Source organism: Rattus norvegicus, chromosome 10, assembly GCF_036323735.1.
Source record: "Rattus norvegicus strain BN/NHsdMcwi chromosome 10, GRCr8, whole genome shotgun sequence".
Lineage (NCBI taxonomy): Eukaryota > Metazoa > Chordata > Mammalia > Rodentia > Muridae > Rattus > Rattus norvegicus.
In genome coordinates this window covers 54,941,155-55,075,755 of record NC_086028.1, presented here as the reverse complement: position 1 = coordinate 55,075,755, position 134,601 = coordinate 54,941,155, and the positions used below count along the sequence as shown (strand labels likewise).

Here is a 134,601-nt window from a genome sequence, read left to right as displayed (position 1 = left end):
GGAGCCATGGCGTACTTGGGGTCCTGTGGGTTAGTGCACAGGGATCTTGCTACCCGTAACCTCCTGCTAGCCTCACCTCGGAAGATCAAGGTGGCTGATTTTGGACTGGTGCGGCCACTGGGCGGCGCCCGAGGTCGCTACGTTATGGGTGGGCCCCGTCCCATCCCCTATGCCTGGTGAGGGGGGGTACTCTGATGGTCCGGTTTGAGGCTGGGTTGGGAAATCAGGGTTGAGCAGGGCTAGAGAGCAGCAGCCAGCTTGGAACTAGAGGGGGAGAGGAGCTAGTGTGTGCTGGGGAGAGGGGAGTGGTTTTTACTCTTCAACAGAAGATAGGTAGGACAGAGGTGTCATCAGGTCAAGAGGCACAGAAAGGATTTTTGAGGATAATAAAAGGGGGTGGGATCGAGGGAGTGGGTGCACAATAGAAGGAAGGTGAGCTGGGCCTAGACCTAGCCACTTTTTTTTTTTTTTTTTTTTTTTTTTTTAGCTGCTGCACCCACCTGCCTTGAGCTAGCCACTTTTAACTTCCGTTTTTCTCAGGTGCGCTCCTGAGAGCCTACGCCAGGGAGCCTTCTCGGCTGCCTCCGACGTGTGGATGTTTGGCGTGACACTCTGGGAAATGTTTTCTGGAGGCGAGGAACCCTGGGCAGGTGTTCCACCATATCTCATCCTACAGCGGCTGGAGAAGGACCGAGCCAGGCTGCCAAAGCCTGCCCTCTGTTCCAGGGCCCTCTACTCCCTTGCCTTGCGTTGCTGGGCCCCTCATCCTGCAGACCGGCCTACCTTTTCCAATCTGGAAGGACTGCTTCAAGAGGTGAGAATCTCCAACTCCCCAGATACACATAGCCTTTCTTCCCTTTATTCTCTCACCCAGAGTTTCATGCATAAGACAAACACGTCTTGATGCCTGGGCTGGAACCTGGAAGTTGGCTCAGAGCCAGATTCAGTCACTTCCTGCAGGAAATGCAGAGCCCTGAGGGCGGGAGGTAGTGGCTGCAAAGATGTAGCCGGAAGAGGTGGTATTTGCTTCTTGGCCACAAACGAGGTACAAGAAAGAGAGTAGTGGAGTTTCACCAGTGCCTGACAAGAAAAATTAAATAAATAAAAAGAAGAAAAGAAAGGGGCTGGAGAGATGGCTCAGCAGTTAAGAGCACCGCCTAGGGCTGGAGAGATGGCTCAGTGGTTAAGAGCACTGACTGCTCTTCCAGAGGTTCTGAGTTCAAATCCCAGCAACCACATGGTGGCTCACAACCATCTGTAGTGAGATCTGATGCCCTCTTCTGGTGTGTCTGAAGACAGCTACAGTGTACTTTATATATAATAAATAAATAATTTAAAAAAAAAAAGGGCTGGAGAGGTGGCTCAGAGGTTAAGAGCACTCACTGCTCCTCCAGAGGTCCTGAGTTCAAATCCCAGCACCCACATGGTGGCTCACAACCATCTGTAATGGGGATCTGATGTCCTCTTCTGGTGGGTCTGAAGGCAGCTACAGTGTACTCACTCACATTAAATAAACGAATCTTTAAAAAAAAATAAATAGGGGCTGGGGATTTAGCTCAGTGGTAGAGCGCTTACCTAGGAAGCGCAAGGCCCTGGGTTCGGTCCCCAGCTCCGAAAAAAAGAACCAAAAATAAATAAATAAATAAATAAATCTTTAAAAAGAGAAAAGAAGGGGTTGGGGATTTGGCTCAGTGGCAGAGCGCTTGCCTAGGAAGCGCAAGGCCCTGGGTGCGGTCCCCAGCTCCGGAAAAAAAAGAACCAAAAAAAAAGAGAAAAGAAAGAAAAGCTTCTGCCTGGGAGGGGAAGGGGAAGCAATAGGGTTGCAGATTCAAACAGGACTTTGTCAGGGAGAGTTTAGAACACTTGACTGGTGTGATAGCCGTGAAGAACCTGACAGGTATCCTGGGCCACCCATTATTTTGTCCTTGTTTAACAGCACCAGGAGGTAATTACTTTTTTTTTTTTTTTTGGAGCTGGGTACTGAACACAGGGCCTTGCGCTTGCTACGCAAGCTCTCTACCACTGAGCTAAATCCCCAACCCCTAGGTAATTACTGTTAATCTCTATTGTACGGATGGGGCACTTCAGAGCCGAGAGGTCAGTGACTTATCTAGAGTCACCAGTAAGTGAGGTGTTGAAAGCAGCACTATCCAGGTGACTCCAGAGCCTGGAGCTCAATCAGTCTATCTACTGGTAAAGCACTTCAGTCTTCACTCCAAGGGCACCTGGGAGCTGTGGAAGGGCATGGATCAGAGTAGTTATTTCAGTCTAGCTGGGTCTGAGAGCAGTAAGACAGATGATACTGACAGTGGCTGGGAGGCAGGAGCCAGAGAAAGAGTTCCATGTCAAGAGTTGAGGCAGGGGTTAGGGATTTAGCTCAGTGGTAGAGCGCTTGCCTAGCAAGCACAAGGCCCTGGGTTCGGTCCTCAGCTCCAGAAGAAAAAAAAAAAAAAACAACAACAACAACAAAAAAGAGAGTTGAGGCAGTGGGCCTGGGGAGGAGTGGAAATACCCTGAGGGGTGTGGGAGGTAGACCTGGTGGGCTTGGGTGTGGAATAAAGTGAGCAGGGTGCGTCTCGCTTGGTCCCCTTAAACAGAGACAAGATTCTCCTTTTTGGTTTCTTGTATCCCATGTCCAGCATGGCATGGAGTCCAGGTCAGCAACCCCACCCCACTTTGGGTTGCAATGGGGAGGGAGGGTTGGGCACGTGGAAGGCATAGATGGTGTGTATTTATTTGGTAAAGAGGAAGGTCCTTTCTTATTACCCTTATGACTTAGGCCAAAAGCCCAGCCACCCCTTTCTTCTCTCTACAGGCTTGGCTCTCTGAGGGGCGCTGTGTGAGGGAGGTCACAGAGCCAGGTGCTTTGCGGATGGAGCCCGGTGACCCCATCACTATCATTGAGGGCAGGTGACAACCTCATGTCCCCTAAGCATCCCCAGGGGAGGTGTCCTCCCAGTCTTCTTGAGTCCTGGTCCCTTTGTTTTTCTCTAGCTCCTTGAATGTTGGTCTTGTGGGTCTTTTCGTTTTCCCACTGCGCCCTGCACTCCGGCGCAGTCCCACCCTCCCTGCTGGAGCACTGCCTGGCCCACAGTGCCCTTTTTGTGTTGGAGAGAAAAAGGCTTCCCTTCCTCCAGGCAGATGTGGCCACAGACACAGCTTGATGAGCTGAATGTGGCCCGAGACCAGCCACCATTCTCCCTGACCCCGTTCCCTCACCAACTCCTCTTCCCACAGCCCAGACACCACAACCTGGAAGGGACAGAATGGTCGCACCCTCAAAGTGGGCAACTTTCCGGCTTCAGCAGTGACACTAGCAGACTTGGGGGGATCCCCAGTCACCCATCCAGTCCACAGAGGTTCCCCTGCCCGTGGAGAGAAATACAGAGGGGGCACAGATGGGTGAGGTCACGGAACAGTTGGGTTGGAGGGACTGGCCAAATAGCATAACTTCTCTGGAAGGAAATTTGGGAACAGGGTGGAGGAGTGAGAATGGACTGGCCCCCAGCTGGAGCCTCCCCAGTGGGTCATGTGTGGGACCCATGTTTTTTGGAAGGAGGCCATGATGTGGGTGAATAGTAGAGAATGAACTAGATCACTTTCTGACAGGGACAGGGAGAAGGCAGTGTTACAAGACCTACCCCCGGCACGGAACCAGAGAAGGAAGGTGCCCCTGCAGAGGATGAAAGGTGTGTGTGGTGGCACCCAGGGTCTCTGGAACAACTTTCCAATTCCCGTTTCCAACTCTGAATCCATACCTTTGCGTATATGATTTCCTTCTACCACATACCACCTTTGGACAGATTGTTTATTTGTTTTGGTTTTCTGAGACATGGTTTCTCTGTGTAGCCCTGGCTGTCCTAAACTCGTTCTTGTAGTCCAGGATGGACTTGAACTGGGAGATCTGCCTGCCTCTGCCTTCCAGAGAGATGGGATTAAAGGGGTGCATTATCTCCTCCTGGCACACTTTAAGATCTTAAGATTAGAGGTCCTCCTGCTTTTCCCACTGGACAGCATCTCCTGGCTCTGGCCCTCAAATACTGTTCTTTGAGCCCCTAGCTGTCTTGATTCTGTTTGCATACCTTCCTTCTGTCCCACCTAACACAGACACCTGAGGACAAGGCCCTCAGCTTACCTAAATAACCTTGCAAAACCACACAGCTCGGTGCAGACCGACAAGAGAACAGGAAGGTGGGCCTCCTAAGTCATTTCTTTCTCAAATCTGAAGGCATTTCCAAGAGTCTGGAGTCAGTTCTGTCCCTGGGCCCTAGACCCGCAGGAGGTGGTTCAAGCCCTCCAGAACTTCGACGAGGATGTACTAGAGCTTGGCCTCAAGGACTCGCAGACCTCCCTCCACGCCCACCAGACCTGCCTCCACGCCCACCCATCATCTGCTCCTCTCAGCCCATCCAGCCCCACAGAGTCCGGCCCAAAAGAGAACCCTTACATAATCACTGCACTGGAGCGCCTGGGTCCAGCAAAGTCACTATCCCCCCTGGAGGTCCCTTATCAGACTCGGAGTGGCAGAGGAAGATTGTAGAGGTGAGCATTCACTGAAATGACTTGATGTTCAAAGGGCCCATAGGTTGGGACAAGGGCTAAACAAAGATTTGTCCCCTACAGGTAGAGCTGAGTGTGCATGGCGTCACCTACCAGGAGTGCCAAATGGCACTCAGAACCATGGGGGGAGATGTGGCTTCTGCTATCCGGAACCTCAAGGTAAAGCTGGCCCAGACTTCCGCAGGTTCCCCAGTCGCTTGGTTGGCCCACTAGTGGTCAGCTGTCCTCCCTCTTGCTCACACAGGTAGACCAGCTCTTCCACCTCAGTAACCGGTCCAGAGCAGATTGTCGTCGCATTCTGGAGCATCACCACTGGGACCTGTCAGCAGCCAGTCGCTACGTCCTGGCCCGGTCCTGAACTCTGCATCCTTGGGGATGGATCCCAGCATGGAGTACCTGGTCCACTTAGGGCTTGGCCTTGTGGGACTAAACAGAACATGAGGTCCTGACGAGGCATACTAAGGGAGATGTACCTCCTGTGAGGAGGTACAGGAAGTGTGCGGGACACCTGGGGTCAGGCCCTGGTTAGTGCTTCCTCCACACCCTGCTCCTTGGCATCTGAGGGATTGAGCTGGATCAAGTCCACTCTGCTGACTACATTCCCAGTTGAATAGGACTTGAAAGAAAAAGCTTCGGAGGAAGTCTTCTACTCACCACAGACAAGGATCAAGTAGCAATCCCGGATCATGGGATAACCGTCAGAACTGTTATTAGCTACCTCCCTAGACTCTGTGGGGCACTCATCTTAGATACTGACTTGTGGACTGTGGCCCAAACTGCTTTGGTTTGGCCCAGAATCACCATGGGTGTTGAAAACTAACTTTTTGGACTCAAGAACTTTTTTTTTTCTTTAATCCAAATAGTATAGATTGTACGTTGGCCAACTCTAGCCTAGCAGGCGCCACTCCCTTTGTTATCCCATGTCCACCCCCTCCCGTCACAGCTGTCTTCTACTGTTTAAAAAGTTGCAAAGTTGGGGCTGGGGATTTAGCTCAGTGGTAGAGCGCTTACCTAGGAAGCGCAAGGCCCTGGGTGCGGTCCCCGGCTCCGAAAAAAAGAACCAAAAAAAAAAAAAAAAAGTTGCAAAGTTTATATGAGTACAACATACAAAGACACAGCCTCCTTCCTACAGTAGGGGAAGGAAGGGGTTGACAGTTAAATAAGGCACAGGAAGCTGCAGAAAGCACCAGCAGGGCCCAGGGGTTAGGGGTTGGCACTGGGTCCCAACCCTACAGCTATTAGTGGGGAGGCAGGGATCCCCTCAGAGTGCCACCGTCTGAAGCTAAACTAATTGGCTAAAGTGCTAGAAGGTAAGGGTGGTATCTGCCATCTTTGGTGCCGCTTGCCTTTTACCCACAAGCCCTGCTGTAAAACTTGAGTCCTGGATTCCAGAGGCCCCCTCCTGTGCAGAGGCCCTGGAGGAAGGCTGGAAGGAGTGGGCAAGGAAATTTAAAAGCTAATGTGTGCATAGGGACTGCTGGGAGATGGTAAACACAAGGAAGAATGGGTCTCATACATGCTCCTCTGCAGGGCCACAGGTGAAGGAGGGAAGGGATGGGACACAATGGCTCCCAACCACTCAGTCACCCTTGTGGGTCCACTGCAGTGTATGCCAAGGAAGGCTTTGCTTCAGGAGGGAAAGTCCAGGGCAGGTGACCATCTTAAACTCTGGTTCAGCTGATGGTCTCCTCATCCTGAGGTGGCTTCTAACTGGTGATGGCAGAGGGTCCAGCACCTCCTCGCTTCTCGAAGAACATATAATCCTGAGGAAAGGTTACCGTCAATGAGAGATCTGGCTGGGTCTGTGTCAACCAGCTATTACAACTTAGCTCTGGGCCTGCGACTCGCCACACGCGTCCCTAACCTAGTCAGGGTCCAGGAACTGAACAGAGCATCTAATAAGAAGGGAAGGGCAGGGGTAGCCGACTCACAATGAGGAACGTGGCTCCCAGCAGCACCGCCTTCACTCTCACATCTAGATCTACTGGGAACTGGAGGCCAAAGTCATCCGCATCTGTGAGGGCTTCTCGGAGCAGCCCTCCCCACTGCTTGCTGATGCGGCCCACACTTCGAGATTCATCCTTTGTCTTCACCTGGTGGGAGGGAAGAAGGACCCAACTGGGGAAGAGGCCGCCAATCTCACTTGCCTCCTGTCCCACTCTATAGGTGCATGTATGAGTCATGTAGGCTATGCTCAGGGAATCTTCACAATAGCGTTGGGTTTCCATATGACAGCAGGGGAAATAGAGATACCCTAGGTTACATAGGTACACGATAGAGATCAGAATTTAGATTCAGATCTGCTGCCTTCCAAAGACCACACATAACTGCATGTCGGTGAGGAGTTGCTAAGCTTCCTCTGCTCATCAGAATTCCTGACACCAATGGTTGGTGCCCTATGCAAAGCAACCTAGCAGAGAGGGCAAAGGGAGATGCCACGAATCTCCACAAAAGTGTGATTCTTAATTTGCAAAGGACTGGGAGAATCCTTCCCAGCACTGCAGGTGAGCCACACCTCGAGACTATGGAATCCTCACTGACAGGCCGGCAGACAGCCTCTGAGGACTGTGGCTCTCACTGGCCTCTTGGAGCTCAGCAATAACAAGCCATGGAAAACTGAGTGGTATCTCGGTGACTTCCTGGTCCAGTGACTAGAACTGAAGTAATTTCCTTCTACATCCTGTTCATCCTCGTCCTGCCTCATCCTGCAGCTGTAGGGAACTTCCTGCAGCCCAGTTCCAGGCTCCACAAAGTCTAGGGCCGACAACTCCGCAGCTCCCAGAGTGTGGCTCAAATATGGACCATTCAAGATTGAGTTCAAGGGACACTGACTCCCTGAGAGCCCTGTAACACACACACTCCCACCAGAGATCACACAATTATCTCCTCTCCAACCGGTTCTCAGCACAGAAACTGCCTCTGACTACCAAGGTGACTCACTCTTTTAAAGGCAACCTTAGGTGAAGAACCTCTACTGGAGGAAACTTGTTGTTTCTCCCTTATCAGAATGGGAAATCATCCCTTAAAGAGCTCAAGGATCAGAGCAGCACCGCTGCCTTCGAAGAGCCAGAGCTCCTCACCTGAGTTCCCCTGGCTCTGGGTTGGTGAGAGGAAAGCCTTCGTGAAAAGGACATCACCTGGACTTCAGGTTGGATGGGTCCTTTGGACTTCTAGGCTTGCAGGACAAGCCAAGGGTTAAATTATGAAAGGGCCTATGCTTACAGATAGGCACAGGGCTACCTGGGTCCAGCCCATGACAAACTTAAGCAGTGAAAGGCTGGGAGATGAGACTCCTCCACTTTAGGTCCAGGCTGGCCTCAGATGCTCCCCTAGGCCCTTGCTGGGCGGTAGGGAACACTTCAGCCTTGGACTGAAGAAGAAGAAGAAATGTTTTGGTTTCAGACAGGATCTTTCTATATAGTCTTGACTGTCCTGGAACTCACTAAGTAGATGTGAATTCAGAGATCTGCCTGCCTCTGCCTCTTGAGTGCTGAGATCAAAAGTGTGCGCTGTCATGAGGGGTTTTTTTGGTGTGCTTTTATAGGCTCACATTATTGGGTGGAAGAAAACTCAAAACGTAGCAGGGGTCACAAGAGATCGGGAATGGTAGGATTAAGGGTCTTGACCTTAAGCCATCCATTAGCATGGAGGCTATTGCCTCCCCCCCCCCCATTACATTGATTGATGGGTTGGTTGACTGTATGCACCACGGCGTGTGTGTGGAGAGGACAGTCTGCAGGAGTTGATTGTCTTCTTCCACCGTGTGGGACTCATGGCTACAGCCATCTCATCGGCCCCCATCTTGGTTTGTGAAGAGTCTAGAAACCAACCCCCCCCCCCCCCCAATTTATAATACCTCAAAGTTGGTGTCCGTCCCACAGCCACAAGTGCAGCAAGGCCCTACGACTCGTAGAACAGGTTGGCGATCTGCATCCAGGATGGAAAACTTGGGAATGAAGGGGTGCCAGGTCTGTAGCACATGGCCAATGGTGGTGCCAGGTGGGGCCTGGACTTCCATCTGGAAAGGGAAGCAGACAGGTCCACTGCCAAGCCACGGTACCTTGGCCAGCGCCCTATATTGCTGCTTGCTGTCTTCTGACTGATCAGACACTCGACCGCCCCGACTCCTCCTAAAGCCACAACTCTTTCTGGGCCGCTTACCACACTGCCCACCGACCACCACAAAACCTGTCATGCCCACCTCCTGAAGACCACAAGGACAGCAGCTGCAGCCGCAGTGAAGTGGGCGGAGGAGGCGGAGCACCTCGCGGTCCCCGGGGTCCGCTAGGCGGATACGAAGCGGCCGGCGGGCACCACAGCACAGCCGGGCACAGCAGTTGCTCTCCTCAGCTGCCTGACCCAGTTGCTGTCCGGTCCCGGAGCGAAGTTCATACCTATTACAGGTCTCCCAGCCTAGGAACGCTGTGAAGGGGAACACGCTGAGGCTCAGGGGCCTCACCTGCCCAGAAACTCACCACTGTCACAAACATCATGAAGCCCAACTTAATTCCACCTCCTACTCACTTTCCACTCGCTCAGCCTTCTGATGAATCAAGATTTGATCAATCTGTAAAGTGTTAAGAGCAGCGTTGACCTCATTCCTCACCTCGAACATCAGTCCTCCTCCCAGCCATCCTCTCTCCCACTCACCTGCACTAGGAATTCCAGGCCAGAAGGCACCCCTGGCAATGGCACGAAGGGACCAGGAGGCCCTGGGACCACCGGGCCTGGCGAGGGGAAGAGAGAGAAGCCAGGCGCAGGGGCAGGCCCCTGGGTGGGCACTGGAGCCTGTCCGGGTCCAGGATGCAGCGCCGCCGCCTCTGGATACCCAGCTGGCACGGGGTAGGGAGGTGGGGGCGAAGGGGCATAACCTTTGGGGGGCAAGTAGCCTGCAGGGGAGCAGGGGTAGATTAGAAAGTTACCTGTGTCCTTATCCTCTTTCTCAGCCCAAGGACCAGGAGCACCCGCGGAAAACGTAAGAAGAGGCAGAGAATGATGGGGCGGGGGGGGGGGGCAGGGCGGTGGTTTCCCAGGAGGAAGGGAGGGCCCCACGCAGCCAGTCTGAGCACATTCCTGGAGAATGTGTTCGACACCCGGCACCCAAGTTCGTGAGGGGGGATAACGGAGACCCCAACCTAGAGCCAACGTACCTGCCATGGGAAAGGGGAAGGGTGTCTTGGGCTGTCGGCGTAGGGGAGGCTTAGTTCTGGAGTGGGGACAAGCTTGGGAACAGCCAGACAGGCACAGAAACAAAGACGGACAAGCAGAGGCGAAGAGGCAGCTGCGCCCAGCACCGGCCCAGGGTCTCTTGGGAGGCACCTATGAAATCGAAAGTGTCAGCGGGCGGGGCGGGTTACCCAGGACCCTGAATTTCCTTAGGGGCCCCAGGACCGCCCCCTCCCTTTGTTCTCCCATTTCTTTTTGCGGAGATGGCTGTGGGCAGACGGCAGAGCAGTTGAACCTGAGGTCAAACAGATGACCTGACCCTGAGGAAAGTCTCCTTAACCCCTTTATGGTCCGGGCGCTCACCTGAAGCCCCCAGAATAAGAAAGCCGGGGGGGGGGGCCACGCACTCCCGGGCTCACAGGCGCTGGTGGAGGCGGGCCCAGATCTGACCCCACCCCCGGGTCGCCTAAGTCCCACCCCCAATCCGGGCGGGGCGACTGCGCAGAAAGCAGGCGCTTCTCCTCCCCCGGGGCCGCGGACCTTGGACCTTGTGCGCCTCGTTCGCCCTGGTCCCGCCCCTTCCGCTCCGACTGCAGAGGCGTGGAGACCTGGGCTGTCGGAGGGTGATTGCGGCCCTATCCCCAGCAACAAGACCCTCGCCTTTTCAGCGGGTGGCGGTTCTGCCTCCCCACCGCGTGGCTGCTCCGGACCCCGGGATCCTCCTCCCAAGGGCGGGTCGGGCCTCGCTGACGCAGCGGAACACTATTCACACTCCCTCATTGCCTTCCAGAGTTGGCTTGGCAGTCTTCTATCTCAGGGCGACCTCGCTGTGTTCTCTCCCTGTCACAGCGTTGACCCACTCAGTCACCTCTCAGTTCAGGCGCGCCCATTACACGCGTGACAGGCTTTCAAACGGTATCAGTAATGAATGTGCATGAGGTAAGGCTCAGGGAAAAACACTTGAACAGAACAGGCCCCTCCATTCCTCTGCATGGTGGCAAAGCTTGGAATCCCAGCATTTGGGAAAGGAGAGGCAGGAGAATAATTACAAGTATGAGGTCAGTCTGTTCTACATAGTTCCAGACCAATTCAGGGCTACAATTGGGGGGCTTTCTTAAAAGACTCCCTTTCTCAAAAGAAGAAAGCAAAGTATCTGGGCAGATGGGGTGGATCATGGGTTCCCGGTCAGCTTGGGAGTGACCTGGGTCACTAGGGGAGATATTAAAGAAACAAAGCCCAAAACAGCCCACCACTTGTGCCTGGGTCTTACATGCTACCAATTATATTTCCGTGCTTGGGATGCAGACTAGGGACTCTGAGAATTCTAGTTTTATTGTACAGCCAAAACAGCACTGCTGTGTTAGAAAAACCTAGGAGGCTGTAGGCAGGCAAAGGTAAGGAGAAATCTGGTCATAATGTGATGGATTGGACCAGAGACCAGGGCAGTGACGGTGGTCTTGATGTGCATCTGAGGAAACATGACTTCATTGTGCCTCAGAGACAGGATGTACAAAGAAGAAAATGAGCCTCTGAGGCTTCTGCACAGCATAGACCCCTATCCCTTGCCCTGCATTGCCCCATCATTTACAGCCTGCTCATGCAATCCCTGGCTTCAGGTATTTTGCTGTCTCTATTGACCCAGCACCTCTAAGATCCCGTTGTCTTCAGACACATCAGAAGAGGGCATCAGATCCCATTACAGATGGTTGTGAGCCACCATGTGGTTGCTGGGAATTGAACTCAGGACCTCTGGAAGAGCAGCCAGTGCTCTTAACCGCTGAGCCATCTCTGCAGCCCCTTTCGGGGACTTCTAACTAATGCTGGAAAGGCAGCCAATGAGCCAAAGCTTTACCAGCCCCCAAATTCTAAACAAGCCCTCTTCAGTAGGCTTAGGTTGAGGCACACAGCAGTGGACAGTCTTATTAACAAGGGCCATTTCGGGGGCTGGAGAGATGGCTCAGTGGTTAAGAGCACTGACTGTTCTTCCAGAGGTCCTGAGTTCAATTCCCAGCAACCATCTGTAATGAGGTCTGATGCCCTCTTTTGGCCTGTAGGTGCACATGCAGGCAGAAAGCTGCATGATGTATACATAATAAATAAATAGATATTAAAACAAAAAACAAAAAACAAGGGCCATTTCCCACTGCTGAAGTCTGCATCCTTAATTTAATTATCTATATAGGTGGCATGCCTACATGTATAGGTGTATACAGTGCTCAGAAGAAGGTGTCACATACCCTGGAACTGAACTTTCAATAAGTTGGGAGCTGCCATGTGGTTGCTAGAAATTAAATCCAGGTCCTCTGGAAAAGCAACCAATGCTTTGGTCCACTGGACCATCTCACCTGTTCCTGGAATCTGAGTATCTTGGTTTTAGAAGAATTTAGCTCTAGGAGGTGATAGAAGAGAATGGTCTATTCTTTTAAGACAGGGTCTCACCATGTTGCACTGGCTGTCCTGGAATTCCCTGTGTAGCCCAGGTTAGCCTCCAACTCACAGAGATATACTGGCTCTACCTCTGGTGTGCTATGTGGTTCATTCCACTAATAACAAACCTAACTGCATAATGGTTCACGCCTTTAATCCTAGCACTCAGGAGGCAGAGACAAGGCCAGCCTGGTCTACATATTGAGTTCTAGTCAGCCAGTAAGCTGTGTGTGTGGAAAAAAAAGAAGCCAGGTGTGGTGGTGCACACCTTTAATCTCTGCAATTGGGTGGCAGAAGCAGGTAATTCTCTGAGTTCAAAGCCAGCCTGATCTACAGATGGACTTGTAAGGCAGCCAAAGCTACACAGAGAAACCCTGTTTTAAAAGACAAACAAGGGCTAGAGAGATGGCTCTTCCAAAGGTCCTGAGTTCATTTCCCAGCCACCACATGGTGGCTCTCAAACATCTGTGATGGGATCCCATGCCCTCTTCTGGTGGGTCTGAAGACAGCTACAATGTACTCATAAATAAAATTTAACAAACAAAACAAAAGAAAAAGAAACCTATCCCTGACACAATGTTTAAGAACTGCCCCAAGTCTATTCTTCTTTTTTTTTTTTTTTTCATTTTTCTTTTTTTCGGAGCTGGGGACTGAACCCAGGGCCTTGTGCTTGCTAGGCAAGTGCTCTACCACTGAGCTAAATCCCCAACCCCTATTCTTCTTCTTAATACTATCTTCACAGCTCACCCTCCCAGTGTGTATTTGTGTGTGTGTGTGTGTGTGTGTGTGTGTTCTCTCATAAGCACGTGTGTATGCAAGCACATGTGTGCGTGTGGTCTATAACTCAGCTGTGTCCCAGCTCTTGGCTTCTATTTTGTTTTCCTGTCCAAGTTTTTTTTTTTTTAAAGATTTATTCATTTATTATATATAAGTACACTGTAGCTGTCTTCAGATACACCAGAAGAGGGCATCGGATCTCTTTACAGATGGTTGTGAGCCACCATGTGGTTGCTGGGAATTGAACTCAGGACCTCTGGAAGAGCAGTCAGGTGCTCTTAACCGCTGAGCCATCTCTCCAGCCCTCCTGTCCAAGTTTTATCATCCTCTTGACCTACATAGTTCAAGGCACTCTCAACACAACCCCATTTTAAAAGAAGCCCCAAGAATACTGTGAAGCATTTGACAACTTCATTGTGGTTTTAAGCGCAGTGAACCAAATCCTTACCTTTCTCACTTGGGCCTTGTGTTCCCTTCAAATTATGTGGTCCAGTCCTGTCACAGGAAACTAACAGATATAGGAAATGCCCTGGACCCCACTGAAAGCTTCAGCCTACAGTCTTTGGCTCCCACCCAAAGATCCCGTATGTTTGCCCTGGAGCCTGTGCCCTTTCTGTCATAGCTGGAATTCTCTCACTAGTGCAGACTCTTGCTCGGTGTGGCTCTTAAACACTTTAGCAAGCCTGGTCTATTGCTCAGGCCTGTAATCTTAGCACTTGGGGGACAGAGTCAGGAGGATCAAAAGTTCAGGGTCATCCACGGATACACAGCAAATCTGAGGCCAGCATAGGCTGCATGTGCTCACTTCAAACAAACAATGGTGATTTCAGGGAGAGGCTCACATAGACTCAGATGTATGAACCCTTGTTCTTCAGTTGGTGGAACTGTTCAGGAAGAATTAGGAAGCGTGGTCTTGCTGGAGGTGGGGTTTCAGTGCAGGAAAGCTTTGAGGTTTCAAAAGTCTACATCACTTCCAGTTAGCTTTCTGCCTGGTACTTGCTAATGGAGGTGTGAGCTCTAAGCTACTGCCCCAGGACCAGTGACTGCCTGCTGCCATGCTCCCTGCTATGATTGCCTTGGCCATGGTGCCTTTTCATCACAGCAACAGAGAAGTAACTAAGACACAGACAAAACCAACGCTGTCAGCATAGGAACCCGCAGCTCAGAGCTGGTGGGACAGCTCAGCAGGTAAGAGCACTTGCTGTGGAAACTGAAGGACTTGAATTTATTCCCAGAGCCCATGCTTGGAGGAGAGAGCCAGCTCCTGAAATCTGTCCATTTATCTCCACACTACCCACACACATACAATAATAATAAATTAAAAAAAAAAAGGAACCTGTAGCAAAGACTAGGGTAGGAAATAAAAATTCTCGTTTTAAAACTATGCAGATATATGGAGCATGGTGGTGCATGCTTTTAATCCCAGGCAGAGGGCAGACCTCTGTGAATTCCAGGCCAGCCTGGTCTAGTGAATTTTAGGACAACCAGAGCTATGTAAAGAGACCCTGTCTCAAAACACCTTGGTCTCCACCCCTGACTTAAAAAAAAAAAAATCAAGGGGTTGGAGATTTAGCTCAGTGGTAGAGCACTTGCCTAGGAAGCGCAAGGCCCTGGGTTCGGTCCCCAGCTCCGGGAAAAAAAGAACCAAAAAAAAAAAAAAATCAAGAATTCAGAGTTGGGGGCTGGAGAGATGGCTCAGCAGTTAAGAGCACCGACTGCAGGGGGCTGGGGATTTAGCTCAGTGGTAGAGCGCTTGCCTAGCAAGCGCAAGGCCCTGGGTTCGATCCCCAGCTCCGAAAAAAAAAAAAAAAAAAAAAAAAAAAAAAAAAAAAAAAAAAAAGGAAAAAGAAAGAGCACCGACTGCTCTTCTCAAGGTCCTGAGTTCAATTCCCAGCAACCACATGGTGGCTCACAACCATCTGTAATGGGGTTGGGTGTGTCTGAAGACAGCTACAGTGTGCTTATATACATTAAGTAAATAAATAAATCTTTAAAAAAAAAAGAATTCAGAGTCATACTCCTCTAGTCTACCCTGTATACAGGAGACCCACACACAAGACAAACCACACACACACAAATAAGAGTATAAAGGGGGGGTTGGGGATTTAGCTCAGTGGTAGAGCGCTTGCCTAGGAAGCGCAAGGTCCTGGGTTCGGTCCCCAGTTGGGGAGGGGGGAGTAAAGAAAGAGTATAAAGGGATGCTTCAAACTCTAACTTAGTACTCACTGCACTTTGCAGTTTAAGCGGCTTACGGCCATCTGTAAGGCCTGCAGCCACTGCCCAGACTTTCTTAGCTCACGATGTCACACTAATTTTGTCCTCACTCCTATTCATCCTATTTTTCTCTTACCCTGAGTATTTGGGATCATTCCTTTCAGCCTGTCTTGCTAAGTATTTCTTTTGCCTAGCATACACATATTTCTTCCTTTAGGCCATAGTCAAGACAAAACATCCAGTATGTAGACGCTGCTGCTGACACCGTCCTGGACCTAAACCACCTTGGGAGCATCTTGTTAGGTAGCCAAAGCTAGCCTCAAATTTGTGATCTCCAGCATTTTATTTCCCAAGTACTACACAGCCTACCACATGTAGTTTTGTTTTATAAAGCACAATTTGTGTAATAAATTGAGGGTGCACATTATTATAATATTATTATTGCTGTTATTGTTATTGTAATTGTTATTATTCCTGCATGTATTATCCTGTGTGAGGATGTTGGGTCTCCTAGAACTGGGGTTACAGTGTGAGCCACCATGTGGTTGCTGGGAATTGAAGCTAGGTCCTCTGGAAGAGCAGTCAGTGCTCTTAACCACTGAACCATTTTGCCAGCCTAAAGGGACACACTATCTTCTAAAGGTGTGCATTTAGAAAAGTATAGACTCTCCCTAATGATTGGCACTTTAGGTAACCTTGTTCAGTTCTGCCTTTCTTGCTAGGCTGTCCTTGGTGAAGAGGAACATGGTCATTACCCAGCTGCCCCACTATTCCTAGCAACCCATGTGCTTGTGGGTTAATATTTTAAGGTTTATTTATTTATGAATGTGAGTACAGTGTGCAGAGTACAGTGTTGCTGTCTTCAGACACACCAGAAGAGGGTATTGGATCCCATGACAAATGGCTGTGAGCCACTGTGTGGTTGCTGGGAATTGAACTCATGAGGACCTCTGGAAGGGCAGTGGGTACCTGTGACCTCTGGGCCATTTCTCCAGCCCCATGTTTATTTGTTTTAAGCCCACCAGGTAAGGAGTTCCCTGAGAGAGGACGGCATGCATCTTCCCCATGTTGGCCCTCCTTGGTGTCTGCCACTCCATCCCCCTGGCTTACTAAATGTCCCCTAAACATGTCAGTTCTCCCCATTCTATGAGTTAGTCAAATCTGCTTTGCAGCCATGTCTCTTCTTCTGTCTCAGCTCAACACTCAGCCGCGTAGAGGCCCCATGATAATCGCATGCCTGTTCAGTACTGCCACAGTTACTTCTAGACTACGTGGGCATGGAACATTTGTTTCACCAGGTGGACGACACTGTTGCAGAGGGTATCCCTGAATAACAGGGCTAAAACCTCACGGTCCTCAAGTAACCAGATTCTAATGAAGGTGGGTGCACACACCTGGAGCCTCAGCAACCAGGAAGCCAAGGTAGGAGGCAGCGAGACACACGACTCAATGGAAGAAAAACTGCCTAACATTCCCGAGGCTCTGGGGTCAATCCTCAACATGGGGGTGGGAGGATACAATGAACTACATGAATGAAACTACTAAGATCTACATTCCCATGTGCTCCTTAGATAAGAGGCCCCATTAGTTCATGCATTTTTTTATGAGTCCTGTCCAAAATGACCACACCTTGTAAGGATGGGAATTCCAGAACCAGAGTGTATTTGTAGTCAGAAATGAAAATTCAAAGGTAGACTCTCTACCCTCCCTTGCTCGAGGTCAGATAAATGGAGACTCTGAAGTTTTTTTATGTAAGCCTTTTTCTTTTAATTTCTTTTCTGCTTCAACATTCCCCTTTCCCTCTGCACCCAATTACCCAGAAAAGCCAGGACTGGGCACTTAAACAAGAGACCTTAAAAAGCCAAGGCAAGCCAGCCCAAGATCAGCAGGCTCCCTCCAACAGGCCCCAGAGTCTGGATGCTAGTGTCTCCACTCAGAGCCTGGTAGTAAAAGCTGGTGCAGAATAAGGTAGTTCCAGAAGCTAGCAGCAACCCTGCCTGAAAGAGATGGTGAACAGAATACAGAATTTTAAGAACAAAGCAATATGAGGGAGCGAATGGGGTCTGACTTAAAATAGGCAAGGGGATTGATTACCCAGACAGGTTTTCTGCAATAGGGTACCCCTAACAGGGCCAGGCTGTGCAAAAAGTGGTGTTTGTTGGCCTTGTCAAAGAGCTGGAAGAAAAAGAGGAGAGATTTTCTAAGCAACACAGGAGCCCAGGAACCTGAAGTTGTACACAGGACCGAAGTCCATTAACTCCCAACACTTTCACCTCCGAAATCCTGTTTGCTGCTTCCCCCAGGTCTTCAAGCCACGGGCCTGCAATCTTTGCTGCTCTATAGACCTACGATTCATTGCCTTCCCATTCATCTCCCCACTCCCTCCCACTTTAAGGACACCCAAACATTGCGCCAAGTCCCGGAGCTGTTACTTCACCTCCTTCCCGTAGGCATCCGGAAACTGTGCGCCTGTGGAGAGAAGGAAAAACTATCAGTTCTGTACTGACTTACACCATCTCAAACCGCGGGTCACCGAAATAGACACTGGTGAAGAAGGGCATCCCTGGAAGCTTCTGATTGGTGCAAACAAGTGTAGTACTGAGAAGCTTTTGGACCTAATGACAAACTTGAAGGTTCAGGGTTCCAAGGGATCTCTACTCATAAGAGATAGGAAACTTCCTATAGGTCCCTCCCCAGACCAGACCCCAAAGACTGCCCCCAGCCCAGCCGCATCCCACGTCCCCTGACCGTGTGCCCCGTAGGTGGCCAAACTCAAGGCCCCAGCTCCGGACAAGGCACCTAGGCGGCGGAAAGCAGCGCCTACCCCGGCCATAGCTGTGGGTGGTCACGCGCGGAACCAACACCGCCCTGGCCACCCAAGAAGCCAACCAATCCCAATTGCCCATGCAAATAAGGTCCAAAGGTGCCCAATCAGAGCTATTTTCATTTTAGCTCCTAGTTCCCTTACAGACGCCTTTGTAAAACTTCTGCTGAATGGAGAAGAAGTCTGGCGGGCGGAGAAACTAGAACCAATTAGGAGCGGAGGAGCGGAGCAGTGGGAGGCGGGGTTGAGGGTGGGACTGAAAGATTTGCGTCACGGATTGGCCCACTTTCCAAGTTGATCGCCTCTTCGACACCCCAACCCCACACCTCCAGCTAATTTGCAAAGATATCGGTCCCCCATAAAGTTCCGCCCCTTTTCCCACAGGCTCCTCCTGTTCAGGTTCAAACCAGACCCACTCCTCAAAAGGGGCGGCCCCACGGATTTCTAAGCCCCACCCACTGCTATTAAACCCCTCCCACGCTATAATAGCCCCGCCTCTCTGCCTAGAGGCCCCGCCTTCTTCGTTTGATGCCCTGCCCTCTATAGTTCAGATATTCTCCCCCTTGCTAGACCCGGAGAGCCCCGAGGGTGGGAGATCCGGGGGGGGGGGCGGGGGAAGGATGTCTTTACCCTGCTCCAGTTCGCTACGTCCATCCGTCCGTCTGTCCACTCCCACCCCCTTCACTGTCTTCAATCCCCCCACACTCCAGAGGGCGGGTGGGCAGGCGGGTGCGAGCGAGGGGTGTGCGCCGCTCTCTCGGCAGGGGGCGGGGGAGGCGGCCGCGCGGTGACGCGCGGGGCTGCTGCGGCTGCTCCGCCGGCGGATCATCACTCTCGAGCTGGGATGGACGCGGGGCGGGCGGGCCCTGGCGCGCAGAGCCAGGAGTCCGGGCCTCCTGGCTACTGAGCATTCCCCAAAGCCTCCCCTACCCCTCGCCTTCCTTCCTAGGAGCCGCACCGACCTCTGCCTCGAGGCTCGGCCCCCGCCCTCTTCTGACTCCCCGGATCTCCCTCTCCCGCCCGCCCTCGGGATCGACTAGATCCCTCCCCCTCCCCGAGGATTCCGGCTGGATCCCTGCCCCTGCACCGCGGATTCTGCGCTCCGGGGCTCCGGGCCCCTAGGGATTGCCGTGGACTCCTCCTCCAGCACCCGATCCCTTAGGATCTTCCGCCTGGACCGCCTCCTGGTCCTTCGAAGCCATCCCAGAGAGCCAGTGGATCTCCAGTCCAGTCCTGTCCCATTGCTTCCTCCTGGCTCAGCCTTCCCCACTGCGGGGTTCCCTGTTCTTGAGCTTCCTCTGACCCTATACCCTAGCTTTCCTTTTCCTGGGGATCGACTGGATCCCGGCCCCGCCCCCCGGGGCTGGGGCGATCCCCCTCCCCCGCCGGGTGAGGCGCTGCAGGCGGGGGCTGGGCCTGCGGGGCCGCGGGGGCTCAGAGGCCGCCGCCCCCCTTCTGAAGCCCGTCCGCCCCCCACTCGTAGCCCTGGATGGAGGCACCACGGCCCCAGGGCTGATCCAGGTAGGAGCTAAGCCATGCTGGGTGGAGGGGGCTGCGCGGCGGTCCATTGGGGTCTTCCTCTTCCCATATTCCTCCCTGCGCCTGGTTTCCCTCAGCCTGCTCTGTCTGCGTGTCTCCGCCTAAGGATGCTCTCGCCGTGTCTCTGCGTCTTGGTCTCTTTGTCTCTGCCTCTCTCCAGTCCATGAATGATCCTTTGAATGGGCCCACAGACCCCGTGTGTTCCCATCTCCCCCTCCCCCTCCTCCTCCCCTTCCCGGCCAAGCCATTTTCCCCACTGCAGGAAGGGGGGGGGCTGCGGCCTGAGCCCCCGTCCCTCAACTCTCCCGGGTTGGGGGAGTCAGGCCTGGGCTGGAATGGAACGGAAGGCAGAGGGATCGGGAGGAGGGGAAGCAAGATGTGGCAGACAGAGATGAAGAGAGAAAATGGGGGAGAGAGTAATAGAAAAAAGGAGAGAGAGAGCGAGAGAGAGAGAGAGAGAGAGAGAGAGAGAGAGAGAGAGAGAGAGCGTGAGCGAGCACTTGAGGGAGAAAATCAGAGAAGGTATTTGGAGGAGAGAGCGATGAGAAACACCAAGGAGACAGAAATGAGAAAAGACCGAGGGTTGAGAGCAAGAGCTGGAGCAAGCCAGTTAAGGCCAAGGAAAGATGCTCCGAGGGACCCTGTACAGAGGAGAAAGATGGGGGAGGGCTCTAGTGGGAGGGGAAAAGAGAAAAGCTAGAGGAGAGGAGGCAAGGGGCCCAAAGTACCTTAAGGGAAAGGGGCGACTGAGGCAGGCCATGTTGGGAGAAGGGAGAAGAGACAGCAAGGCCCAGACTGGCATAGGAAGAAGAGATGGGGGGGTCAACTACAACCCCCCCTTCAGCTGATGGGAGAACAGAAGCCTAAAAGGACCTCAAAAGGGGGAGGGCATGACTGGGTGTGAGTGGTGAGGACTCCTGTGTCCTCATCTCTGGAATAAATTGACACCTGCAGAGAGCCACCCGCGGGCTGGCGCCTGGCTCTGAAAAGCCCGGCGTCAGCAAACAGTCCTGAAGGGGGGGTGCTAAGGGGGCCTTACTGAAATGACCTGGGTGTCTGCCCTGCCTACCTTTTTACTGGTCCTGCCCCTGCTGCCTGGGCACCCAGGCATCCAAGCAGTAATACTGGGGGCTGGCAAGGGGAAGGGGAAAGGGAAGGGGAGGAGGACTTCTGGGGTGAGAAGATACCTGAGGTTTGCCTCAGGACGCAGGTCAAAATGCTGTGCAAAGAAGACCTCAGACAGGGTCCAAGGCTCTTCCTGATTATGTGAGGGGGAACATCAGTAGGCTTATTTGAGAAGCCGACCTCTGTAATGCTTCTGCCACCCCCTCCCCATCTGCCAGAGACCTGGTCAGTAGGGTTAGGCTTTGATGGGGCTAAGCAGGATGGGGGGAGGGGGTTATGTCTCTTAGGAGTCTCTGTTCTCCTAGACTACCCTTCCCCTCTTATATACTTCTTCCTCTCTGATAAGATTGGGTGAAACTAGCGTTCTGACTCATGTCTCTGTCCTCCCTCTCATGGCCTGAGTGGACTCAGCAACCAAGCAAGCCCCTTCCCCTCTTCCTCTAGACCACCCCCCTCCAGGGTTAAAGCTGCAGCCGGTTGCCGAGGTAACATTGCGGGGCAGCATCCTGTCGCCCAGCAACCGGCTGCAGGATCCTGCATCTGTCCCTGGATTTGCCCCTTCAGCATCCCCTCCTCACTCTAACCCCTGGCTCTAGGCACCCCAACTTCTAAGGGAAGACATGGAAGGGCCTGGGGAAGAAAAGGGTTCCCAAGTGCACAGATCTTTAGGGAATGGTATGCTGATGGGGACAGAAGGTACTGGGGTTTGTACAGTCCTGAGAAGGCCCAGAGTCTGGCCTGGAGTGGGGGTTCAGCGCCATGAAATTACAGCTCAGGAGTAATTAACACGTATAAACAAACCCGCCACTTCCTGCTAATTAATGACTTGGTATTTTTATTTTCTCTTCCTTGTCTATCTCATTCTCTCCCAGGGAAGTGGGGACTGGGACTCCTGAGTCCCTAGGGAGAGCCTGCCTGGGAGGGATAGGGGCAGGAAAGGGGCACGTTGAGTCTAGGACCTTCCCTCCTCTGACCCTGCTCGGGACATTTACCACATCTGACGCCACCCCCAACCTAGGTCTCTGCGGAGGGAAGAGGGCTGCTGGGGAAAGGGGGTAGGTGCCAGGGGGGGTCTGCGGGTGGAAGAAAGGGGTAACTTGATCTGAAATTCAAGCCACTAACCACTTGTCTCTTGTTTCCCCATCCTTTCTGTCCTCCCCATCCAATTTCCCTTCCCTTCTTCCACCTCTCTGTATTTTTCTGTCTGTTTGTCTGTCTGGATCTTGCACACCCTGTCCGGGTCTCCGTTCTCCCCTTCACCGGGCAGGTCGGGCCTCCCAGCATCTTCTTCTACCTTCTTCCCCTTCCCCACCCCTTACCCCCTCCATGGAGAGAAATAGACTCCTCTTCTGTCCCTTCTAACCCAGGTCCCTACCCGTACCCCTCCTCCTTCCTTTCCCCGCCCCCTCCTCCCTCCTGGGGCGAGGGGGGCCTCCCTCCCTCTCCCCCCCTTCTCTCTCTCCGAGGGGGGGGTCAGGGGAGGGAGGGGGGGTCCCCCAATCAGCATGTGGCTCCTGGCGTTGTGTCTGGTGGGGCTGGCTGGGGCTCAACGGGGAGGAGGGGGTCCCGGCGGCGGCGCCCCGGGCGGCCCAGGCCTGGGCCTCGGCAGCCTCGGGGAGGAGCGCTTCCCGGTGGTGAACACAGCCTACGGGCGAGTGCGCGGTGTGCGGCGCGAGCTCAACAACGAGATCCTGGGCCCGGTCGTGCAGTTCTTGGGCGTGCCCTACGCCACGCCGCCCTTGGGCGCCCGCCGCTTCCAGCCGCCTGAGGCACCTGCCTCGTGGCCCGGCGTGCGCAACGCCACCACCCTGCCGCCCGCCTGCCCGCAGAACCTGCACGGGGCCCTGCCGGCCATCATGCTGCCTGTGTGGTTCACCGACAACTTGGAGGCGGCCGCCACCTACGTGCAGAACCAGAGCGAGGACTGCCTGTACCTCAACCTCTACGTGCCCACTGAGGACGGTAAGGGCACGGGCACAAGACCGGGCACCCTGTGGACACAGCCCACAAACGCGCACGCAGACCCTCAAGCACAGGACCGACTTCAGCCCCTAAGCTGGGCCTTGATGGGCAGTGAGGGGCAGTATGCCCCTGCAAGCCTCTGCGGATCCTCCGAGGTAAGGGTGCCTGCTTATCAGGTAGTCCTAGGAGCATCCCACAAGCATCTCACAGCAGAAACTCTTTGTGCTCTAGAAGGAAAGGTAGCTGGCATTAGGCCAGGCTCACCCGTCCTCCCCTGAAAAAGGCACGCAGTCAGACACTTAATCTCAATGTTGGTGGCTGTTCAGGTGATGGATGTCTCCTCCAGCCTTGTCTCCTGCCTTTCTTCCCACTTAACTATACCCACGTTTTAGTTCCAGCCATACCATTAGAGTCCCCATCCTCAGACCAGCCTGCCCTGACTTCTGTCATAGGGCACCTATCAGTCCCTTACCTGAGTTGAGTACCCTTGTCAGTGGTATTCAGTGACTTCTTATGGGAGACTTCTGTCTCCTAGACAGATATCCCTCCACATCCCTGAAGGGTCAGGGAAGCTTCTTAGCAAAGGCCTTCCACTCACAGCACAACAAGCCATCCCTATCAGAACATCCTCCTTGGGTTTATGATGCTGTTTTTGTGAATGAATTCCTGTTCGCTCTATGACAGCTCTGTACCCCAGCAGTTGCTCTTAGATATCTTTCCACTCACCAACCTTCTGTACTCCAAGATTAATCAGAAGGCTTTCCAGCTACACATGCACACACACACACACACACACACACACACACTCATGCACGCACACACACCAAGATTAATCAGAACACTTTCCAGATACACGCACATGCACTCCTATGCACACACACACACACACACGTGCATGTGCGCACACAGGCACGCGCGCATACACACACCAGCATCACAGATAGCTCCCATGTTGCCCTTCTGACATACAGTCTCACCACAGGGCAGACTGAGCCACGTGCTTCCTCCAGCTAGTTTCTGGTAATTTTATGTGCAGGTCTGTCTGGTAACCAGGATCCCTGAATGAATCCCATACTGTACCTCCTCACTGTGTACTCAAGTTCTACAGTAACTGAGCCTCAAATGTTTAAAATGACCATTTTCCCAGCTGGTTATGTGTTCCAATATCTTACAAGTTACAGCTCTGAACCCTTTCACAGAGTACACATGACCCATACTTCCCATTACTTGCATGGACCCCAACCTCCTCATGATCCTGGATGCCAGGATCATGATCCTGTATCCCTGGATGCTCTGGTAGCCCCCACATGTGCAGTTTTTATATCCACATAACCTTGAGATCGCCCTCCTGAAAGGTCCAATACTAACACCTTTTACCTTGCACCAAGATTCCTCTTATACCAATCACAGGATGACTGAGTACCTTAATGTGCCCATGTCCATGCTGGTATCTCCCATATGGACCACCTACTGCCCTGATTCTAGCTAAATACTCCTCCGCAGGGAAAACCATGACTTCTAACAACCTGTCCACAAACTCTGCTGCCCTCTCCCAGTGCCCGTTCCCAGTTATGCACCTTATCTCCCTGAAGTGCGTGTCCATCCTTCATCTCACCACTGCTCTTCACTGACACTCCATTACTCTGTGTGTGTGTGTGTGTGTGTGTGTGTGCCTGCGCTTTTAAGACAGGGTCTCATTCTGTAGCCTAGAATGGTCTAGAACTCACTGCGAAGCTCAGGCCCTTCCATGAACTTTTGATAATCCTCCTGCCTTTACCTCCTGAGTGCTGGGTTTATGAGTGCGCCGCTCCCCGCCCCCCCATCAATAGTCCTCTCACTTTCACATAAGCTATCCACTCCCTGTCTTCCTCATGGGGACTTTCTCCTCACACCTGTGTGAACCATCTAACACTTCTCACCGCTGGACTGTCCACTCCATCTGCACATAGATCGCTCCCTCCCTCCCTTCCTCCCTCAACTCCACGCCTTCCCACACCTTCTGTATTTTTAACTGTTGCATATTGCAGACCTGTTTGGGGCCTGACACATTCAGGTGATCTCACTAAGTCTTCACACCAGCTCTAGGAGGAAGTGGTTGACTCAGACACACACACACACACACACACACACACACATACACACACACACACTCCCCACAGTCTCATGGTTATGAATGCCCAGCTGACTTCATCCCAATCCATATCCTCTCACAAAATAGAGGCCCTGGCCCCAGGTCCACCAAGTGGGTCATCATTGTGCTAGTCTGAGCCTTGTTGACCTCGTCCTTCCCTGAGTTTGGGGGAGAACCAGTCAGCCTGGGGAACTCCCTGAGATTCTTCAGTCTCAGCTCTTCCCTGACTAACCCCCAAATCCAAAAGAAGTCTGACACCAGTCTCTGGGCTCTGCTGGGACTGTTGCTGACCCTAGCCCCACGTTGTCTCCCAGAAGGACACCTTTATGTATCAGACTGGCTCAAGGCACTGTTTCCTGCTGTCAGCAGAATGAATGCCCCGAGAGGGGAGGAGGGCTCTAGCAGTGGATCTAGGGTGGGGCTGGTGATCCTAAGGGGGAAAAAAAAAATCACAATTTGGTGGGGAGGAGAAGAGGCCTGGGCAAGGGCTGAGGTGGGTGGGACTGTGGATGGATAAGCTGGAGTGGAGGGCAAGACCTGATAACCCCTTTCCCTGCTTTGCCCACATTGGGGAAATGGGGTGAGAAAGGCCAGGCCTGTGAGTATGGATGGAAGAGAAAAGCTGGTGGTGGGTAAGGCTGGGTAGGTGGGCAGGCAGGCAGCCCTAGCTGACCTATCCATAGCCCTTCAGTTGGCAGCAGGGGCTTCTGGAGTGATTGAGCCATGGGGTAGTCTGCCCCAAACCTATTCTGCCTTCTGACCTCCAGAAGTACATCCAGAGGGAAGTAGAGTCCTTCCTGCACAGCCTCCTCTTACAGTCTGAAGTGGACAGCCCATAGTAGCATGTGGCTAGCCCTGAAAGGAGTCTGTGTGAAAGATGGCCTGGGTGGCAAGCCAGCCTTGGTGTCCCTTAGGCCCACCCCCAACCCCATCCCCCTAACACTGTGTCATTTCCAGCAAGTAGCAAACACACCAAAAAGCCAAGTCCTTTCCCATTAAGAAACCGTGTCTCAAGACAGCCTTGGCCCACTCAGGCACCCCACCCCTCAACCCATCTTTTCTCTGGGGCATGACTTTTTCTGGGGAGGGGAAAGTTGGGTTATAGAAACGTTTTTCTCTTTTCTTGGTTTCTTTTTCTTGCAAACAGATTTTGCTTTTTTTGGCTTATTTTTTCTGCCTCTCCCCCCTCCCCTTTTCTGCTTTCTCTCCTCCCCTCCCCATCTACCACCTCCCTTGACCCCCCATCTTTCCCCACAAAATTGTCCTTTTTTCTCTGTTTTGTGTTCCCGGTCTTAGGTCCGCTCACAAAAAAACGTGACGAGGCGACGCTCAATCCGCCAGACACAGGTAGATTTAAAAATCCCGCTGATGCATGTGGTTGCTTTGAAGAGGACTCTGATGGCCCTGCCCCTAACTAAATGTCCCCACAGCTCTCAAGGCCCCCCTCCAGTCGTTCTCCCAACTAAAAATGCAAAAGAAAAGAAAAAATTTTTAATAATTGTAAAAAAGAATTATGAAAACTTCAAACAAAATTTGAACAATGTTGGACCCACTAGTTAACCTGCCAGAAAGGCTAGCCATGGTGAAATAAGGTGGAAAGAGAAGGAGGAATTGGATTGCCAGAAAAAAAAGCTGGATAAAATGTTGAGAGTTTAAAAGAAATCTGGAGTGTTTCACAACATGTGAAATGTACCATTTGACCAGAAAAAAAAAAAAAAAAAAAAAGCTTTAATCTGAAGCAAAATAACATTTGAAAAAAATTGACAAATTAGTGACATTAATCAAAATATTAGAAACCTGCTACAATTTCTAACCAAAGCCTGTCAGATTTAAAAAAAAAAAAAAAGTGAACATCTGAAGTGAATCAAAGAATTTGAAAAAATTTTAAATCAGGGCCCAATATCTTGAAGTCACAAAATTTTGAAATAATGCAAAGAATTTTTTTCTTGTTTTCTTTTTTTCCCAGAGGGAGCTTTTTGTTTTTTCTTTTCTTGTTGAATCTGCCCCAAGATCTTCTTGCTTTTTGGTTGTCGTTTTTTTCTTTCTTTCTTCTTTCTTGATCCTGGTTTTTGTTGTTGGTTTTGAATTCTTGTTGCCCCTGCCCCTCTTCCTGCTCCTTCCCTTTCTAATATCCTCCCCCCACAGGGAGAGGGTTTGGGGGAGGGCGGGAAAGGAGGAGGACATTTAGGGCAGGACCCTGGTGGAGAGCACATTGTGAAGTTAGGGCTGGAAGAATAGCATCTTGGGGATGGGCATAGAGAGAACTCTGGCCAAAGAACTCCAGAGACCAGAACAGGAGGCAGAAAGGGCCTGTCCTACAACATGCAGGTTGCCCTTCTGGCAGGATTCAGGAGATGGCGCAGGTGCTGGACACCAGCTGTAGGGTCTAGGCCTGGCTCCCATGACAGACGTTAGCTGAGAGCTCTACCAGTAAGTTAGAGCCCCAGAGCACGCCAAGAGTTCAGAGAGAGCTGGAGCTGACTCCAGCCTCGGACTCCAGAGAAACCCTCTGCTAGTAGTAGTAGTAGTGGGGAAGCAGGCTATACAGCCTTGAGGACCCCCTGCAAGCCTCCTGGACTCCCAACCACCCTCTTTAGGAATTTTCACTCTGTTGTCCAGTCCAGAGCTTTCATGGCCTGCTACATGTGGCAGCCATCTAAAGAATTCTTTTGGATACGGCAGGAGAGCTTCAGTGTAGTAGAGGCCAGTTCCGAGGGTGGAGAGTCCAAGAGTCAGAGCTTTACCATGACTTCATTAAGCAGGCTCTTTCCCACCGTGCCTTCTCCTGCCACAGTAATTAGGCTGGGGGTTGCCATGGTAACTGGGGAGGTGACCTAGAAAGGAATTAGGGCGGGGAGGAGACCAAGCCCCCAGGGACCCTAAGGCCTGGCACCCCTCACCCACAGACTAGGGTGCCATGTGGAGCTGAGGCCCAAGCCTGAGTCTGAGGAGATGCCAGGGCCCTTCCCAGCACCGCCAGTCCTATTCCTAGCCTTAGTCCGCTCTTCCCAGGAGCAGGAAGGAGATTTGTTGTATGTGTGGAGAAGCCCCGAGGAGGGCCACTTCCTACCCTTGGCCTCTGTTGGGATTCTTGGAAAATGTGCCCAACATTTGGTGAAGTGCTTGGACTCATGCTGGCCAATGATGAGGAGGGACCTTCCTCTAGGCTTAGCCGGGGAGGGAGGGAGGGGAATCCGGTCTTGCCCCCCGCCAGGGATTTTAGTGACAAGTCCCCTGAGCTCCAGGCTGGTCCTCAGAAGGCCTGAGAGCTCCAAAGTGTTGCTTCTGGTCTGACTGTGTCCTTGTCCCCAATCTCCTGGCCCACCTGCCACCCCCTCCCCTCGCAGATATCCGGGACTCTGGGAAGAAACCAGTCATGCTGTTTCTACACGGCGGCTCCTACATGGAGGGCACCGGGAACATGTTCGACGGCTCAGTCCTGGCTGCCTATGGCAATGTCATCGTAGCCACACTCAACTACCGTCTTGGGGTGCTCGGTGAGGGTGGGCAGCCAACTCTGGGGGGGCAAAGTCTGGGAAGCAGTCCTGGTGGGCAGGGTCCCCCCAAGTACGCCAGAATACCTGATAGGCTTCACTGCATTAAGCTCCTGGCTGAGGGGCAAGGATGCTGTGACACCTCCAGGGAGTACCCTTCTTCCACCCCTAGGCTTTCTCAGCACTGGTGACCAGGCTGCAAAAGGCAACTACGGGCTCCTGGACCAGATCCAGGCCCTGCGCTGGCTCAGTGAAAACATTGCCCACTTTGGCGGTGACCCTGAACGCATCACCATCTTTGGGTCTGGTGCGGGGGCCTCCTGTGTCAACTTGCTGATCCTCTCCCACCATTCAGAAGGTACCAGCAGCCTCCTCACCTGCCTTCCCTGCCCAAAACCTAGACTCTACTGATCCTCTCCTTCCTTTGACTGATAACACCCTAGCCTGAGGTCTGCCTGTCCCACCAGGGCTGTTCCAGAAGGCCATTGCTCAGAGTGGCACTGCCATTTCCAGCTGGTCTGTCAACTACCAGCCGCTCAAGTACACGCGGCTGCTGGCAGCCAAAGTGGGCTGTGACCGAGAGGACAGCACGGAAGCTGTGGAATGTCTACGCCGGAAGTCTTCCCGGGAGCTAGTAGACCAGGATGTGCAGCCTGCCCGGTATGGGGGTGGGAGAGGGCTGGGTCCAGGTCTCTGCTTTCCTAGCTGGTTCCATGGAGGTTGAGGTGAGAGGTTCTTAGACACAATCTAATTGGGCAAGGAGAAGTGAGCTTCAGATTCCCCTAGTGGCTGTCTGTTAGCAGCCTCCCTTAAGTGGAGGTCACCATACCACAATAGATCAAGCACAGGGTTTCACAAGATGCTTTAGGAGGATGCTCAGAGAGGCCAGAATGCCCCGAAGGGCTCCATGAGTCTTCAGATCATGGGGAAAGGTCCTCTAGGTAGAGGGAGGCACCTGTACGTGGCTTAGGAAACCATGGGCCCAGAGGAGGCCAACAACTGGATGGTGAGACCTTGCCCCCTTCTCCCCAGCTACCACATTGCCTTTGGGCCTGTGGTGGACGGCGATGTAGTCCCTGATGACCCTGAGATCCTCATGCAACAGGGAGAATTCCTCAACTACGACATGCTCATTGGCGTCAACCAGGGAGAGGGTCTCAAGTTCGTGGAGGACTCTGCAGAGAGTGAGGACGGGGTGTCTGCCAGCGCCTTTGACTTCACTGTCTCCAACTTTGTGGACAACTTGTATGGGTATCCAGAGGGCAAGGATGTGCTTCGAGAGACCATCAAGTTCATGTACACGGACTGGGCTGACCGGGACAATGGCGAGATGCGGCGTAAGACCCTGTTGGCACTCTTTACTGACCACCAGTGGGTAGCCCCAGCTGTGGCCACTGCCAAGCTACATGCTGACTACCAGTCCCCTGTCTACTTTTACACTTTTTACCACCACTGCCAGGCTGAGGGCCGGCCAGAGTGGGCAGATGCAGCGCATGGGGATGAGCTGCCCTACGTCTTTGGTGTGCCCATGGTGGGCGCCACCGACCTCTTCCCCTGCAACTTCTCCAAGAATGATGTCATGCTCAGCGCAGTAGTCATGACCTACTGGACCAACTTCGCCAAGACTGGGTGAGGCCAGAGGGCCTAGTGGGGCTGGGTGGGGCACCCTTGTAGGTTGAGGTACCCTTGCCTTCCTTGGCTGGTTCTTCCTTCACAAGGCCATCATTCCTCTAGGAAGACACAGGCTCTCACCTGCCCTTGCTCTCCTGAGACAAAGTGCTGAACATCCTTGCATCAGACATTGAGGGTTGGAGATTCAGTAGTGTTAGAAAAGTCCCAGTCTTTTCTGGGGATGGGCTTTCTTAGGTAGCTTTGGTGTAACTGCTGTCTGTCCAGCTTGGTCTGCATCTAAGTATAGACAATTTCTGTCTGTCTGTCACTTTGTCTCTGTCTCTTTCCTGAGGTCCACTCTCTTTGGTTTTTATCTTCTGGCTGCTCTTTTTTTTTTTTTTTTTTTTTCTTTTTTTTTTTTTTTTTCTGGCTGCTCTTAATGACTCTGGCTATGTCTCGTGTGCCTGTCTCTCCATTTCTGCCTTAGCTTTGTGTCTCTTCAAACTTCACCTCTCTCTCTTCAAGAGTCTCTCTCATCTCCCCCGTCTCTGTCTCTCTCTGTCTCTCTCTCTCTCTTTGTGTGTGTGTGTGTGTGTGTGTGTGTGTATGCGCATGCATGTGTGCATGTGTGTGGCAGGGCCTCACTATCTAGCCCAGGCCAACCATTTCTTATGCCTCTTAAGTGCTGGGATTGTAGGCATGCACCACTCTGTGTAAACTCTTCTAGCTGTAGATGTTTCCTGGTCTCTGACTTCTCCCTCCCCTCTGCTGCTCCATCCTCCTTCCAAGCCTCACCCTCACTCCTTTCCTTGCCCTCCTGTGCCCACAGTGACCCCAACCAGCCTGTGCCACAGGACACCAAGTTCATCCACACCAAGCCCAACCGCTTTGAAGAGGTGGTATGGAGCAAGTTCAACAGCAAGGAAAAGCAGTACCTGCACATAGGCTTGAAACCACGCGTGCGTGACAACTACCGTGCCAACAAGGTGGCCTTCTGGCTGGAGCTCGTGCCCCACCTGCACAACCTGCACACAGAGCTCTTCACCACCACCACTCGCCTGCCTCCCTACGCCACACGCTGGCCACCTCGCACACCGGGTCCTGGCACTTCCGGCACACGCCGTCCTCCCCCACCCGCCACTCTGCCACCTGAGTCTGATATTGACCTGGGCCCAAGGGCCTATGACCGCTTCCCCGGTGACTCGAGGGACTACTCCACGGAGCTAAGCGTGACTGTAGCAGTGGGTGCCTCCCTCCTCTTCCTCAACATCCTTGCCTTTGCCGCCCTCTACTACAAGCGGGACCGGCGCCAGGAGCTGCGGTGCAGGCGGCTTAGCCCACCAGGAGGCTCAGGCTCAGGTGTGCCTGGTGGGGGCCCCTTGCTTCCCACTGCTGGCCGTGAGCTACCCCCTGAGGAGGAGCTGGTATCGCTGCAGCTGAAGCGGGGTGGTGGCGTTGGGGCGGACCCTGCTGAGGCCCTGCGCCCTGCCTGTCCACCCGACTATACCCTGGCCTTGCGCCGGGCACCGGACGATGTGCCTCTCTTGGCCCCGGGGGCCCTGACCCTGCTGCCCAGTGGCCTGGGGCCCCCGCCCCCACCCCCACCTCCTTCTCTCCATCCCTTTGGGCCCTTCCCACCACCACCCCCTACTGCTACCAGCCACAACAACACGCTACCCCATCCCCACTCCACCACTCGGGTATAGGGGGCGGCTTGGGGAGGTCTGCCTCCCTAACCCTCCCCAGCCCAGGCCACTCGAAGGCAGGGAGGACGACTTGGCACCGGGCTTTACCCCTGTGGATTTGTCAAAACTTCGTGGAGCAGTGTTAAGGTGGACATGGGATTCCTCACTGGGAAGCGAGTTTTTTCCCATGCAGAGAGCCCCATTATCTCCTCTGGACCTGGGCCTTTGAATACCTGGGGGCATTTTTTGCCTTCCTTTGGGACACCAGTCTTCGGTGTGTGGAAATGTGGAAGTCTTTTTGCCCATGTGGAGACACGCTTTCCTCATGGGGGGAGGGGTGGGGGTGTTTCCCATGTGCAGGGTAAGGTTTGTTTGTTTGTTTTTTTGTTGTTGTTTTTGTTTTGATTTGGGTTTTTTGCCGCCCTGGACATGTTGGCCTCCTCAAAGAATTTCTGCGGGGATTTGTACCCCATGCCTTCGCCTTCTCCCCATTCAACCCCCTGGAGACCCTGGAAGTGATGTGTGCACACAGGGTGACCCTTGGCCACCAGACTATGCAGGGTGGTACCTGGGGAGCAGCAAGGAAATCACAGGCCCCCTGGACCCCACTCCCCACCCACCCCTGAAAAGCATGTTTCTCCCCCATGGCACAGTCAGGTGAAGCACGTTCTCCCTGGAAGCCCTCACCTTCCACAGACAACTCAGATTTCCTACTAGAGGAAGGGGAGGATCTCTGTGCATCCCAGTACTGCCTGGAAACTTACCTTCCCATGGTCCAGGACACATCTCATCGAATGGAAACATGTTCTTGCATGTGGATGTGTGTTTCCCAGGCAGAGGGTCCTGCGTTCCTCAGCACTTCCCTGCATTCTCCCAGACCTCAGGTCCAGCACATGCTTCCTCCTTGCATAGCAGGTGGGAACCGACTTCAGACTGACAGAAGCCACGTGAGAAGTACAGACTTCGAGGGAGATGCTGAGGTGGGAGGATGGGGGGCATGGCACATGACACACAAAGAGGCCATGCATGTTTAACTTAACGCCCTCGTGGGGCCTGAGGACAGCCTTTTCCTCAGACCTTGAGATCATTGCTCATCCGTGCCAAACTGGGTAGATGGGTTGGGAGACTCTCAAAATGTGCTAAGGACCCCCTAAGTTCTGGTCCAGGGAAGGGAAATGCCAGGAGCAGGTGGCAGCTAAGGTGGTCCCCCGCAGCCCCCATGCTTGTGTCTCACCCCCGTGTCATTTCTCCTTCTCTGCCTTGGTTCCTCTTTCTCCATCACTGGCTCCTTCTTTGATGCTCTCTCCCCATCTCAGGGTCACACCAGCCTTCCCTCTTCACCGTCTCTAACCTGTCTCCCCTCCCTGATTGGCTGGGTTGAAGAAGAAAAGAAGCTGAGGAAGGGGGAGGGGAGGAGTCAGGGGAAAGGTTACACGAACAGGCTGGGGAGAGAATGAGGTCAGCTCTACCAAGGAGCAGATGGAGGGGCCGTGGGGGACAGGGCAGACACCAGCAGGAAGATTTTGAAAGGAGAAGTGGGAGGCAACTGCCCAGAGGTCTGTGGATTTGGACTTCTTGGGGAAAAGAATGCTGTCAGGAAGGGTTTTAAGGGACACCAGGGCAGGTGTGGCTGAATCTCCATGTGTTGTTTGGCTTTCTGAGGGATGTTAGTGCCAAACTTGTATAGGGGTGGGGTGCTGTCTTCCACTGACACCCAGATCCAGAATCCTTGGTCTTGAGTCCCCTGTCCTTTCTCCATCCCCCCCCCCCACCCACCATGGAAATGTAGTTCTTTTCTGGCCCTTTCCCCTGCCTGGTCTAGCAATTCTTGGAACAGCCATGCCTTCCAAATGCTATCAACCTGGGCCCTGAGCCCTGTAAGCAGATGCCCCAGAGCTGGGGTGTGAGAGAGGGGCTGGGGGACCCCATGATACAGCCACGGACTCCAATGCCCAGCCCTTTCCAAATAACCCCATGTCCCCACCCCAACCCTTTGCGGCTCTGTACACATTTTTAAACCTGGCAAAAGATGAAGAGAATATTGTAAATATAAAAGTTTAACTGTTGGGTGTGTCTCTGTCGTGTTAGAAGGTGGTGGGGGAGGGTGCCCAGCCCTGGCTGTACCTGTCATGTTAGAAGGTGGTGGGAAGAAAATAACTCCTGAGATCTGAGGAGAAATGGCAAGGGGAAAAGGCTTCCATAATGACGGCATTAGATGGTTAAGGTGAAGACCAGAATGGGCAAACAGTTACAAACACTTGTAATCAGCATTCAAGAGGCCATGGTGTGTATGTGTGTGTGTGTGTGTGGGGGGGGAGTTGTCAGGAACTCAAGATCAGCCTAAGCTAAATACAAGATAAAGATGCTGGACATGGTGCATGACATAATTCTAGGCCTGGGATGGTAATGACAGGGAACTCAGGAGTTCAAGGTCACTCCTGGCTACACAGAAAGTCTGAGGCCATTTTAGGCTACATGAGACCCTATCTCAAAACAAAAGGTCAGGAGTTATGTCTGTGTGTCCCGGGGCCTGGTGCTTTAGAGGAAGTAGAAACCGATGAGGGCAGATACCCAGTGGGGGTAGCGAGCCAGTGTGCTCAACGGGGAGGCTGGCTATAAGAAAGGATGCAAAACAAAGGGTCTGGCCCTGCTGAGGTCCTGGCTAAGGTCAACCCTGGGCCTTGCACCTTGAGAGTATCATCTTAGTACATTATGAGGAAAAGCCTCAGCATCATTGTGACCCGGTCACTCTCAGGACCTTCTGGCTCATCCTGGCCGGCCAGTGGGCATTAGGGGTAGTGGGCTGGGGGCCTAAGGGCCCTGGTGGCCCTAGGGACCGCCATGGCCATGGCAGAGAGGCCACGGCCTGGGTGGGCCTCGTATCAAAACCCCAACCCCAACAACTGCCAGGACATGGGGAACTCCATTCTGCTGCTCTTGGGTCTCATCGTCTGTATTAACATTGGCATCAACTTAGTGACCCTGGTCAGGGGTGGAGGGTGTGGCTGGGTGACTGGGAGGGCAGGCCTGGTTACAAGGACCTACCTGTGGTCACCATGTCCTCCTATGCCTAGCTCTGGAGCCGAATTCGCATCCTCTTACATCGAATGTTCCATATCATTTGTGAAAAAGGTAAGGAAGCCTAGGGGTTGGGGCCTAGGAGGGGTAGAAACCAAGCATTCTATTCCACCCGGCCTGAAGCTGGCTCCTAAGCCTTGAGTTGCAGCTTCTCTGTCGAAGCCCCACCTCCCATCTGTCTAGAGGCCAGCCTTTCCGACAGCCTCACCTCTCCCTAATCCACAGAAAGCAGTAAATTATCATCACTTGGGAAGCTGGCCCAGCCCTTGAGGAAGCAGGCCTACCCCGAAGTCCATCTCCGATGTACCATGGACCCTGTGAAGATGACCGTGACCCCCCCACCCACTCGTCGTCGTCACCGCCACCGGGTGCCTCCCTCTCGCCGTGCCCACCGCCCAATAGCTTGGGCCCCTGATACTGATGAGGAGAAACCTCCGCAGCAGCGCCCAGCAGTCTGCGCCCACCACTGGGATCGCCCTAAGACTTGGGAAAGTTTCCAATCTATGCATGAGATCTGGGAACCTTGGGCTCAGGATGGTCTAGAGCAACCTCCCCAGACCATCCGCTTCCAGCCAACAGTAGAGGGAAGGCCTCTCAAAACGGAAATTCGGTCAGAGCAGGGTCTGGAGGCCTATGTATATACCGTGAACCCTCCGCCTCCCAGTCCAGAGGCTTTGAGCCATAAAAACAATGCGACGGGGCCCGGGGGAGGTGCCGAGGGCGAGCAATCACAGGGCCAGCCTATCTCACCACCCTTTCTGGGTCCAGCAAATGTCCCTGAAATACCCCGGCGCCGTTCATCAGGCAGAATAGTCTATGATGCCCGAGAAGTGAGGAGAAGGTTACGAGAACTGACCCGAGAGGTGGAGGCTTTGTCCCACTGTTACCCCTTGGTCTCTGGATCCAGCACAGCTGAGGGGACAGGCAAAGATTGGGTGTATCGTCCCCTGAAGGGAAGGTGACTAGGGACAAAAAAAAAAAAAATAATAAAAAGAGAAAGAGGAAGTGGTTTGTGGTGATAGAGGGGAACGATCCTCACAATGCCCAGAATTCCCCGTCACTAAGAGAATGACCTCCCTGGACACAGCCTGGAGATCCCCGGCAGTCTCTGTCAACTTCTTGCCCTTCTAGCCCCTGTCCTGAGCTTTCTAAGACCCTTGTTGGTTCCAAGACACCCAACTGCTGCTACCTTGCTTTTAGTGCCCAAATCCTGTAGATCCCTGGCAGTCCTGAACTAAAGGATAGACCTCAGGCCCCATAGCCCAGGTTTAGACTACGGGTCTAGCAGAAACATGGTTCCTCTAATGCTCCGGTTTCTTTGGGTAGATTGCTGAAACAGGGAGGGTCTCTCAATCTCCCAGGCAGAACCTCAAGTTCCTGCAACCTTTGAGAATAGACTTAGAAGTAGGGGGTAAAACAAAGATATCTCAAGTGACTTCCCATAACATCTTAGCTTCTGTGATCTTACGCCTGTCCATGTCACAAAGGGAAGATGAGGCTCAGGACAAGTGACTTGCTTGTGGCCGCGAATACTAGGGATCATGTTCACAGCCTTAAGACTTCCTACTTCCTTCCCAACCTCCACAGCCATTCCTGCTGGCAGAAAAATTCCCAATGCCAGTGAGACAGCCTCACCTACATTTTACCATGTAACCTCTTTGGAGTCTTCCATCCACTGGCCAGCAGAGAAACGGATCCCCTGCCCTGCTCCTAGATGGCTGAGATTCTCCATAAATCACCCTATTTTTTGTTCATTTATACTCAAGTTGGTTGGCAGCACATGCCCCTAGCCTCAGGTCTCAGGCGGTTGAGGCAGGAGGGTCATTGCAAGTTCAAAGCTACACAGGTTTCCATAGCCAGTTCTGGGCTAGACGGGGCTGAAATGGCATTCTATCAACAAAGCCAGACCCCCAAACAAAGAGACATTACTGATCATTTTAAGTTAATTTTATTCTGTTACATACTGAAAAGGTCCATTTTTGAATAGTTGGCTATAAAAAACATCCTTGGCTGACAGTGGAAGGATCAAGGATTATCTGCCAAGGTCAGCTGGCTTCCCAGAGACCCTGTCTCAAGCAGCGTGGTACATGCCTATACTAGAACTCTAGAGGCAAAGGCAGGATGCTTGTTGCAAGTCTGAGGTCAGTCTGATCTACATACTGAGTTCTAGGCCAGGTCGGATTATATTAGACCCTGTTCTGGTTTTGTTGTTTTTCAGGGTTTTTTTTGAGACAGGGTCTCACCATGTAGCCTTGGCTGACCTAGACGTCACTGGTCTTGAACTCAGAGATTTGCCTACTTATGCATCTGGAATGATTGGATTAAAGGTGTGCCCCACCATCATACCTGACCCTCTTTTAGGTTTTTAGGTATTTTCTTAATTAGATGTCTATGTGGGGGTGGAGGGTGGGTGTGTTATGTCAGTTCTAGGTGGTGAGCCACCCACACTGGGTGCTGGGAACTGAACTTGGTCCTCTCAACTGCTGAGCCATCTCTATTTCCCCTGTTAGAACCTAGCATTAAAAAACCAAACCAAGACCTTGCAGTCAGGGTGCTCCTTTCATCCATGAGTGATTGTTTACTCAAAAGACCCTTCTGTCATTCAACAATTACCTCTTCATGCGTGTGTGTGTGTGTGTGTGTGTGTGTGTGTGTGGTTGTTTTATTGAGATGGTGATGGTATCATTAACCCCCGAATGGCCTGGAACCAGACAGCTTCCTGCCTCAGCCTCTCCAGCAGCTAGGATTGTCAAGCCTGCTGCTACCATACTGAGCTGTGGTTTTCTTAGTTTTTCAACTTGGCGTCAATGAGAGGACATTCTCCTCAGAAGGAAGGAAGACAGTGGGGGTTGGTAGTTAGCAGGGACAGCAATCCCAGCAAGGTGTGCTTCAGCCTCTGTATGATGCCAAAGCAAATGAGCCACCGCTGGGCATGGGTGCTGGCACCCTGAGATGGACAGCATGTGGAAGGCTTGGTTCTGCCATGTACCTTTCACTCTCTCTCCATACGCTGACCTCAAACCAGGCATGAAATGTGGCAACCAACAGGCTAGAGATATTGCCGTGCCTCAGAAGAGCAATGAAATTCTTTGTGTTTCGACCCTGAGAAGATACTCTCATGACTGTAGTAGCCACCATACTTTCTGACCAGGAACCAGATAAAGGGTTCAGCAAGGAGACCCAGAAGACTGTACTCAAGTACCCGAGGGCCGTGTTCTATCAAATGGAAGTCAAAGATAAAAAAAATTGTCATGTTATGGGTCAGCAGAGTGAATAAAAGTTCTCCTACCTCTGCATTATGACTCTCACCTGCCTCATTGTGACCTGGCTCTTTCCCCCAGACCGTAAGCATCTCTCAGTACTGGCATGAATACAGTGTGGGTTGGGTTGGGTTGGGTTGGGCTGGGTGGGGGGGGTGGCCCAGGTGGCCTTAGGACCCCCCCACCATGGAAAACCAGTTGTGGCAGAGCACCCTGGGGTGCTGCAGTCAATACCAAGAAAGCCCCCAGGATGCGGAGAACATCCTATTCCTGCTTCTGGGCCTCATCATTCTTGTCAACATCAGCATCAATGTGACAACTGTGGTCAGTGATTACTGTGGATCACCCATAGGAATAAAGAAGGCTCTGTAGAAAAGCCAGCTACGAGTCTGCTTCACTTGCAGAAACGGGTGGGGTTGTTGGGAATGGGGATGGTATTAGAGAGCTGGTCTTCACTCCCATCTTCCCACCACCTCCAGATATGGCATGGGCTCCAGAATGCCATAGACAAGATGTTCAGTCGGATGCATCAGAAGAGTAAGTATGGCCAACAACAGGGTCACATGCGCACACCCTGATCCTAAAGTTCAGGGCCACATCTTCCTAACCTGAACTCTTTTGGCCTCTTAGCAGCTGAAGTCCAGGTTACAGAGTGTCCCCCCAAAGAGCCCCAACCAGCCAACGTCCAGGATGTCCACATCCACTGTGTCCTGGACCCTGTACAAGTGAAGATGGCCCAACCCACACAGTGTTCCTCTTCCTCTACACACTATTTCCGGAAGCACTCTAATGACAGGCGCAGCCGCAGGCGCTACTGTTACCCACGGGGCAGCCTCCAGATCCGCCAAAGCAACCAGCAACAGAGCTGCCACAGCCGTCAGCAGAGACTTCGGAACAACAGGCAATTCTCCCATGGCTACCCACCCTTCCGTAAACAGCGTCAAAGCCACAAGGCGTCACAGACGAGGCCAATGCCCTTCTTTGATCTGGAAGACCGGGATTCCCTTCTGGAGGATGATCAGTCCTGCCCTCATCCCAAGCAACCCCGTAGGAGCCGGGGTGGTTTGTATAAGCCAGTACGTCTGGCCTCCAATGCGGGACTGTGGGGTCGCCAGGGTGGAATCCTCGCCAGCCTCCCACTACCCTCCCTCTACTTGTCACCAGAGATGCGCCGTCTGCCTAAGCGAGTAGAAGCCAAATCAGAACTGAGGCTACAGGGCTTCGGTCCTCATTATTCACAGTCCCGGATTTGTGGTAATGTGGAAGCTGAGCAGTGGGCTTCATCACCACCTCCTCCCCGCCGGCTGCTTCCTAACCCCTCCTGGGTCACTGTGGGTTATAGCCCTTTCCCTTCAGGGGGCCACATACCTTATGATGCCAGGGATCAGTGGAGGCGTGGGACCGAAGGCTGTGAGCCGCCACCTGCCTTTGTATCCAGGAACCTCAGGTCAGATGCCCAAGGCTACCGGGACCACAGCTCCTCACAGGCCCACCGGCAGAATTTTCCTAGCTATACCCACAGCCAACCCAACCACAGCCCACCACAGTCCGTGGGTTATAGCTCCCGGGAATCTCACGAAGTCCGCAGGCGGGCCCCTGACTGGAGTGAGGCTTTCCCCTCTCGTCATCCTCTGACCACCTCTACCTCCCTCACTGCATTGGGTGAGGCTTCATACCAAAGGGCCCCAACTGCCAGCTCGGGCCTGGTGATCCCTCACTCCTCCCAGCGCTTGGCAGAAGGCCAGATTTCAGATCCAACCCCACCTGCAACCACCTTTGTACCACTCAGTCGGAATCCAGGTGGCAATGCCAACTACCAGGTGTATGACAGCCTGGAGCTGAAGAGGCAGGTGCAGGAGAACAGAGGGAGGGCCAGCTCACTGCCACCACCCTCCACCTCAGCTTCAAGGCCCTCTCTGCATAGAAGCCGGACAGGGAAACTTAACTGAGCAGCAGGTGAATGTGAACAGTGGAGCAAGGCATGGAGAATAAAGAGAAAGAGTCCAGAAAACTCTGTTGTCTGTTGGTTGGAGGTTCTCCTTTCACTGGCCTGGGATTCTTGAAATGAGAAACCGCTCTTCTTGGTGTGATGCCCCTGTTTCCCAGGGGGCCGTGCTCCTGCTAGTAGGCCCCTGGTGATCCTGAATGGAAAGTCTCACCAGTTCTAAACCGCAGATCGGAGGTCTCAGTGCACCCACCTTGTCTCAGTTCTTGTTCCCAAAGAGACTGACTCAGCTCTGCTCAAGAACCTCTGAGGTCAGGGCTTGGAGAGGTGACGCAGGAATTGAGCACTTGTTTTTTGCAGAAGACTTATAACCGTTTGTAACTCCAGTTCCAGGGGACCTGATGGCCTCTTCTGACCTCCATGTGGACCAGGCACACATGTGGCACACATACATGCAGGCAACATACGCATATACATAAAATAAATTCAGGGGGAAAAAACAAAAAAAACAAAACAAAACAAAAAACCAAGGTCAGGGAGCAGGTAGACCAAAGCCTGAGGCCCAGTGTGGGAAGAAGTCTGGGCCCTAGATTCCAGTCAAGTCTCTTGAGGTCAAGGGCTTCCTGGTCTTAGGAGTGATCAAGGGGTAAAAGACTCTGGATTTTCAACTTCAGGAGTAAGGTGTGCGTGAATCAGAGCACCATGGGGGAAATGGTTGGAGAAAGGGAGGGGTGCTGGCCTATAGGCTTAGGTTACTCAGACCTGGTCACCAGGGAACTTCATCCTGGGACCTTCTCCTCCACCGTCTCATTGTGATCCCAATTGCCTGCTCCATTGTGACTCAATCCTCCTCCCCTCCCCCACTAGGGGCGGGCCTGTTTCCTAGTTTGTGGGGGCCATGGGGCCCAGGTAGGCCTGGGACCCCAGGTCATGGGTGAACGAACCTACCACGGAGCCCATTCCTGTTCTGGCACCAACCTCAGGAAATGCCAGGATTTAGGAGATTCAATTCTTCTGATTCTGGGCAGCTTCATCTTGCTCAACGTGGGAATCAATGTGGTGACTCTGGTCAGGGCAGGGTTTGGGCACAGGGGAGAGGGGGCTTAGGGGTGGTTTGCTTGTTTGTTTTGGGTCAAAAGTCTCACTAGGAGACTCCGTGTAAGTCTTAAGATCTCCCTGCCTCAAGCTCCCAAGAGCAGTAATTACAGCGTGCACTCCACCAGGCTTCCTAAGCTCTGAGGTGTCCAAGGGGCTGAAGTAGGAGGGCTGCTGGGATGTGGCTGGATGAACATTAACCTTCAGGGCTCACCCTACCTCTGGGCTCTCCTTCCTCTGCTCCCCTCAGCTCTGGAAGCATCTGAAGAACTCCTTGAGGATTCTTTTCCATCACTATTTCCCCAAAGGTGAGTGGTCTCCTGGGGATGTAATTGTCCCCTTTTCCACAGCCATTCCCACCCTAGCACCCTGTCCTTTCCCATCCTACTTCCCCTACAGACAAGAAGCCCCTTGGTTTAAACAGCCAACCCATGTGCATGCGTTGTACCACAGATACCAAGAACCTGTGTTCGAAAATCCCTGCCCGATTCCACCACCGTCCCGGTTTCCTACCTGCGCACGTCAATCACCTTGACTCTTGGATACCAGACACAAATGATGAGAACATTTCTACGTGCTGCTGGATGCCACCCCAGTGTGGACACGGCAGAGCTCCCCAAGAAGCTCCATGGGAACTGTGGAAAGAAGGACTGATGGGAGCTGGAGAAGCCCCTCAGGCTGTAGCCATGAAGACTCAAGCTTCTTCCTTTTCCAGGCCAGAGATTTCTCCACAAATTCCAAAGACAAGCAAGCTGAACATGGTTCTACCATCTTCACCCCAAGACAACAAGACTAAGGCACCACTTGACAGCCAACCCCATGCTCCGGCCCAGGCTCTAACCTATACCTCAACCAACACCCATGAGCACCCCTCCACCCAGTCCCAGACTCAGACCTCAGAGCACTCTGAAACCAGGGCACAGGGTGTTAAGCATACACCACCATCCCGGGCACCTGACTATATCCCAGCCCGCAGTGAAGTCCCCAAACCAGCCAATGCTCTATCCTCAACCTCATCCCGTCAACCAGCCCCCACCCCACCCTATCCCTCCATCCATGTCCCACCTCATAGTCAATCCCATATCTTGGGTCAGGCCCAGGCCCACATCCTGCCCTCTAGCTCACTCCAGGTTCCAGCCCCAATCCCAGCCCAGGGCTTAGGCCACAGCCCTAAGCAAAACTCAGTACATTCATCACCTCAAGCCCCAGCCAAGTCTCCTGCATACACTTCCTTCCAATCCAAAGGCCACGAACCAGTCCCAATCCCAGTACACACCTTGACCCACTCCCAAGCTGATGTCCCTAAAGAGACAACGTCTCAAGTCTTAGCACATTCTCAGATTCATTCGTATGCCCGTACCTCAGTGCCCAACCCAACCTCTGCCTCAGTCCCTTCCCCAACCTTTACCCCAGCCACTTGTGTCCTTACCCCTGTCCCAACCTGTGCCCCAGCCCCTACCCTAGCACTGTCCATGACCATGACCACTACTCAAGCGCCTGCTCAAGTTCCTACCACCACCTCTACCCCAATCCTGTCTTCTGTTCCTTCTATGGTGGCGACTTTCGGTTCCAACTCTTCTACTGGCCATATGGTCTATGATGCCCGAGGAGTGAAGCAGAGCACTGTCCTTAAACACAGCTCCCAGGACTCGAGGTATTTCAGGAAGGACTTGAACATCCTCTCCAGATCTCAAGAGGTGACGACCCTGGTAAATTCTGGTTCTGCTGAGCAAAGACCAAAGCAGTACAGTGGGAGCAGTGCTGAGCCTCCATCCGGGCCTATGCTGGGCTACCTGGAGTTGGGGAACATGGAATGGAAGATCTCAGATAATGTAAAAGATAAGTTTTCCAAGCCCAAGACCTTCCCTTACAACAGCGTTCATCCTTGCTGTTCTGAGAGGAAAACTGAGGAAGCCCAGGCTCCACTCTACCACCAGTTCCTGGTCTATGCCCAGGACGATACTCCCTCGAAACCCTGCCTTCACTCTCCCAGCACTACTCAGAGCACACTGCCCACCATCCCCCCGCCGTGCACTCTCTCTCTGCCGCTTGTTTCTCCCAGAACATTCACTGTTTCTCAGGCTAACTATCAGAAGCCCTCCAATTTAACACAAGCCCCCTCCTTTCTCTCTACTCCCAATTCTCCTCAGACGGGCTCCTCTTCCCACTTCTCTATGCCTTCTCAGTTCTCCACCATTTCTCAGTCCTTAATCCAACCTCCAAACCCTGAGAATCAAAACCTTAACCAAGGCCTTGGCCTTCAAAAGACTCCACCATCCCTTGCCAAGGATTCTGGAGTTCCCAAGAACACAGGCTTTACACAAGATCCAGGACTCCAGAAAAACCCGAGCCTTACCCGAGATCCAGGCCTCCACAAGAACCCAAGCCTTATCCCAAATCCAGGATTCCAGAAGAACCCAGGCCTTACCCAAGATCCAGGCCTCTGCAAGAACCCAAGCCTTACCCCAAATCCAGGATTCCAGAAGAACCCAGGCCTTACCCAAGATCCAGGCCTCCACAAGAACCCGGGTCTTACCCTGACCCCAAGCATCAACAAGAATTTGGGTTTCTACAAATTTCCAGACCATACTCAAGATCTTTACCTCTGCATGAATCCAAACAGTTCTCAAGACTCTTGCCTTCAGAAGAATCTGGATGTCTCTCAGGACTCTGGCCTAAGGAGTCCAGCTGCCGTTCAAGATGCTGGTGTCCTTAGGAACCGTCCAGCCTTGGGTGTCATCCAACACTCTAGTCCCCACAAGAATGTATTATTTAATGAAACATCTGGCCAGAGGACTTTGAGCTTTATGCAAGACTCTCTGGTCTATAGGAATGCTCCATCAAACCAAGATACTGTAATCGACAAAAATAAAGACCCCTCCCCAGAGACCATCTATAAGAAGCCAGACCCCTGTCGAGATTCTGGAGGTAATAATGCTACAGGAAATGTACAACACCCAGGAGTCTGCAGGAATGTAGGCCTTACCCAAGACTCTAGACCACAGAAGAGCCAGTGCCATACGGAAGATTCTGATGTTAACAAAGGCCCAGGACTTACCAAGGAATCTGGTCCCCATAAAAACCTAGATCTTGTTCAAACTTCTTGCCTCCATAAGAGCTCTGGTCTCACACAAGACTCAGGAGACTACAAGAATCTAGGCCTTCTCCAAGATTCTGGAACCTGTAGAGCCTCAGATCTTCTCCAAGACTCTGACTCCTACAAGAGCAGTAGTCTCATCAATACCACTGAACCTGAAAAAAGATCAGACCTTAACCAAGATGTCAGCATTTACAGTTCAGAACATAGCCAAAGCTCTATCCCTCAGGAATGCCCAGAAACGGATCAAGATCCCTGTCCTCATCGGGACCCAGCACTCGGCCGGGGCTCCGGCTTCAAGCCTCCAGGCCTTACCCAGCAAGCTAGCCCCTGCAAGGACTCAAGCCTTATCCTAGACCCTGGCCTCACTAAAAGACTAAGCTATGTTCCAAGTACAGATTCTGTCCAAATCTCAGGCTCACTTCCGACAGTAATGCTAACACCTTCCCCAGTGAAACCTTTCGTATGCAAGATGGCGTCTCAAAAGGACAATACTGGGCAGCACTTATCCTGGACTCCTGTCCCTGTCAGTCAAAACTCCTGCCCTCCCAAGGCCCAGGTGGTCCCCACGGACCTGAAATCTTTTTCAGAGGTACCTGTTCTGATTGAGCTACAACCACCCTCCCGGCGGTTAGACAGCCAAGACTGGGCATACCCTGTAGATACAGTTCCTCCAGCTTTCCAGAAATATCGCCAGATGTCTATGCCTCCCAAAATCAACTGGAAGCCCCATTGCCCTGGACCAGGCACCCGGTCAGGTCATGTGGTCTTTGATTCCCGCCAGAAACCGTTAGTAACTGGCAGGGAAAAGTGTGAAGCTCTAACTTCCAGGCGTTTTCGTCAAGAGACACCCAGAAACTCAGAGGAGACCCAGAAGGAGTGGGGATATGAAAATGTGATGAGGACCTTGAACAAAGATGGGACAAATACTCATCGGGAATAAAGAGACAAGAGAAACATTCTGTGACTGGTTGAGGCTCTCCATCCCAGCAGTATCGCCAATACTCATCCAAAACAGGCACAGAATTAACACGTTCCCATCGTCCTCCACAACTCCATAGTCAGGCTCAGGAGTTGATTTTTCAGGGGGAAAAAAAAAAAACCACTAGCCAAATGTGAGTATTAGAATGTCGATTAAAATTTAAAATTCTCACCAAGCGTTGTGTGGCACACATGAATCTCAGCACTTGGCGAGTAGAGGTAGGGGAATCAGGAATTCAGAGGGATCCTCAGCTATATAATGAATGCGAGATTAGCACAGGCTACTTGAGATCCTGTCTTCAAAAAAAAAAAAAAAATCCCAGCACTCGGGAGGCAGAGTTAGGTGGATCTCTGTAAGTTCGAGTCCAGCCTGGTCTACAAGGTGAGCTTCAGGACCGTCAGTGCTGCTACACAGAGAAACCTTGTCTCGAAAAAAAGAAAATCCTAAAGAGACGGAAGTGATGGTTCATCTGGTAAGAGCACATTCTGCTCTTCTAGAGGACCCAGGTTGGATTCCTAGCACTTGCCACGTGGCTCACAACTGTCTGCAGCTTCAGTCCCAGGGGACCTAATGCCATCTTCTGGCCTATGTGAGCACTGCACACACATCAAAAAAATAATAATAAATTAAGCTGGGCGTGGTGGTGAATGCTAATCCCAGCACCAAGAAGGTAGAGGCAGGTGGATCTCCGTGGGTTCAAGACTAGTCTAGTCTACATAATGATTTCTAGGATAGGGCCATATCGAGCCTATCTCCCTCCCCACCCCCCTAAAAAATAATCTGAGCTGGGTAGAGTATTTCATATCTGTACAATTAGAATGTCAGAGGGTGAGGTAAGGTGATTTGTATTTTGAGCCCAGACAGAACTACCTAGCAAGAGCCTGTCTCAAAAAGACAAAATCAATTTAAATTCTGTTCTCCTGGTTCTGTATCTTTAAGTTCTGACAGCCACATGCCAGGCAGCAGAGATTCAGGACATTTCTTTTTTCTTTTTTCTTTTAAAGATTTATTTAATGTATGTGAGTACACTGTAGCTGTTTTCAGACACACCAGAATAGGTCATCGGATCCCATTAGAGAGGATTGTGAGCCACCATGTGGTTGCTGGGAAATGAACTCAGGACCTCTGGAAGAGCAGCCAGTTCTCCTAACTCCTGAGCCATCTCTCCAGACATTTCTTTCTTTTCTTTTTTTTTTTCTTTTTTTCTTTTTTTCGGAGTTGGGGACCGAACCCAGGGCCTTGCGCTTGCTAGGCAAGAACTCTACCACTGAGCTAAATCCCCAACCCCCCAGACATTTCTATCATAGCAAAAAAATTTACTTTTTGAGACCTGCTCTTGCTATGAAACCCAGGTCAGCTATGATCTCATTCTCTATAGTCTATGCTGGACTTGAACTTGCAATTCTGCAGCCTTAGCATCGTGAGTGCTGGGCTTAAAGGCATGCTCCACCACCATGCCTGCCTCTTTCACAGAAGAAGGAGTGAGTCTTTAACACTGTAGCTCAAGCTATCCTACGACAACTCCAACACAGGTGTGTAACTCACCTCTTTTTTTTTTTTTCTTTTTTTTCGGAGCTGGGGACCAAACCCAGGGACTTGTGCTTGCTAGGCAAGCGCTCTACCACTGAGCTAAATCCCAAAACTCGCCTCTTGATGAGGGTGCCTGAGTGATTCCCCATCGGTTACTGTTTCTGGTAGGAATAAAGACCATGTGATCTGCCTGGATGCCTAATTCTGGGCAGTGGGGCTTCTAGTTGATTTATGAGGCAGAGACATTAAAGACACTTTGGCAGGCTGAAGGGACTGTATTTATAGCTACAGGCTGGCCTCACATTAGAGGCAACCTAATGCCCCGACTTTTTGATATTTAAAGGCTAGACATGGTGGTGCATGTTGGTAATTTCAGAATTTGGGAGATAGAGACAAGTAGGAGTTCAAGGCCAACTACTAATACCCAGTAAGCTCAAGGACAACCTGACCTATGTGATACCCTGTCTCAATAGAAAGGAAAGGGGTCTGGTGAGATTGTTCAGAAGGTAGAGAAGGTTGCTAAGTCTGATGAGAGTTTGATCTCAGGGTTAAAAGAGTCAATTACTGCAAAGTGTGCTTTGAGCTCCACTCACAAACTGCGGTATGGTATACGGATGCGTACATGCACAAACACAAGAAGTGAAAACATGAGAGAAAAAGGAAAGCTGAGTGGTGGCAGAGGCAGGTGGATCACCAAGTTCAAGGCCAGTCTGAAAAACACAGAGAATTCCAGGACAGTTAGGGCTACACAGAGAAACCTTGTCCTGAATAACAAAATAATAACAAAGAAAGAAAGAAAAGAAAGGAAGAAAGAAAGGAAGAAAGAAAGGGAGGTAAGGGAAGGAAGGAAGGAAGGAAGGAAGGAAGGAAGGAAGGAAGGGAGAGTCTAGTCAGATGGCTCAGTGGGTAAAACGGTGAAGCCTGATTACTTGAGTTTGATCCTTGAGATAGACATGGTGGAAGGAGAGGACCAATCTCAATTTCCACAAGTTTTCCTCTGACCATCACCATCAACACTACCAACACACACACACACACACACACACACACACACACACACACACACACACACACATACTCATACACATACACACGCACACACATACATACACATACAGACGCACACATTCACACATACACGCACACACATACACATACATACTCACACACACATACATACTCATACACACACATACACATACATACTCACACACATACATACACACATGCACACACACATACATACTCACACACACATACTCATACACACATACATACACACACGCACACACACGAGAGAGAGAAAGAGTTTTAAGAAAAATTTTTAAAAACTCTACTTTGTTGGAAAGTAATGCTTTAGAGTTCTCTCTAAAGAATGTTCCTGTTCACCCATTCCCAATGTTTTCCTATTTATACATTACTTATTTACTTAATTTTTGAGACAGGGTTTCTCTGTGTAGCCCTGGCTGTCCTAGAACTCACTGTGTAGACCAGGGTAGCTTCGAACTCAGAGATCTGCCTGCCTCTGCCTCCCAAATACTGGGACTAAAGAAAGGCCTCAGCCATCACCGTCTGAGTAGTCCCAGATTTTCAAGGCTCTCAGAAAAACCAGAGAACATTGTTGATTTTTAGAGTGGTTCAGATAGATATGTACAAATACCCTATGCCTAGTACCCTCAAACCGTGAGCCCAGCTTTCCTGGGCTGCAGAGAGGCTCAGTAGAGAAGATGACTGGCTGTTCTTGCAGAGGACCAAGGTTCTGTTTCCAGCACTGACACATCGGCCCCTAATCATCCACATCTCCAGTTCCAAGGATCCAACGCCCTCTTCTGACTTCTGAAGGTACTAGGCACATGGTGCACATACATACACACACTCACACACGCACACTCACACACGCACACACACGCATGCACTCACACACACACTCATACACTCACACATGCATGCACTCACACATGCATGCACTCACACACACACACAAACACCCACCCCACACACACACATGCATGCACTCACACATACAAACACACACACACTCACACACTCACACACGCATGTACTTACACACACACAAACACCCACACACATACTCTCTCACACACACACTCGCACACACACACACACTTGCACGCACACACACACTCGCACACACATACACATACGTAGGCAAAACCTGCTCATACATGGGACTTGAGGGAACTCGGCAGCCAAGAGAACACAGGTTCAATTCCTAGCACCCACATGAGGCTAACTGCCATCTGTAACTCCAGTCCCAGGGGATTTGAGGCCATCTTCTAGGTCCAAGAACTCCAGGCACACAAATGGCCCACAGGCACATATGCAGGCAAAATACCCATATGCCATATAAGTTGAAACAAACCAACAAGCCATCTTCACTTGATCTGGCCTTTTGGGTCACCGATATATAAACCTGTGTTCTGGTCTTCTGGTTCCCTGCTTTTACCCTCATGGATGAAGGGGAAGGGTTCTCCTTTGGCAGTGACTTGAAACCCCTTAGGTCTGGGCTTTCAGGTGAGTTCTGGCTCTAGGAGTTTGTCTATTGACTCTACCCTACCCCAGTGTTAGGGTAGGGTCTCCCTCTAAGCTGGACTTACCTAGAACTCAGCATCCAAGGTAAGTCTTTGGTTCATAGCAGTCACCCTGCCTCAGCTGCCCAAGTGCTGGGATTACGAACTTGAGCCGTCACACTTCCACAATCCTCTAGCTTTTTCGAGATGTTCCAGGTTAATTATCTAACCTGAGGGTGTAAGAGAGATCAGAAGCAGATGGAGTCTATGGTGGCCTGGCCTGGTGCTAGTTGGTCTGATCTGTGAGCCTACTTCATGCTACGGGTTTACTGTCTTATTATCACACTCTCGGTCCCATCCTGTATCTGTGCTATATTCTGATCTCTTATTCTGGTTTCTGGTAGCATGAGTTACTGAAAGTAATTTCCTGCCCTAGTTTTTGTGGCCTGACCTAACCTAGCTGGGAGTTTCCTCTGGACTTTCAATTTCAGTCCTAATAGCTTCTGTGTACATGTAACTTTGAATTCCCAAGTGGTTTTCCTGTCACGGTTCTGCGTGTCTGATGTGAGCATCGTTGGCTGCAATCCCTTCTAAGATTCAGATGTCTGGTTCCATGACAGCTATGTATCCCTGCTTTAGTATTACAGCCATTGACTCCAGGAGGATACTTCCCCACAGTCCCTACCTCAACTCTGGCCCTGGACAAGTCACATGCATTTTTATACTTTATTTTATTACTAGACAAGGTCTCACTATGCAGTCCTCACTACCTGGAACTCTCTGTGTAGTCCAGGCCTGCCTTGAGCTCACAGAGATCAGCCTGCCTCTGCCTCCCAAGCGCTAAGAGCCATGCTCAGCCTTTTCCTTCTTTTAAAAAAGCCCAAGGATTGGGGAGATGGCTCAGTGGTTAAGAGCACTGACTGCTCTTACAGAGGACCTGAGTTCAATTCCCAGCAACCACATGGTGGCTCACAACCATCTGTAATGGAATCTGATGCCCTCTTCTGGTGTGTCTATAAACAACTACAGTATATATGTATATATACTGTAGCTGTTTATATATATATACATATATATACTGTAGTAGTATATATATATACTGTGTGTGTGTAAAATAAATGGATAGATATTTTTTAAAATATTCAAAGTTGCCCAGTTGTTCCACCTCCTAAGCCCAGCACAACCTTTCCAAGGCATAGTCTCTATAAAATGATCAGAGGCCTTTAATTCCTGGGAGGCTGAGGCAGTTGGATCTCTGTGAGTTCAGAACTAGCTTTCCTGATATACATAATGGGTTCCAGGCCAACCATAGCTACACAGTGAGACTTTGTCTCAAGTTAGATAATAAAACTAAAAACGACATCAGAATTTCCTTTAAAGAGCCTCATCTAAGAGACCATGGAGTCTGAGGAGTGGAATGGAGGGTATGTTTATTACTCACTCTTCGGATCTGACCCACTATCCCTCTTCTCCAATTCCATCGAGTGTTTGTGTAGGACTGATTAGACACTGTCTCCTGCGGGGTGTAGTGGCATGAGCCTGTAACTTCTCACATCACCAAGGAAGCTGAAGTAGGAAGCTTGCTGTGAGTTCAGGGTCAGCCTGTGCTACGTAGTGCTTCCGGGCCAGCTTGGGCTACCTAAGATTTTGTATAAAACGAGCTATATGTCCTTAATCTCAGAAGTCAGGAGGCAGAGGCAGGCTATTTGCGCTGTAGTCAGCCTGGTCTACATAGCAAGTTCCAAGCCATCCAGACCTACACAGTGAGACCCAGTCTCAAATAACTAAACTGAAAGGGATAAAAAGGAAGAAAAAAGAAACTATAGCTTCGGGTAGGCACCCCTTCAAAACAAAAGGAAGGGTGTGTAGGCACCGCTGCACCTGTACTGTGGGACACAAACTACAACTCCCAGGGTAGCAACATCTCAGCAGGGTGAAAGGCGTGACTGAACTCTCAGAGGAGGCGGGGACCAATCTGGAGCCACCCAGACAACTTCCAGAAAAGGGCGTGGACATGTGACCACCAGGAAGTTACCTGTAGAATCTTTTATGTTGCTTTCTGTGTACCACCTTTCCAGCTACCCCTTCATCGGAAAGCCGCGGACCAATAAGCCCTTCTTAAAAAGAGGTAAAGGGAGGTGGGCAAAGGCCGGTGGCAAAGATTGGCTATTGTATTCCCAGGAGGGACCAAATAGCTTTTTTTTTTTAACCTGCTGAGTCAGGTGAACCGATTCACCGTGGGACAACCGGCTTAGGGGAAAAAAAAAACCCGAAGGAAATAGTCACTTGTTCATCCTAAAGACTAAACACAGAACGCATCATCCTCAGAACCCACTTGTGGACTGTCTGTAGCCCTTGCTCTGCCTCAGAGGGAGGGGAAAACTGGAGAACTTGGGAACTGCCAAAGCTAACTGGGATCTGTTTGCTCCAGCACCAAACGATAGACAACTATGGCTTCCACCGTCTGGGGGGGTGCCCCCTGGTGGGGCCCACCACCCCCAGCCCCAGCCCGGCCTCTCACAGACATAGACTTCTGCTCTGGCGCACAGCTGCAGGAACTCACTCAGTTGATTCAGGAGCTGGGTGTTCAGGAGAGTTGGAGTGAAGGGCCCGAACCTGGAGCCGATCTTCTCCGAGCCAAGGAGTTTGTCTTCTCTCTACTCGGTAAGTAATTATCAACTGTGGGAATTTGCAAACCCCAGCCTCGTCATTTCCCGCCCCGGCTTTGAACCATGATACTTTCACTACTCTTTCTCTTCCTTTAGGTCTAGTTCACCGCCAGGACCCTCGTTTTCCACCCCAGGCAGAACTCTTGCTGCTTCGCGGTGGAATTCGCGAAGGTTCCGTAGATTTAGGGCACGCCCCCTTAGGTCCCTACTCCCGGGGACCTCATTATGATGCCGGCTTTACAGTCCTTGTGCCTGTGTTTTCTCTGGATGGCACTGGGCCCGAGCTGCTACTGGATCTGGAATCCTGTTCTGCATGGCTCCGCCTTCCAGAACTGATGCGCGGAATTTTGGTCCGAGAGGCCTGGCTGGATTGCCTAGGACCCCCTGTCCCAGAAGAAAGTGATATGACTCCCCAAACTCAGGGCAAAGAGAGTCCCACCGACCGGGGAAACTCTGTAGATCAGTCACATGATTGTGTCCCTGAACCTGAGCCACATATGTCTTTGCAAAAATTTAGTGACCTTTCAGGGTCCCAATCTCCTTATAATGACATCGCCAATCTTGAAGCTCCTGAACCATTGGAAACACCGAGTAGTGAGGCCTTGGAAACCGACGAAAGCCCAGTTCCAAGGCCGTCGGAGGCTGCAAAGGTGTGGCCCACATTATGCCCGACCCAAGTAGCTTCTTGGTTCTTCGTTAAGTTGGCTGAGGTTGCTGAGTCCCTGATCCCCGTCCCAGGCGCCCCGCGGCTAGTTCATGCAGCTCGCCACGCGGGTGTCACCACTGTCCTCCTGGCAACTCCAGAGCCCCCACGCCACCTCCTGCTCTTCGACCTGATCCCGGTGGTGACCGTGACAGGCTGGCCCGACGCGGCTCGGAGCCACTCGTGGGCGGGTCCACTGGTCTCTGAATCGTCCTCTTTCTACCTAGTGCCGGGCAGCCTCCCGGAGCAGCAGGGCACCTCTGGATGGCAGTTGTGCTTCGCCCGCCAGGAGCTGGCGCTCAAAGCGCGCATCCCCACGCCGCTGCTTCAGGCACACGCGGCGGCCCAGGCGCTGCTGCGCCCGCTGGTGGCGGGGACCCGAGCCGCTGCGCCCTACCTCCTGCGGACCTTGCTCTACTGGGCTTGCGAGCGGCTCCCGGCGCTCTACCTGGCGCGGCCGGAAAATGCCGGCGCTTGTTGCCTTGGGCTACTGGATGAGCTGAGCCGAGTGCTAGAGGCCGGGACGCTGCCTCATTATTTTTTGAGCGGCCGAAAGCTCCGTATGGGAGACGGCTCTGCTGCTCTGCGCGGGGCATTGGCCCAGCTTCGCGGGGACCCTGCACAGGCCTTGCGTGAGGCCGTGGAGGAAGCCAAGGTTGCCCGCAAAGGGGGCGGTTTAGCGGGCGTAGGGGGCGGGACCCATTAAAGATTCTACTCCTAAGGGAATGGAAAGTGTTTCCTTTGGCTGGAGAGGGTCATGGAGGAAGGAGACTGCTGCCCCTCGCATACAGTGTGTGGTTGGGTCCAAAGTCTCTTTTCTAAAGGGTTTCTCCAGTATTCTGCCTTGCCTGAGGCCCAAGTTCTCTAAGTCTGGCTAGTGCCCCTTCTATCCCAGTACTGCCTCCCAGAACCTCTCTCCCTCCCTGATTCTTTCAGAGTCTACAGGGAACAGGAAGAATGTGTTTACTGACAAAATGCGGGAAGAAACTGGTTTTTGGAAACCTGGTTCTGATCAATTTGGCTCATAACAAAGCAGAGAGATATTAAGGCCGGATCACAGCCCAGACTGGATGGCACAGCCACCCGTTTCTCCACTTTCCCCACAACTCTCCTCATCCATTTCTGTCCTCACTTCCATCCCAGGAAGTAGAGTCCCTTTTCATTTTCTTTCTATCGGCTATTCCATCTACCCTTGCTCCCAGCCCCGCCATATCAGGCTCTATGTCTCGTTTCCTCTGAACCCCGAGACTTGCAGGCCTTGCCTCTATTCCGCCTGCCTCTGTGACAGTCCCCACTTACAGCTTCCAAGGAACCCCAGGGTTCCGCCCGCCCAGCTTCTCCCAGCGTCTCCGCCCCCTGCCCCGCCCCCGGGCCGGCTCGCAGAGGAGGGGGAGCCTCTGTCGCCGCCGCCGCCTCAGCTTCCCACAGCCGCTGCCGCTGCCTCCGCCGCTCTGCCTGGTCCAACCTCCAGGCCCAGTGCTCTGACTTTGCCGAACCGAGGCGCTCTGCAGAGACATCCTCACTCCTTCCTAGGGGTCCGGGACGCTTAGGCCGACGTTGGGGGGAAACCTCCGCTTGCGGGTGACAGGGAGGGAGGAGCCTGGAGCCGGAGCTCGCGGCACCGGTCGCCCGGATCAACAGGACAGGACAGGTTGAGGGGCGTCGGGGAAAGGAAGGGGTGTTATAGCAGTCCCAGGGAAGACGAGAAAGCCCTGGCGCAGGGAGCTCTGATGCGCTATGACTTATTAAGGGCCTGTTCACGTTTGAGGAGTGTTGACAACGTGGGTGCACTCCTCTCTGGGGGGCCTTGTTAGATTGGAGGGTGTGGGATCTAAGCAGTGCCAGTTGTTCCTCGGGAAATTTAAGGGGCATCTAGAAAACAAACAAACGACTGATGCTCCTTTTGGGGGGGCGACAGAGGGTCCTCCAGACAACCACCTGGTGTATGCACTAGAAAGGGCTGATTTGGAGGTGACTTCAAAAGGAGTGGAGGGTAGCAAGGTGAGGAAATGGTCTCAGCAGCTGAAACTCTGTGGTACTAGAAATGGGGGTGACAGTGAAAAAAAGCATTTTCCAGCCAGAGGGTCTGGGAACCCTTTCTCACTGAACCTAGACAGCCTGGATATTGAGTCATATTTGCTGGGGGCGGGGGGATTTGAAGAAAGTGGGAGATCCACTCCATTTAGAGTATAGCAAAGGAAAAAACAGAGCTGGGCTCCTCTTGACATTGACAGCAGCCTAGCGTGAGCTAATGCCCACAAAGCTTAGGACTTACACCCTTTATGAGAGTAGGCTGGGCAAGAGCGGCCCCTAAATAGGGTAGAAAGAAGCCTTAGGGTGTTGGGAACACATCTTAGAAATAGGAGGGTCTTGACTTCGGGATAGAGGAGGTACCCTCTATCTGGTACAGAGGCCAGAAAGGAGGGAAGGGGAAAGCTTTCATTAGGGGACAAAATTCATGGGTGAGGTCAGCTGAGGAGTGCATAGGCTGCTGGAGCCGCTGGAGCTAGTCAGGGCCCAAGGGTGGGAGCTGGTGGTGTGGGGGGGAATACGGGGGTCTGGGGTTTATCTTCAGATCCTGTGGGTGGGGCGGTGGGTTGGGTCCTGAGCATGCCCTGGTGAGAGGGCTCCTCTTGGGGAGCCCAGGGAGCTCCGGGAGCCTGCTGGTTTGGGGGTGTCTCCTCCCGGGGAGCGATGGCGGCGTTGGCCAGTAGCCTGATCCGACAGAAGCGGGAGGTCCGCGAGCCCGGGGGCAGCCGGCCGGTGTCCGCGCAGCGGCGCGTGTGTCCCCGCGGTACCAAGTCACTTTGCCAGAAGCAGCTCCTCATCCTGCTGTCCAAGGTGCGACTGTGCGGGGGGCGGCCCACGCGACAGGACCGCGGCCCAGGTGAGTGTGGCTAGGGCGGGGTCTCCCGGACTGAAGTCCTGCCTGAGCCCAGGGGCCCTGGAGAATGAAACCCGATGAGGAGGGGGGTGTCCCAGAAGTGGAAGAGGTGGGCCAGAACGACAAAATGTACGGGACTATCCTTCAGTTTTCTTCCTCTTTGCCTGTAATGCCGAATCTCCTTGCTTTCGAGGGCAGGGGGAAGGTTTGAGGGGCGAAGTCGCGCCCCAAGCTTTTCAGCTCCTGTCGGCCCCCCTTCAACACAGGACTCCCCACCCCCACGGTTCTTCGCCTACGTGCGGGTTCTCGCGATTCTTTCCATCCGAAGTGGCGGGGCTTGAGGGGTTCTGGACGCTTGGGTCACCCCGAGGGTTTCTGCAGCCCTGGCTGCCCCGCCCCCGCTCCGGTTCTCCCGCCCCTCCACGCTTTGGCTCTGTTCCTCCTGGTCCAGCTCGCCTGGCCAGGAGCCAATCTCTCCAGCTCTCCCCCGGGTGTCCTTGCAGCTACCTCGTCAGCCAGCCCCCTCCATACGCCCTCCTTCTGTGACCTGCGCTTCAAGAAGGGTGCTGGGCACCCCCTCCCATTACTCCTGTGTGACTCGGAAATCCGGTCCTACAGCCTCCGGGGACCCTCTACCAGTAGGAATTCACACACAGTTCGGGCTGAAGACCAGCACAGGACTTAGGAGGGGGGTCGTACCACTTACAAGGGGGAAGAGGGAAAGCGGCAGAGATCAAGCCAAGGGAAGGGAGAGATGTAAGGGTTGGTATGTGATTCCCGTCCAGGTACGACAGTTAGGGAGTCCCTCTGGCCTCGCTCCAGGCCGCTGCCGGTTCCCTTAGGGGTAGCCCCTTGCGCCCTCCTCCCCCATCACCAACAATAGGTAGTGGTACAGTCCGCAGCCCACCCTCTGAGTGGGACCCAGCCCCCACGTGATGCAGCCTGCTTCTCCATCTCTGTCCCCTCTTCCTTTTCCTTGATGTGGTTTAAATGTCCCCTATCCCCGGCCAGTTACCTGGCTGAAGGGTAGAGGCTCAGTCTCAGGAAAAACTGGACCTTCATGAGCCAGCCGACTGACTGACAGACAGACAGACAGATGGGTCAGTGTCAGACAGGCCGGCGCTGTGCCAGAGCAAGGCCCGCGCCAAGCGAGCGGCAGCTGCAGCAGCAGGTGCTGAGTCAGCGTCAGTCAAGCCCAGTCCCACCCCTACTTCTAAGGGGGAGCCCCTTCCCTGTGGTCACCTTGCTGCTCACCCCGACATTTGCAAACACATTGCCCTGCGTCTCTGGCACTGTCCGTTGCCTTTGTCTCTCTCTTCTACCGCCTCCCTGCCCCCTCCCCCAACTCTGGTAGGGAGAGGAATTAAACCATTTAAATAAATTTCAATAAATTAAGCTGACGCTCATGATTAGAGAAAGCGGAAGGGACCCACACCCCAGCTTCCTCAGGAATCACAGAGAGGTGGAAGGAAGCTGGCGTGGAGGGTAAGGGAGCTGGGGCCCTGGAACCCTCTTCATTCCCCCTTCCTTCTCTCCTGTGATCCCGCCAAGTGTAGGAATGTTTCTGGGAACAGAGATGTCATTTTCAAAGATAAATGTCTCTCTCTCCAGAGCCTCAGCTCAAAGGCATCGTCACCAAACTGTTCTGCCGCCAGGGTTTCTACCTCCAGGCGAATCCAGATGGGAGCATCCAGGGCACCCCAGAGGACACCAGCTCCTTCAGTGAGAAGGGACACCAGCTGCAGGGTGGGAAGTGGGGAGATGGAGACAGGAGATGACAATCCTATCACCTCCTCAGGCTTTGCCACCTTCTGTTTGTCTTCCTGAGCCCCCAGGGAGGCGGTGGGGCTGGAGTCGGGGGCGGGGCGGGGGGGGGGAACTCAGATGGAAGCCAGGTACCTGGGTACTGATGCTGGCTTTCTACTCCCCCAGCCCACTTCAATCTGATTCCCGTGGGGCTTCGTGTGGTCACCATCCAGAGTGCCAAGCTGGGTCACTACATGGCCATGAATGCTGAGGGGCTATTGTACAGCTCGGTAAGACGACCAGGCTGAGTGGCCTGGAGTATGGGGGACACCCTCAGCAGAGAACCACCCTTTGTACACACAGGACTTACACCCAGGACTCTGGGCTGATGAGGGCCTGGTCCAGAACTCCTCCTCTAGAGTTTACCCATCTCCACTCGCAATGCTCACCCTCAAGTACCCCAGGCTCTTTGGATGCTCGATTCTTTCTGCTATTAGGGAGACATTTCTCAGCCTTTAAGCCTCATCTTTCCTCTAGATAAGTAAGAGGTTGGGAATGAAGAGAAGCGATCTTATTTCTAGTGCCCCTAAAGATCTAGTTCCCGCCCCTGGGTGATCCACCAGGTTCTTCCTATTCTCCCTGTGCTTGTGCTCTGGTTTCTGTGTGGACTCAGTAGCTGCCGTCCTCCTTTCCAAACAATGTATGGATTATATCCTGGCTGCTTCTTCCCAAGGGCTCCATTCTGCCAGTGATCTCTCTCTCTCTCTCTCTCTCTCTCTCTCTCTCTCTGTGTGTTTGTCCGTGTGTCCGTGTGTCCGTGTGTGTCTCCACGCCTCTTTCTGGATCTTTGTCTTCTCAGCCGCATTTCACAGCAGAGTGTCGCTTTAAGGAGTGCGTCTTTGAGAATTACTATGTCCTGTATGCCTCTGCTCTCTACCGCCAGCGTCGTTCTGGCCGGGCCTGGTACCTAGGCCTGGACAAGGAAGGCCGGGTCATGAAGGGAAACCGAGTCAAGAAGACCAAGGCAGCTGCCCACTTTGTGCCCAAGCTCCTGGAGGGTGGGTATGGGCTCAAGAAAAGGTGGGTCATGTGGGAGGTATTGACCTTGACATGAATACTTAGTGACATAGATGCCCATAAATGTTCAACGGCATGTTGTTATGGCGGGCCAAGCGGGAAGGCTTTAGCCTTTGGCGGGGGTTGGGGTTCTCCAAGGGTGAGTGTAAGAGAAGGGAGGCCTCTCAGAGCTAGGATTCTTCCTGGCTCTCTGTGTGCCTAATTCTCCTTCCTTGCTGCTCTCTCTCTCCCCTTCACAGTGGCCATGTACCGGGAGCCTTCTCTCCACAGTGTCCCTGAGACTTCCCCTTCCAGTCCCCCTGCCCATTGAGATGTAGTCCCTGGACTGGAGGCTCTCTGCACTTCCAGTGAGCCGGCCACCGCCACACCCCGTCTTCCAGCCCTGCTCCAGGCCTTGCTGCTCTTGCCCCTGTTGCCACACACATGCCCTGAGCAGCCAGGTCTCACCAGGTGCTGTACCCTGTGGGAGCTTAGGAGCTCTCTGGGACCTCCAGAATTGCTGAGCTCTTAGATCCTGGGGCCCAGGAGAGGCTCCAAGACGGAGGCGCTGGAAATGATCCTGGCTGGTCAGCTCTCTTTTTTTCCCACACTAACTCCTGCCCCTTAAGAGAACCCCATTTTTTCCTAAAAGGCACCGGGGTTCCAACACTGACAAGGCAAGGGAATTCTCTTTGCCCTGGCTGAGCCAGTCTCTGAAGCCATGTCCTTCTTTTCATTGCTGCAAAGCCATAGCTTTCTAGGTCGGTCCACTGGCACCCAGACTTCATCTCCTCTGTCCTCTACCCTCTGTGTTGGTCTGGACAGGTTCTGATACAGCTGGTCACTCCAGCCAGGCAGGGCCATTCCTATGCTCTGTGTTAGAAGCCAGGATCCTTGACACTTCTATCCTTGACCTAGATGGACACCTCCCACCCCTAGTTTTTTGGTTTTTTTGTTTTTGTTTTTTTTAAAGAGGCTGAATTTGAGCCTCCTAATGTAGCTATTGGCCTTAGTCTGAATTGGAAGGAGTCTCAGGTCACCACAGGTTAAACCTCTTATCCCAGAGACACCCATTCCAGAGCATGGTACTCTAGACCTTTGTGGAGCCATACTTCCTCCTGAATCTCAGCTCTAGGGCATAGACCATGACTCTCAACCCTTTTTCCCAGGATAGAATGAGGGTCTGTATAGCCATGTTACTGTACTAGAATACGTTCTAAACCACCCTTCCACTTTCTCCAGTGAGGATTTAAGCATGAGCTATGGATAGAACTCAGCTATGATTAATTAAGAACTAATTTGTTCTGAGCTGTGCTTGGTGGCACGTGCCTGTAATTCAGCACCTGGGAGGCTGAATCAGAATGGTTTTGAGTTAGAGGCTATCCTGGGCTAATAACAAAACCCTGTTTCAAAAGCCAACACACACACACACACACACACACACAGAGAGAGAGAGAGAGAGAGAGAGAGAGAGAGAGAGAGAGAGAGAGATATTACTAATTAACACTGAATGGATCAAGAACCATTTCTTGCTTTTCCTAGATAATTTTCTAAAAATCATCACTCCAGAATACTAACCTTACTTTTTACATGGTTTCTAGTTTCAGCATTCCAACTGGGGTTCTGCCAGGGAAACAAGAGTCTGGGGAAAGATACAGGAATTGTGGAAGAATATACCTGACTCCTATAGGGAAGCTGAGAGGGAGAAAATGCCATGGTATGGTTGAACCTGTGTTCACTTAGCTACCTCAGCAGGAGTTCCTTCCAGATCCCTTTTAAAGCTGAGGTCTTTCTTTCTGATATGGTGTGGTGCATCTATGAGGTAAAGGGAGGGGTGGGGGAATAAAGGCTAGCCTGGGCTACATAGTGAGTTTCGGGGTCAGCCTAGGCTATGTGAGACCCTGTCTCAAACAACAAAAAGCTGAGGTCTATAATGATAAGAACTCTAGAATTAAAAAGGACAACTAGGGACACATCCTTGACTCCCCCTCACAGCAAAGAGACTCCCAACTCAGCAATAACTCTACAGGTCAGGCCTAGGAGCCTCTTGGGTTCCCAGACCTCATATGTATCCCGGAGCTTCTAACTAAATAGAATTTACTTTACCTTACAGTTTATAACCTCAGGTGGGTTTTAAGTACCCAAAAAGGACTTGAAAACGGGGAAAGCCCATGGGGAACCTCTAGTAAAATAGGGGGTAGATTCCGAGTCTAGCGGATGCAGGTGGAAACGTCTATGGAGGTCCTAAGGGAGGGGCTAGTGCTCAAAGACAGGTCACTTTTCCTCAGGCCCTTTTACTTCTGGCTTGTTGCAAGAGATGCCCTCCTGCCTCATACAAACCCCGCTCAGGCTCCGCCCATCTCCTGGCTCTGCTCTCAGGGGACTGGGTCTCCACTTCATGCTTTCTGTAATTAAAGATGATTTATACAACCAGTGTTATCTGATATTTGTGAGTGGAGGGCGACTGCAATTGCTCCGGGCGCGACCAAGTCCGGAGGGTGGGGCGGGTGGGCTGGCAGCTGGTCCCCCGACAACAGGTGCACATTCCTGGGCGCCTCGTCACTTCCCCTGGCCTGGCGGCCTCGGCCGCTCTTCGGACAAACCCACTGAGCGAAATCGGCAGGGCCATGGCCTTAGGGGCGCTGCTTCTGATTCTGGGGATACTCGGGACGCCCCTCGCCCCAGGTAAGTCAGTCTGGACGCCGAAGAGGCAGTGAACAGCAGTGGTCACGGCCAGCCCTCGGAGCGTCACTTAGTGCTTTCCTTCATTAGGAGCCCGCGGGTCGGAAGCCGAAGGCCAACTGCTTAAGAAACTTTTCTCGGATTATGATAGCTCAGTAAGGCCGGCGCAGGAGGTGGGAGACCGCGTCGGGGTCAGCATCGGCCTCACCCTGGCGCAACTCATCAGCCTGGTGAGAGAGGTACCGCGGGTGGAGGTCGTCCGGCAAGTCCGACTGGGGGCGTGGCTTTAGACAAGGCTCCGAAGACAGTCCGAGTGCAGGTTATGCTAAGAGACTAACAGGCCCTTAGCGGTGATTGGGTAAAAATCAGACCAATGAACTAGTTCGTGGGCGTGGCTTCTATGATGGGCACAGAATACAGTTCCCCTAACACCTTGTGGGCGGGTTTTGAGGCAGAGCCGGGGCAGAAGGACCTGCTATGGGGAGGACCTCGAGGCGGGGCCCGGTAATGTTCTAGCAAAGTCCAGCAGAGCTTGGTGCCCAAACAGTCAATAAACAACCCTGAGAGGAGATTCTGAGCTGTATTTGATCAGACGTTGGGCGGGGCCCGTGATTTAACCAGGAGATAAAAGGAAAGCAGGCATCAGGGTCTGGTGTTTCCAGGTTGATACGAGATGGGAGTTTGCACCCAAGAAGGTGCAGTTTAGAGAAAGGAGCCCTTGTTTCTACCCACTTCATTTCACTTCTGCCCTTTAAATTTTCCATTCTAGAACGAGAAGGATGAAGAAATGAGCACAAAGGTGTACTTAGACCTGGTATGGAGACCCCGTGGGTTAGGGAAGGGCATCCCATCCTCTTTATATGAATCTCCTGAAATGCTCAGCCCAGCAAGATCTTTTAAAATACTAATTTCATAATGTACACATATAATGACTGAAACAGAAGCTCAATCAACAATTATTTAAGACACAAATTTGGGGGCTGGGGATTTAGCTCAGCGGTAGAGCGCTTACCTAGGAAGTGCAAGGCCCTGGGTTCGGTCCCCAGCTCCGAAAAAAAAGAACCAAAAAAAAAAAAAAAAAAAGACACAAGTTTGGGGATCACTAATTTGAATTCCCATCCCTTAAAAGGCCCTGAACTGCAGGTTGAACATCACTGTAGAATGAATTGTGCAATCTTTTCAGTTATTTCTTAAATTATCTTATTTTTATTTTATGTGAATGGGTATTTTGCTTATACATGTCTGTAAACCACATGCATAACTGGTGCCTGCGGAAGCCAGGCGAGGGCCTCTGATCTCCTGGAACTCGAGTTATAGATGGTTGGGTCTTCTATGTTGGATACTGGGAATCTATTTTGGGTCCTCTGGAAAAGCAGCCTGTGCCCTTAAATGATGAGGGATCTCTTTAGGCCCACTCTTCTGTTTGAGACTGAAGAGAGTTCCGTGGAGGGTCGGGGTCGGGGGATGGGGGGAGGAAACTAGTTACTGTGAATCCCAGGGAGTGAAGTCAGACCTTGACCCACCGGTAAGCCCTGAGCCACTCCCCCCCCCCCCCCCCGCGCCCCCAGTTGAGGACCAAACCCAGGGCCTTGCGCTTGCTAGGCAAACGCTCTACCACTGAGCTAAATCCCCAACCCCAGAGCTACTCCTCTTTGGGCCTCTTCCTGGCACTCTCTCCGACAACCCAAGCCTCTCTAGCCTGAACAGCGCTTTAGCCTCTGCTTCCCTAGGAGTGGACCGACTACAGGTTAAGCTGGGACCCCGCAGAACACGATGGCATCGAGTCTCTCCGTGTCACTGCTGAATCTGTTTGGCTCCCGGACGTGGTGCTGCTGAACAAGTAGGGTCTTTCTAAAGCCTGGGCAGGGTTGGGGCATTGAGGGGATTAGGGTAAGCCATGGTGGAGGGAGGGGTTGAACCGTCGGGGAGGGGGCAGGGTCTCTGGAGGACAGATACAGATCCCATATTAAAAGATCTTTTCCCTTTAGCAATGATGGAAACTTTGACGTTGCCCTGGACATTAATGTCGTGGTGTCCTTTGAGGGCTCTGTGCGCTGGCAACCCCCTGGCCTGTATCGCAGCAGCTGCAGCATCCAGGTTTCTAAGCTTTGCCTGTTCTCAGACTTCCTCATTCCCCAGCCATGCCCAGTCCTGGGCCCTGGGTCATAATTCCTCCTGACTCAACCTCTTGTTTGTCTGCCCTGACCTTACACTACCCTGTATACTTGCTTTGGTTTTCCGCTGCCATTTGTCACAATGTCTGCTGCCATTTCTCTGATGATCCCTTCTCCTTTGTAACCTGAATCCAATGACCTCCCAAACTTCCCTAGTCCTTCCTTGCCAGTTCTTTGGCAGATCCAGTGTCTTCCCCTCCATCCAGGTCACCTACTTCCCCTTTGACTGGCAGAATTGCACCATGGTGTTTAGTTCCTACAGCTATGACAGCTCTGAGGTCAGCCTGAAGACAGGCCCAGATCCTGATGGACAGGAGAGGCAGGAAATCTACATCCATGAAGGGACCTTCATCGGTGAGTGAGCACGGTTCTCACATCCAAGGCTGATAGACAGGTTCTGTATTGATGCTCAGGGAAGCTGGTGGGTTCAGCAGCCTGGGGATAATGATCAATACTGCAAATGTGGAAAAGGAAACCAAGTGTGGTAAGGCAGACCTTTAATGTGGAGGGGTGAGTACCCTGTCGCTGTCTTCAGACACACCAGAAGAGGGCATCGGATCCCATTACAGATGGTTGTGAGCTACCATGTGGGTGCTGAGAATTGAACTCAGGACCTCTGGAAGTCAGTGCTCTCGACCATTGAGCCATCTTTCCAGCCCGGCTGAGCTTTTTTTTTTTTTTTTTTTAAATGTATTTATTTATTATTTATGAGTACACTGTAGCTGTCTTTAGACACACCCCAGAAGAGAGCATCAGATCCCATTACAGATGGTTGTGAGCCACCATGTGGTTGCTGGGATTTGAACTCAGGACCTCTGGAAGAGCAGTCAGTGCTCTTAACCACTGAGCCATCTCTCCAGCCCCCTGGCTGAGATTCTTAAAACAGAAAAACAAAAAACACAAGACACACAGGGAAGTGGTGGAAGCTCTTGAAATGTAAATTTGACTGAGTTCAGTCCTGGGAGCCTAGAGTAGAAGGGGAGAACACGGAAGCTGAGACTTCTTCATTAGAGGTGGGCTGCCCAGAGGCGTGCCATATCAGACACTGACTAGGGCAGCTACCATGCCTGAGCTTACTTACCCTGTCTCCCTCCCTCCTCCAGAGAATGGTCAATGGGAGATTATCCACAAACCCTCTAGGTTAATCCACCTTCCAGGGGATCGAAGAGGAGGGAAGGAAGGACATCGTGAGGAAGTTATCTTCTATCTCATTATTCGGAGGAAGCCTCTCTTCTACCTGGTCAATGTCATTGCCCCGTGCATCCTCATCACCCTCCTGGCCATCTTTGTTTTCTACCTTCCACCAGATGCAGGTAAAGGGCAAGGGCTCCAGGCCCTCTGTGTCCTTAGCCCAGCTTCTTTCTTCTCACCTTTTGGTCCAGGTTAGCTTTTGTTTTCTAAAATTTGTCTATGTGCTGGGTGGTGATGGCCCATGCCTTTAATCCTAGCACTTGAAGGCAGAGGCAGGTAGGTCTCTGAGATCCAGGCCAGCCTGGTCTACATAGTGAGTTCCAGGCCAGCCTTGAACACACACACACACACACACACACACACACACACACACACACACACACACACAGGTGCTGGAGTTCCAGGCATTCCCGAGTCTCCTGAGGCAGGTAATACTGGGTTCTGAACTCCAGTCCTCAGCTCTAGCCTAGTTTTCTTTTTTGTCACTGCAATAAAAGACTCGCCAAAACCAACTTATGGGAGGAAAGGGTTTTGTTGGCTAACAGGATACAGTTCACCATCGAGATAAGCCAGGGCTGGAGCTCAAAGTAAGAACTAAAAAACAGACCATGAAGGAACATTGCTGACTGGCTTGCTTCTTCTGGCCTGTTCAGCTACTTTCTTTATACAGTCCTGAGCCACTTGTGGAGGAATGACACTGTCCCATAGTGGACTGGGCTCTTCTATATCAATCAGCAATTAAGAAACTGTCCCCTACTCGCCCACTGGGTAGTCTGATGAGGTCATTCCTATTGACGTCTCCTTTTCCCAGGTGTGTGAAATGAACACACTGAAGTTCATCTAGACAAGCATAACTGTTCTTAACTACTGAGCAATCTCTCCAGCCCCCAGGCTAGGTTTTTCGCCAAGTCGAACAGTCATGGATTGGATATGGGCAGTCCCAGGTTCTCCCCATGCACAATCTGACCCAACTGCAGGCTCTGCCATCCCTTTGCTTCTGGCTTTTCCTCACTCCTCCCGTTAGAGTCCCAGCCTCCCATTCATGGAGCTCCCACATCTATGACAAACCAAATTCCAGGCTAAGCCAAATTTTTGTTTCCCATTCCTAGCAAACCACCTTCCTCCTACCTTCCAGACACCAACTGGCGTCTGATTTGGCTGTCTCCCTAGGAAATGGCAGTTGACTTTTCTCTATAAGGAAGTACAAAGTAGCAACAGGGTAACAAACCCTGGGCAGGTTTCATAATGATCAGGTGTCCTGATCTGGAAATGGGACAGTCACTGTCTATTGTGTGGAATGATTTTGAAGATTGACCAGGTTAATAAAACTATACCTGGTATCTGGTTGGATCTTTGTAAATGTGTTTGTTTGTTTGTTACTTTTGAACAATTGCTGGATGGTAATACAATTGAATTATATGTGTAAATTCTAATCTTTACAATAACCTTTCAGGTAAGTGCCAAAATGTCATTTCCATTTATAGAGAAGGGTTAAGAGGCTGAAGGAGTTAAAGTCATTTTTCCTGGTATCACATCCGGGTCAGTACCTTAGCATTTGAGAGGTTGACGCAGGAGAATTGCCAAGAGTTTGAGGCCAATGAGTATGGGCTTACCTGGAGGTTTGTCTTTTTTTTTTTTTTTTAACGATTTATTTATTTATTATATATAAGTGGTTGCTGGGAATTGAACTCAGGAGCTCTGGAATCGCAGTCAGTGCTCTTAACCACTGAGCCATCTCCCCAGCCCCTGTAATTTCATAAGCAAGACTCTGTCTCAAAAAATTTCCAAAAAACAAAGCAAGCGAATATGAAAATAAATAAACAGACCCCTGTGTTTTCCTTGACTCTAGCATCCAGGCCTCTATCCAGAAAGGAAGAGAGATGCTAGTCAAGAACATATTTCCAAGTCCAGTTAAGATAGCTCAGTAGGCAAGATGCTTGCGACCAAACTCGAGGGCCTGAGTCTAATATGGAACCCTCAAGTTGTTCTTGGACTGCTCTAGGTGTTCTATGGTAGGCTTTTGTGTATACACACACACACACACACACACACACACACACACACACAATGTTAAAAAGAAAAAAGAACCTACTTACAAATTCAATCACTTCCTTCTAGAACAGGCCATCTTGGAACCTAGTATTACAGGGCCAAAATGGAATGAGCTGTATAGCTTATTTCTTTCTGTAGCTTTCATAAAGTTCATAAGGTCTCTTGTATGACACAGAGTCACCCACTTTTGTATACTGTTTTATTTTTAGATTCTTCAAATTGCTATATTGTTCTTGAAAAAGCCACAGAGATTGGTCTATTCCTTCATGCAACTATGTCTGTGGGAACCCTGTGATATTCTGGGCACTGAAAATGTATCAGGGAATAAAAACAATAAAAACCGGATTGAGAATGTGGCTCCATGGGGTTGGGGATTTAGCTCAGTGGTAGAGTGCTTGCCTAGCAAGCACAAGGCCCTGGGTTCGGTCCCCAGCTCCAAAAAAAAAAAAAAGAGAGAGAGAGAATGTGGCTCCATGGTAGAGCTCTAGAGGAGGTCTATAGAGCTAGTCTACTGCGCATGAAGCCCTGGATTCCGTCCCCAGCAATGGGGGGTGCAAGGGTGGCAGGGATGTAGTGTGGTTGGCCCAGTGTTTACTTTGTACGCATGAATGAAGCCCTGAGTTCATTCTCTAGAACCCAACTATGAACAAACAACAAACAAGCAAATAAAGTCCCTGACTTTCTTCTGGTGGGGAAGTCAGTCAATAAATTGATGTCTACCATCGTATGTTAGAAAAGAGCAAGTTTTTGTTTGTTGTTTTATTTTTATTTTTCTCCAAGACAGGGTTTTTCTGTGTAGTCCTGGCTGTCTGGAACTCCCTCTGTAGACCAGGATAGCCCTTAACTACCTGCCTCTGCATCCTGAGTGCTGGGATTAAAGGTGTGTGCTACCACACCCAGCTTCGGAATGAGTTTTGAAGAGGAAAGTAAAACGAGAAGGGGTTTAGAAAGATGAGAATAGGGGTGGATTCCTGTTATACTAGCATTTGGGGATAGGAGAACGGGGAGTTTGAGGCTACCAGGCTACGTAGGGAACAAAGAGAGATCCTGTCTCAAAAAGGGGGCTGGGGATGGAGCTGTAGCATTTGCCTCTCGTGAGTGAAGCCTTTGACTCTTATCACAGAGTAAACCAGACAAAGTAACAAACCCTGAAAGCCTAGCCAGGGGCGGGAGGGAGGACAGGAGGATCAGAAAGTCAAGGTCACCCTCTGAGCACAGTGAACTCTAGGCCAGCCTGAGTATGTGACATCTGGTCTCAAAAATCAAATAGAGCTAGAGAGACGGCTCAGCTGCTTACACCACTTGCTGCCAAGTCTGACAGCCTCAGTCTGACCCCCGGGACCTACATGACATGAGGAGGGATGGACTCTTGCAAGTTGTGTTTACCACGCATGGCACTTGTGCCCACACACACAAACCCCCAAAATGAGTTAAAATGTGATTAAAACAAAACAGGGCCTGGGACTCTGTGGTTTTTCTTTTGATACAGGGTCTGATGCATCCCAGGTGACCCCAACTCACGCCGTAGCTAAGGTAACCTTTAACTTCTGATCCTCCTGCCCCTCTCTCAGGAGTACTGGCATCAGAGGCATGCACTACCACAGCAGATTGTGGGGTGCTGGGGATTGTACCAGGGCTCCCTGCACGCTAGGGAAGCAACCATACCAATCGAACTCCATCCTTAGCCTTAGCGGCTGCAAATTCAAAACACCATCCCTGGGTTTGGTCCCTAGCCCCAAAGAATAAAAAGAAATGAGTGAGTGAGTGAGTGAGTGAGTGAGTGAATAAATAAGTAAATATTAGGCAGGTAAAGCTGGGGATGTTGGCACACATCTTTAATCCTAGTACTCAGGAGGCAGAGGGAGGCAAAGCTCAGTGGATTTGAGACTAGCCTGGACTATAATAGTATGTTCCAGTAAGAGACGGGCTACTACCTGAGACCATTCAAAAACCAAAATGGGTTGGCAAGATGGCTCAGCCAGGAAAGGGGCTTGCTGCTAAGCCCGATGACCTGAGTTCGATCCCCACATGGTGAAAGAGAAATGACTCTTGAAAACTGTCCTCTGGGCGTGGCTCTTGCTCTCCCATATAGGTACATGTGTGTGCATATGCATGTGTGTGCACAAATGTATACACAGAATAAATAGAGTAAAAAATTTAAAGTGAGTAAAATTTGCTGTTAGCAAATGCCTCAAGGAAAAATGGGTATTGGGCTTTAAGAGGGTAGAGAACAGGGGTTGGGGATTTAGCTCAGTGGTAGAGCGCTTGCCTAGAAAGCGCAAGGCCCTGGGTTCGGTCCCCAGCTCAGGGAGGGGGGGGGGTAGAGAACAGCCTCAGGTTTCTGGTGGAAAAACGGGCTAGGTAGGAGAGACAGCAAGCACAGTGGCCCTCCAGTGAGATGATGTTACCTACATTCCCAAAATAGGGAGGTTTGAAATGATAGAGGTGGGTGTGAGGGCACACACCAGTAACCCAGTACTTGGGAGACTGAGGCAGGGGGATCACCTTAAACTTGAGGCCAGGCTGGAATACATATAGTAAGTTAGTTCCAGGCCAGCCTGAAGACGATGAAGCCCTGTCTCAAAGACTACGACAAGCATGGTGGCACCAGCTTTAATCCTGCACTAGAGCCCTGAGCCCAAGAGAAGCCCGAGCAGAACAGAACAGAAACTAAAACACCTCAAAACCAAACACAGAGGAACCTCTTTGGGTAAATAGTTCAAGGCTAGTCTGGTCTATATAGTGAGATCCAGGCCAGCCAGTGTGTGTGTGTGTGTGTGTGTGTGTGTGTGTGTGTGTGTGTGTGTATGTATGTATGTATATGTGTTTATCTCATTTTCAGAGTTTAATGTAGTCCAGGCTAGCCTTGACCTCAACATGTAGTTGAAGCTAGCTAGCATTGAACTCCTGATCCTCCTGCCTCTATCACCAAAGTGCTTGGATTGGTGTGATGACATGCTAGGCCTAATTTGCTTTATATGGTAGTAAGATAATAATGTAATGGTACCTATATTCAACCTCCTTTCAAAATAAACATTTGGGTACTGAGAATTGAATCCAGGGTCTTTTTTTTTTTTTTTTTCTTTTTTTCGGAGCTGGGGACTGAACCCAGGGCCTTGTGCTTGCTAGGCAAGCGCTCTACCACTGAACTAAATCCCCAACCCTGAATCCAGGGTCTTAAGCAGCAAGCAGGGCTAGCATTGTACCAGCTCATTTGAATTCCCAGCCTCATCCAGCCCTGTTTACCTAAGCAGTCCAAGTTTACCTTGAATTTATTCTGTAGCCCAGAAGTTGGGATACAGAATTGTGCCAGGCCCAGCTAGGAGAACAGCTTCAATAGGGAGGGAATTTAGTTGTACACGTGTCAAGTTTGTGATGTCTGTTAGCTATTCAGTGGGAAAAATGAATAGGCTTTGAATGTAAGCCTAAAGTTCAGAGGAGCTCTGGGCTGGAGGAACAAATATCAGAGAGATTTGCATACAAATGACTTTTCCAAAAGCCTGCCCTTAGGTTAGAGACATGATTTGATTATGCCATAGAGGTTTCCTTCTGGTAAACGCTAATCCTGGTGGTGTCAGTGCACACCTTTAATCCCAGTATTTGGGAGGAAGAGGCAGGGGGATTTCTGGGTTTGAGGCCAGTCTAGACTACACAGCATATACCAGGACAACCAGGGGGTACACAGAGAGTCCTTGTCTCAATAAAATATATAGGGGCTGGAAAGATTGCTCAGTGGTTAAGAGCACTGACTACTCTCCCAGAGGTCCTGAGTTCAAATCCCAAAAACCACATGGTGGCTCACAACCATATGTAATTGGATCTGATTCCCTCTTCTGGTGTGTCTGAAGACAGCTACAGTGTACTCATATATAATAAATAAACATCTTTAAATAAATAAATAAAATATATAGTTTTTTAAAAGACCATTTCTTCTGCCTTCTGTCTCCCAGGAGAGAAGATGGGGCTCTCCATCTTTGCCCTGCTGACCCTCACTGTGTTCTTGCTGCTGCTGGCCGACAAAGTGCCTGAGACCTCCCTGGCGGTCCCCATCATCATCAAGTATCTCATGTTTACCATGATCCTTGTCACCTTCTCAGTTATCCTTAGCGTTGTGGTCCTCAACTTGCACCATCGCTCACCCCACACCCACCAAATGCCCTTTTGGGTCCGCCAGGTAAGAGAGCTCTTCTCATCCAATCTGCCTTGATTCCTGATTTTACAATCAACCAGGTGTGGGAGAAGATAAGGCTAGCCTGGGCTACATAGTAAGATTCCCATCTGCAAATGACAGAAGGAATAAAAGAAGGGAGGATAGGCATCCTTGCATTTGGTTTTGTGTCCAGATGCTGCTCCTGCCTTCCACCAACCTGGACTTGGCGTTTAGAGCTTGGGAGAGCTGCAGCTGGCATAGTGAAGGGCGGGGCCCACTGGCTGGGAAAGCATCACACAATTATTTTTCCTTCCTATTCTCATCATTTCATAGATCCAACATGTTCTTCATCCATGTAACTCATTTGCACACCTAAGGAAACATTCTCAGGTCTAGATGCCATCAGGGTAGAAGACCTTGGACCCTCAAACTTTCAAGATGCCTCCCAACCTGTTAAAGACCTTTTTTTTTTTTTTTACTTCTGAGACAGAGTTTCTCTCTGTAGTCTTGGTTGTCCTGGAACTTGCTCTGTGTACCAGGCTGGCCTCAAGATCCTCCTGCCTTTGCCTTCCAAGTACTGGATTATTGTGGGCCACTACATCTGACCTAAGAGAGCTCTTTTCAACTGTATATACATTATATATGTGGAGTTATTCACACACACACACACACACACACACACACACACGTTTTACATGTATGAATGTTTGTTTTGTGTATGCATATATGCACTACCTGTGTGCCTGGTGCCTGAGGCCAGAAGCACATCAGACTCCCTGGAACTTAGACTTACAGATGGCTGTGAGCCACCATGTGGTGCTGGAAATCGGGGTCCTGCTCTTCCACAGGACCCCGAAGAGCAGTCAGCACTCTTAACAGCTGAGCCTTTATTAAGCTGTGCAGGCTTTGCCAGTGTGCAGCTCAGGAGTACCAAGAGCGCATGTACAGGGATGGACACCTGGAGAGGGACTAGTTAGCTGCTTCCTTTGTGGTCTGAAATCATTAAAGCCTTCTATAATATGTCACTTCTATAGATCTTCATTCACAAGCTCCCTCCATACCTGGGTCTGAAGAGGCCCAAACCCGAGAGAGACCAACTACCCGAACCACATCACTCCTTCTCCCCAAGGAGTGGCTGGGGCCGAGGAACTGATGAATATTTCATACGGAAGCCTCCATGTGATTTTCTTTTCCCTAAACTTAACAGGTAAGACCTAAGTCAATTACTTGGGCAAGGGAGAGCTACAGCTCCCAGAAGACAGTGGAAGGTCGTGTGGCCTAGCACCATGGGAGTTGTACTAACCCTGTCCGTGCTTGAATTACAAAAAGGTAGCATTTTAAAGATTAAAGAGCCAGAAACTTGCAAAAGTCTGGAGAGGTCGGTGCTGCCGGAGAGATCCGGAAGGGCTCGCTCAGGTTTTAATAAGTACCAGGTTGTAGGAGGAGGCAGCAGGAGCAGGGTCGACAGGTCAACTGGAACTTGTTTCTCTTTGAACCCAGTGTGTGGTCAAACACACTACTCCACCCTACACACACAGGTTTCAGCCTGAATCACCTGCTCCGGACCTGAGACGATTTATCGATGGTCCACCCCGGGCTGTAGGTCTGCCTCAGGAGCTACGCGAGGTCATTTCTTCCATCAGCTACATGGCCCGACAACTTCAGGAACAGGAGGACCACGATGCAGTAAGTCCCAAGAGTCTGGAGCCTACAGGCTCGGGACCTCGGCTCCACCCCTAACTTCAAGCCCCGCCCTTAACAGTCCCTTCTGTTTCTGATTGGACGTGTGCTTGGTTTTTGTCCTCTTCCTGCTTTCCGATTGGTTCTTTACTTTCATATCTAGCTGGTGCCTGGCTTTTGCGCTCCTTTCCTTTTTCTCTCATTCCAAGTGAGGAGACCTTGGCAGAAAACTGAAAGGGGTGGGCTTTCCAGGGCTCGGGACCTGGAGCTTTTTTTTTTTTTTTTCTTTTTCTGTCTACCCTTAGCTGAAGGAGGACTGGCAGTTTGTCGCCATGGTTGTGGACCGTCTTTTTCTGTGGACATTCATCGTTTTCACAAGCGTCGGGACGCTAGTCATTTTCCTAGATGCCACGTACCATTTGCCCCCTCCTGAACCTTTTCCTTGAGGACCCTCCGGTCATTTTTGCCAAGTGCTGCAGGTACTCTCACGCTGTATAGCGCTTGGCTCCTGTAAGAATCTTGTTCTTGTTTCTGGGAAGACGTTGAAGTGGGACTTGGGGGGTGAGCAGGGTGCCTTGGACTTCAACAAATGTCCTTCAACCCATTAGTTTTGTTCTTCTGCAGCTTTGTTTTTGTTGGTTTTTTTTTTGTTGTTGTTGTTTTGTCCCCCCCCCCCCCCCGGGCTGGGGAGCGAACCCAGGATCTTGCGCTTCCTAGGTAGAAGCGCTCTACCACTGAGCCAAATCCCCAACCCCGTTTTTGTTGTTTTTGAGACAGAGTCTCACTCTGTGTCCCAGGCTAGCCTGGAACTATGAAGTCCAGGCTGGCCTCAAACTCCCAGCAGTGTTACTTCCTTAGCTTACCAAATGTTGGAATGGCAGGTCTGGTAAGCCAGCGCACTTGGATTTTGTTTCTTGAAACTACACAGAATGTCACAACTTAGATATCTAGTGAAAGAGAATTATAAGCAACTAGTAGCTTGAAAGCCTTTGGAGGACAGGAAATCTGTTGGCTACTGTAACGTCCCCAGCAATGCGCACAGGTCCTACCCCATAAGTGCTTAACATTTGTTGAAGAGGGAAAAAAATCCGGAAGGAAATACAAAATAATACTGCCTACAATTGCATGTATTGAAATTAAAATGTAGAGAAATGATTGATCATTTTTGTCTATTTTCAACTTTCTATAATTTATTTTTTGTAATGATTACCACCTTTAGACTGAAAAAATTTATTTCTAAAGAGTCAGCGTTTGCAATAAACATTTAAAAGAAAAAGGAGTGGGGGTTGGGGATTTAGCTCAGTGGTAGAGCGCTTGCCTAGCAAGCGTAAGGCCCTGGGTTCGATCCCCAGGTCCGAAAAAAAGAAAAGAAAAAAAAAAAAAAAAGAGTGGTGGTGAATGACTGTAATTCCAGAACTTGGAAGACAGAGGCAGGAGGATTGCTACAAGTTCAAGGCCAACCTCTGCTACATATTGAGAGAGACCTCATTCAAGCCAGGCATGGTGTCTCAAACTTAGAATCCCAGCATTGGAAGGCTGAGGCAGGATTGCTGTGGGTCTCAGCCAGGCTAGGTTATAAAATGAGACCTTGCCTCACAAACATTCAGGTGCCAGCTTTGGCACACAAGCCACTAAACTATTCACAATCTGTTTCTATATCTGTAAAACGAAGCAGACCATAGTCTATGCCCATAGAGATTCCTAACAGTATATACCAGAGCTTTCACACTGGTGGATTTTTTTGTTGTTGTTTTTCATTTCATTTATTTTTGCCTATGTTCTTGGGCTGTACAGTATTTATTGGTTTGTTTAGAGTGGTTGGAATTGAACCCAGAATTGCCAACAGTAAGCAAGTAGTCTACCTCTGAGCTACCTTAACATCTTATTTTTCCTTCATTTTTGATTTCATGGTTTTGTTATTGTTGCTTAAGACAGAATCTTGCTTGAGCTTACAGTCCAGGCTGGTCTTGAACTCTCAACAAGCCTCTTGCCTTACCCTTTCAGGTGCTGGGGTCGCAGTGTTTCACCACTATGTATGCCATTAATTTTTGTTTTGTCTTAAGACTGGGTCTCATATAGTCCAGGTTGGCTGAACTCACTACAGAGCTCAGAGCAACTTAAACTCCTGATCCTTCTGCCTCTTTCAAGAACTGGGATTATAGATATATATAGACATAAGTCACCAAGCCTGGTTTTTGTTTGTTTGTTTTGTTTTAGAACCAGTGTCTTAGTAAGTCCAGTCTGGCCTTCAAACTTAGTACAGTCTCAAACTTTGTCTTCTTGAAGTAACTGAGATTATAGGTACACACCCAACATGGTTTTTTTTTGTTTTTGAGGCGTGGTCTCACTTTGTAACCATGGTTAGCCTGGAGCTTGTTATGTAGATCAGGTTGGCCTCCAACTCCACTTGCTTCTGTCTCATGAGTGCTAGGATGAAAAGTGTCTAATTTTAAATTTGAATTAAGGCTTGGAGAGGGATGATTCCAAGGTTAGGAGTATTGGCTGCCCTTCTTCAGAACTAGGGTTTGACTGCTATTACCCACATGTGCAACTCCAGTTCCAGGTGGGTGGAACGCCCCCTTCCTGACCTCTTCTGGTACACATGTGGTACACAGACCTACATGCAAGCAAAACACTTAAAGGGAAAAAGTAGTTGAAGCTTGATACCTTTAAATTTTGTGTATCTCACAGACATCTAGATTTTCGGTTTCTGTTGAAAACATTTAGAAAGCTGTCGACATGCTGTTGCCTGCAACTTGCCGGAGCTTATCAGTGGCTGCCCACTCTGGTCAGGGTACTCACACCAGACAAGCTTTCATCTACCTGATCAGCCTTACTCACGCTCCCAGCTATTCCTCCATAAGGATGGATACCCAGCAGGCAAGATGAAGCCAAGGAGACAGGAGTGGAGGAAGGAGCTCTTATGTCCACGATAATCTCTGCCCTAGTGTACCTTCAAACCAGAAAAGAGTTGGACCTGGTTTAAGCAAAGGTTATTCTGGGACATAGAAATCTTGAACCTGGGGTTGGGGATTTAGCTCAGTGGTAGAGCGCTTGCCTAGCAAGCGCAAGGCCCTGGGTTTGATCCCCAGCTCCGAAAAAAAGGGGAAAAAAAAAAAAGAAATCTTGAACCTAACACTTACACCTAGCACTTAAGGATGTGTCTAAAAGTGTGTGTTTCGGGGAGACACTGCATTTTTTAAGAAGGGGCCTTGTGAGAAAGGGGCTATCCTGGAACTCTATGTAACTAAAGATGACCCTGAACTCCTGATCCTCTTGCCTTTACCTCTCATGTAGAGGTATGTGCCATCATGTTGGGCTGAGAACCAGATCTGCATTCTACCCAAGCTACGTCTCCAGCTCCTGAGTCTCTACCTAGGGTCAGCTGGAGTCGAGGGATGTAAGTGCAGTGAAGCCCCTGGAGGCAACAGGCTACAGCTCAGGGTCCCTGCTGAGCAAAGAAAACAAATGCCTGCCCCACCCACCAGCCACACAAATGATCGCAACTGGCATCGCTGTGAGCAGAGTTCATTTGTCTTGTTGATTTATTGGCCTAGAGAATTGAAAACACACAAATCTGGAGATAAATATTGGTCAGATTCTCTAAATCTGGGTCCTCACTACGTATAGAGCTAGAGTCTGTAAAATTCTAAATCTTGCGTGCTGTGGCACAGAACCAGTAGCTTCCCACTTTTTCCCTTCTCCCCAGGTCACATGGGGAAAGAGGGCACAAACTGACAAGACTTGATCACCTCCAAATGACAAAATTGCAAAATCCCAAACTCCCAGCACCTGAAACTCAGGATATGGAGACCTTCCAGCTCAGATATATATTTTTAAGTTTCTGCTTTGCCACAACTGTTTGTCACCAAATTCTGGAAGCTATTGTCTTTACCCTTATTAAAAACAAAAACAAAACCCATTTATAATCTCAATTCTTCCAAATGGTCAGAATTTTGATCTATTCTGAAATTCAAATTCCCCAGTTCATTTTTACCCCTTCTCTCAAGACTTCCTCAGAGGAGGGCAATGAAGGTAGAGGGGACCTTTGTCATCTCTGCCCCCTGCCTTCAGGCCTTCCTCAGTCTCTCTTGTGGTTCCGCTGTATATATAGATATATTTATATATATAATTTGTGTGTAGATATATATATGTATTCTTTATTATGTATTTTTTGCAGTTTTTCTAAAGTGCCAGAAACAAGATTTATGGGAGTTTTTAGTGATTTTTTTTCTTTTTTTTTTCCATTTTTCCCTGTTTGAAACTTTTCCCCCCTTAAAAACTGGAACTTGGTACATTCAGTAGGAAATTCTTCACTCAGGCTGTAGCCAAGACCAAGAAAAGTGCAAAGAGACAGAGGAGGGGTGGAGTGACCCCCTCCGTGGTTAACATTCAGGAAGCCTGTCAAAAACCTCCCCTTCTGTATACTTGGAGGTTAGGAGGAGGCAGGAGGATGCTCCTGGCCTTCCCAAACTCACCTCCCTCCAAAAGCCATGATCTTGCCCTCTCCATAGCAAGTCAGAGGGCAGCCATCTTGGCCCCAGAAAACAGTAGCTGAAAGACTGTCATTTTGATTAAAACAGTCTTTCTCCTTTTGAAATCATACTCCTCTAACTCCCACATCAAATTTGTTCCCCCAAATTGGCTCTCCCTTTGTGAGCTGGTTCTTTCTTTGTGGGGGAGGGGAGATGGGTATATTGGAAATATCCATCTAATCACACATCAGGTCAGGGAGGCCCCATTTTCAAAGGGAATTAGGAACAAACATTTCTCTATTGTCCCTACTGGAAGGAAACATAGGACCCCTGACCAGGGTTAACTAGTGCAAATTAGGGATTAGGGACTATTTAAAAATCCCTGTGCCCCATTCCTAGGCTGGGATCTTTGGGTGTGGGAGACTTGAGATGGGGTATAAGGTGCTGTTTTGGAGGCAGAGTTGGTGGGGATACCCCAAAGCCCACCAGAAGAGGAAGATGGTTCCCTTAAAACCATCTGGAGTGATTGGTGAGGACAGTGACATCAGAGGAGACGGAATAAAGGTGAGGGTGGAGGTTCTGTGCAGATCTTGGGCTTACCCACACATCAAACCCCCATCAGTTTCTCTGGCTATTTGGTCTAATCTAGAAGAAACCATAGTGAGGGGTTGACACGGAGAAAGTAGATTCTCTTCTCCATTCTGTATGGAGTACTTCATACCTGGTGCTCGAATTTGGGTTATTCCCAAAGCAGCCACATATAAAGGCCAGAAGAGTTATGATCTATTCACCTCTTTTGTCTTGGAAGAATCTGGGGTCACTGGACTTGGGGTAAAGGTAGGGCCCAAGATTTCCCTGCCCTGTATTGAAAAAGTGCTCAGCCATAGGACACCTCCTGCCTCCTTATGACCTGGAATGGGTTAGGCCATCTCCAAAGTCTCGGAGTGCAGGAAGGAATATGGAAGATCCAAAGGCATGGAAGCCAAGGAAGGCATGGCATCTTAATATGAAAGAAACAAGGACAGAGAAACCCACCTTGGGAAGAACGGAATCCAAAGCCATGCTTCCAGGCTGGTGGGTCAGATATCACAATGGTCTGGTCCAGGCCTTGGGCCACAAAGAATGGAATGTGCTAGGAAGCATCTGGGGAAGGGCTTAGAGACAGCGTCAGAATGAGCAGGCATCATTAGGTGAGAGAGATAGATGGTTTCCCCCTAGGCTTACCAATTAGGGGAGCAGGTTAGACATTCAGAGCTGGTGGGGCTGTAAGTAGAGACTCAGAGAAGTATATTGCTCAGTTGCCCAAGGGCTGGAGAAGGGATGGGAGCTGGCTCTGCCCCTCACAGGGGCCATTCCCTGGAGAAGACTGAGAGGGAACAACCCAAAATCCCTTCTCAGGGAATGGGGAAACTACAATCACACAAAGCAGCCTGACTCCTGAGCTCCAGGGGCCCCCAAATCCCTGCACAAGAATGTTATGGGGCTCCCAAAGGACAGGGAGGCCAGGGAGCTGGGGGGAGAGGGAAGAGGGACTCAGGGAGGGTGGCATCTGGTAAGAGGGGGGATCTGGCCTTGGTGCTCACCCCACATCCCCCTTCTGGGTTCTCTCAACCCCTGTCATTTCCCCTACTCCCTTAGGGGGAACTGGCAGAGGAAGAGGGGGAGGTGGGGTTGGTGGAGTAGGTGGTGCTGTTTGAGGATTCACTGCATAGCCAAAGACCCCCGGAAGGAAGGGAAGGGCCCCACCACCCTTTTCATCAGGTAGGACCATGTTGAGAGCAACTGGGAGAGCAGCCAAGTTGCTGAAGTTGTAAGGGTAGGCAGCAAGGAGCTGGGGGCCATAGACAAGTGGGTAGGGTTCAGGGTAGAAGGTGACTTTGGCAGTCCCCATCTCCTCCATCCGGTTTCCCTCGGAAGCTCCCACTGGCCCCTCATTCCCAGGTTTTCCTTTGCCAGCACCGGGATCCCGGCTACCTCCTATCAGGGCCAGGGGAAATTCCTGCACAGGTGGGTATACATAGCCACCCCCACCTGCTACTGGGGGTTCCTCACCCCCAGAGATGACCGGGTCCTGGAGTGAGGCAGACTCAGAAGCTTCAGCAGCAGCAGCAGCAGCACTACCACCGCCTGCCTCTCCACTGGATGAGGACACTTGCATCTCTTGGGGGGCTTCCTCCTTGACATCAGTGGGCCTGGTGCCAATGCTGCCTTTGGAATAGGCAATGACAGGTGTGGGAGTGCCCCCAGGCCGCTCCACAGCATGCCTCTGCCCATGTCGGTTCAGAGCAGCTGCCGTCTTGCACACCTTGGCACAGTGGGGACAGGTGAAACGGGTGGAAGACCTCCTGCCAGTCCTAGAGTTGTGCGAGCCCCCGCTATGAGCTTCCTGGTGCTTTCTCAGCTTCCTCAGAGTGGCAAAAGCCTGGGCACAGTCCCCACAACGGTGCCTACGCTCACCACGTCCTCGTCCTCCTGGGCCCTCCACTGCTGGGGTTTCCTCCCAGCCCCTTCGTTCCAGCTTTTGCCTCCAGCGAGGTGGTCTTCGTCCTCGGGGCAGTCCGCTCAGCCCGCTGGCAGTAGCTCCAGCCTTGCGCTTAGGCTTATATGAATAGTAGGGTCTCCAAAGCTGATCTTCCCCTCCAGCCTTCGATTCCTCTTGGTCCTCCTGGTCCTCCTCCTCCTCTTCTTCCTCCTCTTCCTCGCTCTCCTCTACTTCCTCTCCACTCAGTTCTCCCGGACGTAGGTCAGTTTCTGAGATGCGGCGCTTGACAATGGCCTCTTCCCCAATTCGCACAGTGATCTGACACAGTGGAGGTGGAGCCTGAAGCTGAGAAGAGCCTCGGCCTGTCCCTGTGGGGGAACCCCCACTCCCACTCACCCCACCCACGGGTTTGGCTGTGTAAGTCAGAGTCCTCCCAGCCCGCAGATTCCGGCCCTTGGCCTCCTCTGTGGCTGTGGCTGGCCCTGCAGCTGTGGCTGGGATGACAGCGGTGGAGGCTGGGCTGGTGGGTGTTGCTGCAGGCTCAGGGGGAGGAGGTGGGTACTCTCGTTTCTTGGGGGGTCTTGGGGGAGTCGTATAAGTGATGACTGAGGCAGCTTGGGACCCTCCTGTGCCGACTGGTCCACCCCCAGCTGCACCACTACTACTGCTCCCGTGGACAATGACTGAGGGAGCTGGATGAGCAAAGGTGATGACAGAGTGGGGAGGACCAGGTTCTGGGACGGATGGGAGTAGGGGTTGGGGGCTGGCTGGCATTACGGCGGGGACCGGTGTGTGGAGGCTTGGAGAAAGAGGGGCCTCAGGGGCTCCCTGACTGTAGGTCTTGTAGGGCCGCTTGGCTGCCCGCATAGGGAGCAGGCGGTACAGCTTGAGGGTATTAAGCTTGGGCTTGTAGCCTCCATTGGGTGTCTTCTCACTGGCTAGGAGGCCAGGGCTAATGCCATGGAAGGCTCGCTGGTGGGTCTTCAGGTTATAATAGGTCACAAAGGTTTCCCAGCAGAAGATGCACTGGTACCTGGGCCAGGACAGCAGGGAATAGGGCAGGAACAGAGCCACTTGAGTTAAAGGCCTTGAAGGCAGGGCCTCATCTTGCCCTGTCATCTGCAGCCCTCAGACCTGTAACTTCCCAGCAACTTGTTCATCCTCCCCCTCTGCTGCTTGCTGCACCCTCCAGCCTCTGGAGCAGGGCCAGACTAAGCTCAGCACCCTGACTCCTGCCAGCCTCTGTTGTTGTTGTAACATGGGAATAGGCCCATATTTTAGCCCCCAAAATGCCTTCTGTGGTAAAATGACAGAATGGTCATGCTAAGGAAATACTAGGTGTTGTTCTGTGTGCTCTAAATCCCACAGTCCTCTCCTGTGAGGGCAAATTTCTCTTTCCTTCCTGGCTTTTCCCACAACACCAAGCCTAGATGGGCACAATGCTGGCACAAAGGAACTGGGGCTGAAAGGAGGCAGTGCAGCTCTGGAGGCTGTAAGCAGGGAGGGACAAGGGCAGATCCAGTGAGGATAGCCCCCTTTCTAGACCCCTCTGCCCACCCCTCCCTTGTCCAACTCAGGTCACTCACCTGCGTTCCCCAGTGTGCCACACCTCATGCTTGGTGCGGTACTCAGCCAGGGCAAACACCTTCTCACAGTAGCGGCAGGGGTACTTCCTCCGCCATGAGTGTACATTGCTGTGCCGCTTCAGGCTGGACAGGGTCACGTAGGAACGCTCACAGGCTGCACACACATAGAGCACATGGCCGCCCACAACCTTCACCACATGCTCAGGGCCATCTCTGAAGCTCACTGGTTGTGGCAGGGCTGAGGCGTCCACTCCTGCAGGACCTCCAGGGCCAGAGCCCCCAGGTCCCAGCCCTGCAGACCCCCGAGTGTTGGACCCTCGTCGACACTGAGCCTCGTGGGTCTGCAGTCGCTTGGGATGGATGAAGCTTTTTCCACATCGGGGGCAAGGAAAGGGCCGCCGGGGCTGTGAGTCAGGAGTCAGGGGCTCAGCTTTGTCACCTTCCCATCCTCCATCTGTTCTAAGCCCTGGCCCCAAACTATCCTCATTAGGCTCTGAGGTGACCATGGAAGATGGGGCAGGTGGTACCCAAGTGTCACCTCCTTCCCCCAGGCCCTGTAGCCGAGAGATACCCAGCCTCCGGCCCAGAGCTCCAATCTCTGCCACAGCTGCCCCATCCCCGCCACCACCAGGGAGTGCAAGCCGGGCACTATAGATGAAGTTGAGGACATCAGAGAAGGCAGCTGCTGGGACCCCGGGCAACTCTAGCACCCGAGGAGGAGATGAAGAATGAGGAGAGGCTGGAGGGGGAGGAGAGGATGAAGAGGAGGCAGCTGTGGTGGTTGCAGGGCTGGGGGCTGAGCCACCAGTAACTGGTGGGAGGGGCAGTGGGGCTGAAGCTAGTAGAGCTTCTCTGAAGAAAGGACTAGAGGCGGCCAGCACACTGCGGTGAGCAGGGAACTTGGTGTCTCCTGCTATGAGGGTGACGTCACAGAAGAGGCCACGGAGCCGCTGCTCATTGAGCTGGCGCAGGACAGCTGGAGCATGGGATGGGTCCGTCACCTCTGCAGGGGGTGGCATGATGCCAGCCTAGACATAGGGAAAAGAGGTTAGGGAGAGTCTCAGAGGCTGGGCAGGGGTCAGGAGCTTCTGAAACCAGGAAGATAGATGGAGGACAGCAGTTAGAGACTGCTGGTCAGAATCTGGTGGAAGGTCACAGAAATGATGGGTTAACACACTAGGCCGCTTGGAATCAAACCAATATACAAGATCAGGATGTTTAACATCTGGGTCAGCAGAGGCTAGGGATACCTCAGGCCACAGTGAGGGGCAAGTGGTCATGACCTCCAGATTCACAATAAGCAGTAGAAAGGGAAACTCTCCACACCCAACCATTGTGGGGGGTCAGGGGGTGAACAAGGTAGCTGCCTTTGCTGTCTTCCCCACACTTTCTCACCTGAGAGCATAGCCAACATGGAGCAGTGTAGTGGCTCAGCAAGTCCCTCCAGTCTGGCCTTTTCCTTCTGCAGAGAAACAGAAACTGTGTCAGAAATCAAGAGGAGACAGGAAGAGGGTCCGCACAAGGAAAGGATTCAGGATGTGGGCATGAGTCCAACAGTCAAAGACACTGGCTGCTCTGCAAGCCCTGATCCCTACCAGAGCCTGTCAGGCTACTTGGCCAAATCCAATCAGACCAAGGAGGCCACAAGATTATCGCTGAGCTTGCTCTGCCAGCCACAAGAGGTACAAGATGATTTGCATATCCCCAATTCACCTCAGAACAGTACAACAGAGCATTTCAATCCCACAGGTCCAAGGCCGCCTCAGCCTCACAGCCCACTTTAATCCCTTTGGCCCAGTCTTGGGACTCAGAGAAATCAAAGACTTGCACGTTTTTTGTTTTTGTTTTTTAAATCTCAGTGGGCTTATTTACATATCAAAATAGAGCCCCTCCCCCATTGGACTAACCTGATTAGATTTTTGCATTAGAAGAGTGCTTCCTCATATACACCACAGACCCAGATATCTTATCCTGGCATGTGTGTTGCCGGGTGGAGGTGGGGAGAGGGGTGTTCTAGGTACCAGGTGACCAATGACATGCATATATGCCTGCTTGCTCTACTCTCTTGAGGATACTTGGAAGGTAACCAGACCTAGAGTGAGAGGCTTTGGGTCCCATTCTTTGTTCTGAGACCTTTGGATTTTGGATTTTGTCTTTAAAGCTAGGACGGGGCACATGTAACCCACCTCATCTCTTTCTGAGAGGTTCAAATGGAACAGTAGGCAACCAAAAGGTGAGCTATGACAGTCACAAGCGAGCAGTTCCCAGCTGTGCAGCCACTGCAGTCTCAGGTTCCTATGTTTTCATTTGGAGATCTGAGTTCCAGAGTCACTCAGGTCCCTGATCCAAAGTCTGGCAGCAGTCAGCAGGGATGGCCTGGGTCCTTCTCATCTACCCTTAATGTACCCAGGAAGCTCTGGCCCCTTCCACACGACATGGGCGACACAATCACCAGTATCCCACACCCAAAACTTCTCATCTAATCTCAACACCCCAAAACACTCCTTCTTCAGTGATTACCCACACTATCTAAAGACTATACCTCACCTCATGATGCCGCAAGACACGAATGGCTGATACCTCTTCTGGGCGGGAGGAAAAACGGTGATAAACAGGGCAATAGTTGAAACCAAAGTTGTAACCACTATGCCAGGCACAGAGCAAGAGCCGAAGGGTTGCCCCGTTTGTTACTGCACTGTGGTTCGGCAAGAGTCCTGGGGACAGAGATCCTCCTCACCTGTTGCCTGGAGTCATTGTCTCTTACTCTCTTCTGTTTATTTATTTATTTATTTAAATGTACATTGATTGGTATTCTACCTGCTTGTCTATCTGAGTAATGGTGTCAGGTCCCCTGGAAGCAGAATTACAGGTGGTTGTAAGCTGGGGACTGAAGCTGGGCCCTCTGCAAAAGCAGCCAGGGTTTTTAGCCATGAAGCCATCTCTCCAGCCCTTCTGACTAGGGAGTCATCTATGATGGCCTCGGAACTGCATTTGCGTCATTTCATCTTTTCCCTCACCATTTAGCATGGGCTTCTCTACTTTAAGATGATAGAAACTTAGGCATGCTGGTAGCTTGCTCAAGGTTGTATAGCCAGTTAGCAGCTAGGCTGGGATCTGACCCTACAAAGTTTGGGTTCAAAGTCTCCAATGACTTTAGTACACCATGACAGAGGATGTTAATAGCCCCCACTGGAACACTGCTAGTCTACCTAGAACTTGGTGAAAATTAGGGGTCTCCTTCCTCAAGGAAGCCATGTGAAGAGAAGCAAAGTCAGTTTGACTCCAGTACCCATTCATCCCTGTACCAGGACTGCCCACCTTGCACCACATGTTACAAGAGGATGCCTACAGATATGCATGGTATGTGGCAAGGCCTATTGGTGTTTCTTAGAACTGCAGAGACCCAAAGCTGGCCTGGCTCTTAGCAATCACCCAGAATCATTACCACTACAAGTGTTGGAGCTGCCACTTGTTTATAGGCAAAGCATAGCATGTGCACACCATCTATCTTAACATTCACAATGGCCACTGTGAAGGAGTTAAACACTGCAAGCTCATCTGCAGGCCAAGGGGATGTACTGCTACAGCGTTCTGACCCTGGCATTGCTGCTAATTCCCCTGGAGTTTAGACCAGTTCAACTGCCCCATGGCAAGCCCTAAAATGAATTATGGGAGATGAAGACACCAACTATGTGATCCTGGAAAAGTTACTTAACCTTTATCTTAGTTTTCTTGTCTGAGGAACAGTTCCCACTGGGCAGGGTGGTTTTAAAGATAAAATGAGCTGGGTTGGGGATTTAGCTCAGTGGTAGAGCGCTTGCTTAGCAAGCACAAGGCCCTGGGTTCGGTCCCCAGTTCCAAAAAAAAGAAAGAAAAAAAAAAAGATAAAATGAGCTAATAACTCAGCCAACCAAGGATCAACAAAATTCCAAAACACTGGTCCTGCACTGAACACACACAGACTTGAATCTCTGGCCACTGTTCTCTACCCAACACAATAAGAACTACTTAGACAGGTGTGGTGGGACATGTATGTTATCCCAGCACTGAGGAGAAGAGGAAGAAGGATCACTGACGGTCAATGCCACCCTGATATACACACCAAGTATCAGGCTAGCAGAGCCAAATGGGGAGAACCCTGAATCGAAACAAATAAAATAAAAATTCCAAAAACAGTTTATATGGAATTTGTAAGGTATTAAACATTTTAAGTAGAGACAACAAGGTAGACAAGAGGACATGTGTAATTTAGATGCAGATACTTTGACAAACTGTTTACTTATTTTGAGACAGGGTCTCTTGCAGCCCAGACCTGAACTGATCAAGAATGGTCTTGCACTCCTTCCTGATCCTATCACCTCCACCTCCTCAGTGTTGGGAGTATAGAAATCCATCACCAGACATGATTTACTAGTATAACTAGTATATCCATACCCATGGGGCATTCTGGAACCAAGTTCTCATGGATACCTAGGGATGACTGTGCCCTGGAAATGGTAAGGAAAGGGATGGAAAAGAATAGGCAGAATGTGGGCTTCAAGATGAACTGGGTAGAGAGAGAGGGCTCAGCAGTTAAGAACACTGGCTACTCTCTCAAAGGATCCAGGTTTTATTTACAGCACCCAAATGGCAGCTCACAACTGTCCCGGAGGAATCTCATGTCTTCTGACCTCCACTGGCAGCAGATGGTATGTGTACATAAACATGCATGCAGGCAAAATACCCATACACATTAAACAAACATCTGAAAGAATGAGTTTGGCAGTTCTGTGAATTTTAAAGTTATTTGTTTGTGCTTGCTGTTTCTCTTGTAAAGGGTCTTAGCTACTTTGTGACTTCTTGGGTTTCCAACCCTTTATCCTTCCCCTACCCCAGCTCTCCCTCACCCCCTACCACTAGATGGGAGAAAAGAAGACACAGGGAAGAGAGAAAGATACACTCTGAGACTAACTTCTTCCTTCTTGTTTCTTCTTTGAACACAACTACTAACAATCTGTAACCCCTGAACAACCAACAGCCACCACCCACCCACCAGAGCCCTAGCACGTATAGACTCTCTGAAAAGTTCCCAGGATTCCAAACGTCACACAACTGCAGGAACTGTCTGCAGCTGGCAAAAACACGCCTCTGCTAGAGCACGAGGCAAATCATAGTCAGCTGCTGTAAAGCATCCCCATACCCCCACCACACACACACCTGGGATTAAAATGAAAACATATTCTTATAATATTTGTGGGGGTTTTTGTTTGTTTATTTTTAAAGATTTATTTATTTATTTCATGTATGTGAGTACACTCTCGCTGTCTTCAGACACACCAGAAGAGGGCATCGTATCCCATTACAGATGGTTATGAGCCACCATGTTGTTGCTGGGAATTGAACTCAGGACCTCTGGAAGAGCAGTCAGTGCTCTTAACCACTGAGCTATCTTTCCAGCTCTTGTTTTTTAAATGTTTAAAATTTTACTTACATTGGTGTTCTGCCTCCATGTTTATCTGTGCTAGGATATCATATCCCCTGCAACTGGAATTACAGACAGTTGTGAGTTGCCATGTAGGCACTGGGATTTGAACCCGGGTCCATTTGGAAGAGAAGCAAGTGCTCCTAATTGCTGAGCCATCTCTCCAGCCCTACTTCTATGTTTTTTGTTTGTTTGTTTGTTTGTTTTTTCTTTTTTTCGGAGCTGGGGACTGAACCCAAGGCCTTGCGCTTCCTAGACAAGTGCTCTACCACTGAGCTAAATCCCCAAACCCCTATGTTTTTTGTTTCTTTTACTTTTTTTTTTGACTTGCACTTCCAGCCCTGGTTCTCTACTCTAGACTGCCTGAGTGACCTCAGAGGTGTCACAGAGCTTGGATCTGAGCACATATTCCAGAATGCCTCAGCTCTTGCTGTTCTCCTCATGTGGAATGTTCTTTCCTCTGGATCGATTCATGTCCCATAATTCTACCTTCTGTGTACTTTGACTAGTCATCTGGCTTAGGGGGTCTACCCTGACCCCTTCTCACTTTTGAAAACTTCATAGCTCTCTGTTACTTTATTTCCCTTCACGCCACTTAGTAAACACACTGCTTATTTATCTCTAGAGTGTGGGCTTCGAGGAGGGACAGGGTACGATGAGTGTGTTGTTTACTCAAGTATCACGCATAAGGAGAGGTTAAAAGAGTTAGAGGCTGGAAGTCCAGGACAGAGGCAGGGCACTTGCCTAGCATCGCCTTGGGTCCCAGCCCATAATGAAGGAACAAGGAAGAAGCGCAGGGTTTCAGTAAATGAAAGAATTTGTGTTGGTGGCACCAGCACTCTGGAGGTTGGGTCATGAATTTGAAGTTAGTTTGGGCAATGTGAGATTTTTCTAGAACAGACAGACAAAACTATTCTCCCTGGAGCCTCTACTCTCAAGAAAGAAGCCATCTTCAGAGCTGAGGATGATGGCCATATCTTGACTTTTGGGACACTCAGTCTACCTGGTACATATCTAGAGGCTTGATATACATTATCTCATTTAATTATACCCTCAAAGCTGCACACAATAGGCCACACTAGGTTTTTATATTCTCCCAATTTTACAGAAAGGGAATAAACCTTATTGAAGGTAAGAGAGATTGTAAGTAACAGCCAAAATTTTAATCTGGGCTTGGATGACCCCAGATGCCAAGTCTTTCTGTCTGCCATACTGCTGGATCCTGCCCTGAGGAGCCTATAGCAGGCCAGCTGGTTACATAAATCACCACACCAACTCTCACATGCTAAGTGTTAACTGTGTCACATCTGACTCCACCCCTTCCCTTGTTCCTAAATCCAGCAGTCACCAGTCTGGCTAAAGCTGTATGGAAATGACCTGCAAGCCTTCTCAAGCCCCTCTGGCCTCCAAAGTAGTTCAAGACCCTGTTAGCACTCCCGTGGAGTGAATCAAGCATCGGAAAGGCTATCTGCCTGTATGTTTCTCTTCCACCAAGGGTCCTCAGCACTACCTGCACTTTAGTGTGACTCCTGGGTTGAACATGGTCTTTGGAAGCTGGGTCTGGTAGCTCATGCCTGTAACTCCAGCACTCAGAAGGCTGGAACAGGAGGATGTGAGAGTTCAAGGCTATCCTGGGCTCCTTATTGAGACTATCTTAAAAACACAAAAGCGGGGTTGGGGATTTAGCTCAGTGGTACAGCGCTTGCCTAGGAAGCGTAAGGCCCTGGGTTCGGTCCCCAGCTCTGAAAAAAAGAACCAAAAAAAAAAAACCAAAAAACAAAAAACAAAAAACAAAAAAACAAAAGCTAGAGTGGTTAAGATAGCTCAAAGGGTAAAGGCATTTGCCACAGAAGCCTGGAAACCTGAGTCCCCAGGATCCACGTGGTAGGAGGGGAGGACCAACTCTTGCAAGCTCTCTTCTGAACTCCACATGTACACTGTGGCATGTGCTCACACACAAAGAAATGGAACTCAAAAACAAACAAACAAAAAAACCAAACAAGCAAAACCCCCAGGAAACCAGGGCTGGGGAGACAGCGCCATGAGTAACAGCACTTGAGTTCAAATCCCTAGCACCCACATAGAAAGCTGGGGCATGGCTCTGAACTTGTCACCGCAGGATTGGAGGGCAAGGCAGATTAAGGGCTCACTGGCTGGTCATCCTAGTCAAAATGGCAAATTTTAGGTTACTGTCAGACCCTTTCTCAAGTCAATGAAGCCAAAGGAAATAAAAGACAAGCAATGTCTTGCTCTGGCCTCCACATGTGCAGTAAACACTTGAATCCCCATATTCAAGTGCAACACTCACTCGCACACACACTCACATATTCACACACACATACACTCACACACACATATTCACTCACACACTCATACTCACAACACTCGCATACACTCACACGCACACTCACGCACATACATACTCACACGCTTTTAATACCCTTTTCTTGGCCTCTTCCCAACATCTCTATAAACTGTTAGGACTGAACTTAAATGCTTTTCCTTGGGTTGGGGATTTAGCTCAGTGGTAGAGCGCGCGCTTGCCTAGCAAGCACGCAAGGCCCTGGGTTCAGTCCCCAGCTCCAGAACCCCCCCCAAAAGAAAACCCAGAACTTCATGAAAGAGAGAACAGAAATAAATTAATTAAAAAAATGCTTCTCCTTTACCCTCTATCACCCATGGGACAAGGACAATCTCTCCTGATTATTCAGTGTCCCAAAGCTAGCACCCAGAAGACAAAGCCTCAAACCCTGGGCTGGCACTCTTGAGAGCACTGCCCATGAGGACTGGTCCTCTAAAACAGTTTGGTGAAGGGCAGGACGGACAGCCCAGCAGTTAAGAGCACTTGTTCTGGGGTTGGGGATTTAGCTCAGTGCTAGAGCGCTTGCCTAGCAAACGCAAGGCCCTGGGTTCGGTCCCCAGCTCCGAGAAAAAGAAAAAAAAAAAAAAAAAAAAGAGCACTTGTTCTTACAAAGACTCAGGTTTAATTCCCAGCATCCATATAGTGACCCAAAACCATCCATAACTCCAGCTAGAGGCTCCAATAACATCTGACCTCCTCAGGCACTAAGCATACATGTGGTGCACAGACATACATATGCATAGACATGTGGTGCAAAATATTCATATACATAATTAAATATTAAAAATTAAAAATTAAGAACTGTCCTGCTGAGACAGGTATGATAATCTAAGCCTGCAATCTCAGTATTCAGGAAGGTGAGGCAAAAGGCTTGGAAAACACTAGATGCTCGGCTACAGAGTATGTCCCTGTCTCAAAAAAAAAAACAAAAAAAAAACAAAAATGGTGGCGTGTGTGCCGTCATGTGCACGCTGAATGTTCCCAAAAAGCAAAAGGCAGCACAGTACAGAAGTCAGGAGTACAGACTCTGGAGCCTGAGCACCTCTCACAAACAAGTGACTTGGGGCAAAGGATTTAATCCTCTGGGTTTCAGCTGCTTTGCCTGAAGGAGTGAGGTGGTCCCAGTGCCAGGGTGAAGACAGATGAGTGGCAGTACATAGAAACCTGGGAGCAGAGGCTACAGTTAATGTGAACCAACTGTTTATGACTACTGTTACTAGTGAAACTGGGAGCCGGGGATTCTCTGCAACAGGACCGACAGGGGCTGGTACTGGCATAGTTCTCAATTTGTTGCTATATATCAGGTCTATTTTCCATATGCTGTTGCAACTTCAGTAAGGTGGGTCATTAGCTCCATCTCACAGGCACTCAGAAAGTGTTGCAGTGAGGAAGTTGTGGAGGCAACAGACCACTTCAGCTCTGATGTAAGTCTTGCACCTGTCCCACAGGCCTCATAGGCAGGCAGCCTCCCTCATCCATTCCCGAGGATATAGCCATAGAGTCTTCCCGCTCCTGTATGTGTACACACAGCCTAGATGGCGTGCACAAACAGAGTGAGTGTACATGTGTCTCTCCCACATGCACTGAAGGGCCCAGGCCCCAAAGGTAAGAGGAACCTGTTCCGAAGAATCTGCTTAGTGAGCAAATTCTGTCCAAAGCCATTTTACTGTCCGGGGAGTAGGGCTTCGTGTGCGTCAGAGATACTGGAAAGGGGGGCAGAGAAAGGGAGAGGGCAAGGCAGGAGGAGACTAAAAACTCTGTGATCCCTTTTTCCATTTTAGTGACAAAAGTCACACCCGGCCTTTACATAAACATGACCCAGGAGCCGCTCTGTCTAAGCTCACTTCCCTTGTGGGAGCCAGGACTTTTCCTCCCTGTGGCCCTAATGTTCTGGGTGAGGGCAAGCACAGAGACTCTGCAAAAGGAGAGCCATACCACCCAATAGCACCCATGCCTGCCCTTCTTGACCTGCCTAATATTTATTTCCCAACTTTCCCATAACATCTCCTGGGCAGCCCTACACCCGTCACTTAAGCACACAGAAGGTAGGCATGTGCACACACAAAGCTTTCCACTGGTCTCCTGGGTCTGCGGCCCACACTGCCCTTGTCACGCCACCTCCTCCTAAGTGTTTTCTGACCAGCTTGTCTCCCAGCCCAACAGCCCAGACAGGCTCACACAAACAACGTCACAAAAGAATCCCGTGGAGAATGTTGCAAACACGCAACCTTTCCCGTGCTTGGCTGCCCATGATCCCATAAACACATCTTGCATGTCCCACCCAAAACCCCTCACCTCACACCAGTGACAGCTGACCCACAGGCTTCAGTTTCTCATGTTCCTGATGATTATTAGGTCTGAGTTCCAGACATGCATCCCCCACGAAACTCGCTCATCACAGACACACAAATCCATCCGCCTTTCTGTCCTCTACACAACTGGACCACACCTCATCAGGACTACAGAAATGGAACTCAGGCGTGATACCTTTTGATTCAAATGTCCACAACTTACAGTACTCTTCAAATGGGTATGTATGTCCTGCATTCTGGTGCCCACCATAACCCACGCACATACACAGGCGCGCGCATGCACACACGCGGACACACACACACACACACACACACACACACACCATGCCAGCTATTCAGAAAACAAACATAAACATTCATATGTGCAACATAAGACATACATATAAGAAAACATGCTGACAAAAACTATATACACAACCTCAGACACCACACTTAAGGTAGCTGTCACCTAAAGCCACAGAGCCATATCTTGTAATTCTGAACCAATAAGTACCCCTTCTGGCTTTCTATCTCTATGGATCAGGGAGGGCCCTGGCAGACCCCTCGGTGCCAGACTGGCAAACGGTGTTGCCCAGGAGCAGTAGTTTACCTTGCCCCACAGCACCGCAGGAGGTACAATCTCCAGGACTCACAGCAACAACCCTGCCCCGACGGCGCGGCGGTTCTGGGTCCCTGCTCGCACTGCGCACCCTGCACACCCCAACTCTGGGGCGCTCAGAGGGCCACCCCTCCCCCTCTCTGCCTGGCTCCTACGCCATCGCCCTCCCAGCAGCTTGCAGCGCTTGCCCGGGATCACACCCGCCCCACCCCACCCCCAACCTGCCCCACAGAGGGAGGGGGCATTGGGCTGCAGAATTTAACCCTTCCTAGGTGGAGTGATTACGACCCTCTTCTCGGCCCCAGGAGACCGAGTCCCCCAGTCGCGGCTCGCTGGACGCCATACCAGGGCGCCCTTAAGTTGCTCCCCAGCGCCGTGCGCGTTCAGGGGCGGGGCCTATTACAGCCCCCGACCCCTGCGCCCCTAGATCAACCTGGAAGGGGAGCGGTCGCGGGGCGCGGCTCCGGCCCCTGCGGCGCCGGGCAGCGGAGAGGGGCATCCTCCCTAGCCCTGCCCCGTTCGCCCCGGGGCCCACCTGACTGCGATGGCGCCTCGTCCGCCAGGCCCGGCTCATCCCCGTGGCCACCCCCGGCCGCTTGGGTTTCGCCCTCCTTGGGCTTCGGCTCCGGCTCCGGTCCCGGCCCCCCCCAGCGCCCGGCCCCGGCCCAGCCCCACCGCCGCCGCCGCCGCCGCTGACATCATCGGCTCCCCCCCCCGCCCCGGTCCTCCCCCCACCCCCACCCCCGGAAACAGTCCCCCCCCAGTGCTGCCGCTGCTGCCGAGAGGAAGCCAGCAAAGCGCAGCCAACACCGACTCAGGACTCTGTAGTCTGATGGCCGAGGCCCGGCGGATCCCGCACAGGGAAACGACTCAGGGCCTCCCGCAGGGTGCACACCTTGCGGGGCAGTGACTGGACTGCATTGCCCTAGACCACTCACTCCCTGGGAAGGGACTCAACCCTACGCCCGCCCTTCCCTCTGTACACCCTTCACTCAGGGGTCACATCACCTCGAACACGTCGAGCACGCTATGTGTGCACATTTGTTCACCACATACACGCACACCACACACCTTCTCTGGAGCCGCAAACGTACAACATGGCAGATTCAAATGTGGGCCCAGGGGAACCTATAGATCCAAAGTGAGCATCCTCACAACCCTGGGGGCACCCACCTTCAGGAATGCCTAAGGTAGACCCACTGGCAAGGAAGAGCTCAACCCCGTAGAAAGGAGGATCATTAGCACAGATAAACACAAAGCTTGGAACTTCACCTCCACCAGTGGAAAGATTCACTTCTGTGTCCTTGCATATAAATGCAGAGGCCTTGGCGAGGGCTTCCGGGCACAACACTAACCACACACCGGTGGAAGCATGAGAAATGTGGCATACATAGAAACATTCCTGAAACCTCAATGGGACAGTCCTCTAAGACTGCTCCCTGGTTGCAAAATTACAAACTCTGGAGAGGCCTGGCATGATGAGGCTGCGGAGGCAAAGGCAGGTGGATTTATGTGACTTGGAGGCCAACCTGATCTAAGCAGCAAGGTCCAGTCAGCCAGGGCTACATAGTGAGGTCCCTAGCTTGAAAAACAAAACAAAACAAAACAAACAACCCCCTAAAGAAACAAAAACAACCACTTCTGGGGAAAGAGGAGCAAACTCTCCCTGTAGAGCATGGTACAAGCCTGTAATGCCTGCACTAGGGCAGCAAAGTGGAGACCGCTGCAAGCTCAAGTACATGCTGGTCTATTAGCAAGTCCCAAGCCACTCAGCCTATACAAGCCTTACAGCAATAAAAACCCACCCTCACACTCCTTCAAACACCTGTGCCCCGTGCTTATAATCCCAAGCACTTGGGAGAGAGTGGCATGAGGACCAAGATTTCAACGTCAGATTCCACAGGGTACATATTGGAGACCAGCCTGGGCAAAAATCAAAACAAACAGACAAACAAAGAAAAATCCCCTGAGGCCTAGAGAAAATGCTCAATGGTTACAAGAGAGAACTGCTCTTGCAGAATACCCAAGAGTTCGATTCTCCCCAACATCCAAATTCACAACCCCCTATAACTCCAGCTCCATGGGATCTGATATCTCTGGCCTCTGCAGGCTCCTGAGTTCATCCACATACTCCCATACAGACGTATATACATAGTTAAAAATAAACTAAATTTGGGGGTTGGAGAGATGGTTGAACTTGCACACTTGCATGAACATAACCACATACACTCTTCTTTTCTTTCCCATTTTTTTTTTCTCACTGTGTAGTTCTCACTCCTGACTGGCATGGAACTCACAATATAGATCAGGTTGGCCTGGGACTCACAGGGATCTGCATCTGCCTTCCAAATGTAAGGTGTGAGTCACCACACCTGTCCACACACCAAATATTTTAAAAAAGAAACTGAGGCTACAAAGATGGCTCAGTGTTTAAGGGTACTGTTACTTTTTCAGATTCAAATCTCAGAACCCACATGGTGGTCTACAAACACCTGTCTGTAGCTCATTTCAGGAGAGCTGACATCTTCTTCTGACCTCCAAGGGTACCAGGCAGGCAAGTGGCATACAAACATGCAAGCAGGCAGAACACTCACCCACACAAAGTTAAATCTAAAAAGAACAACAAACAAGGCAGATATAGCTCACTTGGTAAAGGCCTGTCACACAAGCATGAAGACCTTGGTTTGAGCCCCAGAACTCATTAAAAAAAAAAAAAAATAGGTGAATCCCAGGAGCTCTCAGGTCAGTCACTCTGGAGTTTACAGAAGCACAGAGCAAAAGACTGTCTCGGACAGGGAGGAAGTAAGTATTGCTGGCTTCTCCAACCTCCACGTTGTATTACACGTGTGTGCCCACAATATATGGCAGAACATGTTCACTCAGAAACAAAGAAAGACAGACTGACAAAGAGAGGAGAGAGAAAGAGGGATGGTGAGGAGGAAGAAAGGGGGAGGGAGGGAGAGAGGGAGGGAAAGGAAGGAAGGAAGAAAAGCCAAGTAGGGACGTTGTATGCCTCAGAAAATAGAGGACAGAGAGGCAGGTGGATCCCTCGAAGTCTCTGACCAGTCATCTAACCTCCTGAGCAAGTTTTTGCCACTAAAGACCATGTTTAGGGCTGGTGAAATGGCTCAGTGGTTAAGAGTATTGTGATTGCTCTTCCAGAGGTCCTGAGTTCAAATCCCAGCACCCACATGGTGGCTCACAACTATCTGTAATGAGATCTCATACCTTCTTCTGGTGTGTCTAAGACAGCTACAGTGTACTCATATATATTAAATAAATAAATCTTTTTAAAAAAGACCATGCTTAAAAAATGAAAAAAAAAAGTGGACAGAACCTTAAAAATTAAAAAAAGCGGGCTGGAGAGATGGCTCAGCGGTTAAGAGCACCCGGCAACTCTACCAGAGGTCCTGAGTTCAATTCCCAGCAACCACATGGTGGCTCACAACCATCTGTAAAGAGATCCAATGCCCTCTTCTGGTGTATCTGAAGACAGCTACAGTGTACTCATATATAATAAATGAATAAATCTTTAAAAAAATTTTTTAAAAAGCCTGAAGGGCTGGAGAGATGGCTCAGTGGTTAAGAGCACTGACTGCTCTTCCAGAGGTCCTGAGTTCAATTCCCAGCAACCACATGGTGGCTCACAACCATCTGTAATGAGATCTGATGCCCTCTTCTGATTGTCTCTGAACAGCTACAGTGTATTTATATATAATAAATAAATAAATCTTTAAAAAAAAGCCTGAAGAGAAATACCTAATGTTACCCTTGGGCTTTTTGGGACATGAACACACACATACACAGAAACCAAAAAGCAATAGTCCTTGTAAAATGATGCAAAAGGTAAACGAAAGAACCAAACCAAAAGCAGTTTCAGTGTAGGGGAGGGGGGTGGGGAAAGAGAGTGAGAATGAACTTGGAGTCATAGCAACAAAGGCAGAAAACCAGCCTGGAGTGGTGGTCTGCTATAATCAGCCTGGACAACATAGTGAATTCCAGAATAGCCTGGCCTATAGAAAGAGCCTCTTTACCCTCTCACCCTCAAAATTCACTCTAAACCAAAAGGAAACAAACCAACCCCCCAATATAAACAACAACAACAAACCCAAGCTGGAATTAATGAGAGAATAGTCCCTGCCCCCTCGGGAAGGTTCCAGGGAAGAACCCCAGCCCCATTCCAAGCAAGTCACAATGGCTGAAGCTCTGCGGGGGACCAGGCAACCCGACCCAGGAGGAGAGGAGGAAGTCCAAGAAGAGATGGTGAGTATTTGGGGCAAAGGGGGAACTGGGGGCAACATTCAGTATCTAGATGTTCCTCTTCCCTTCCTCCTCTAAATTTCCCAGTGGCCCTGGCGACACCAACAAGTGAGATCCATAATGGTGGACCCACAAATCCCTGGAGCCTGTGACATCACAGCTCTGAAGCTAACTCCCTTTCCTCAGTCGAGCAGAGTATCCCTGGGTCCTCTTTTTTTTCCTCCCAGGAACAACGACCCAGAGAAACTCGATGCTCCAGGACTATTCACTACCTGCCTCCTGCTTTAGATGCTCAAGGCCCACTCTGTACCACCTCATCCATCTTCAGGTCCTTTCTAGCTCCTAGGAGTTCTTCCATCCTGAAGGGTCCACGATCTCAGCCTACCACTCACCCTACCTCGTTGCCCAGGCTGTGGTTGCCCTCCTGTCCAAGCTCCTTTCTCCCTAACAGGCTGCCAGTCATCCCTATTTCAACTTACCTGACTTCACCCAGCCATCGCCGCCCTCCACTCCATCCAGCCTCACTTCGAACCATCACAATCGCTGCGGGCCCTCCAATGCCACCAAAGGCCTGTTTGTGGCCCTGCTGGGTGGAGGCCTGTCTGCTGGCTTCGTGGGCCCATTCTCCCGTATGGCTTACCAGACATCCCAATTGCCCTCATTGGAGCTGCTCATCTTTCGATGCCTCTTCCACCTTCCCATCGCTTTGATACTTAAGTTTCGTGGTGATCCACTGCTGGGACCTCCTGATGTTCGGGTTCGGGCCTTCCTTCATGCCATTCTCAATGTCCTCAGCATTGGCTGTGCCTACAGTGCCGTTCAGGTGGTGCCCGCCGGCAACGCAGTCACTGTTCGAAAAGGTTCTTCCACCGTGTGCTCGGCCCTTCTTGCACTCTGCCTCGAGAGCCAGCGTCTCAGCGGCTATGCCTGGTGTGGTCTGTTTGGCAGCACCCTTGGACTAATCATCATTGTGGGACCTGGACTAGGGACATTGCAAGAGGGGACTACTGGCCTCTACACAGCCCTGGGCTATGTACTGGCTTTCCTGGGAGGTCTGGCTCTGTCGCTGGGGCTGCAGGTTTACCGTTCTCTACACTTCCCCTCCTGCCTACCAACTGTGGCCTTCCTATTTGGCCTGGTGGGGCTAATAGTCTCTGTACCAGGCCTCTTTGTGCTACAGACCCCCGTGCTACCACAAGACACTCTGAGCTGGAGCTGTATGGTGGCAGTGGGGCTCCTTGCGTTGGTTTCCTTTGTATGTGTAAGCTATGCAGTCACCAAGGCCCACCCTGCCCTGGTATGTGCTGTCCTGCACTCTGAGGTCGTGGTAGCCCTGATGCTGCAGTATTACGTGCTCTATGAGACTGTGGCACCTTCTGACATCATGGGAGCAGGGGTTGTGTTGGGCAGCATTGCCATCATTACTGCCCAGAACTTCAGTTGTGATAAGGAAGGGCAAGTGGAGGAGTGAAATCAAACTTGAGAGCCTGGGGGAGGGTGGGACAGGGGTAAATAGGAGAGACAGGAATAAAAACCATGGAAGAACAAATGCCTGGCAAAGAACTGGTGTGGAGGACCAGTGAGAAGGCTCAGCAGGTAAAGGCTAGTGCTACCAAGCTTGCTCTCACATGGTAGGTAGATGGAGAGAACCGACTTCTACAGATTAGATTATCCTCTCTATACATGCGCTGTGGCATGCTTACACACAGAATAAAAAATATTAAAAAAAAAAAAAAAACAAAAAACAAAATGGTGTGGAGAGGAATGCCCTAGGAGGGTGACTCGGGGCTAGGTGGAGAGGGAAGACGGGAAGCAAGTACAGGAACCAGAGTATGGAATTTGGGCTGGTTACAGAGAATAAGGTTATAATTAAGCAGTGATGTCTCAGATCCAAAGGACTAAGGAAGCCTGGTAGTGGGCTATGGGGATTAATCCCACAGGCAGGAAAGAGAAGAGCACTGGAGATGAAGAATGAAGAATGCAGTTTGTCAGGCAAACAGCCAGCACTGGGGGAGGGGAATGTCTTTTCCCTTTGGCGGTATTTTGCTTTCCTCTGTGGTGATGCTCCCTGTCCTCAGTGGTGGTGCTCCCTGTCCAAGTGGTGACGTAACATTGACATCAAGCATGAGTCACTGTGGTTGGCTGTACAGTGCTTTGCTTTGGAAAGGGTGGAAACACGCTCTTATTGGAGAATCCCTTGAAACACTCAGCCACCACCTCATTTCTGAAGTAGTCTGGAAGGTGTAGGATTTCCTAAAAGTTCACATTCCTTGACCCCAAATTCCCCAAGACATTCGTATTCTGCCCCACCGCTAATCTGCTTTTCTCAGATTGTCGCGGTCGCGTGATCTGCTGCTCCGAGTTGAAGCCATCCTACTTTCATAATAGGCCTCCTGGCTCAGGAAAGGCTTGGGCGGGATATCTAGCGCCAAGGTTCCGTAAAGCTCTCTATTAGAGGACTGGCGGTGCCCCATCACCCTGGGAGGCCTCTCCACAAATATCGGCTACTTCCAATTGATTGGACGCGCCATCTTGTCTGCTTATGCATATTCAGAGGATCCTGAATATTCATGAGCGAGGGCCGTGCGGCCCCTCCCTCCAACCCTCCCCCGGAACAAGCTCCGGAGAACCCGACAGGCCCCGCCTTCTTTACCGATGCGTAGAACAAACCATTTTCCGGGTTGGGGGGGGAAATTAATGAGAGACTTTAGCTGAAAATGAGCATGGACGCCAAAGCTGAGTAAAGATGGCTTAACTTTATCCTCCATTCTGTAATCCGTCAGCTTGAGTGTACGGGAAGTCGGCGAGGGGGGCGGCAGGCTCAGAAACATTCTCCTCCTCCTGTCGCGTCAGAAAGAACACCCAACCAGGGAGCCGGAGCCCTGGCGTCAACATCTCTGGCGCGCGCGCTCCATGTAGGCCGGTGCGGGCGGCCCCGTAGCGCAAGGGAGGGCGGGAAAGGAAGGGGCGGGACACAAGGGCGAATCTATAAAGGGCGTCATTCAGCCAGTTCTCTCCTCAGAAGCGCCGAGAGCGCGACCGGGACGGTTGGAGAAGAAGGTGGCTCCCGGAAGGGGGAGAGACAAACTGCCGTAACCTCTGCCGTTCAGGATCCCGGTTACTTATTTATTCGTTACCCCTTTTCTTCTTCCTCCCTCCCACAACCTCTTCCTTTCCTCCCTTCTTTTGTTTCCTTTTTGGGAGTCGACGAATCTCCGGAAAGGGAAAGAAGGCTTTCTTTCGGCCCTTTTCGTTTCTCCGCCTTCCTCCTTCCTCCCCTCCCCCACCTTTCCCTCCTCCGGCCTTTCTCTTCTTATTCTGGGAGGTCTTTCCTGGAGGCCGCCCGGACGGGTTCTGAGCACTTAGGCGGCGGTGGCGCAGGCTTTTTGTAGCGAGATTTGCGCCTGCGCAGCGCGTCTGCCTCGCCATGCACGGGGGTGGCCCTCCCTCCGGGGACAGCGCATGCCCGCTGCGCACCATCAAGAGAGTGCAGTTCGGCGTCCTGAGTCCGGATGAGTTGGTAAGCTGCTCCGCCCTTCTCTCTCCGATGCCTCTGGCTGATCCTCTGGGAGGATGGGTCAGTGACGCTGATGTTGTGCGGGGTCCAGCCTTCAGCTTCCCAAAGTTAATTATGTCAAGACCTAGACCAGCGTGATGTTATATGTCTGTGATGAGTGTTTGGCTGGGCAGAGAAGATGATTTCGTACTTGAGCATCGCTACGGTTCAACGAGACAAGAGTTGAAATTTGTACAGTAAATGGATTCTCAAGTTCTTCTCCTTTTACAAATATTGAGCACCGTGTTATGTGACAATCGGGCACCGGGAACACAGCTGCACAATATAACAAGAACTCGACCTTCTAAAACACTGTATGTGGTAAAAATAGCAGAGAAGACAGCACAAAAACAAAAAGAATGAGCAAAAATAAATTCAGTTAAGTTCCTAAATTAAAGCAAAACGAGAAAATAAAAGCAAAACGAGGTAATGCTGTATAAAGTCTCTGAAATTGAATGGTGTCAGGTTTAGAAAACATGCCTGGGGAGGTGACATTACCCAAGTAATGAAGAGTATAACAGTCATTGAAGCCATAGATTCCGGGGATACATGCTTTCTTTTTTAGGTGGAGGAAACAAATGTTAATGGAACTGAGAGAGAAATAAACTTATATTCTGAGACTGAAAAGCCAATGTTGGGAAAGGGGTTAGTGGGTGAGGAGAGTACCCTGAAAAAGCACAGGACATTGTAAAGAGTCAGGGTTTCTATTTTCAGTAGGAAACCACTGGGTAGTTATAAGCATGGCAGTTTTTATACACATGCATGTACAGTAGCTCTGTAAAGAGCTGATGTCAAGTGGGTGAGAATAGGGAAAGCTTCTGGAGACTTGGACTTCTGGACAGGAGAAAATAGAGTGGAACTGAAAACAGGACAAACATTAATGAATAAAGGTAAATTTTCTGGTGACCTACAATAAGCTAAGCATTGTACTGAAAGAGTAAGGCAGACAAGAGCCACTTCTCTATCAAAGGCTCTATTAACAGCTAAAATACGTAAATTGGGAGACAATTTGTACTGTGATGGACAAGGTTTGATTTTTCAGGGTTTTGCTTGTTGGTTTTTGTTTGTTTTTGTTTTGTTTTTGAAATGGGTCTCTATGGTTCTGGCTGTCCTGAAGCTCATAGACCAGGCTGAATTTTTCAGTTTTTGCTGGAACTGAAAGTCAGCCTCGTGTGTGTGTGTGTATGCATGCTAGGCAAGTGCTCTGACCACTTGGCTACATGTATTTGAAGCTCTTGGTATTTTGAAACAATCTTCCTGTTCAGTTCAGGCTGCCCTGGAAATGGTGATTCTTCTACCTTACCTTTCTGAGTTCTGAGAGCATAAGCATGTACCACCACACCTGGCTTGGCTAGATTTTATTTTTTTGTTTGTTTGTTTGTTTGTTTGTTTTCCTTTCACAAATTAAAAAAAAAGATTTATAGGGCTCAGCAATTAAGAGCACATTTTTCTCTTGTAGAGATCCCAGGTTCAATTTCCAAAACCCAGTGACAGCTCACAACCATTTGTAACTCCAGTTCTAGGGGATCTGACATGTTCTAACCCCTCTGGACACTATATGCACTTGGTGCGCAGACATACAATGTAGGCAAAGAACAGAATACACAAAAAGGAATTAGGGCCATGTATGGTGGTGCACACCTTTAATTCCAGCACTCTAGAAGAGAGGGAATCTCTGAGTTCCAGGCCAGCCCAGGTTACATAGTGAGATTCTGTCTAAAACAACAAACAAAGAAAAGGAATTGTGTGGTATAGAAAACTGAGTAAGGGATGTGAGTGTGAGTTGACAGCAGTGGGGCAAGTATCCATCAGTTGGCTTCCTAAGGGTTGGGGAATGGCTCAGTGAGGGGCACTAAGGTTCTCCCTTCAGTCCTCAACTTTACAAAAAGGTTTCCTAGAAACAAGTAAAATGTTTCTTAATCTGATAGCAAAGATGAGAAAATGGGCGTCGTCATGCATTATTGATAGAATAAATTGTTAAGTTTTTTGGAGGTCATTCAGTCTTTAATATATGCATCTCTTGACCCAACACTATACCAAGAATTTTTTATTTTTTAAATTGAGATGGTTTCCCTGTATAGTCCTGGAACATGCTTTGGACTAGACTACCCTCAAAGTCACAGAGATCTGCCTACCAAGAGTTTCCACCACTCCCGGGCCAGCCTTTACTTTTACCTTTACTACAGGATTTACTTATCTTATCAATATTGTGTTTTTGCCAGCATGCATGTACACCATATGTGTGCCCAATGCCTGAGAGTCAAAAGAGGGCATTGGATCCCCTGAAACTGGAGTTATTAGTGTAGTGAGCCACCATGTAGGTGCTGGGAATCAAACCTAGGTCCTCTGCAAGAGTAACAAATGCTTTAACCATTCTGCTATCTCTCTAACTCTTCTTGCTTTCCTTTTGCAACACTGACCTGCTTACCTTTTAACACTGCAAGTTTATTCTTGCTTCAGAGGCTATTTAATCAGTCTCAGCTGCTTAGAATAATATTGCCCAAACCGTATTGCCTGTTCTTCATGTCAGTGTTCTGTATTTAGATGTCTCCTCTGACCATTTAAATAGCATCCTTCATTCTGTAACCCTACCTTTTGTTTTACTTCAGTAGCCTGCCACTGTTGGAGGATTAATTTCTTGACTTTCTCTTATTTATAGAATGCTGCTACTCAGCATTCCAAGTAGTTCCTGGTACTTACTGGCATGTAATTAAAATTAGTTGGGTAAATAAGTTTTAACATGATTTGAAAATGACAATCCTAAGTCACCTAAATATTAACTGATAGGAACCCTTGTTGAATAACTTAGGCCCTATCTTTAGAATAGAACAGGGCTGTTCCATAGTCTAAATCCAATCTTCCCAAACTGCTGTCACTTTTGAAGCAATGTAGCAAAGTCATAGGAGCGCAGGGTATTCTGTACTTTGAAAAGAAGCATAGGTTCTCTGTACTCTAGTTGCACATGGTTCAATTTCAACATTAGATAGCGCTAGTTCCCTTTGAATGACATCATATGTTTGTAAAGCTGAATTGTTTTGGTTTGGTTTGGGTTTTTTTGTAGTTTTATTTAAGTATGTGTGAGGTGGAGGTTCTCACAGAGATCAGGGGCATATCATCCCTTGGTGCTGTATTCAAGTTGTTTACAAAAAATTAGATAAAAGATTTAGTGTGTGTATGCGCGCGCGCGCGCGTGTGTGTGTGTGTGTGTGTGTGTGTGTGTGTGTGTGTGTGTGTGCATGCATGTGCCAACCATGTGTTTGTGGGGGAGTCTGAAGAGGTGTTGGACATCTGGAGCTTGAGTGTTACAGGCGGTTGTAAGCCACCAGACACAAGTGTTGAGAACCACCTCCAATTATCTACAAGAGCAATATGTGGGTGCTTTGTTGTTGTTTGCTTCTGGGGGGTTTGATTTGGTTTAGTTTGTTTTTGCGTGTGTGTGTGTGTGTGTGTGTGTGTGTGTGTGTGTGTGTGTCTCCCTGGCTATCCTGGAACTTGCTTTGTAGATCAGATTACCCTTTCACTCAAGAACTTCAGAGATTTACCTGCCTCTGCCTCCTGAGTGCTGAGATTAAAGGAGTTTACCACCACACACAGCACTGTGATCAGTGTAAGCACTGAGTTGGCTCTCTGGCTGTTTTGTTTTGTTTTTGAGACATGTTTAGATCTGAGTTCTGGGGTTAGAGGCAAATGTCACTGTACCTGGATCATGAAGCTGCCATTTTAGCAAGTGCTCGGGGCTAGTAGATTTGGAGCATGAAATAAGGGAGCTGTTAGCCAAGAATTGAGGAGTTGGACAGTACCTAACAGTTTTAAGTAAGAAATTTCAGTTATTTGGGGGAAAATAAAACTATTATTATTTCATTATTTATTTAAACAAGATGTCCATGTAGGCCCAGGCTGGTCTTACATTCTCATTCCTCCTCCTGAAGTGATAGGCACATGTCACCATACCTGGCCTTATTTTAGTGAATTAAAATAGTCTTCGGCTTAAGTGTTAATTTATTTTCAAATGGCTACTGGTTGCTAAGACTTTTTTTTTTTTTTTTTTTGGTTCTTTTTTTCGGAGCTGGGGACTGAACCCAGGGCCTTGAGCTTCCTAGGCAAGCGCTCTACCACTGAGCTAAATCCCCAACCCCAAGACAAATATTTTTAAGTTTGGGTTTTCTTCCTTAATGGATGGATCTTTTTTTGAAGGTGTTATGAACAGATCAGAGAAAAGGTTACTTAACAATATGTAGAATGAGGTGGGTTTTGTTTTGTTTTGTTTTGGGGGGGAGGTTGAGACTTGATCTCACTATATAGTCCTGGCTGATTTAGAACACATTGCATAACCCAGGCTTGCCTCAAACTTGGGCTCTTTTTGCCTGAGTCTAGAATAACAAGCATGGGCCATTGTGCCTGCCTTTTATAACCCTTTTTAAAAAATACAGCACTTAACAGCTGGGGGATGGCTCAGCTGGTAAAGAACCAGCTGTGCAAGCATTAAGACCAGAGTTTCGGTTCCTTGTAGCCATGTAAAAAAACAGGTGTAGAGGTGTGCTCCCATAATCCCAGCAGTGAGGAAGTAGACAGCAGGGTCTCTGGGGTTTGCTGGCTAGTTAGTATAGCCACATTGGTGAGCTCTGGGTTCTGTGAGAGAGCCTGTTTTTGAGGGATTTACATGACTTTAGTTTGGATAGGAAGATGGGTAATAAGGGGCTTTCTGTGAAATGTTTCTCAAATCTTAGAGTAGAAATTGAGTTACAGAGGGCTCTTTGAATTGGCAAAATGTCTGCTGCTAGGACTAGACTCAGTGGTTAAGAGCATATACTGGCCTTGAGGGCCTGAGTTTATTCTCAGAACCCACATTAGTGACTCCTATTACCTGTAACACTAGCTCCAAGGAGATGTGATGTCTCTGACTCCGAGGACACCTATACTCATAGACATATACCCACACACAGGACACGCATACTCATAACATAAAATTAGATTTAAAAAGAATGTATGGGGGTTGGGGATTTAGCTCAGCGGTAGAGCGCTTGCCTAGCAAGCTCAAGGCCCTGGGTTCGATCCCCAGCTCCGAAAAAAAAAATGTATGTTGCCATGGGGCTAAAGAGATGACACAGTGGTTAAGAGCGCTGGCTACTGGACTTTAGTTTAACAACCAGCACCTACTGCCTAACTCCGAGTTCCAGGGAGTCTAGTGCCCTTTTCTGGCCTTCTCTGGTAACAGACACACATGCAGTATGCATGCAAGTAGAACACTCAAACACATGAAAATACATTTTTTAAAAAGTTCGCTAGATGTGGTTGGCAGTGCTTGTAAGTCCAAGGCTGTCCTGGTCTACACTGATAGTTCCTTAAAAATGCTGTTACAGGAAATGATTGAGTTGGGGTGGGGAGCTAGGAAAGTTAGTATTGTGGTGTGTGTGTCTGTCTGTCTTTCTCTCTCTCTGGGGGTGGGGAGGACCTGGCAAAAACCCTTACACATGCTAAACAACCACTAAACAATTTCCTCAGTCATTCATGTACTCTCTGAGGTAGGTAGTATGAGTTACACTAATGAATGAGATTATCTTTATCTTAAAATGAGTTACCATCTAATAAGGGTCTGGTTTCCTACAATCGCCAGGATATTTAACCATATGCTAGTGTGTATGCTAGCCATTGAAAAGGATGGAGAATGTGTGTGTGTGTGTTAATTATACACATATATCATATATATATACATAGACACACACACACTGGTCTATGCCTCAAGGATTATAGTCAAGTGGGAATACAGATATAAGCAAATAGTTAAAGTTGTGCTTAGCAGAACCTTGCCAGTATGAGTAAGACTAGAGATAAGGCTAACAGAGCAAGCCAAGATTTCTGCATCGGGCACTTCTTCCTGATTGCAGACATTGTGACCAGACACTTCACACTCTGGCCACCTTGCCTTTGCTCCTGAGATGGACAATAGTCCCTCAAAGAGGGGAAAAAACAACCAAAAGCAATTGAAAAGAGGAATTGATTGGAAAGGACATCTGAGCTGAGTCTTAAAAATGAATGAGTTTATTCAGTGTGTGTGTAGCAGGGTAAGACCAGAGAGAGGAATTTTGAGGTAACTTGCTGTGGTAGAAGTATAAATATGTAGGGAGAGAATGTAGCAAATGAAGCTATAAAGTGAGTTGGAGGTCTAGGCTATAAGGACCAGGACCTTGTGGTTTGATATAGGCAGATGAAAGAGAATGAGGTATTAATGAGGGTGTAGAGCAGGCTGGCTGGTTGGTTTGTTTGTTTGTTTTTATTATTTGTGTTTCGTGTTTTTCCCCTTGACCTGGGGTAACACACAAAAGAAAAGCCAACCTGTAAAACACACACACACACACACACACACACACACACACACACACACACACACACACACACACACACACACGTTTAAAGGTTAAAGTAGTGAATAATCCCAAACTATCATTTGTTAAATCTTTGGTGGAATAGTCCTTCCATTTATGCATTCATGCTTGCTGCAAGGAGAGCCTCTGGACTAGTCTCAGGATGCTTGGAAGTAAAATTAGTCAATTAAAAGGGTGAAGCTTGGGGTTGGGGATTTAGCTCAGTGGTAGAGCGCTTGCCTAGGAAGCGCAAGGCCCTGGGTTCGATCCCCAACTCCGAAAAAAAAAGAACCAAAAAAAAAAAAAAAAAAAAAAGGTGAAGCTTGTTGAGTACTGACTAAGCAGAGAGAGGTGGGTTTTTTTTGTTTTTTTTGTTTTTTTTTTTTTTTTATTTATTCATTTATTATATATAAGTACACTGTAGCTGTCTTCAGATACACCAGAAGAGGGCATCAGATCTCTTTACAGATGGTTGTGAGCCACCATGTGGTTGCTGGGAATTGAACTCATGACCTCAGGAAGAGCAGTCGGGTGCTCTTAACCGCTGAGCCATCTCTCCAGCCCGAGGTGGGGTTTTTTAGTGTGCTTCCTTAGGCTCCTATGTACTGTGTATACCAGTGGCCAGATTCATGTCTGTTTCTGTGTTTTTGCATTTCATGTATCTCTTTTTTTTTTTTTTTCTCTCGGAGCTGGGGACCGAACCCAGGGCCTTGCGCTTCCTAGGCAAGCGCTCTACCACTGAGCTAAATCCCCAACCCCTGTTTTTGCATTTCATAGTGAGCAAAATTCTCTTCATGTAGCATGGGACATAGAGAAGCTGGTGAGGGTCCAGCCTAGTAATTTAGTCCCACCCCAGGCCTGTCTCCTGAGTCCTATCATCTTGATTGAATTTATTTACCTATTTGTGTGGTGTTGAGGCAGGTATTGTTTTGTTGAGACACAGACTAGCCATGAAGCTCTAACTGACACGGAACTCAGAAAGTTCTGCCTGCCTCTGCCTCTGCCTCTGCCTTCGCCTCCTGAGTGCTGGAACTAATGGTATGTGCTACTACATGCAACCAGTTTTGGGTTTTTACAACCTCTTCAGCCTGTATCTTCAGACTTTTGGTTTCTGCCAAAGAGTAGCTGGTCAGATCCCTGTTAAAGGGTTGCTGGTTTGACACTGGAGAAACTTTGTTTTCTTAGAGTTTCTAGTACCTTCCTTAGTGCCAGGTCTCAAACAGTGTATTTTAGTGTTAACAAACAGCTGTTGAGAACTCCCCATCTACTGACAGGCATGTGAGTGGGATCCAGGGTCCTCAACTTGTCTGAGGTCATAGGTTACATAGGGAGTCCAAGGCCAGCCTAGACTGCACTAGATGATGTCTTAAAAATAAATGAGTGGAGTTGGGGATTTGGCTCAGTGGTAGAGCGCTTGCCTAGCAAGCGCAAGGCCCTGGGTTCGGTCCCCAGCTCCGGGGGGAAAAAAAGAAAAAAAAAATGAATGAATGAGTGAGTGAAAAAATAATAATAATAAATGAGTGAGCTGGTCATGGCGATGCATTATCCCAGTACTCTGGAGGCAGAGGGTGGCAGATCTCTAAGTTTAGGGGGAGCCGGGCTACTTAGTGGGATTCTGTCTCAAAAAAAAAAGAATCATTGTTTCTGCTATAGTCTAGGAGAGTTGGATGAGCCTATGTTTAGTACTAGAGACTGTTGGGTTTCATTTCTGTTGACTACTTAAGACTGAAGGCTTGGGTAAATAACTTCATTCCACATCAAGTTTCTAGTATCTTAAGAGTAAGGATTCATTCCTAGGAGGTCAGTGGTTAGGATTAGAGGAACAAATTTTGTCCATATCTCAAGAGTTTAACACTCAGTGAAGAAGCTTTATTAACTTTGAGCTTTATACCTCTAGAAGCTGGTAAACCAAAGCTGGACTAACTTGAAAGTCTGCCTTTTGTTGTATGAGAAAATACTAAAGATGGCCTTGGCCACCTTAGCATGCTTGAGACCCTGGGTTTGACCCCAGGTCTACATCCTCCTCCCCTATCTATTCAACCGAACAGAAAGAAAGACTTCTCTTCGGCGCTCCTCTAGTTCTCTTCTCTGAATTGGCCCATTGAGTCCTGCTTCTGTCTTTCTTGGGACTTCAGCTCTGGGACTTTCTGCTCTGCCAGCCTGTGTCCTTGCTTACAATAAAGTTTCACCTGGCTATGAAAGTGTTCAGACAATTTAGGCCCTAAGAAGTAAGTGGTAAAGATAGGGGTTAAGAGATGAGACTTAAGTCCCCAGTGCCTGCTCCTTTTCAGGAACTGAAGTTGAGTTGGTAGACAAGTCTTACAACACACCGGCTCTCAGGCTTATTGCAGGAACAGAGATTCTCCAGGGACTCTGATAGTCATTGGCCTGATTTCAGCTTAGGAGAAGAAAAAAGAACAATATTTTGGTTTTGACACTGAACTCAACTCTTTTCATCTCTTTTTTTATGTTAAATCTTACTGATGTCATAGTGACATAGAATTTAACCCAGAGAGATATTTGGGATTCCAGTACTAGCTAGAGGCAAAGTGGTGCTTGTGTAACCTTAGCTTTTGAAAGAAAGCAGCAGGAGGATTTTGAGTTTGAGGCCATCACGAACTACATAGCAACACTTGTCTCAAAACACTAACAATAGGAATAGAGCCAACAAGGCTCATATTCTGTTGGAATACATGCCAACTCACCCTCTACTCCTCATGCGCACAGAGTGGCTGCCTGGAACATGCTTTTGGGATGTGTTACTTGAGTCTAGTATTCCAGAGGTTTAACTGTACTAACATTCCCATTTCATACCTGGTTAAACAAGTAGTTTGGGTTTTTCTTAGGCCATATTACAGAACTCTTCGGCTCTGCACACTAGGGATCCTACTTAGTTGGTACTGGCTTTTTTCTGCAGAAGCGGATGTCTGTGACAGAGGGTGGTATCAAATACCCAGAGACAACAGAGGGTGGTCGCCCCAAACTTGGGGGACTAATGGATCCACGACAGGGGGTGATTGAGCGGACTGGCCGTTGTCAAACATGTGCAGGTAAGTACTGGGGTTAGAGGAATCCCTAAGGACATAGTTGTGGGTCTTTAATGTCAGGAATGGATGAATACCTAAAAACCTGGTCTCTTACCTAGCGGTGGTGGTTTATGCCTTTGATCCTAGCACTTGGAGGTAAAGGGAGTCAAATTTCGGAGTTCTAAGCCAGCCTGGTTACAGAGAAAGTTCCATGACAGCCAGACCTAACTACACAGAAACCCTGTTTCAGAAACAAAGAACCCAAGTCTTTAGAGTCAGTGGAGACTTTGAAGAAAATGTCTGGTATGTTTTTCCATCGTAGGAAACATGACCGAGTGTCCTGGCCACTTTGGCCACATTGAACTGGCCAAGCCTGTGTTTCATGTGGGCTTCCTGGTGAAGACAATGAAGGTTTTGCGCTGTGTCTGCTTCTTTTGCTCCAAACTTCTTGTAGATTCTGTGAGTAGGGCATTGGTCCCTAGTCTGGGAGGGTGGTTGCTAGCTAGGGCAGGGCGAGGGAACAGCTCCAATTGACCCTGCTCTTTTTCCCCCAGAACAACCCGAAGATTAAGGACATCCTGGCCAAATCTAAGGGGCAGCCCAAGAAACGGCTTACACATGTCTATGACCTTTGCAAGGGCAAAAACATCTGTGAAGGTGGAGAGGAGATGGACAACAAGTTTGGTGTGGAGCAGCCTGAGGGGGATGAGGATCTGACCAAAGAAAAGGTGACAGGGACTTGCTAAAACTGGGAAAGTGGCTGTAGAAAAATTTGGTGAAATCACACAGAACTGTGAAGTATATTGCCTGGTGTGGTAGGAATAGCCCTGTGCTAGGTTCTAATGGTTCTTCTCTCCTTGGAAGGGCCATGGTGGCTGTGGGCGTTATCAGCCCCGGATCCGGCGCTCTGGCCTGGAGTTGTATGCTGAATGGAAACATGTTAATGAGGACTCTCAGGAGAAGAAGATCTTGCTGAGTCCAGAACGAGTGCATGAAATCTTCAAACGCATCTCAGATGAGGAGTGTTTTGTGCTGGGCATGGAGCCTCGCTATGCCCGGCCTGAGTGGATGATTGTCACGGTGTTGCCTGTGCCTCCTCTCTCTGTGCGACCTGCTGTGGTGATGCAAGGTTCTGCTCGAAACCAGGTAAGCTGCTCTATGAATCCTTACTAGGTATCTGGGGAAGGAGCATGCAATTAGAGGATGTTTTAGATATACTTAGATGTAGCATGTGTAAGGGTCAGGTGGACTGGTCTGAGTTTGAAGATATTTTGCCACTTGATAGTTGTGTAACTTTTTTTTTTTTTTTCGGAGCTGGGGACCGAACCCAGGACCTTGCGCTTGCTAAATCCCCAACCCCGATAGTTGTGTAACCTTTAAAGATACACGTAACATGGTTTTCCAGGGTAGAGTGAAGGAAGTTTGACTGGATGCTTGGCACACTCATGCGGTGGTGGCCTGCCTGTGATGATGCTGACTTTTTACTGCAGGATGATCTGACTCACAAACTGGCTGACATTGTGAAGATCAACAATCAGCTGCGGCGGAACGAACAGAATGGTGCAGCTGCCCATGTCATCGCAGAAGATGTGAAACTTCTCCAGTTCCATGTGGCCACCATGGTGGACAACGAACTGCCCGGCTTACCCCGTGTGCGTCTGCACACTCCTGCCCTTATGGATTGGAGCCAGGGTGGGGGCCAGCATGAGGCAGCAGAACTGTGGAGGAAATCCCAGTGCTGACTACCTGGGTGCCCCTTCCTATGTTTTCTTATAGGCCATGCAGAAGTCTGGCCGTCCCCTCAAGTCCCTGAAGCAACGGTTGAAGGGCAAGGAAGGACGGGTTCGAGGGAATCTAATGGGCAAGCGAGTGGACTTCTCAGCCCGCACTGTCATCACCCCTGACCCTAACCTATCCATTGACCAAGTTGGTGTGCCCCGCTCCATTGCTGCCAACATGACCTTTGCAGAGATTGTCACACCTTTCAACATTGACAGGTGTGCTTTAGTCCATAAACCTTGTCCATAGTGGCCACGGTAGAGAGATGGGGCCCATGTTCTCCAACCTGTCCCTTTCTCATCTGGAAGAGACGGCTTGGAATGAAGCAGGAAGACACTAAAGTTTATAAGTTTGGCATCCACCTGGGCTTTGGGATAAAGGTGGGAATGGGTGTTTTTTGGAGAGTATTTTGCTCACTTCATACTTCTTTCCTTCCTAGACTTCAGGAATTAGTACGCAGGGGAAACAGCCAGTATCCAGGAGCCAAGTACATCATCCGAGACAACGGTGATCGAATTGACTTACGGTTCCATCCTAAGCCCAGTGACCTTCACCTACAGACTGGCTATAAGGCATGTAATAGGCCATGACCATTCTTCCTCCTGTAGAGTAAGGGCTGGCCTAATTGTAAGCTTGTTGAGTGGTTGGTTATTTTAGGGGAGGTGGCAGTCAGTGTTGTGGGTTTTGTCTGAGACACATTTTCATCATATATCCCAAGTTAGCCTAGAAATAGTGGACTTCAAATTCATGTTCCTCTACCTTAGTTTCTTTGTGCTGGTGTGTGCCACTATGATAGCGGGTGCCTTTTGTTTTAAAGGGTTCTGCTGAACCAGTTGTGCTGCCAGCCTCTGATGTCAAAGTGAGGTTACAGCAGCTCATGTCAACATGTATTTGGCAGGAGAGAGAGCTTCATGGATGTCTGGTTACATTTTATTATTCTTAGTAACCTTATGTTGGACCAGGGCCATGCAAAGAGGATGTTTGAAGGTGAAATAGCAGGGAAAAGGCATCGCAGTATCCTCTCCAGTCTACAAGAGACTGGGCCCACTGTCATCTCATTCTTTTTTTTTTTGGTTCTTTTTTTCGGAGCTGGGGACCGAACCCAGGGCCTTGCGCTTCCTAGGCAAGCGCTCTACCACTGAGCTAAATCCCCAACCCCCATGTCATCTCATTCTTAGTGTGCCTCCTGCGCTGAGCCCTTCTCTGTACCTCACCTTTCTAGGTGGAACGGCACATGTGTGATGGGGACATTGTTATCTTCAATCGTCAGCCAACTTTGCACAAAATGTCCATGATGGGGCATCGGGTCCGCATCCTCCCCTGGTCTACATTTCGCTTGAATCTTAGGTTAGTTCTCTACCTGAGGGAATCAGGCTGAGATGGGAACAGGCCAAGCAATTTCATTTTATATCACTGAAGACTAGTCCCAGCTCTGACTTCTTGCTCTGTTTGGCTACAGTGTGACAACTCCATACAATGCAGACTTTGATGGAGATGAGATGAATTTGCACCTGCCTCAGTCTCTGGAGACACGGGCAGAGATCCAAGAGTTGGCCATGGTACCTCGAATGATTGTCACTCCCCAGAGCAATCGACCTGTCATGGGTATTGTGCAAGACACACTCACAGCGGTCCGCAAATTCACTAAGAGAGATGTCTTCCTGGAGCGGGTGTGTGATCCAAATGGAAGCTGGTCTTGGGTGGGCAAAAGGGTCTGAGTGTAAAAGTGCCAGGGAAGGAGAGCTACAGTGTAGCTCCTTAATTTTTTTCTTAATTTTTAATTTTTCTTTAATTTATGATTCTGTAAAATAAAGAAGAGAAAGTGTGTTCTTTTTAAATTATTGTATCGCTTTTTTTTTATTTTCTAATTAAGAGAAAAATAAGATCTTACTATTACAATATTTTGTGTTTAACTAAAATTTGAAAGACACTTCAGACATCCTTTTGCTTCCAAAATCTTGGTTCTTTTTTTTTTTTTTTTTTTTTCTCGGAGCTGGGGACCGAACCCAGGGCCTTGTGCTTGCTAGGCAAGCGCTCTACCACTGAGCTAAATCCCCAACCCCTGCTTCCAAAATCTTGATAGGCAGGGCAGCCTTCCAAATATTCCTGAGATAATGAAACTCAATCTTTGATCTTCCTGCCCCTTTACTTTCTTTTCTTGCTGTTTACCTCTCAGGGTGAAGTGATGAACCTCTTAATGTTCCTGTCCACGTGGGATGGGAAGGTCCCACAGCCAGCCATCCTCAAGCCCCGGCCCCTGTGGACAGGCAAGCAAATCTTCTCCCTCATCATACCTGGTCACATCAATTGTATCCGTACTCACAGCACCCATCCTGATGATGAAGATAGTGGCCCTTACAAGCACATCTCTCCTGGGGACACCAAAGTAAGCTTGGCTTCTGGGTATATATGTACAGGATTGGGACATGGGAATGAGAACAAAAATCTGAGTGAGTGTTTGTCCACAGGTGGTGGTGGAGAATGGGGAGCTTATCATGGGCATCCTTTGTAAGAAGTCTCTGGGCACATCAGCAGGCTCTCTGGTCCACATCTCCTACTTAGAGATGGGTCATGACGTTACCCGCCTCTTCTACTCCAACATTCAGACTGTCATTAACAACTGGCTTCTCATCGAGGGTTAGTATAGCCAGCGATTCTAAATCATATCTGAATCTTCTTTTCCTCACTTACTATTTATCCTTTATTTGTTCAAACTGTCGTCCAAAATTGCCTAGGAGTCAAAAAATGATTGTTGCTAATGTTATTTTTCTTTCTCCCTAGGTCATACCATTGGCATTGGGGACTCCATTGCAGATTCCAAGACTTACCAGGACATTCAGAACACTATTAAGAAAGCTAAACAGGATGTAATAGAGGTGAGGGAAGGCTGGGTAGAGAAGAGCTTCTTAGGGATTTGAACTTAACTCTGCAAGAGCAAAATAGATAGAAGGGTTAGAGAGAAAGGGGGAGTAGCGACACAAATGTGTCAATGGAAACTCTGTCTCCAGGTCATTGAGAAGGCTCATAACAATGAGCTAGAACCCACCCCAGGAAACACATTGCGCCAGACATTTGAGAATCAAGTGAATCGCATTCTCAATGATGCTCGAGACAAAACTGGCTCCTCTGCACAGAAATCCCTCTCTGAATATAACAACTTCAAGTCTATGGTGGTGTCTGGAGCTAAAGGGTCCAAGATCAACATCTCCCAGGTAAGAAGCTTCATTTTTCCAGATAGGTGGCCTGCTCCAAAGTCTGGAAGAAGGATGGTGTGAATATGTTTTGGTGTGAGGAAAGATGGGAAAAATAGTTGGGATTTTCTCACCACTGCCACTGCAATGTTAGGGCTTGAAGATTCCAACATTGATCCACTCACATGCAAAAGGCCTTGTTTTGTTTGTTTTTCTTTTTTAAAAAAACATGGTTTTGCTGTGTAGCTCAGGTGGCATATGAACTTAGTATCTTTCTGCCTCCTCTTTCCAACTTTAGGTTTTGGGCATGCACTACTATTTCTATCATAAATCCATACTTTGAATGCAAGCGGAAATGATATGCAGCCTTTTTCCTGTTAGGTCATTGCCGTTGTCGGGCAGCAGAACGTGGAGGGCAAGCGGATCCCATTTGGATTTAAGCATCGGACTCTTCCTCACTTTATCAAGGATGATTATGGTCCCGAGAGCCGAGGCTTTGTAGAAAACTCCTACTTGGCTGGCCTCACTCCCACTGAGTTCTTCTTCCATGCCATGGGAGGACGAGAAGGTCTCATTGACACAGCTGTTAAGACTGCTGAGACTGGTGAGGCCTTTTCTGAGCTCTTGTGAGATGGGAGCAGGGATTCTGGTCTAAAGGTTCCCTGAGGTGAATTTTGGTCTCTGCATCTTTGAGCTTTGTTGTGCTCTTGCCTCAGATCTTTCAATTAACTCCCTTTCCCAGGGTATATTCAGCGAAGGCTGATAAAATCCATGGAGTCGGTGATGGTGAAATATGATGCAACTGTGAGGAACTCCATCAACCAGGTGGTACAGCTACGCTATGGAGAGGACGGCCTAGCAGGCGAGAGCGTTGAGTTCCAGAATCTGGCTACACTTAAGCCTTCTAATAAAGCTTTTGAGAAGAAGTAAGAAAGCAGGAAAATACACCCTGGTCTTAGTGCCTTGCCTGAATTATACAGTATTCCCTTTGGAAAGGTGACCTCAGGCATTTTGCAGCAGGCTTTACTTTTAGCACCAACATTTCTCCACCCATTTGAAATAGTTGCTGCCTGGGAAAAGAGTGAATGTAGAGGCAGATTGAAATCTGTCCCTATTTGTTCCTGTGGTAGTAAAAAAGTATAGAGGAATGGGAAAAAGTATAGAAAGCCTAGGGTCCCATTAGCTGTCCCTGTTCCTAGTGGTCTGTTCACATTTGGGAACCTCACAGTATGCCTTAGGGGGGTAAAAGCACAGAGCCCATTTGTCCCCTGATTTCACCCCTTGTCATCCCCAGGTTCCGTTTTGATTATACCAATGAGAGGGCCCTGCGGCGGACTCTTCAGGAGGATCTGGTAAAGGATGTGCTGAGCAATGCCCACATACAGAATGAGCTAGAACGGGAATTTGAACGGATGCGGGAAGATCGGGAAGTGCTCAGGGTCATCTTCCCAACTGGTGACAGCAAGGTACATAGAAATAGGAAGTGCTAGACTGGGGGGGTCCTGCTGTTGAACTGTCATCCTAATGGATAGTCCTCACATTTAATCCCTCTTCCCTCAGGTGGTCCTCCCTTGTAACCTTCTGCGGATGATCTGGAATGCACAGAAAATCTTCCATATCAACCCTCGCCTTCCCTCTGACCTGCACCCCATCAAAGTGGTAGAGGGTAAGCAAATGGGGTGGGGGGAGAAATAAAAAGAAAACATGACCACCTAGGTTTGATGGAGGAGAATGTTTATTGTAGATAGAGGGAGAGCATAGCCAGAGGCAGGGACATTTGGGCAAGTCCACTGGTCATACCCTGAGCCATGTGAGGAGAAGGGAGAGGGGAAGGAACCAGGTTCAGCAGACAAGAGGCCAACAGTACCAAAGGGGTGGTAACCAAAATGACCAGATTATATAGAGAAGAGCCTCCACTGAAAGGGTAACCAGTAGGGACTAAGGGATGCTGAGAGAGAGAACCTGGAGGCCAGGTCTGCTTTGATATGTTAAATAGGAACCTCAGCCTTTGTAAGTAGTGCCCGCTTTGCTGTCTCTGGACTAGACTGGAGGATTAGACTCCGCTATGGCTTAGTCTCACAATCTCTTTTCCCCTCCATGGGCCCCAGGAGTCAAAGAATTGAGCAAGAAGTTGGTAATTGTGAATGGAGATGACCCACTAAGTCGGCAGGCACAGGAGAATGCCACTTTGCTCTTCAACATCCACCTAAGATCCACACTTTGCTCTCGCCGAATGGCTGAGGAGTTTCGGCTCAGTGGAGAGGCCTTTGACTGGCTGCTCGGGGAGATAGAGTCCAAGTTCAACCAAGCCATTGTAAGTGTTACACTTCTCCTTACCATTGATTTTTTTTTTTTTAATTCTTTTGTTTATTGGCTTCTTTGGTTACTAGGAATAGCCTGTTTCTCTTCACATTTCTTGGTATGTTAATTAGACACTGCAGCCTTTTTCCCAGGTTTGAGACGTAACCACTAGTAGTGCCTGCTTTGCTGTCTCCAGACCAGACTCAGGACAGGGCTGCTATGTATAGCACTGGCACTGTATCATAGCAGCATTAAAAATGAGGGGTTGCCTGTCCTGTGTGAAACAAACATGTTGATGCAAAGTGATGGTAGTGCGGTGTGTAATGAGGAAGTGAGTGCTGGGACTGGGGTATGAAATTGGAGTCTTATTTTCCTAGAATGTCTCCTGTATGTCTAGTTCAAGTAAAAGTAGGGAATAAAAGAAGTAGAAAAGAGAGTGTAGGTGCTGGAACCTGTTTCACTGTGAATCCAAGGATCCATTTCCCTCTTCTGACATAGCCCTACGTGAACCAGCCCCATGTATATTATGCACATAAATACATGCAGGCCAAGATTTGTACACATTAAATAAATTTTTTTTTTTTAAGATTTATTTATTTTATGGATATGAGTACACTGTTGCTGTCTTCAGACACACCAGAAGAGGGCACCATATCCCATCACAGATGGTTGTGAGCCACCATATGGTTGCTGGGAATTGAACTCAGGACCTCCGGAAGAGCAGTCATTGCTCTTAACCACTGAGCCATCTCTCCAGCCCTAAATAAATCTTCTAAAATATTTTAAATAATAAAATATGAAAGAAAAATATAATTTTTTTGCATATTCTGAATCTGAGATGAATCTAGTGTTACATGTTAATTAAAAGTGCATTGCAGGAGGGGGGAGGACTGGAGAGATGGCTCAGAGGTTAAAAGCACTGACTGCTCTTCCACAGGTCCTGAGTTCAATTCCCAGAAATCATATGGTGGCTTACAACCATCTGTAATGGGATACGATGCCCTCTTCTGGTGTGTCTGAAGAGAGGGACAGTGTACTCACATACATTAAATAAATAAATCTTTTTTTTTTTAAGTGTATTAGGGGCAGTGGTGGTGCAGACCTTTAATCCCAGAACTTGGGAGGCAGAGGCAGGTGGATCTCTGAGTTCAGTGCTAGCTTGGTCTTCACAGAGAAACCCCATCTTGAAAAATCAAACAAGGGGTTGGGGATTTAGCTCAGTGGTAGAGCGCTTACCTAGGAAGCCCAAGGCCCTGGGTTCGGTTCCCAGCTCCGAAAAAAAGAACCAAAAAAAAAAAAAAAAAAAATCAAACAAAAAACAGCAGAAGTACATTAGAAAGTACAATAACATTAAAAGAATAACTTAAATGGAAAGACAACCCCCATGTTTTATTCTTTTGTTTATTGGCTTCTTTGGTTACTAGGTTTGGATTGGAAAACTCAAATGTTGTTAAATGTGACTAATCTTCCTCAATGTGATCTATAAATTTAGCACAGCTTAGGTATGATAGTTTAATAGATGGAAAGTGCTAACCACCAAGCCTGATAAACCTGAGTTGTCTTCAGAACCCCCATGATGGAAGGAGAGCACTAACTTTTATGAGCTGTCTTCTGACCTCCACATATGTGCCATGACATACATGAGCCTACTCATGAACATATGTAGATATCATGGAGAATGTAGACATGGGCTCTGTGGTTTAGAACACTGACTGCTTTTCCAAAAGACCTGAATTTAAGAATTCTAGCTCCAGTCACAGGATCTGACACCCTCTTCTGACCTCTGACCAGCATATACATGCTGCACAGCATACAAACAGGCAAAAACACCCATGCAAATAAAGTAAAATGTTCTTTAGAGACAAAAAAAAATGGATTTAGCATATTATAGTATCTTTTCTGGGTGTGCAGCATATCCCAAAGTGATGCAGAATGATAGTTTATAAACTGAAGCCCTCGCAAAGGAAATAATGTTCTTTCTTTTTGCTACACTCATCTTCCCCAAATCCCTTTATAATTACCAGATAGGCTCATCCTAACAACTTGCAAGACAGGCTTTGTCTAATGCCAGTTTCCCCTAGGCCCATCCTGGAGAAATGGTGGGAGCTTTGGCTGCTCAGTCTCTTGGAGAACCTGCCACTCAGATGACCCTGAACACTTTCCACTATGCTGGTGTATCTGCCAAGAATGTGACGCTGGGTGTACCTCGGCTTAAGGAGCTCATCAACATCTCTAAGAAGCCAAAGACCCCTTCACTCACTGTCTTCCTGTTAGGCCAATCTGCCCGAGACGCTGAGCGGGCCAAGGTAAGCATCAGGATAATGGACTGTCTAGCAAGAACAGGTTGAGTCAAGAGATGATGATACCTCTGAGTATGACACTAGGTCAAAGCCCAACCATGTCCTGAGTCCCTGTCTCTTCCTAGGACATTCTTTGCCGCTTGGAACATACAACATTGAGGAAGGTGACTGCCAACACAGCCATCTACTATGACCCCAACCCTCAGAGCACAGTGGTGGCAGAAGATCAGGAGTGGGTGAATGTGTACTATGAGATGCCTGACTTTGATGTAGCCCGAATATCCCCCTGGCTGCTGCGTGTGGAACTGGACCGAAAGCACATGACTGACCGGAAGCTTACCATGGAACAGATTGCTGAAAAAATCAATGCAGGTGAGGCTGACTGGACAGCCCACATGGTCACCTTACTGGAGTCCTTAGAGTCACTTATAAACGCCTCTGCTTTCCAACAAGTCTTTTTCAGGATCCTTAAACCCTTCAGGTCCTCTTTGTACATAACTTCCTTCCCTTTCCCAATGTGTTTTAGGTTTGGTTTGGGTGTGTTCGTGTATACATGCCTTGCATGTCTGGAGACCAAAGGATGACATTGGGTGTATCTTCCTTTTTGATACTCTGGCTGCTGGAACCCACTGTGTTGTCTGGGCTGGATGACCAATGAGTCTCTAGGATCCATCCATCTGTCTCTGCCTCCTCATGCCCAACGCTGAGGTTACAGATAGTCTATTAAATGTGCGTTCTCATGGGCATTACTGTTTCCACCAGGCTTTGGCGATGATTTGAATTGTATCTTCAATGATGATAATGCAGAGAAGCTGGTCCTTCGTATCCGCATCATGAACAGTGATGAAAACAAGATGCAGGAGGTAAGTGGAGACCCAGGGGAAATAAAATAGAATGGGGGGTTGGGGATTTAGCTCAGTGGTAGAGCACTTGCCTAGAAAGCGAAAGGCTCTGGGTTCGGTCCCCAGCTCCAAAAAAAAAAAAAAAATAGAATCGGATGTGGTGCTGTGATTACAGGGGTGTGCCATCTGCAATTGGATGGTTCTAATCTTAGCTATTTCAAGTCAAGGTGGGAGAATAGAAAGAATTACTTTAGAGAGAGTTGTAGCCGGGTAGGTAAAAGAGGAAAAGTCCTGATTGTAAAAAAGTCTTCGAAGCAATAAACAGGCGGGCCTGTATCTCAGCATCTGGGAGGGTCAAAACAGTTAGAATAAGTCCACTTAATTAGAACAGTCAGGTTCTAGTGTTGGCCTGATACTTAGCTGGAGTAAGTACAAGAGTGTTAGGTGTTGTTTGGTTTGGCAGTACTCAGCAGATAGAGGCAGTTGGATCTGTTGAGTTCCAGGCCAACCAGAATTGATCTATTGTGTCCTTGGATGTCTGATGAAGCTGCTTATCACCTGACACTGAAGTTAAAAATGATTGTGAGCCACCACATAGGTGCTGGGAACCAAACCCAAATCCTCTGAAAGGGCAACAAACGTTCTTAGTAAATCTTTCCGTCTACTTCAGGGCTCCTCAATGTTAACTCCTATTTCTGGTCTTAAACTCCTGCTCTTCTGCCATCACCTCCCAGTTACTGGGGGGATGGGTGTGCTTTACAATACCTACTATAGAGAGAATGGTTAAAAAATTAATAGCAGATTGATAGATTATACTATGCACAAGTGGACACTGTGGGCTCTCAAAAAGGGCTATTCAGGCAAAAGGTGTGCTGCCAACCCTATGGCCAGAGTGTGAGTCCCAGGAACCTATGTGGTTGAAAGAGAGATTAGCTCTTACTGTAAATTCCATATTTATGAGTGTGCATCTAGGGTTTCAGAGATGACTCACTCGTTAAGAACCGTGGCTGCTTTTCCAGTGGACTCAAGCTCAGTAATTCCCAGTACGCTGGTACTGGTTTACAGGGAGACTCTTGATTACCTTCTTCTGGCCTCTCTTGAGCACTACACACACATGTCTGCATGTACAGTCATACATGAGACAACACACCTATACACAAATAAAACTCTTTTTAAAAAAGTCACTTTTAATCCAGCACAATTAATTTAATTAAAAATACTTTTTAAAGTAGAAAATGTGTTTTGGTTGTAGGGTGTAGTACCTCTTCTGTTGTGTGTACACCTTTAATTCCAGTGCTTGAGATGGGGGAACAGGAAAACCAGCTTATCCTCAGCTACATGAGATTCTCTTTCAAAACAATTTTTTTTTTCTTTTCTTTTTTTCAGAGCTGGGGACCAAACCCAGGGCCTTGCGTTTGCTAGGCAAGCGCTCTACCACTGAGCTAAATCCCCAACCCCTCAAAACAAATTTTTAAAAAGGAGTCTAGGGACTGAAGAGGCAGCTCAGGTCAGGAGTTCAGAATACTGAAAAATACTTTTTTTTTGGTTCTTTGTTTTTTTTTTTTAATTTATTCATTTATTATATATAAGTACACTGTAGCTGTCTTCAGACACACCAGAAGAGGGCATCAGATCTCTTTACAGATGGTTGTGAGCCACCATGTGGTTGCTGGGAATTGAACTCATGACCTCTGGAAGAGCAGTCGGGTGCTCCCAACCGCTGAGCCATCTCTCCAGCCCGGTTCTTTGTTTTTTAAGACAGAGTTTCTCTGTGTATCCCTGGCCATCCCCAACTCACAGAGCTCCGCCTGCCTCTGCCTCCCGAGTGCTATGTATCACCACTGCCCAGCTTAGTGATTAAGTAATTAATTAGTAACTTTTAGTCCTTTGAGAAGACCCAGGTTCCATTCCCTGCACCAGGCACACATGTTGTACACAGTCATACACATAAACAAAGTAAATATATATAAGTGTCATAAAAGCTAAGAGTCTTAGTGAAGCCAAGGAAGCAATTCTTTCTTGGTAGATTGTAGTTTGGGGAGGGACCAGGGAAGAGATCACAGCAGCTGGGCTTACTGACCTCACTCTTGTTGCAGGAGGAAGAGGTGGTGGATAAGATGGATGATGATGTTTTCCTGCGGTGCATTGAGTCCAACATGCTGACAGATATGACCCTGCAGGGTATTGAGCAGATCAGCAAGGTCAGCATCTGTTCTACTCTGTAGCCAACTCCTACTTGGGCCCCCGCTCAGCCTGACTGGAGCTTGCTTTGTCTCTCTAGGTATACATGCACTTACCTCAGACAGACAACAAGAAGAAGATCATCATCACAGAAGATGGGGAGTTCAAGGCCCTGCAAGAATGGATCTTGGAGACAGATGGTGTGAGCCTGATGCGGGTGCTGAGCGAGAAGGATGTAGACCCTGTGCGCACTACGTCCAATGACATCGTGGAGATCTTCACGGTGAGCCCAAAGAGCATGATCTTACAACCTAAAAGTCTCTCTAGGAACTCCCCATGCTTAGGCTTTCTGTCTGGATCCATTTTAGTTTGAAATGGACTGCCCAGGTATTCTCGCTGCCAATCTGGGTAGTGACCGAATCAGGAAGATGAACAGAGCTAACTTGGTTTGACTCTTCCTTTCAACTCTATGACAGGTACTGGGCATTGAGGCTGTGCGGAAGGCCCTGGAGCGAGAACTGTACCATGTCATCTCCTTTGATGGTTCCTACGTCAATTATCGGCATTTGGCTCTTCTGTGTGACACAATGACATGCCGTGGCCACTTGATGGCCATCACTCGTCATGGAGTCAACCGCCAGGACACTGGACCACTCATGAAATGCTCCTTTGAGGAAACGGTAATAACAGCCTTTTCCCCCTGGTTTTCAGAGATAGGACTAAACTACGTAGCCTTTCCTAGCCTTAAACTCTTAGTAATCCTTAGTCTTCAGAAAGCTTTGGTACAGGACAAGCCCAGCTACTAATAACAGTTGTGGGGGTTGGGGATTTAGCTCAGTGGTAGAGCGCTTGCCTAGGAAGCGCAAGGCCCTGGGTTCGGTCCCCAGCTCCGAAAAAAAAGAACCAACAAAAAAAACAGTTGTGTGAGAGGCAGGGTCTTACTATGTAGTCCTAGCTGGAACTCAGAAAGATCCTTCTGTTTCTACATCCCAAGTGCTGGGATTAACCATACCCAGGTCAGTAAAGGTGGCTTCTGAATAGGTTGAAAGAAGGGAACTTGTCTCGAGAGTGACTGTGCAGGCCATTGGCACTGTCCTCCACTGTTGACGGTTGGGCTGTGGTGATGAGCAGCCTACTCTGAGTGCTATGGGTGTGGATTGATGTTTCTTCTGGTTGGTCAGGTGGATGTCCTTATGGAAGCAGCTGCACATGGGGAGAGTGACCCCATGAAGGGAGTCTCTGAGAATATTATGCTGGGCCAGCTCGCTCCAGCTGGTACTGGCTGTTTTGACCTCCTGCTTGATGCTGAGAAATGCAAATACGGCATGGAAATCCCCACCAATATCCCCGGACTGGGGGCCGCTGGACGTGAGTCTGAGGGCTTCAACTGTGTTAGAACTGGCTGGGTCTGTGGGGCATGCGTAAGGGCAGACCTACAAGGGAGCTGTTCCTCATAATTCACTCTGGGCTTCTTTGCAGCTACTGGCATGTTCTTTGGCTCTGCACCCAGTCCGATGGGAGGAATCTCTCCTGCAATGACACCCTGGAACCAGGGTGCAACTCCAGCCTATGGTGCCTGGTCCCCAAGTGTTGGTGAGTAGCCTAGTCCAGGAGGAGAAGCATTGGACTTCATGGGTTTGGGGACTGGGGAAAGCGATGTGCTTGAGCTCCGGCTGATTCCATCTGTTGTTCCTTCAGGGAGTGGGATGACCCCAGGAGCAGCTGGCTTCTCTCCCAGTGCTGCATCTGATGCCAGTGGCTTCAGCCCAGGTTACTCGCCTGCATGGTCTCCCACACCAGGCTCTCCAGGCTCCCCTGGACCCTCAAGCCCATATATCCCCTCACCAGGTGAGCTGTTGTGCTATTTCCTCCTTCCTCCTTGTTTCTATGCAGGGTTCTCCACCACTATCTCCCTTTTTGTCTTTTCCTACAGGTGGTGCTATGTCTCCCAGCTACTCACCAACATCACCAGCATATGAGCCGCGCTCCCCTGGGGGCTATACACCGCAGAGCCCCTCATACTCCCCTACTTCTCCTTCCTACTCCCCAACGTCTCCGTCTTATTCTCCAACCAGTCCCAACTATAGTCCTACCTCACCTAGCTACTCCCCAACCTCTCCTAGCTATTCCCCAACCTCTCCATCCTACTCACCAACCTCTCCATCCTACTCACCAACCTCTCCCAGCTACTCCCCAACCTCTCCCAGCTACTCCCCAACATCACCCAGCTATTCTCCAACTTCTCCCAGCTACTCACCAACATCTCCTAGCTATTCCCCAACATCTCCCAGCTACTCACCAACCTCTCCAAGCTATTCTCCCACCTCCCCCAGTTACTCACCGACATCTCCAAGCTACTCACCAACTTCTCCAAGTTACTCACCAACTTCCCCAAGTTACTCACCCACTAGCCCTAACTATTCCCCAACTAGTCCCAACTATACCCCAACCTCACCCAGCTACAGCCCAACCTCACCCAGCTACTCACCTACTAGTCCAAACTATACACCTACCAGCCCTAACTACAGCCCAACCTCTCCAAGCTATTCCCCAACCTCACCCAGTTACTCTCCCACCTCACCCAGCTACTCTCCCTCGAGCCCACGGTATACACCTCAGTCTCCAACCTACACACCGAGTTCACCAAGCTACAGCCCTAGCTCGCCAAGCTACAGCCCTACTTCCCCCAAGTATACCCCAACTAGTCCTTCCTACAGTCCTAGCTCACCAGAGTATACCCCAACTTCTCCCAAATACTCACCTACAAGCCCCAAATATTCACCCACTTCTCCCAAGTATTCTCCTACCAGCCCCACTTACTCACCCACCACCCCAAAATACTCGCCAACCTCTCCTACATATTCACCAACCTCTCCAGTCTACACCCCGACCTCTCCCAAGTACTCCCCTACTAGTCCTACCTACTCCCCAACTTCTCCCAAGTACTCGCCCACCAGTCCCACCTACTCACCCACCTCTCCCAAGGGCTCCACCTACTCTCCCACTTCTCCTGGCTACTCCCCCACCAGCCCCACCTACAGCCTCACCAGTCCAGCCATCAGCCCAGAAGACAGCGATGAGGAGAACTGAGAGTGAGCAGGACACAGCAGCAGCTGGTTAGGGTCAGACAGCCTCCGTGGCCTGTGGGTCACTTCCCTCACAGGCTGTGACCCTAGCCTGGGTCCCTTGTACATAACTCCTTATGATGAAACCCTCTGGAAGTTTTGGACCCCATTTTTGATGGGCCTTTTGCCTTGTGCTCCTACCCCTTGTGCTGTCTCGGACTCACTGATCCAGCTGCAGGGTTGGGTGCCCTGCCAGCTCCCTGCCTGACTCCACCATGAAGGTCTTGCTTGCCTGTGACTTGATTGGAATTACAGGTATTTTAACTTTGGAAGGCTAGTTCCTGCTTTGGGTCACATCTGATCTGGAAGAACAAAGCTTAAGCTGCCTTTGTTATTTTTTGAAATTGAAATAAAGTTTACTAATTTTGACCAAGAGTCTATGTGTGCTGCTTAATCGGGGCTCAGAGAGGCAAGAATTTCCAAGCTCCTTCAGCCTTCTAGAAAAAATAACAGGTGAATGCAGATGCAGCAAAACTAATCTGCCTAAATCCTACCATTGGGAGGCATGTGTTTTGTTTTGGGGGATGGTGTGTTTGTTTAGTTTTAAAGAAATGCCTGTGTAGTCCTGGCCATTTGGGAGAGTCTATACAGACCAGGTGGCCTCCAACTCAGACAAGTTCTGCCTCTGCCTCAGGAATGTTAGGATTAAAGGTGTGTGTAACCACACCTACTGAACCTTAAAAAAAAACATTTGTTTTTATGTGTATGTGTGTTTTGTTGTTCTGGGGGTTTTGGGTTTTGGGTTTTTTGCATGCATAAGTGTGTACCATGTGTACCTAGTGCCCAAGGATCAGAAGAGGGCGTTGGCCTCCTGAGCTGTAGTTAAGGATAATTATGAGCTGTTATGTGGGTGTTGGGAACCAAACCCAGGTTCTCTGAAAGAACAAGTGGAGTTTTTGTTTTGGGTTTTAGTTTTCTAGGACTTGGGTTTCTCAGGGTATCCTTGTCTAGTCTCAAACTCCCCAGTGCTGGGATTAAATCAGCAGCAGCAGCCCAGAACAAGTGTTAATTTAATTGCTGAGCCACCTCTCCAGCTTGAATGCTGGAGATTGAGCTCAAGTCCTCATGCTTGAGGGGCAGACACCACCAAAAGACTAAAGGAGTCGTCTCTCTAGCTCTCTTTCCAGTTACAGCTTTGATTTCCTATCACTTCATGATGAGAAATTTAACTCAACTGACTAGAACAATTCTTCTTTACCTTTGGTCTTTTTTCCCCGTTTTTCAGATTTATTATTTTATGTGTGTGAATGTTTTGTTTGCATAGGAGTATGTATACCATGTGCATGCCTGGTGTCCACAGTCCACAGAGGTCAGGGAAGGGCGTTGAATCCCCTGGAAGTAGAGTAATGAATAGTTGTGAGCCTCCATGTGAGTGCTAGAAACACTCTGGCCCTCTGGAAGAACATTAGAGAAGTCTGCACTGTCAAGCTCTGAGCCATCGTCTCTCAAGCCCTATAACGGTTTTTAAAAAATAAAACTTTTAGGATAGAGAGTTCAGGGGTTAAGGACCTGAGTTCAATTCCCAGCTCCTACATGGTGACACAGCTATCTGTACTCCAGTTCCAGGGGATCCAATACCTTTCTTGACCTCAGAGGGTACCAGGCAAATGTGTGTGGTACACAGACATACCTGCAAACAAAACACCCATACACACAAAAGCCATTCAAAATTTAAGAAGTGAAACTTTCATCAAGCTACTAAGTTTATCTAATCTGTATGGGATCTTATTACCCAGGAACATTCGGTTTTATAAAGCTGGCCGTGGTGATTTGTCTGTGATGCCAGCACTTCGGAGGTCAAGCGGTAGGATTGCTAGGAGTTTGAAACTACAGAGCAAGACTCCCAATAAACATAGATAAATAATTTTATGAAACTTTGAAGTAAATTATGTTCGCTACACTGGCCTCGGGTTTAGAATCTTTTTTTCCCCCCTGAGGACCGAACCCAGGGCCTTGCGCTTGCTAGGCAAGCCCTCTACCATAGAATCTTCTTGCATGAAGCCAAGCGTTAGAATCGTAATGTGTAGTGTCAGCATGTCCAGCTCTCATTACTGATTGTGAAGATAGCCTTTAATGGCTGAGCCATTTCTCCAGCCCCATTATTAGCATTATTATGCATTATTTGGCTTGGGGAATATATGTCTGTGTGCATGTTATGGTGCCAATGGAGTTCAAAAGATAATTTGTGAGCGCTAGTTCTCTCTCAGGGTTCCAGGAATCAAACTCAGGCTTCCATCTCTGTAGCAGATGTCTTTATCCACTGAGCCATCTCGCTGCCCGCCCATTTTGATAATAATTAACTCCTGGGGTTGGTGATACAAACCTTTAATCCCAGAACTCTGGACACAAAGGCAGTCAGATCTCTAAGTCTGAGGCCAGCCTGATCTACATGGCAAGTTCCAGTCTAGTCAGGGCTATGTAGTGAGGCCCTGTCTAAAATAAGTAAATAACCTTTCCACTCATCACTTCTGCACAAGGGGAAGCTGTGGCACACAGCCAGAATGACATGATCCTGAAGCCCCTCTTCCACAAGGCTGACAGCAGTGAAGGAGCACTTGGTTCAGTCAGCTGGCACCTACAAGCGCAAGCAAGGCCAGGAAGTGAAAGTGTGCCACATTACCCAGCATGGGGTCCCACCAGGCCCATAGTGAGGTACCCTACAATGAGATACCACACCAGGGTCCGAGCTGGCAGGGACTTCAGCCTGGAAGAACTCGGGGTGGCTGTATCCACAGGGAAGCGGGTTGCAGCATCACAGCATCTCTGGACCAAAGGAAGGGCAGCAAATCCACTGAATCACTACAGGCCGCACAGCGCCCGCCCGAAGGATTACCGCTCCAAGCTCATGCTTTTCCCCAGGAAACCCTCTGCTCCAAAGAGAGAAGGTTCTGCTGAAGAATTTAAATCACCCACCCAGCTAACAGAACCTGTGATGCCCATCTGGAATGTGTGCAAAAAGGAAAAAGCCAGAGTCATCACAGAAGGAGAGAACTGTAAGACTTTTGCCAGTCTTACGGCCGGCCGGACCAGTGCCCGGCTCCTCAGCATCCGAACACAAAGGGCAAAGGAAGCCGCAGAGCAACATGTGGAAAAGCATTGGAGTACTGCAATAAAATATCCAGAAGACAAATAAGCAGGGCTGGAGAGATGGCTCAGCGGTTAAGAGCGGTTAAGATTGTTCTTTCAGAGGTCCTGAGTTCAAATCCCAGCAACCACATGGTGGTTCACAGCCATCTGTAATAAGATCTGGTGTGTCTGAAGACAGCTACAGTGTACTTATATATAATAAATAAGTAAATATAAAAAAGACAAATAAATGAAATAGATTGTTGACTGTTACCACATGACTGGATTTTAATTAATTTGACCTTAGAAGCATTGCTTCCAGGGTTGGGGATTTAGCTCAGCGGTAGAGCACTTGCCTAGCAAGCGCAAGGCCCTGGGTTCGGTCCCCAGCTCTGAAAAAAAGAAAAAAGAAAAAAAAAAAAGAAGCATTGCTTCCTGCTTTCATACCATTGTGAGAAGTTTTTTCACTTAATAGTTTCATTAATTTGGGCATGCTTGGGTTGGGGATTTAGCTCAGTGGTAGAGTGCTTACCTAGCAAGCACAAGGCCCTGGGTTCGGTCCCCAGCTCCGAAAAAAAAAAAAAAAAGAAAAGAAAAAAAAATTTGGGCATGCTATTTAGCTCCAAATACTTAAATTGAATATTTAAGGAATTAAATGGAAAAATGACCTGTGTGTAGTTCAGTCAGTAATGGTGCCTGCTAACCTCATGACCTGATTTCAATTGCTGGGAACCTACATGGTACAAGGAGAGGACCGCCTCCCACAAATTGTCTTCTGTCCTGCACATCATCTCTCTCTCTCTCTCTCTCTCTCTCTCTCTCTCTCTCTCTCTCTCTCTCTCTCTCTGTGTGTGTGTGTGTGTGTGTGTGTGTGTGTGTGTGTTTGTGTCTCACTCACTCACTCTGTAATAAAGGGCTAGAAAGATGGTTCTGTACTTAAGAGCACATATCCTGTTCTTCCAGAAGACCTGCGTTCAATTCCCAGCATCTGTGTCAGAATAGAATGCTCATAATGACTCTTAACTCTAGCTCCAAAATGTCTGATGCCTCTAAAAGTACGACATTCAAAAGCACAAACCTACACACAGGTATACACATACGCACAATAATATAGATATTTTTGATGCCATAAAGGAGTTGTTAAGAGCACTTGCTGGGGTTGGGGATTTAGCTCAGTGGTAGAGCGTGAAATCCTAAGGAGCTCGCAGGACCATGAAGACCAGGAATTTCATGGCATGTGGAGTGTAACCTGGAAAACCAGAAAACTCTGAGTCCAAAAGCCTGAGACCCTGAATGGGAGGCCTGAAGACCTGAGAGGCTGGAGCTCAGGTCAGGGGAAGATGGCAACCCAAGGCCAGGAAGAGGGACTGATTTCTCTCCACAGATCAAGTGCTGGCACAGAATTCTCTTTACTTGGTCTATTGATCCTAACGCTGCTCTCTTCCAGAGAGGCCCTCTCAGACACCCTAAGGAATCACATTTTGCCAGCTGTTTGGACATCCTTAATATAGTCAGGCATAATATACAAAATTAACCATCACAGTGTCTCAGGCATCGTTCTCTTACTTTGTATGGTGTTCGCTAGGATCTCGTGGTTGTTTTGTAAATGTATCTTTTAACTTCCTTGGCAAAACCAAATTGGTTAAATGTTTTGGGTTTTGTTTTGTTGAGATGGGACCTCACCACACAGCCCTGGCTGGCCTAAGGATTACTTTGATGCTCCTGCCCCTACCTCCAAATACTGAGATGATGCCTGGGCTTTGCCACACATAGCTTCTGCCTCGATCTTCTGTATACTGGACTTCCTGGAGGGTTTCTCTTTCACGTTTGTGTGTGTGTGCGTGTTCATGTGTGTGTGCATATATGGGGGTTGGGATGTGGTTTAGTTGTTTGTTTCATCCTGGGAAGTGGTTAAGACAGGGTCTTGTGGGCTGGAGAGATTGCTCAGTGGTTAGAGCACTGACTGCTCTTCCAGAGGTCCTGAGTTCAAATCCCAGCAGCCACATGGTGGCTCACAACCATCTGTAATGGGATCCGATGCCCTCTTCTAGTGTGTCTGAAGACAGCGACAGTGTAACCACATACATGAAATAAATAAATAAATCTTTAAAAAAAAAAAAAAAGACAGGGTCTTGTGCCAGGGGTACCTTAGGACTTTATTCCCTTCATTTGGGAGACAGAGACAGTCAGATCTCTGTGAACCTGAAGCCAGCCTGGTGTACGAAGCAAGTTCCAGGGTTACCGAAAAATCCTATCTCAAAAAAGAAAAAAGAAAAAGACAGGGCCTTATTATGTAATCTAGGCTGTTCTCAAACTCATGCCTTCTTTCCAAGACCTATAATTACAGCCGTGTGTCCCACGTCCTGTCATGTCTGCCACGGCAGTGCACACCTGTGACCCCAAGTCACAGGAAGTGGAAGAAGATTGTTCAAAGCTAGTCTTGGCTACCTAGCAAGTTGGAGGCCAGCAGGATACATGAGGGAATGCTGTCAGCACACTCTCTGTCTGCTTCTTTAAATAATCCATATTCTCCCCTAATGCATTGACTTCCCTCTTGCTTTCTTTGCTATTTAAACCTCTCCCATGAGATTTCCATGCCGGATATTGTCTCAGGTCTAGAATTTTCATTGGTGTACCCAATGGCTCTTTGGGTTTCCAGAAGTCCAGTTTGACACAATTGCCATAACCACTCTGCTAACAAGTATTTTATCATAGCTCATAGAAGAATCACAGTTTTCATCATCCTGTGGTTCTGATCCTCTCACCAGCTGAGAAGTCTTTCTTTTATCTTATTGAATATATGTTGTTTGATTACTAGCCCAGAAGTCGTGGCCAACAGCAGTGTAACGCATGCCACTATGAACCACAATTAACACACGTCCATAGCAGCCTGCTAGCACTTAGAACATCACACAACACTGCTCCAGGAGACTTGATCACACCGTGAACCCTGAGATTGTGTTACTTACTGAAAGAACATGTTTCTAGTAGTGATGTAGCCCAGCCCTTGGCACACGCTAATTCCTCTGGCTGGAATACAGACACTTCTAGTCCCAAACAATGAAGGTAAACTTAGTTTATATAAGGAAGCACCCATGTGTGAAAGTGATGTCTTGGGTTGGAGAGATGGCTCAGTGGTTAAGAGCACTGGCTGCTCTTCCAGAGGTCCTGAGTTCAATTCCCAGCACCCACATGGTAACTCACAACCATCTGTGATGAGATCTGATGCCCTCTTCTGGTGTGTCTGAAGACAGCTATGGTGTACTCATAATAAATAAAATAAATAAGTCTTTAGAAAAAGAAAGTGATGTCTAATTGAGTGGCAGCCAAAGTCAGAGAAAGATTGGACAGAATAGGATCTGTCCAACTCTCATAAGAAGAGAGAGGAGAGGGAGCAATGCAGAGAAAGGAGGAAGGAAGGAGTTTTACCAGGAGAGTTTTACAGAGACAGGAAGGCTGACAGGAGACACAGGTAAAGACAGAACAAGCCAAAGCATGAGAAGGAACCGGAAGAATTGGACTGGCAGACTTAATTTGAGTCTAAGCGGGGCAATTCAGTCAGAGGCTGAGAGAAAAGCCAGTTTGAATCAGTCAGCTTGGAGAGGAGTTTTGAGCCAGAATGGCTGAATGGAACAGGCCAGCCAGAGCCCAGACAGAACTAGAAAGGGTGGGCTCATTCAGCAGCAAGTCTCAGAGGCTGAAAACGTTTTAGGCCTAGGTTAGATTGTAAGGAAGCTAGAAGCTTCCAGGACTAGGCCTAGGTGAGCAGACTGGGGCAGTAAGCCTCAGAGATGACAATTATTTCAGGCAAATAAAAGTTAATTTTGCACAACACTTTAGCACTGTGCTAAAAGGGAGGGTAATTAAAGTCACGAGCCTGTAATTTCAGCTAGGCAGGAGGCTAAAGCAGATAGTTCAAGTCCAGAGTGAGTCCAGAGCTAGCCTGGGCAACTCCGAGAGATCTTGTCTCAAATAGCTAAATAAAGTGTGTCTTAGGTTGTTATTGCTGTGATAAAACACCATGGTCAAAAGCAACTTGGGGAGGAAAGGGTTTATTTCACTCACAGTTCCATAGAACAGTTCATTATCAAAAGCAGAGAGGGCAGGAACTCAAGCAGGGCAGGAACCTGGAGGCAGGAGCTGATGCAGAGGCCATGAAGGGATGCTGCTTACTGACTTGTCCATCATGGCCTGCTCAGCCTGCTTTCTTGGGCATCCTGCCCAAGGACGACCCTCCCCACAACGGGCTGGACCCTCCCACACCAACCACTGATTAAGAAAACGCCTACAGGTTTGCCCGGTCTTCTGCTCTTTCTGGAGGAATTTCTCAGTGGAGGTTCCCTCCTCTCTGACGATTCTTGCTTGTGTCTGTCAAGTTCACCTAGAGCTAACCCGAACAGAGGGAGCAAGAAACAATTATTCTGAGTTCGGTAACCTTGACGAAGAGGACAGATGTTACGGATTTCCTCTCATTTGTGGATGTATGTAGCTTGGAGTCTTCAGCCATGTGCGTTTCACTTGAAATACCCATAGAGGTGGGGGGTGGGGGTTAAGGGAGGGGAGACTGAATATACTGATATACAGGTTCAAAGGAGAATAACGGAACAGGAAGGGGTAAATTAGAGAGATGGAAAGGCAGGAGGAAATACAGGTAGGGCTATCTAACACGAAAGGCCTTGTAAGAGGCCACATGGAAACTGGCTGCTACAGAAATGTCATAGATAGATAGATAGATAGATAGATAGATAGATAGATAGATAGATAGATAGATAGATAGATAGATAGATATCACACATGCACACACACTTCTCTGTTCAGGATCTTGATCTGGGTTCATTTTCTCTCAGTTGCAGTGGAGAAATGTCAAACACAACAGTGCACACAGAAAGACCTCTGGTAAAGTGGAGGGGACTCGCTCAGAAACCAAAGCAGCTTCTCCATGAGCGCTGGGGGCTTTAAACTCTGACAGGTTTTTCCTGGCGATGCATATTGTGGGAAATCTTTTCTATATTAAGAGACTGGAACTTTTGCTGGACCTCAGAGTTATGACCCACCTTCAGGTCAATTAGACTGTTTCCCTACTGTGTGCTCGGCCTGTGAGGTTAACCTACTGTTCAAAGAACAATGACAACGTGGGTGTGTCATTTTGTGAAGGCATCAAATACAGGTGTTGAAGCACCCACTCATGGATATTGGTGGGTAAATAATTACGTTTTAGTACTGCTTGTTGTCTGGGTTAGTTAGGGTCAGTTGGAGCCACTGAATTAACCTCTTGTAAAACTCTGTTGGGGCTGGGGATTTAGCTCAGTGGTAGAGCGCTTACCTAGGAATCGCAAGGCCCTGGGTTCGGTCCCCAGCTCCGAAAAAAAGAACCAAAAAAAAAAAAAAAACAAAACTCTGTTAAAGATTTCTGCACTGTCCCATTTCTTCCAGATGTGATGCTTTCTGTGCTGTGCAGTAAAGGCAGAGGGACAGACAGACAGTCATATACAGGGACACACACAGACACAAGCACACATCCACAAGACAACCTCCAGGCAGGCAGGTACCGAGTCAGACTCATACGACAGCCAGCACACAAAGCGGGAGTGTGAGGCAGAGAATTCAAATCTGGATTCCAAGAGGAAGTGTTTTTTAAAGATTTATTTATTTTATTTTGTATATGAGTACACTGTTGCTGTCTTCAGACACACCAGAAGAGGGCATTGGATCCCATTACAGATGGTTGTGAGCCACCATGTGGTTGCTGGGATTTGAACTCAGGACCTCTGAAAGAGCAGTCGGTGTTCTTAACCTCTGAGCCATCTCTCCAGCCCAAGAGGAAGTGTTTTGATTTCTTTCCTTGGAGTATTATGGGTAACTCAGAGTTTATCACTGATGTGTTTAATTCACACATTCCTCCGATTTAGGGTTGCTCAGTTTGAAGAAAGACAGGATGGCTGATTGGCCCACAATGGTTAGGTAAACTCGTCCTGATCTGGTCAGAACTTGTTTAGCCAGTCCGTTGGCAAGGGCCTTTCCCGCAGGGGAAAAAGCCCACAAGGCCTTTGTTTTAAATTGTCAGGGACTTTTTGTTTCAAAGCAGAAGTTTGAGGAAGACTCCAGCCACCTTCTGCGCCTAGTCACCCCTCCCCTTATCTGTCTAACCCTTAGCCCCTTGATGGGAAATGAGGCAGAAAACGGCCTTTGGCCTCAACTGTGAATGTGTAAAAGTCTCTGCTGGTGGGGTTGGGGATTTGGCTCAGTGGTAGAGCGCTTGCCTAGCAAGCGCAAGGCCCTGGGTTCGGTCCCCAGCTCCAAAAAAAAAAAAAAAAAAAAAAAGTCTCTGCTGGTGACAAGTCTTTGCAGGTGATCACAACCATTAAATATTGATTTTAGGGGCTGGAGAGATGGCTCAGCGGTTAAGAGCACCGACTGTTCCTCCAGAGGTCATGAGTTCAATTCCCAGCAACCACAGGGTGGCTCACAACCATCTGTAATGGGATCCCATGCCCTTTTCTGGTGTATCTGAAGACAGTTACAGTGTACTTGTATATGATAAATAAATAAATCTTTAAAAAAACATTGATTTTAATAAGTCTTAAAATATTTTATAATTATCTGCTTTTTTGTTTGTTTGTTTTTGTTTTGTTTTGGAGCTGGGGACCGAACCCAGGGCCTTGCGCTTGCTAGGCAAGCACTCTACCACTGAGCTAAATCCCCAACCCCATAATTATCTGGGTTTTTTTTGTTTTTTGTTTTTTGTTTTTCGGAGCTGGGGACCGAACCCAGGGCCTTGTGCTTGCTAGGCAAATGCTCTACCACTGAGCTAAATCCCCAATCCCCTGTTTGTTTTTTTTTTGTTTGTTTTGTTTTTGTTTTTTTTGTTTTATTAACTTGAGTATTTCTTATATACATTTCGAGTGTTATTCCCTTTCCCGGTTTCCGGGCAAACATCCCCCTCCCCCCTCCCCCCTCCCCTCCCCCTCCCCCTCCCCCCCTCCCCCCTCCCCCTCCCCTTCCTTATGGGTGTTCCCCTCCCAACCCTCCCCCCATTGCCGCCCTCCCCCCCCCGTTTGTTTTTTTAAAGATTTATTTTATTATATATGAGCACACTGTCACTGTCTTCTGCCACACCAGAAGAGGGCATCAGATCCCATTACAGATGGTTGTGAGCCACCATGTGGTTGCTGGGAATTGAACTCAGGACCTCTGGGAGAGCAGTCAGTGCTCTTAACCGCTGAGCCATCTCTCCAGCCCTAATTATCTGTTTTATGTGTATAAGCACTGTCTCCTCAGGTGAGCCGGATGCCTGAGGCCAGGATGAGGTTGTTGGA

General features: G+C 49.5%; 13 protein-coding genes and 1 pseudogene across 39 annotated transcripts in view; 11 read left to right on the top strand and 3 right to left on the bottom strand.

Annotated features, from left to right (window-relative positions):
* Tnk1 (tyrosine kinase, non-receptor, 1) overlaps positions 1 to 5,394 on the top strand; it is a 14,022-nt gene extending 8,628 nt beyond the window's left edge. For 3 of the 4 annotated variants that reach the window (XM_006246704.5, XM_063269033.1, XM_039085983.2), the window contains exons 6-13: positions 1 to 176; positions 541 to 814; positions 2,816 to 2,910; positions 3,238 to 3,402; positions 3,610 to 3,689; positions 4,229 to 4,542; positions 4,624 to 4,719; positions 4,805 to 5,394. The exon at positions 1 to 176 is cut by the window's left edge and continues 108 nt beyond it. In XM_006246704.5, the coding sequence (XP_006246766.1) occupies positions 1 to 176; positions 541 to 814; positions 2,816 to 2,910; positions 3,238 to 3,402; positions 3,610 to 3,689; positions 4,229 to 4,542; positions 4,624 to 4,719; positions 4,805 to 4,918 (1,314 nt within the window). In that variant the 3' untranslated portion in view covers positions 4,919 to 5,394. The remainder of the gene's footprint in view (positions 177 to 540; positions 815 to 2,815; positions 2,911 to 3,237; positions 3,403 to 3,609; positions 3,690 to 4,228; positions 4,543 to 4,623; positions 4,720 to 4,804) is intronic. The other variant, NM_001107012.1, reaches the window with a different exon arrangement.
* A 241-nt stretch (positions 5,395 to 5,635) lies between these two features.
* Plscr3 (phospholipid scramblase 3) lies at positions 5,636 to 11,407 on the bottom strand. Of its 2 annotated transcripts, none has more exons than XM_039086319.2 (8): positions 10,267 to 11,407; positions 9,711 to 9,879; positions 9,211 to 9,449; positions 9,085 to 9,127; positions 8,762 to 8,982; positions 8,417 to 8,578; positions 6,492 to 6,653; positions 5,636 to 6,323 (listed from the first exon to the last, which is right to left on the bottom strand). In XM_039086319.2, the coding sequence occupies exons 2-8, from the start codon at positions 9,715 to 9,717 to the stop codon at positions 6,267 to 6,269; spliced, it is 891 nt and encodes a 296-aa protein (XP_038942247.1). In that variant the 5' UTR covers positions 9,718 to 9,879; positions 10,267 to 11,407; the 3' UTR covers positions 5,636 to 6,266. The 2 variants fall into 2 exon arrangements, with proteins under 2 accessions (XP_038942247.1, NP_001012139.1); NM_001012139.2 differs by lacking the exon at positions 10,267 to 11,407 and adding an exon at positions 10,090 to 10,151.
* Positions 11,408 to 16,886: 5,479 nt separating this feature from the next.
* Tmem256 (transmembrane protein 256) lies at positions 16,887 to 18,797 on the bottom strand. Of its 4 annotated transcripts, none has more exons than XM_063268641.1 (4): positions 18,599 to 18,797; positions 17,582 to 17,613; positions 17,239 to 17,319; positions 16,887 to 17,141 (listed from the first exon to the last, which is right to left on the bottom strand). In XM_063268641.1, the coding sequence occupies exons 1-4, from the start codon at positions 18,795 to 18,797 to the stop codon at positions 16,998 to 17,000; spliced, it is 456 nt and encodes a 151-aa protein (XP_063124711.1). In that variant the 3' UTR covers positions 16,887 to 16,997. The 4 variants fall into 4 exon arrangements, with proteins under 4 accessions (XP_063124711.1, XP_063124712.1, NP_001164020.1 ...); XM_063268642.1 differs by lacking the exon at positions 18,599 to 18,797 and adding an exon at positions 17,969 to 18,276; NM_001170549.1 differs by lacking the exon at positions 18,599 to 18,797 and adding an exon at positions 17,893 to 18,003.
* Positions 18,798 to 19,177: 380 nt separating this feature from the next.
* Positions 19,178 to 33,581, top strand: Nlgn2 (neuroligin 2). Of its 3 annotated transcripts, none has more exons than NM_053992.2 (8): positions 19,178 to 19,489; positions 21,900 to 22,594; positions 26,022 to 26,072; positions 28,073 to 28,222; positions 28,392 to 28,577; positions 28,687 to 28,879; positions 29,252 to 29,848; positions 30,660 to 32,571. In NM_053992.2, exons 2-8 carry the CDS (start codon positions 22,138 to 22,140, stop codon positions 31,534 to 31,536), a joined length of 2,511 nt encoding a protein of 836 aa, NP_446444.1. In that variant the 5' UTR covers positions 19,178 to 19,489; positions 21,900 to 22,137; the 3' UTR covers positions 31,537 to 32,571. The 3 variants fall into 3 exon arrangements, with proteins under 3 accessions (NP_446444.1, XP_063124388.1, XP_063124387.1); XM_063268317.1 differs by lacking the exon at positions 19,178 to 19,489 and adding an exon at positions 20,980 to 21,687 and having other exon boundaries at positions 30,660 to 33,581; XM_063268318.1 differs by lacking the exon at positions 26,022 to 26,072 and having other exon boundaries at positions 19,351 to 19,489; positions 30,660 to 33,581.
* Positions 33,582 to 34,276: 695 nt separating this feature from the next.
* On the top strand, positions 34,277 to 35,578 carry Spem1 (spermatid maturation 1). Its single transcript, NM_001109653.1, has 3 exons — positions 34,277 to 34,500; positions 34,590 to 34,647; positions 34,819 to 35,578. Exons 1-3 carry the CDS (start codon positions 34,357 to 34,359, stop codon positions 35,553 to 35,555), a joined length of 939 nt encoding a protein of 312 aa, NP_001103123.1. The 5' UTR covers positions 34,277 to 34,356; the 3' UTR covers positions 35,556 to 35,578.
* A 2,387-nt stretch (positions 35,579 to 37,965) lies between these two features.
* Positions 37,966 to 39,864, top strand: Spem2 (SPEM family member 2). Of its 6 annotated transcripts, none has more exons than XM_039086586.2 (4): positions 37,966 to 38,177; positions 38,333 to 38,390; positions 38,484 to 38,929; positions 39,018 to 39,864. In XM_039086586.2, exons 1-4 carry the CDS (start codon positions 38,040 to 38,042, stop codon positions 39,042 to 39,044), a joined length of 669 nt encoding a protein of 222 aa, XP_038942514.1. In that variant the 5' UTR covers positions 37,966 to 38,039; the 3' UTR covers positions 39,045 to 39,864. The 6 variants fall into 6 exon arrangements, with proteins under 6 accessions (XP_038942514.1, XP_038942511.1, XP_063125698.1 ...); XM_063269628.1 differs by having other exon boundaries at positions 37,981 to 38,177; positions 38,487 to 38,929; XM_039086584.2 differs by having other exon boundaries at positions 37,982 to 38,177; positions 38,484 to 39,107; positions 39,210 to 39,864.
* Positions 39,865 to 40,713: 849 nt separating this feature from the next.
* Spem3 (SPEM family member 3) lies at positions 40,714 to 44,949 on the top strand. Its single transcript, NM_001399447.1, has 3 exons — positions 40,714 to 40,866; positions 41,144 to 41,201; positions 41,347 to 44,949. The coding sequence occupies exons 1-3, from the start codon at positions 40,729 to 40,731 to the stop codon at positions 44,931 to 44,933; spliced, it is 3,783 nt and encodes a 1,260-aa protein (NP_001386376.1). The 5' UTR covers positions 40,714 to 40,728; the 3' UTR covers positions 44,934 to 44,949.
* Positions 44,950 to 50,079: 5,130 nt separating this feature from the next.
* Tmem102 (transmembrane protein 102) lies at positions 50,080 to 53,131 on the top strand. 2 transcript variants are annotated; one of them, XM_039087314.2, is made up of 3 exons: positions 50,080 to 51,161; positions 51,256 to 51,697; positions 51,799 to 53,131. In XM_039087314.2, the coding sequence occupies exons 2-3, from the start codon at positions 51,484 to 51,486 to the stop codon at positions 53,109 to 53,111; spliced, it is 1,527 nt and encodes a 508-aa protein (XP_038943242.1). In that variant the 5' UTR covers positions 50,080 to 51,161; positions 51,256 to 51,483; the 3' UTR covers positions 53,112 to 53,131. The 2 variants fall into 2 exon arrangements, with proteins under 2 accessions (XP_038943242.1, NP_001385775.1); NM_001398846.1 differs by having other exon boundaries at positions 51,088 to 51,697.
* A 1,851-nt stretch (positions 53,132 to 54,982) lies between these two features.
* On the top strand, positions 54,983 to 60,524 carry Fgf11 (fibroblast growth factor 11). Of its 3 annotated transcripts, none has more exons than XM_017596975.3 (5): positions 54,983 to 55,292; positions 56,901 to 57,011; positions 57,222 to 57,325; positions 57,895 to 58,115; positions 58,352 to 60,524. In XM_017596975.3, the coding sequence occupies exons 1-5, from the start codon at positions 55,100 to 55,102 to the stop codon at positions 58,389 to 58,391; spliced, it is 669 nt and encodes a 222-aa protein (XP_017452464.1). In that variant the 5' UTR covers positions 54,983 to 55,099; the 3' UTR covers positions 58,392 to 60,524.
* A 94-nt stretch (positions 60,525 to 60,618) lies between these two features.
* Chrnb1 (cholinergic receptor nicotinic beta 1 subunit) lies at positions 60,619 to 75,813 on the top strand. Of its 5 annotated transcripts, XM_039085172.2 has the most exons (12): positions 60,619 to 60,776; positions 60,864 to 61,012; positions 61,543 to 61,587; positions 62,504 to 62,613; positions 62,762 to 62,870; positions 63,154 to 63,301; positions 64,051 to 64,260; positions 70,141 to 70,364; positions 71,375 to 71,547; positions 71,879 to 72,026; positions 72,326 to 72,499; positions 74,748 to 75,813. In XM_039085172.2, the coding sequence occupies exons 1-11, from the start codon at positions 60,719 to 60,721 to the stop codon at positions 72,464 to 72,466; spliced, it is 1,515 nt and encodes a 504-aa protein (XP_038941100.1). In that variant the 5' UTR covers positions 60,619 to 60,718; the 3' UTR covers positions 72,467 to 72,499; positions 74,748 to 75,813.
* Zbtb4 (zinc finger and BTB domain containing 4) lies at positions 75,541 to 96,335 on the bottom strand. 3 transcript variants are annotated; one of them, NM_001304352.1, is made up of 4 exons: positions 91,288 to 91,470; positions 81,959 to 82,025; positions 80,564 to 81,591; positions 75,541 to 80,010 (listed from the first exon to the last, which is right to left on the bottom strand). In NM_001304352.1, the coding sequence occupies exons 3-4, from the start codon at positions 81,580 to 81,582 to the stop codon at positions 78,075 to 78,077; spliced, it is 2,955 nt and encodes a 984-aa protein (NP_001291281.1). In that variant the 5' UTR covers positions 81,583 to 81,591; positions 81,959 to 82,025; positions 91,288 to 91,470; the 3' UTR covers positions 75,541 to 78,074. The 3 variants fall into 3 exon arrangements, with proteins under 3 accessions (NP_001291281.1, XP_006246906.1, XP_038941387.1); XM_006246844.4 differs by lacking the exon at positions 91,288 to 91,470 and adding an exon at positions 96,197 to 96,335 and having other exon boundaries at positions 75,548 to 80,010; XM_039085459.2 differs by lacking the exon at positions 91,288 to 91,470 and adding an exon at positions 91,832 to 91,994 and having other exon boundaries at positions 75,548 to 80,010.
* Positions 95,251 to 97,306, top strand: Slc35g3 (solute carrier family 35, member G3). 2 transcript variants are annotated; one of them, XM_039086903.2, is made up of 2 exons: positions 95,251 to 95,559; positions 95,784 to 97,306. In XM_039086903.2, the coding sequence occupies exon 2, from the start codon at positions 96,188 to 96,190 to the stop codon at positions 97,025 to 97,027; it is 840 nt and encodes a 279-aa protein (XP_038942831.1). In that variant the 5' UTR covers positions 95,251 to 95,559; positions 95,784 to 96,187; the 3' UTR covers positions 97,028 to 97,306. The 2 variants fall into 2 exon arrangements, with proteins under 2 accessions (XP_038942831.1, NP_001121130.1); NM_001127658.1 differs by having other exon boundaries at positions 95,512 to 95,559; positions 96,008 to 97,294.
* A 1,270-nt stretch (positions 97,307 to 98,576) lies between these two features.
* On the top strand, positions 98,577 to 124,594 carry Polr2a (RNA polymerase II subunit A). 3 transcript variants are annotated; one of them, NM_001427041.1, is made up of 29 exons: positions 98,577 to 99,076; positions 108,392 to 108,524; positions 108,823 to 108,959; positions 109,055 to 109,228; positions 109,365 to 109,646; positions 109,991 to 110,152; positions 110,277 to 110,497; positions 110,719 to 110,851; positions 111,502 to 111,626; positions 111,739 to 111,949; positions 112,456 to 112,665; positions 112,748 to 112,916; positions 113,061 to 113,155; positions 113,288 to 113,491; positions 113,852 to 114,074; positions 114,213 to 114,396; positions 114,765 to 114,936; positions 115,031 to 115,136; positions 115,579 to 115,784; positions 117,853 to 118,077; positions 118,197 to 118,443; positions 118,834 to 118,934; positions 121,010 to 121,114; positions 121,195 to 121,377; positions 121,571 to 121,774; positions 122,276 to 122,462; positions 122,574 to 122,687; positions 122,793 to 122,942; positions 123,028 to 124,594. In NM_001427041.1, the coding sequence occupies exons 1-29, from the start codon at positions 98,984 to 98,986 to the stop codon at positions 124,182 to 124,184; spliced, it is 5,913 nt and encodes a 1,970-aa protein (NP_001413970.1). In that variant the 5' UTR covers positions 98,577 to 98,983; the 3' UTR covers positions 124,185 to 124,594. The 3 variants fall into 3 exon arrangements, with proteins under 3 accessions (NP_001413970.1, XP_063125589.1, XP_038943240.1); XM_039087312.2 differs by lacking the exon at positions 98,577 to 99,076 and adding an exon at positions 99,285 to 99,426 and having other exon boundaries at positions 123,028 to 124,588; XM_063269519.1 differs by lacking the exons at positions 111,502 to 111,626; positions 111,739 to 111,949 and having other exon boundaries at positions 98,940 to 99,076; positions 110,719 to 110,844; positions 112,449 to 112,665; positions 123,028 to 124,588.
* Positions 124,595 to 124,724: 130 nt separating this feature from the next.
* Positions 124,725 to 134,206, top strand: Rpl13-ps19 (ribosomal protein L13, pseudogene 19; annotated as a pseudogene).
* Positions 134,207 to 134,601: the final 395 nt, after the last annotated feature.

Bases quoted from the DNA above. Each gene is read 5' to 3' on its own strand.
- Plscr3 (XM_039086319.2), bottom strand. The intron at 9,128-9,210 runs GTGAGTGGGAGA...AACACTTTACAG, and splicing joins GCCTGGAATTCCTAGTGCAG to ATTGATCAAATCTTGATTCA. The intron at 6,654-8,416 runs GTATTATAAATT...CCCTCCCACCAG, and splicing joins GGACGGACACCAACTTTGAG to GTGAAGACAAAGGATGAATC.
- Tmem256 (XM_063268641.1), bottom strand. From the start codon at position 18,797: ATGATCCGCCGGCGGAGCAGCCGCAGCAGCCCCGCGCGTCACCGCGCG. The intron at 17,320-17,581 runs GTGAAGTAACAG...TTTTTCTTCCAG, and splicing joins CGGATGCCTACGGGAAGGAG to CTCTTTGACAAGGCCAACAA. The intron at 17,142-17,238 runs GTAATCAATCCC...CATCTCTTTCAG, and splicing joins ATTGCAGAAAACCTGTCTGG to GCAGGGTTGCTGCTAGCTTC.
- Nlgn2 (XM_063268317.1), top strand. From the start codon at position 22,138: ATGTGGCTCCTGGCGTTGTGTCTGGTGGGGCTGGCTGGGGCTCAACGG. The intron at 28,880-29,251 runs GTATGGGGGTGG...CCTTCTCCCCAG, and splicing joins CAGGATGTGCAGCCTGCCCG to CTACCACATTGCCTTTGGGC. The intron at 29,849-30,659 runs GTGAGGCCAGAG...CTGTGCCCACAG, and splicing joins ACCAACTTCGCCAAGACTGG to TGACCCCAACCAGCCTGTGC.
- Spem1 (NM_001109653.1), top strand. From the start codon at position 34,357: ATGGCCATGGCAGAGAGGCCACGGCCTGGGTGGGCCTCGTATCAAAAC. The intron at 34,501-34,589 runs GTCAGGGGTGGA...TCCTATGCCTAG, and splicing joins GCATCAACTTAGTGACCCTG to CTCTGGAGCCGAATTCGCAT. The intron at 34,648-34,818 runs GTAAGGAAGCCT...CCTAATCCACAG, and splicing joins CCATATCATTTGTGAAAAAG to AAAGCAGTAAATTATCATCA.
- Spem2 (NM_001017475.1), top strand. From the start codon at position 38,040: ATGGAAAACCAGTTGTGGCAGAGCACCCTGGGGTGCTGCAGTCAATAC. The intron at 38,178-38,332 runs GTCAGTGATTAC...CACCACCTCCAG, and splicing joins GCATCAATGTGACAACTGTG to ATATGGCATGGGCTCCAGAA. The intron at 38,391-38,483 runs GTAAGTATGGCC...TTGGCCTCTTAG, and splicing joins CAGTCGGATGCATCAGAAGA to CAGCTGAAGTCCAGGTTACA.
- Spem3 (NM_001399447.1), top strand. From the start codon at position 40,729: ATGGGTGAACGAACCTACCACGGAGCCCATTCCTGTTCTGGCACCAAC. The intron at 40,867-41,143 runs GTCAGGGCAGGG...TGCTCCCCTCAG, and splicing joins GAATCAATGTGGTGACTCTG to CTCTGGAAGCATCTGAAGAA. The intron at 41,202-41,346 runs GTGAGTGGTCTC...GTTGTACCACAG, and splicing joins CCATCACTATTTCCCCAAAG to ATACCAAGAACCTGTGTTCG.
- Tmem102 (XM_039087314.2), top strand. From the start codon at position 51,484: ATGGCTTCCACCGTCTGGGGGGGTGCCCCCTGGTGGGGCCCACCACCC. The intron at 51,698-51,798 runs GTAAGTAATTAT...CTCTTCCTTTAG, and splicing joins GTTTGTCTTCTCTCTACTCG to GTCTAGTTCACCGCCAGGAC.
- Fgf11 (XM_017596975.3), top strand. From the start codon at position 55,100: ATGGCGGCGTTGGCCAGTAGCCTGATCCGACAGAAGCGGGAGGTCCGC. The intron at 55,293-56,900 runs GTGAGTGTGGCT...CTCTCTCTCCAG, and splicing joins GCGACAGGACCGCGGCCCAG to AGCCTCAGCTCAAAGGCATC. The intron at 57,012-57,221 runs GTGAGAAGGGAC...CTACTCCCCCAG, and splicing joins AGAGGACACCAGCTCCTTCA to CCCACTTCAATCTGATTCCC.
- Chrnb1 (XM_039085172.2), top strand. From the start codon at position 60,719: ATGGCCTTAGGGGCGCTGCTTCTGATTCTGGGGATACTCGGGACGCCC. The intron at 61,013-61,542 runs GTACCGCGGGTG...TTTCCATTCTAG, and splicing joins TCATCAGCCTGGTGAGAGAG to AACGAGAAGGATGAAGAAAT. The intron at 72,027-72,325 runs GTAAGTCCCAAG...GTCTACCCTTAG, and splicing joins AACAGGAGGACCACGATGCA to CTGAAGGAGGACTGGCAGTT.
- Zbtb4 (XM_006246844.4), bottom strand. From the start codon at position 81,582: ATGCCACCCCCTGCAGAGGTGACGGACCCATCCCATGCTCCAGCTGTC. The intron at 80,011-80,563 runs GTGAGTGACCTG...GTCCTGGCCCAG, and splicing joins TGGCACACTGGGGAACGCAG to GTACCAGTGCATCTTCTGCT.
- Polr2a (NM_001427041.1), top strand. From the start codon at position 98,984: ATGCACGGGGGTGGCCCTCCCTCCGGGGACAGCGCATGCCCGCTGCGC. The intron at 108,525-108,822 runs GTAAGTACTGGG...TTTCCATCGTAG, and splicing joins CCGTTGTCAAACATGTGCAG to GAAACATGACCGAGTGTCCT. The intron at 118,444-118,833 runs GTGAGGCTGACT...TGTTTCCACCAG, and splicing joins TGCTGAAAAAATCAATGCAG to GCTTTGGCGATGATTTGAAT.